Here is a 144,179-nt window from a genome sequence, read left to right on the forward strand (position 1 = left end):
GCGATGTCATTTACAAAATAGCCTCCAACACTCTACTCAGCAAATTGGATGTAGTCTATCACAGTGCCATCCGTTTTGTCACCAAAGCCCCATATACTACCCACCATTGTGACCTGTACGCTCTCGTTGGCTGGCCTTCACTACATATTCGTCGCCAAACCCACTGGCTCCAGGTCATCTATAAATCACTGCTAGGCAAATCCCCACCTTATCTTAGCTCATTGGTCACTATAGCAACACCCACCCGTAGTATGCGCTCCAGCAGGTATATCTCACTGGTCATCCCCAAAGCCAACACCTCCTTTGGCCGCCATTCCTTACAGTTCTCTGCTGCCAATGACTGGAACGAACTGCAAACATCTCTGAAGCTGGAAACTCTTATCTCCCTCACTAACTTTAAGCATCAGTTGTCAGAGCAGCTTACCGATCACTGCACCTGTACACAGCCCATCTGTAATTAGCCCACCCAACTACCTCATCCCCATATTGTTATTTATTTTGCTAATTTGCACCCCAGTATCTCTATTTGCACATCATCTTCTGCACATCTATCACTAAAGTGTTAATACTAAATTGTAATTATTTTGCACTATGGCCTATTTATTGCCTTACCTCCATAACTTACTACATTTGCACACACTGTATATAGATTTTCTATTGTGTTATTGACTGTACGTTTTGTTTATCCCATATGTAACTCTGTGTTGTTGTTGTTTTTATCGCACTGCTTTGTTTTATCTTGGCCAGGTCGCAGTTGTAGATGAGAACTTGTTCTCAACTGGCTTACCTGGTTAAATAAATAATAATAATAATCCATTATTTGTTCGACCGAATGGGAAAACGTCTGTGTGAGCATTTGAAATAAGATCAGGATCAAACGAGCAGGATCAAAAATATTTGCAAATATCTTTGATACAGATGTTATTAGCAACTTCTGGGATAGCTAGCTAGCTTTAGCTTGGTAACGTTACCTAGCTAGCACCAATGCAACTAACGTTAGCCTGAAAACAATGACCAATAGAAACTGCAGTCATTTTCAATATTATTAGCAATGATTTAGGAATCCATGTGAGTAAGTATTAGCTAGGTAGCCACTTGAACTTGAAATTGAACTTTAGTTCATGAAAATAACTAGCTAGCCAGCTACTTAACCCTGTTGCTCAAAGCTAACGTTATAAGCAGCCAGTAAACTTCATCTGGCTGGTGAGGCTTGACCGGACCCGGTTATGTGTTGAAAATGTATAAATGACTAAAATGTAAATGTAATGTGTTGTGAAAATAGCCACAATAAGGATTAGCCACAATAGTGGAATTTGCGGTTTGCCTTCAAAATAAAAGTACTTATTTGAAAGTGACGCAGAAGGTTACAATTGGTGAAATCATGCAATATTTAGACTAGACAATGTTAAACAAGGTTGGAATGTGGAGCAATGAAATGCGGTATCAGTCTACTCGGTGACACCCACAGAACACAACTGTGAAGAGTTTACGCAAATATTAGCGTTGTAGCTCTTTTCGCGGGACTGTGACTGTGTGAAATCACCTCCCCAGTCAGCCTATTGTGCGTATTGACATTCATATATCAATGTACAGCCTTACCTAAGGATTGGGGATCAATGAAATGGGGTATCAGCCTACTCAGTACCAAGAGCTTTTTCTCCAACGTCCTCCTCAGAGTTATCAAACTCCAAAACAGCCAGGTTGTATTGTTTTTCCTCTGGAATAGTGTTCAATTCACATAGTAGGGTGACTGGTACAATACATGTGGCTCAATTCACAGTGGTTTCAGAGCCCCGCAATAAGAGCTACGACGCTAATGTTCTCTGGGTGTCACTGAGTAGACTGATACCCATGTCATTGATCCATAATCAAGATGTAAGGCTGTACAATGAAATAAATATGCCCCCATTGCTATTCTAAAGTCTAATACATCCAGTGTAATTTCAACAATTATTTTATTTTGTTGAATTTATATAACAACAATCCAACCCCGTTTAGCATGATCCATGGCATAATTTAACTATTTGTATTCATTTGCATCACTGTCAATTACATACTTTTATTTTGAAGGCTAACCGCAAATTCCACTATTGTGGCTAATCCTTATTGTGGCTAGCTTCACATAGGTGGGTCCGACCACCATTAATCAAATAAGAACCGTTTTATACATTAGGGGTATTTTAGATGATGACACCTAGCTAGATAGTTAGCTACTGAAACAGATGATGTCGTTTTGCTATGTTTTTGGGGAAGAACATTGTTTGCATCCATCAGCTAACATTAGCTAGCTTTTTTTATGACCAGCACTGTCCAGAGCTTGGGGAAGGGCAGGTGCGCGAGACTTTACCAGCATCATAGTATTGTATCGATGAGTCGTTGTGACATATGAAATACGAGTGATAGTGTAATCAATGCGTAATAACTACGTAAAAAATGTATGAACGTTTAAATTGTTATGTGCTGTCATATTTAGATCCTGATTGGTCAACAAGCTTATTTGACACGTCAAATACTGTTATTTGACGTGTATCTTTTTTGACGCGCAAAGACCCAAACGGCGTTCCATACTTTCCTGTACTTTCCTCCGGTGTAGTTTTTCCTCCGGTGGTGTAGTTTTTCCTCCAGTGTAGTTTTTCTCCCGTAGCAAGTTCAAATGCAAGTTTACCTTCAAGCAAAACATTAGGAAATGTAGCTGGCTACATTCTTTCTATGATAAACATTATAAATATGATGGCCATGCATCGTTTTTGCAACAACAACAAAAATACATTGTTTTTTCATTGTAAGCTAATCATATGCAGGTGGACTTCAGTTGTCATCTGATGAAAAAGATTTTCTGCCGAATGTGTTACACTAATGTATTTTGTGTTTAGAAAAACTATAGTTGCACGCCCCTTATCACACTATTGAAGCAAAAACCCAATTTTAACTTTCAATATAAAACGTACTGTAGGTGAAATGGTTTAAAAAGCAGTTTTTTATGGTTTGTATTTTGAAAATACAGATTTCTGGACGATAATGCGACCCCTGTTAAATATGTAGTGCTATCTAACCAACAAATGTGATTGTGCAGTGATTTATTGGTAAAATTAGAAAAATACACGTTCCCAATTGCACCTGATCAACAATGTTTCTGAACAGACCTCAACATGCCATGGAATCCTTGTTAGCTAGCTAGCCAGCCAGCAGCAGCACAGTGCAATGTGCTATGGACACCCCAGCCCACCAAGTCAGAAGCACCATAACTTTTAACCAAGTAAATTAGACTTAAGTTTTCAGTATTGCCACATAGTATACTATTTGCTATTACACTATCTATCATGTGTAGCTAGCTTACTAGGCTTCGATTAGGTATAGGTTGTTTTGATAGCACATGCAGCTCTAGCAAGCTTGTTAGCTTGTTAGCTTCCAATCGTTGAAACGTGTTAATCTATTGACCCACTTGTCATTAATTACATTGAAATACACGGGGTACGGTATATGTATATGTGTTGTTAGTTACTGCTAACTGTTGTCAACTTAATATTTATGTTTACTTGTTGGATTCCTTACCGTTGTCCGATGATAGCAACCGCTCTCGCCTAGCGTCGATCTCAAGTGTCGCCCGCGCATTCAAATTACGTAGCGCTAGCTAGCTAAGCAGTTATCGCACTTTCGTTTCTAATATTGACCACTAGATGTCTGTGACACCACAAATAACATCTCGTTAGTCGCTATCTTTGATACGTATCTTTGGCCTAAACCAAGTATTCCATCATGTAAGAAAAACGTGTATATCCTTTTTTTTGTGTTCATTTTAGGATTGTAGGCCGTCAGCAGTCATTCATATTTATCTTTGAATTTACAAAGTTTTCGTTCACAAGATCATGACAGGGCAAAGTTAAACTATAACAGGTAATTCATCTGTACATGTAATCAGAGACGAAGAGGTGAACTCTGATGTGTATCAAATCAAATTGTATTTGTCGCATGCTTCGTAAACAACAGGTGTAGACTAACAGTGAAATGCCTACTTATGGGCAGAGAAAAAAAGGGAAATATATACACGGGGTACCAGTAACGAAGTCTATGTGCAGGGGTACGAGGTAATTGAGCTAGATATGTACAGGGTAAATAATAAACAGTAGCAGCAGCGTATGTGATGAGTCAAAAGAGTTTGTGCAAAAAGGGTCAATGCATGGATTTGATAATGTTATGTATGCTGGATGTTTACAATCATGCATACATAATCAGATGTAATTATGTAACTTCTACAATATTTGGTCGGAATAAGACTAACATAAGATGTTATTCTGCCATAGTTTAGTCTACACGTACAGAAATCATACAGATACATTCAGTACGATTTGTACTTTGCAAAATATGCATGTCAGCGAATCTTCTTTGGCATGCGGGTCTTTATCGGGATATGTATTGTCATGTGACCCATTCTCAGCCATCTTGTGGAAACGGAGACAGCGAGAGAGCCACACACAACTCGAATACAAATAAACCCTGTGCTGTCAGTAAAAGCGGAGGTAAGACAGCGAAGATTAAATGCACAGTTTTGCTATAAAATAAAGCTAAACTATCGAAATAAGTATTCACGGTGCTAAATAATCCAGTTTGAGCTAATTCAACGCGTTTATCAGTGTTGTTATACCAGCATGTTTGCTTGGCCTTGAGGCTTCGGTCTCAAGTATGTGGTGGCACCGCATTGGATTCGGAGCGAGATGGGAGGTATTTCAACGAGAACCTCTTGTGGCGGAAGAGTCGTAGGCCGCACGGGGGTTAAGCATTAACTCGTGTCAGCTCACAGTACTTCTGTGCGATTTTGTGACAGTATGACTCTTTGATTGTTTTCCTTTTGAGAAACTTAGCGTTTTCGTAGAAATTACTGATCAGTAATCGATCGTTACTAAAAGTTTTGTAAAACAAAGTTCTCTAGCTAGTTATGACGACCAGTTAGCTCAGGTTACTGTTCTAGCTTGTTATATATATATATATATATATAATACATTTGAACTGCGTATCATTATTTATGGTTAAATAAAGTAGCTACAACGTTAACTATTTTGCTATATCAACTTGATTAATTAGCTAGCTAGCTGTCATGCAGTTACTTAGCTAGTTAGCTTGCCAAACAGCTTGGGAGCACAGTTGCACATTGTGGCTAGCTACTAGTTGGTATTTTAAATGTTGTGTCAGAAGGTTAGCCGACATTTGTTTAGTTGGCTAACGTTAGTTTAACTTATTTTACAGCTAATGTCTGTCATTATAACGTAAATTAACATATCTAACTTGCTAACGTTAGCCAGCTGTATTTGCTAGTTTGGATTGCCAACTCACTAGCTAGCATCTAGCTAGCTAACGTTACGTATGGGAATGTGTGTCAGTCGGATTATCAAGCTAATAATGGCCAGCCATATGGAAAGCTAACGTTAGTTAGCTGCTAGCTAGCTACTGTAGCTCATGTGTTGGAATCAATGAGGTAAACCTGTATATACATAATTGTTTGTAATAGCTTATGAAGCGTTTATGCAATTTATGAAACTTATTTAAGAAGTACAGTTTGTTGCTAGCCAGACAGCTAATTTGTCAAGTTCCTTATCTTATAATAACGTGATACAATATTAAGACATAACAGTTAGACATGCATATAGAAATCATTTGCGCTTGACATTGATAGTCAGACTACTTCTAAACCTAGCTAGTAGTACATTGTGTCCATAATCCATTTTAACTAGCCAACAGTCCAAATATTAGCTACTGAAATGTGTAGGTAGGTTGAAACTTGCATTTCTATCAGTCACAACTAAGCCATTCATAGACGCTAACTACCTTCAGCCCTATTGACTATAATATAGTATCTTCTGGCCAGGAGAGTTTTGTTAAGAGCCCCGACGCTCATTCAGAACGTTAAAAACGCATCACTTGCGGTACTGTTTTGGAACCCCAAATCAAATCTTTAATTAAAGCAATAAATAATTTCCAAAAAACGAAAGGTTCAATTACTACACAGCTTTATAGCGTTAGGGTTCCCACACGGCCATATTTCCATGTTACAGCGCTTGTTTACAGAAGACGGAGGCGTAACTGTTCTAATTAGCCATCTGCGTCTTGAACACCTGTGTGTAAACGGAAGATGGACGCCTCAAACGTGTTGTCACTGAAAAATACTCTAGGCTGCAACTGTTAAAACCGGTTAAAACAGTGTACAGTAAGTGTATATTTAGCATTTTAAATTATTTTGATGTGATGTGAAAGTAGAGGGCTTTATGTTTCTAGAACCTTACCGCAATTGCGAATTTATTCATGTTTAGATGGAGTTTTTGGCTGCCAGAGCCAATTCGCCTCTAAACAGAATATGTAAGGTCCTTGGACTATAAAGAGTAACGGACTAAAAGGAGTAACGTTAGCCCAATAATGGACTAAAGGAGCCTAAGTCACGACCTGAAGTTACAGGCTACTGACAGTGACGTTATACATTGTCTAATCAATCATTTGTGACTAGTCTCCATTCTTCACTATGGGTGTTGTGGTGCAGGATCTTTACAGAAGTTGACAGCTTGATCTTTTTTTGTCACCATAAATAATCAATTCAATTCTAAAGTTGATTGGTTGAAGTTCAACCACCAATGCTTCCTATTTATTGTATAGCTAGCTGGCTAGCTGTGGTTTAAACATAAATTTTGGCTAACTTAGGGTCGTTATATCTAACTGATCTGTGAACTTTAGCTACAGTGCCTTCAGAAAGTATTCATACCCCTTGACTTATTCCACATTTTGTTGTTTTACAGCCTCAATTGAACATTTTCTCTCACCAATCTACACACACTACCCTATTTACATAAGTATTCACACCCCTGAGTCATACTTTGTAGAAGCACCTTTGGCAGCGATTACAGCTGTGAGTCTTTCTGGGTAAGTCTCTAAGAGCTTTGCACACCTGGATTGTACATTATTTGCCCATTATTCTTTTCAAAATTCTTCAAGCTCTGTCAAAATGGTTGTATATCATTGCTAGACAACCATTTCAGGTCTTGCCATATATTTTCAAGTAGATGTAAGTCAAAACTGTAACTCAGCCACTCAGGAAATTCACTGTCTTGGTAACAACTCCAGTGTAGATTTGGCCTTGTGTTTTAGGTTATTGTCCTGCTGAAAGGTGAATTAATCTCCCAGTGTCTGATGGAAAGCAGACTGAACCAGGTTTTCCTCTAGGATTTTGCCTGTGCTTAGCTCCATTCCGTTTCTTTTTTTAATCCTTAAAATTTCCTCTGTCCTTAATGATTACAAGCATACCCATAACATGATGCAGCCACCACTATGCTTGAAAATATGGAGAGTGGTACTCCGTAATGTGTTGTATTGGATTTGCCCCAAACATAACGCTTTGTATTCAGGACAAACATAATTGCTTAGCCACATTTTTTTGCCTTATTACTTTAGTGCCGTGTTGCAAACAGTATGCATTTTTTTGGCATGTTTTTATTCTGTACAGGCTTCCTTCTTTTTCACTCTGTCAATTAGGTTAGTATTGTGGAGTAACATGTTGTTGATCCATCCTCATCACAGCCATTAAACTCTAACTGTTTTAAAGTCACCATTGGCTTAATGGTGAAATCCCTGAACGGTTTCCTTCCTCTTCGGCAACTGAGTTAGGAAGGACGCCTTTATCTTTGTAGTGACTGTGTGTATTGATACACCGTCCAAAGTGTAATGAATAACTTCACCATGCTCAAAGGGATATTCAATGTCTGCTTTTTTTATTTTTACCCATCCACAAATAGGTGCCCTTCTTTGCAAGGCATTTGAAAACCTCCCTGGTCTTTGTGGTTGAACCTGTTTGAAATTCACTGCTCGACTGAGGGACCTTAAAGATAATTGTATGTGTGGGATACAAAGATGAGGTAGTCATTCAAAAATAATGTTAACACTATTGCACACATCGAGTCCATACAACTTATGTGACTTGTTAAGCACATTTTTAATCCAGAATTTATTTAGGCTTGCCATAACAAAGGGGTTGAATACTTATTGCCGCAAGAAATTTCACCTCTGAAGTAGTATTTTTTTTGTAAACATTTAGAAAAACATAATTCCACTTTGACATTATGGGGTATTGTGTGTAAGCTAGTGACAAAAAATATATATTTAGTCCATTTTAAATTCAGGCTGTAACACAACAAAATGTGGGAAAAGTCAGGTGGTGTTAACCCTACTCCTATTATTTCTGCGGCCCCGTGAAAATCTAACTTAATAAGAAAATGCCCATCAATATCTGTCTACGCCAGAGATGTGTTTTTTTGCATGGGCTGTGTCCCAAATCACCGCATTCGCCGATATCGCCCTTCCGCATCTGCGGTGAAAGTTGGCAGAGCTAGAGTTGATTTTGTCAGACCATGAGACATCCCGAAAATCGGTCTTCTCACAAATTTCTGTAGCGGCAAAACGGTTTGGCCTAAAAAAAACTTTGACCCCTCTGTGGAAAGATGACTCTGTTTTGCTCTACGACCCCCACAAGCGTCACAAGACTCATCTGAAGGTCCCCGGTACAAGTAAAACAAATTAATGGACGTATATATGGAGATAGTTTAGTGCTTTAAAAAAATGGCCTAAAAAAAATATAGTTCAGAACAAACTTCCTTTTACAATTTTTTGGGGGATCATGTAGTAAATCTGTTATTCAATCTGTTTCTGTGGGCTAATAGCAGTAATGCCAAATTCAATGTATCATCAATTTTTTTTATATATATATTATTTTATACCTTAAGGGTCTTTAAAATCAAAATCAAATAGCTAAATGATCCTTGGTATGACCATATTAAAACAATTCCATATGTTGGCTTAGTCAACCAAAGATAAGAGATTACAAGATGTGTTGGGTATGTTTTCAGTAAGCATGTTGATGGGGGTGTGTCGTCTACCATCATTCACTTCCTGAAGTTTACTCAAAAGACGAGGGAACCATCCCTTCACCGCGTTTTGTTATAATATCTTTGGTCTGACAGACGTTTACGTGACAACCAGAATGCATTGTATGTTGTCAACAAATACATAGCCGGCAGTTAGCTTAGCATTAGCTCATCATAATCAGTACAACCTTCAAAAAAGTATGTTACAATCTATGCAAGAATCGTAATGCATCGTTTGTCACTAGTATTGAAAACGTGAATAAAACAGTAAATATATTATGCTCCATACATACATACATACATACATACGGGGTGCTACAGTAGAAACAACACGATATACAGAAACTATAATGATAACGTAATAAGGACGTTTCTTTGATAGGAACGCACACATGTCCAAAGTTATTATTAGTAAGCAAAATAACAATGAAGGCAATGCGGGTGCCAGCCTGGAAAATGTGCTAGGGGGGTACAAGTTCGTGCAAGTTCTGAAGTTCTGTTCTGACTGGAGATACGTGATCTGGGGAACACTGGAGAAGTGCTTGGGCTCTCGTTGAAGAGGGAAGTTGGTCCGGCTCCATAATGCCTCAAACATAAATTGTCGTCAACAGTGAAATGGGCTATTTCTATGTGTATTAATGAGGAAGCGGAACACGCCTCAATTAAAACTGTTAGAAAATAATTAGACATTGACAAGTTGAATAATTAGCAGGTAGCATGCCTTGGTTTGAGAGCAGCGTGGGTTAATTGTCCTGTTGCGTAACAATCACATTTTGGAACAGTGAGTGCGTTCTGACATCTTGCGCGTAAAAAAAACAAACTCAAGCTGGAGTGACCGTTAGAGATATTTGGAACTCACACGTGAAAAGGTTCAAATGGATGCCAAACAAAAACCATTGATTTCAAACCATACTCGCACAAGGACTAGCTTACTTTGAACAATTTACAATTAACATTTCACGAAAGCACATTTACTGGAAGAATTATGGTAACGGAATCATCACATCATCACTATCATCCCAGAAACCCTGGACCCACCAATTCGCATACCGTCCCAACAGATCCACAGATGACGCAGTCTCTATTGCACTCCACACTGCCCTTTCCAACCTGGACAAAAGGAACACCTACGTGAGAATGCTGTTAATTGACTTCAGCTCAGCGTTCAACACCATAGTGCCCTCCAAGCTCATCACTAAGCTAAGGAACTTGGGACTGAACACCTCCCTCTGCAACTGGATCCTGGACTTCCTGACAGGCAGCCCCCAGGTGGTGAGGGTAGGCAACAACACATCCACCACGCTGACCCTCAACACGGGTGCCCCTCAGGGTTGCGTACTTAGTCACCTCCTGTGCTCCCTTTTCACCCACGACTGTGTGGCCACGCACTGCTCCAACACCATCATTAAGTTTGTTGACGACACGACGGTGGTAGGCCTGATCACCGACGACGATGAGACAGCCTATAGGGAGGAGGTCAGAGATCTGTCAGTGTGGTGCCAGGACAACAACCTCTCCCTCAACGTGAGCAAGACATTGGAGCTGATCGTGGACTACAGGAAAAGGAGGGCTGAGCACGGCCCCATTCACATCGACAAGGCTTTAGTGGAGCGGATCGAGCGCTTCAAGTTCCTTGGTGTCCACATCACTAAGAACCTATCATGGTCCAAACACACCAACACAGTCGTGAAGAGGGCACGACAATGCCTATTCCCCCTCAGGAGGCTGAAAATATTTTGCATGGGACCTCGGATCCTCAAAGTTCTACAGCTGCACAATTTGAGAGCATCCTGACTGATTGCATCACCTCTTTGTATGGCAACTGCTCGGTATCCGACCGCAAGGCGCTACAGAGGGTACTCCTTTCTTGCACAGGCTCGATGTGCACTCATTGGACTCTAACCACACACACAAACTACACTGACACAGCAACACAACAACATTGATGCAACACACATATGTTCAGATTCCTTCACACTCTTTACATACTCTGCTGCTACTTTGTTTATTATCTATGCATAGTCACTTTACCCCTACCTACAGTTGAAGTCGGAAGTTTACATACACTTAGGTTGGAGTTATTAAAACTTGTTTTTCAACCACTCCACAAATTTCTTGTTAACAAACTATAGTTTTGGCAAGTCGGTTAGGACATCTACTTTGTGCATGACACAAGTAATTTTTCCAACAATTGTTTACAGACAGATTATTTCACTTATAATTCACTGTATCACAATTCCAGTGGGTCAGAAGTTTACATACACTAAGTTGACTGTGCCTTTAAACAGCTTGGAAAATTCCAGAAAATGGAATTAGAAGCTTCTGATAGGCTAATTGACGTTTGAGGCAATTGGAGGTGTACCTGCGGATGTATTTCAAGGCATACCTTCAAACACAGTGCCTCTTTGCTTGACATCATGGGAAAATCAAAAGAAATCAGCCAAGACCTCAGAAAAAATTGTAGACCTCCACAAGTCTGGTTCATCCTTGGGAGCAATTTCTAAATGCCTGAAGGCACCACGTTCATATTTACAAACAATAGTACGCAAGTATAAACACTAACTTTAAGCATCAGTTGTCAGAGCACCTTAACGATCACTGCACCTGTACACAGCCCATCTGAAATTAGCCTACCCAACTACCTCATCCCTAAATTGTTATTTATTTTGCTATTTTGCACCCCAGTATCTCTATTTGCACATCATCTCTTGCACATCTAGCATTCCAGTGTTAATACTAATTGTAATTATTTTTGCACTATAGCCTATTTATTGCCTTACCTCCATAACTTGCTACATTTGCACACACTGTATATATATTTTCTGTTGTATTTTTTTTTACTTTGTTTTTTTTACCCCATATGTAACTCAGTGTTGTTTTTATCGCACTACATTGCTTTATCTTGGCCAGGTCGCAGTTGTAAATGAGAACTTGTTCTCAACTGGCTTACCTGGTTAAATAAAGGTGAAAAAAATTAATGGGACCATGCAGCTGTCATACCGCTCAGGAAGGAGACGCGTTCTGTCTCCTAGAGATGAATGTACTTTGGTTCGAAAAGTGCAAATCAATCCCAGAACAAGGACCTTGTGAAGATGCTGGAGGAAACCGGTACAAAAGTATCTATAGTGGGGAGAACAAGTATTTGACACAAGTTTCCTACTTACAAAGCATGTAGAGGTCTGTCATTTTTATCATAGGTACACTTCAACTGTGAGAGATGGAATCTAAAACAAAAATCCAGAAAATCACATTGTATGATTTTTAAGTAATTAATTTGCATTTTATTGCATGACATAAATATTTGATACATCAGAAAAGCAGAACTTAATATTTGGTACAGAAACCTTTGTTTGCAATTAGAGATCATACGTTTCCTGTAGGTCTTGACCAGGTTTGCACACACTGCAGCAGGGATTTTGGCCCACTCCTCTATAAAGACCTTCTCCAGATCCTTCAGGTTTCGGGACTGTTGCTGGGCAATACGGACTTTCAGCTCCCTCCAAAGATTTTCTATTGGGTTCAGGTCTGGAGACTGGCTAGGCCACTCCAGGACCTTGAGATGCTTCTTACGGAGCCACTCCTTAGTTGCCCTGGCTGTGTGTTTCGGGTCGTTGTCATGCTGGAAGACCCAGCCATGACCCATCTTCAATGCTCTTACTGAGGGAAGGAGGTTGTTGGCCAAGATCTCGCGATACATGGCCCCATCCATCTTCCCCTCAATACGGTGCAGTCGTCCTGTCCCCTTTGCAGAAAAACATCCCCAAATAATGATGTTTCCACCTCCATGCTTCACGGTTGGGATGGTGTTCTTGGGGTTGTACTTATCCTTCTTATTCCTCCAAACACGGCGAGTGGTTTAGACCAAAAAGCTCTATTTTTGTCTCATCAGACCACATGACCTTCTCCCATTCCTCCTCTGGATCATCCAGTTGGTCATTGGCAAACTTCAGATGGGCCTGGACATGCGCTGGCTTGAGCAGGGGGACCTTGCGTGCGCTGCAGGATTTTAATCCATGACAGCGTAGTGTGTTACTAATGGTTTTCTTTGAGACTGTGGTCCCAGCTCTCTTAAGGTCATTGCCCAGGTCCTGCCGTGTAGTTCTGGGCTGATCCCTCACCTTCCTCATGATCATTGATGCCCCACGAGGTGAGATCTTGCATGGAGCCCCAGACCGAGGGTGATTGACCGTCATCTTGAACTTCTTCCATTTTCTAATAATTGCGCCAACAGTTGTTGCCTTCTCACCAAGCTGCTTGCCTATTGTCCTGTAGCCCATCCCAGCCTTGTGCAGGTCTACAATTTTATCCCTGATGTCCTTACACAGCTCTCTGGTCTTGGCCATTGTGGAGTCTGTTTGAGTGTGTGGACAGGTGTCTTTTATACAGGTAACAAGTTCAAACAGGTGCAGTTAATACAGGTAATGAGTGGAGAACAGGAGTGCTTCTTAAATAAAAACTAACAGGTCTGTGAGAGCTGGAATTCTTACTGGTTGGTAGGTGATCAAATACTTAGGTCATGCAATAAAATGCAAATTAATTACTTAAAAATCATACAATGTGATTTTCTGAATTTTTGTTTTAGATAAAAATTACAGACCTCTACATGCTTTGTAAGTAGGAAAACCTGCAAAATCGGCAGTGTATCAAATACTTGTTCTCCCCACTGTATATCCAAAGTAAAACGAGTCCTATATCGACATAACCTGAAATGCCGCTCAGCAAGGAAGAAGCCACTGCTCCAAAACCGCCATAAAAAAAGCCAGACTACGGTTGCAACTGCACATGGGGACAAAGATCATACTTTTTGGAGAAATGTCCTCTGGTCTGATGAAACAAAAATAGAACTGTTTGGCCATAATGACTATCGTTATGTTTGGAGGAAAAAGGGGGTTGCTTGCAAGCCAAAGAACACCATCCCAACCGTGAGGCACGGGGGTGGCAGCATCATGCTGTGGGGGTTCTTTTCTGCAGGAGGACTGGTGCACTTCACAAAATAGATGGCATCATGAGGAAGGAAAATTATGTGGATATATTGAAGCAACATCTCAAGACATCAGTCAGAAAATGTAAGCTTGGTCGCAAATGGGTCTTCCAAATGGACAATGACCCCAAGCATACTTCCAAAGTTGTGGCAAAATGTCTTAAGGACAACAAAGCCCTGACCTCAATCCTATAGAAAATGTGTGGGCAGAACTGAAAAAGAGTGTGCGAGCAAGGAGGCCTACAAACCTGACTCCGTGACCCCAGCTCTGTCAGGAGGAATGGGCCAAAATTCACCCAACTTATTGTGAGAAGCTTGTGGAAGGCTACCCAAAACGTTTGACCCAAGTTAAACAATTTAAAGGCAATGCTACCAAATACTAATTGAGTGTATGTAAACTTCTGACACACTTGGAATGTGATGAAAGGAATAAAAGCTGAAATGAATCATTCTCTCTACTATTATTCTGACATTTCACATTCTTAAAATAAAGTGGTGATCCTAACTGACCTAAGACAGGGAATTTTTACTACGATTAAATGTCAGGAATTGTGAAAAACGGTGTTTAAATGTATTTGGCTAAGGTGTATGTAAACTTCCGACTTCAACTGTACATGTACATATTACCTCAATTACCCCGTAACCCTACACGTTGACTCGGTACCGGACCCCTTGTATATAGCCTTGTTATTGTTATTTTATTATGTTACTATTTTTCCTTTCGTTTTATTTAGCAAATGTTTATTTTAACAAACTCTGCATTGTTGGTTATGGGCTCGTAAGTAAGCATTTCACGGTCAGGTCTACACCAGTTGTATTCGTCACGTGACCAATAAAATTGGGTCTCTGATCTGTACTATACAAAAATAGTGGCTATTATTGTAATGAGCTCTACCCCCAAACAAGTCCACATTTGTGGCGGCCTAGGGAAACCCTTCACATTGTCAAATTTAGACTTATTTTTTATAGTTCTGAAAACTGCAAACTGTCCCAAATCCAGATATTTTTCAATATCTTTATCAGAACCAGATACATATATTTGAATTGGAGGCACAATGGACAGTGCATTCGGAAAGTATTCAGACCCGTTGACTTTTTCCACATTTTGTTATGTTACAGCCTTATTCTAAAATTGATGAATTTCAATCTACACACAATACCCCATAATGACAAAGCAAAAACAGGTTTTTATACATAAAAAAAAAAAAAAAAACGGAGATATGACATTGACATAAGTATTCAGACCCTTTACTCAGTACTTTGAAGCACCTTTGGCAGCGATTACAGTCTTGCGTCATCTTGGGTATGACGCTACAAGCTTGGCACACCTGTATTTGGGGAGTTTCTCACATTCTTCTCTGCAGATCCTCTTAAGTTCTGTCAGGTTGGATGGGGAGCTTCGCCTCACAGCTATTTTTAGGTCTCTCCAGAGATGTTCGATCGGGTTCAAGTCCGGGCTCTGGCTGGGCCACTCAAGGACATTCAGAGACTTGTCCCGAAGCCACTCCTGCGTTGTCTTGTCTGTGTGCTTAGGGTCGTTGTCCTGTTGGAAAGTGAACCTTCTCCCCAGTCTGAGGTCCTGAGCGCTCTGGAGCAGGTTTTCATCAAGGATCTCCCTGTACTTTGCTCCGTTCATCTTTCCCTCGATCCTAACTTGTCTCCCAGTCCCTGCAGCTGAAAAACATCCCAACAGCATGATGCTGCCACCACAATGCTTCACCATAGGGATGGTGCCAGGTTTCCTCCAGACCTGACGCTTGTCATTCAGGCCAAAGAGCTCAATCTTGGTTTCATCAGACCAGAGCATCTTGTTTCTCATGGTCTGAGAGTCCTTGGGTGCCTTTTGGCAAACTCCAAGCGGGCTGTCATGTGCCATTCACTGAAGAATGGCTTCCGTCTGGCCACTCTACCATAAAGGCCTGATTGGTGGAGTGCTGCAGAGATGGTTGTCCTTCTGGAAGGTTCTCCCATCTCCACAGAGGAACTCTAGAGCTCTGTCAGAGTGACCTTCTGGTTCTTGATCACCTCCCTGACCAAGGCCCTTCTCCCCCGATTGCTCAGTTTGGCCGGGTGGCCAGCTCTAGGAAGAGTGTCTTGGTGGTTCCAAACGTCTTCCATTTAAGAATGATGGAGACCACTGTTCTTGGGGACCTTCAATGCTGCGGAAATTATTTGGTTCCCTTCCCCAGATCTGTGCCTCGACACAATCCTGTCTCGGAGCTCTACGGACAATTCCTTCGACCTCATGGCTCTGACATGCACTGTCAACTGTAGGACCTTTTATATAGACACGTGTGTGCCTTTCCAAATCATGTCCAATCAATATAATTTACCACAGGTGGACTCCAATCAAGTTTTAGAAACATCTTAAGGATGATCAATGGAAACAGGATTCACCTGAGCTCAATTTCGAGTCTCATGGCAAAGGGTCTGAATACTACTATTTCTGTTTTTTATTTATTAAATGTGCTAAAATTTCTAAAAACCTTTTTTGCTTTGTCATTATGGGGTATTGAGGAACAATTTTTTTTACATCCATTTTAGATTAAGGCTGTAACGTAACAATGTGGAAAAAGTCTAGGGTCTGAATACTTTCCGAATGCACTGTACATTTCCGTGCAATTATGAACTGTCAACAACAAATCCTTATAAAGAAAAGCGTTAAAGATCTATTTGATTTGACTATATACAGTACATGGCTCTGGCAATTACCCAAATAATTGGTATAATGTACCTGAGAGATGAAAGGGTGATGCAATAATTGTCACCATCTAATGACCTTTTTAAATCAGAATTTGGGTCTGTAATCCAAATGCCATCAGCAGACCTATTAGTGGTTGCGCTTTTGTGTGTTGATCAAAGGATGTTGAATGATGTCCTTGCATTTCATTACACCCATAATAAAATCTGCTATATATGTGTATGTGACCAATAACATTTGATTTGATTTAAACACCTTTACAATAAACATATTGCATTGTATAAGGCTAATCATTTTGGCCCTTTCCTTCCCATAGAAGTTCTAGGAAGAATGGCAGAAACTCAGACACTCAACTTCGGACCAGAATGGTTGGTATAGCATGTTAATATGAAATCTTCTTGAGCTGAAATGTTGTATTGAATTAAGAGAACAATCAAGTTGATTAACAGCGATCTGGGTTGTTATACTGGTTTGTCTTTTGACACCTGGTGCAGTGGTGTCTCACATGTTGAGGCCTTCCAGTTGTCCTCTAAATTTCACTTTTGTTTTTTTGTCGTTTTCTTTCTGTCCGTTTCTTCCCCAGGCTCCGGGCCCTGTCTGGGGGTGGCCATGGGGGTGGTAGCAGCAGTAGCGTTGCCACCTCACCACCTCTCTCACCTGCAATGCCAAAGTATAAACTTGCAGACTACCGCTACGGGAGAGAAGAAATGCTAGCACTTTATGTCAAGGATAGGGAGGTGAGGCAAACTAATTCTGATATGTGTTCTAAAAGGATACATAATTGGCATACAAATAAAGTGACTGGTATCGGCATGTTCTGAAAAGTGCTCCAAGATGAAATTTAGATTAATCCTTTTGTGGATTGAGATTTCTTTCAAATTCAAATATATAATGCCATCTTCCTGTAATTTGTGTATTAAACCTGACATTGCAATGGCTACTTGCTCATACCTTTTCTTTCACCTTATCAGATCCCTGTAGACCTACATGATAAGGATTTTCTGCCCATTTTACAAGAGGAGCCCCTGCCACCACTGGCACTTGTAGCTTTTACAGAGGAAGAGCAGGTTGGTGCCTTCGCTGTTCAAAAATGAGGCCATGTTTAGAATGAATATGCAAAATTAAGACTACACCTTTCTCATTGTTCTTACCCATTTGTTTGTAACCAAATATAGAGAATTGTTGGTTATAGACGTGTCTGCCCCCCACCCCCCTCTCTCTTTATCCTCTTGCTCCCTCTCTCCCCCACAGAGAAATTTTTCCATGTCTGTAAACAGTGCCGCTGTGCTCAGGCTGATGGGAAGAGGAGGGGGTCCGGTTGGGCCAGGGGCGCCGAGGGGTCGAAGTACCTCACGGGGTCGAGGTGAGGAAAGAGAACTATTGTCTCTTTGTCCATCTCAACAGTCTGAAGTGGCTTCCTGTGCTTGTGTCCTCTTCATCTGAACTAATCAGAAAAACAGACTAGGTGAACTGTTAATTTCTTTCATCATGTCAATGCAGGTAAAGGGTAGGAGACGAGGAAACTACTTTAGACTATTGACTGTTGAGACTAGGGCTGTTGCAGTGACTGTATTACCGCCACACCGGCGGTCACGATTCATGAAGGCAGTCAAATTCCACGTGACCGTTTAGTCACTGTAATTAGGCTTCTCCAAGCTCTGATGTTGCTGATGGTCATTAGTAGCCTACCAAACTTGCTAACTGCTTTGTACTCAGCACTCTATTGTCCCTCTAATCACTCTGACATCAATGCAAATGTTTTCGAAAATCTAATCAAACACTTCATGAGAGCCCATGAGCTCATGTTGCGCAACATTTCAATAGGCTATGCAATTGCGCATGAAAACAGAGTGATGGCCTCTACTAAAAATAGGAGAATCAGCGTTCTATAGGCTAGGCCTACTATATTTATTTTTCAACTTTCCTAATATTAAGCACATTGTTTATATTTACAACAGGAGTATAGCCTACCTGCCTGGCATGAAAATAAAGCGTCCTTCATTCGCTATTTAAGTGCGTAGATGACATGTCTTTTTTCCCGCTGCCCCTGTTTCTCACATATAATATTTTGTATATGTAAAGACAAGATTAAATCAAGAGTTGTCTGATGTGTGACAATATTAGTCTATCACTTGTGAATTATATATTATCACTTGTGAATGATGCCCAACATAAGAAACAATACCTTTTTTTGCGACTTTTTCAAATCATGGTCGCACACTTCATGTAGCCTAGCCCATAGGCCTATGTGTTTTAAGGTTTGTATCACAACTAAAGTGGCCAAATAACTTTTTTAAATTAAGCTAATTAATCTGCTTTACTAGGGGTGTAGAGCCTAACTGGCATACGTAAGCAGCACATGAGTTTCAAGTTCGAGGGAAGATAATTTTCACCATAAAAATGCACCTTTATAATAAAAACATTATACATGCATAATTGCATTTGCGGTCACAAGCTAAACGTTCTGATCTGTTGCGTCAGCCACATTGCGTAACAATGTTTTTTTTATGCTAGTGGTTGTATTAATTTGGGATCTATCGCATCCCACCGCTGTCCCAGACTATGTTTGGAATATTTATTTCTCACACAGAATAGAATAGGTCGACCTTTGTACTATGGGGGATAGTAGATTGACATTTTGCTGTTCATTAGGCCTACTCATCTTGTTGGCTGACGAAAAGTAAATGTGGACAGTTCTTCCAATATCTTCAATATGCACATCGGAATTGGATAAGGACACGCGCAGTTGCGTCCCCGATCTGTCTGTCTTCACTTGTAGCCTGTGAGAAAGACCCGATCACATGATGGAGCGTGCAGCACTCAGGGAGACGGGCACAACGGCCACTGGCCGCAAAAAGGCATGGATTTTCTTATGGTGCATTACGGCCACACAAAGGCCATGCCGCCGTGAAAGTCTAGGCATTATCAAGTGCTTGTCAAATTGTGAATATGTGACTGTACAGCCTGCGCAAAAAACTAAGCAGAGCTCATGCCTTTCAAGCGACTTTATTCAAATCATCATTAGTCGCATCATGCAGCCTTACAATGTATTAAAAATCTAAACATATAGCCCAACGTTTGTAGAACTAAAGTTGCATTAATAACTCTAAATTAATCTTTGTTAACCGCTCAACACAGAATAGCCACATGTGCGTACTCCCTCAAATCGTTTTGAGAAAATATCCTTTCTATTTTAGTCAGCTATGTTCAATTGTATTCTTCACACTACAAAATAATGCCACGGAATTCTAAGCAAATCTTGTCTGCTAAATGAACTAGTTTAGTCCACAGCCATTTGGCATAGCCAAATCAGGACCTAACATAAGGACAACTCAGAGTATGCTATGACTACATTTTCTTCATATCATGCTACTTTAGATGTCTAAAATAATGGCTTTATTGTGATGGTGGATTTATTATACTTTTTTTAAAATGTAGATGTTCCAAAGGTCAGCATCAGTGGCTTGTAGGCTATGTGTAGAAGCCAGGAGATGCTAAATGTTTGTTAATGAACGATCAATTACTGAGAGACCGACAGTTACTTGCTTGACAATCACCGGCTGACTAAATTTTGTGACCGCCACAGCCCTAGTTGAGACCAGTGATTTCTATATAGGTGGAGACCCGCCCCTAAGAATCTTAACAATCTTTTGCCAGCTACACAGAAGGGATGTAACAGTAGTACTCTGTTAATAGGCTTGATAATGCTCCTGTCAGCAGAAGCTATCGCAGCTGGTTGAATTCATTTTAACCAGCTAGTTTCAACATTAAAGTGTAGTGTGTGTGTTTGAATCCTTTTCGACTGTAATGTGAATTGTGATTTCAAAAAAAGTATTTAAAATGTGTGTCTGGCAGGTCGGGGTAGAGGAGACGGAGGGTTTTACCAAAGAAGTTTTGATGACGTGGAAGGAGGCTTTGGCCGCGGGGGCAGGGAGATGCACCGCTCCCAGAGCTGGGAGGAGAGGTAATGGACTATCCTCACTGGAGGCACGAGCGTGTAACTGGAATCGTCACGCACGTTAACCTTTGACGTCAATGCATGATTTATGCAAATGTTCCTGTTAAGTGGGTGCGTCTTAAGCTGGGTTCCAGGCCAGTGGAATGAGAATGATCGAATTGTCATGTTTTTGGTCATATCTGTCTATATTTGACACTCTGCATGCTCAGTCATTCTTTTTTTCTTTTCTCCTTTTCAAAGTCATGCTGAGTCTATTTTCTCCCCGTCTAGGGGAGACCGAAGGTTTGAAAAGCCAAGTCGAAAAGAGACAGGTTTGTGCCAATACTTGCTCATCACATAATCAATGATGTTTAATGTAATATACATAATGCCGTTTTTAAAGCATTTACAGGTAATGTAATGACTTTGCGCTTTCTCTCTCTCCTCGGTTCCTTTGACTTGGCAGAAGTTGCTCCTACCCACTTCCCGATGAATCATAGTAAGTTTACCCTCTAGGGGCCTCATTTATAAATCATGCGTACTTACAAAATAGACCCCAAAATGTGCGTTTGCCAGTTTTCACGCAAAAGTGAAAATGTGCTTTCCTCCCCGCAAACTTTAAACCATGCGTACGCACAGTTTCTAGTGGTTGAAGTATTGCATTGCAAGAAGGCAGAAGTAGCTTAGTAGCCTTGTGCAAATGGGGGACTATGATGACACTCTTATTCATAACAACAAAACAGGTAGCTCAATATAAGTTGCCATTAGTGAGAAGCGAAAAGCCATTTCTTTTATTTTTGCATTCTAAAGTAATTAGAAATAGGCATCTATTTCCTATGATTGATTTCATTTCCATGATCATTGAATAATCAATTCCTCACCTTTTCATACTGGTGAAATAGCCTATAGGCCAACAGCAAGGTAGGATAGGCTACCGTTCGTTCCATCTCTCATTTAATTGGACCTACTTCACAGTAGGAAATAGATAAGCTATTTCAAGTATTTTGCTCTATGCGATAGAACATTCACCTTTTCATTCACCTTTTCAATTGACGTTTGTAGGCTACGTCCTGAATACTGTAATTTCTCGAGTTGACAATATTTAATTTATAAACATAATGCATTATACATATATCATAGCCATTGCAGAATAAATTCCTCACCTTTTCTGGCCATGATGAGTTCATATTCCCGAAGTGGCCATAACGCAAATGACCATGCACATCTCTAATGTAATTGGGCCTATTAGATAGGCGATGATAATTGAACATTCTTGCTCTATGCATCCGAAAGGGATTATAACATACAGTAGAATTTAACAGATGAACACAGTTGATATTTTGCATTGAAATGTGTAGGCTACCACTAAGTAAGCCTACTGTAGTATTCATTTCTTTCCTAGTAGACAATGTTTCAGAATTCGCGGGCAGTGCAACATAGTTTAAATTCAATTAACTGTTTACAGGTCCACAACAATTCAGAAACTGTCAGATACAGCAAATGTCACTGCAAAAGAAAACATTCTGCCAACACCTCCAAAGACATTTGACCAAGTTCGCTATTACTATTTACTTTAGATCACAGGAGGTTGGTGGCACCTTAATTTGGGAGAATGGTCTCGTGGTAATGGCTGGAGCAGAATATGTGGAATGGTATCAAATACATCAAACACATGGTTTCCATGGTTTCCATGTGTTTGGTGACATTCCATTCACTCTATTTCATCCATTATTATGAGCCGTTCTCCCCTCAGCAGCCTCCTGTGCTTTAGATACTGTCTAGGCCTAATTCCAGTACTTCCAAAGTATACAGCAAAAAGGGCAATATTGTTACCATAAAAGGTGAATAATGGAAGTTTTTCAGGCAGAGTTATAATGCTTGTTCACGCGTGCAGTTTTACACAGGTCTGATTTATAATGGGGAACATGTGTATGTATGGCGTGCGGCAAGTTTATCAATCTCAGTATTTTTGTACGTGCACAGATTTTTTAGAAATGGGGCACGCAGATATTTTGTGATTAATTTAAGCAACGGTTATGAATCAGGCCCTTGCACTTATACACTTCCTTGTCATGGGGAACTATGCTGTTTCTCCAAGGAATATATATTTTCTATGCTTATACTGAGGGTAAAAGTCTACTTCACAAGGTACTAACTGTAACTCTGTACACTACTTAATCAGGCAACAGTACAGCTATGCAAATGTTTAGACAACCTCACAACTTATTTACTGTGACCCAGGACACCCTCAGACTAAAAGTATTGCTTGAAATTGTGGCGTTGCTACATACAGTGCATTCAGACCCCTTCCCTTTTCCCACATTTTGTTACGTTACAGCCTTATTCTAAAATGTATGAAATTATTTTTTCCCTCATCAATCTACACACAATTCCCCATAATGACAAAGCGAAAACAGGTTTTTAGAAATGTTTGCAAATGTGTTAAACATAAACTGATACCTTATTTACATAAGTACTCAGACCCTTTCCTATGAGACTCGAAATTGAGCTCAGGTGCATCCTGTTTCCATTGATCATCCTTGAGATGTTTCTACAACTTGATTGGAGTCCACCTGTGGTAAATTATATTGATTGGACATGATTTGGAAAGGCACACACCAGTCTAAATAAGGTCCAACAGTTGATAGTGCATGTCAGAGAAAAAACCAAGCCATGAGGTCGAAGGAATTGTCCGTAGAGCTCAGAGACAGGATTGTGTTGAGGCACAGATCAGGGTAAGGGTACCAAAAAATGTCTACAGCATTGAAGGTCCCCAAGAACACAGTTGCCTCCATCATTCTTAAATGGAAGACGTTTGGAACCACCAAGATACTCTTCCTAGAGCTGGCCACCCAGCCAAACTGAGCAGTCGGGGGAGAAGGGCCTTGGTCAGGGAGGTGACCAAGAACCCAATGCTCACTCAGACAGAGCTCCAGAGTTCCTCTGAGGAGATGGGAGATCCTTCCAGAAGGACAACCATCTCTGCTGCACTTCACCAATCAGGCCTTTATGGTAGAGTGGCCAGACGGGAGCCACTCCTCAGTAAAAGGCACATGACAGCCCGCTTGGAGTTTGCCAAAAGGCACCTAAAGGACTCTCAGACCATGAGAAACAAGATTCTCTGGTCTGATGAAACCAAGATTGAACTCTTTCGCCTGAATGCCAAGCGTCATGTCTGGAGGAAACCTGGCACCATCCCTACGGTGAAGCATGGCGGTGGCAGCATCATGCTGTAGGTATGTTTTTCAGTGTCAGGGACTGGGACTGGGAGACTAGTCAGGATCAAGGGAAAGATGAACGGAGCAAAGTACAGAGAGATCCTTAATGAAAACCTGCTCCAGAGCGCTCAGGACCTCAGACTTGGGCGAAGGTTCACTTTCCAACAGGACAACGACCCTAAGAACACAACCAAGACACTGCAGGAGTGGCTTCGGGACAAGTCTCTGAATGTCCTTGAGTGGCCCAGCCAGAGCCCGGACATGAACCCGATTCAGGTCTCTGAAGAGACTTGAAAATAGCTGTGCAGCGACGCTCCCCAGCGAACCTGACAAAGCTTGAGAAGAATGGGAGAAACTCCCCAAATACAGGTGTGTCAAGCTTGTAGCGTCATACTCGAGGCTGTAATCGCTGCCAAAGGTTCTTCAACAAAGTACTGAGTAAAGGGTCTGAATTCTTATGTAAATGTCATATTTCGGTTTTTTATTTGTTATGAATTTGCTAACATTTCTAAAAGCCTGTTTTTCCTTTGTCATTATCGGGTATTGTGTGTAGATTGATGAAAATAAAGCAATTTAATCCATTTTGGAATAAGCCTGTAACATAACAAAATGTGGAAAAAGTCAAGGGGTCTGAATACTTTCCGAATGCACTGTATGTATGTATGTATGTATTGAATATGTTTTTTATTTGGATAAAATTGTCAAGATTGATGTTCCTCTTTGATAACATAAAGTTATTCAATCGTTTCCTCTCCAGTCCGTGCTAACTACGAGGAGGTTGGGACCGGTGTGGGGGGCTTGCCTGTGAGGAAGCATGACTTCACGCGTTCGGAGAGTGAGAACTGGCGCACGTCCCGGGACGAAGTGAATGGTGAGGATGGTGACGAGGGGGGCTGGCGCCTAGCGGGTGCCTCACGATGGGACAGCGACCGGTGGTGCCCCCCGAGTCCAGGTGTGCCCTGTAGTGATCCCAAACTGCTACCACCACAAAGTGTCCTGTCGTGTGTGTGTGTGGGTGATGGTTTCAATTGCAGGCCTATCTCAATACAACCCTTAAATCACAATGGACACCTCAAATCATATTACAATCCCTCTTGTTAAGGCCTCTAGGCCACCTAAATGAGAACAGGTTTTCAACAGGAAATACTCTAATCCATCCATAACTTCACAAAAGAAAGCATCACATGCATCTAAGAAACAGCAACATAAAGTGGTGGGCTTCAATATGAGAGACTGGCTGGCGTAAAGCCGACGGGGTCCTTAAACCGCTCTTCTCCTCCTCAGAAGGGCCGCGGTCGGCAGGGTGGCGAGAGGCTCACCCGGGGGAGCAGCCGCGGCAGCGCAGGCTCCCGTTCGACGCCAGGGAGGATGAGCGCGGCTACAGGCATCCCCCATCGGGCAGCGGCAGCCTGGAGGAGGATGGAGGCAGCCTGCCAGAGTGGTGTCTGGAGGACGCTGAAGAGGAGACGGGCACCTTCGACTCCTCCGGGGCCTTCCTTTCGCTCAAGGTTCGAGTGAGTGAATAGTCTAACAAACATCACTTGTTAATGGGTGCTGGGCCAAAGAAAGGTTTAAGAAATTAAGTAGGATGTGCATACATGATTGAAGTCTACCGAGCAATGAATTGTTTTCCCCAATGGGCAATTTGTTTGCAGCAATTACAAGTATGGCATCGGAGCACTGTGAGACATGGAACTCTGTGAATGCCAGGCTGCTATGAGGACATATGGAGCCTTTCATGACAAGATAGAGATATATATATATATACACACACACAACCAGTCAAAAGTTTGGACACACCTACTCATTCAAGTATTTTTTATTTTTACTATTTTCTACATTGTAGAATAATAGTGAATACATCAAAACTATGAAATAACACATATGGAATCATGTAGTAACCAAAAAAGTGTTAAACAAATCAAAATATATTTTATATTTGAGATTCTTCAAATAGCCACCCTTTGCCTTGATGACAGCTTTGCACACTCTTGGCATTCTCTCAACCAGCTTCATGAGGTAGTCACCTGGAATGCATTTCAATTAACAGGTGTGCCTTCTTAAAAGTTAATTTGTGGAATTGATTTCCTTCTTAATGCGTTTGAGCCAATCAGTTGTGTTGTGACAAGGTAGGGGGGTATACAGAAGATAGCCCTATTTGGTAAAATACCAAGTCCATATTATGGCAAGAATAGCTCCAATAAGCAAAGAGAAATGACAGTCCATCATTACTTTAAGACATGAAGGTCCGTCAATACAGAACATTTCATGAACTTTGAACGTTTCTTCAAGTGCAGGCGCAAAAACCATCAAGCGCTATGATGAAACTGGCTCTCATGAGGACCGCAACAGGAATGGAAGACCCAGAGTTAACTCTGCTGCAGAGGGTAAGTTCATTAGAGTTACCACCTCATCCCAATTGAGATGGTTTGGGATGAGTCGGACGGCAGAGTGAAGAAAAAGCAGCCAGCAAGTGCTCTGCATATGTGGAAACTCCTTCAAGACTGTTGGAAAAGCATTCCAGGTGATGCTGGTTGAGAGAATGCCAAGAGTGTGCAAAGGTGTCATCATATACAGTTGAAGTCGGAAGTTTACATACACCTTAGCCAAATATATTAAACTCAGTATTTCACAATTCCTGACATTTAATCCTAGTAAAAATTCCCTGTCTTAGGTCAGGTAAGATCACCAATTTTTATTTTAAGAATGTGAAATGTCAGAATAATAGTAGAGATAATGATTTATTTAAGCTTTTATGTCTTTCATCACATTCCCAGTGGGTCAGAAGTTTACAAACACTCAATTAGTATTTGGTAGCATTGCCTTTTAAATTGTTTAACTTGGGTCAAATGTTTCAGGTAGTCTTCCCACAATAAGTTGGGTGAATTTTGGCCCATTCCTCCTGACAGAGCTGGTGTAATGGAGTCAGGTTTGTAGGCCTCCTTGCTCGCACATGCTTTTTCAGTTCTGCCCACAAATGTTCTATAGGGTTGAGGTCAGGGCTTTGTGATGGCCACTCCAATACCTTGACTTTGTTGTCCTTAAACCATTTTGCCACAACTTTGGAAGTATGGTTGGGGTCATTGTCCATTTGGAAGACCCATTTGCGACCAAGCTTTAACTTCCTGACTGATGTCTTGAGATGTAGCTTCAATATATCCACAACATTTTCCATCGTCATGATGCAATCTATTTTGTGAAGTGCACCAGTCCTTCCTGCAGAAAAGCACCCCCACAGCATGATGCTGCCACCCCCGTTCTTCACGGTTGGGATGGTGTTCTTTGGCTTGCAAGCTACCCCCTTTTATCTCCAAACATAACAATGGTCATTATGGCCAAACAGTTCTATTTTTGTTTCATCAGACCAGAGGACTTTTCTCAAAAAAGTACGATCTTTGTCCCCATGTGCAGTTGCAAACCGTAGTCTGGCTTTTTTATGGTGGTTTTGGAGCAGTGGCTTCTTCCTTGCTGAGCGGCCTTTCAGGTTATGTCGATATAGGACTCGTTTTACTGTGGATATAGATACTTTTGTACCTGTTTCCTCCAGCATCTTCACAAGGTCCTTTGCTGTTGTTCTGGGATTTATTTGCACTTTTCGCACCAAAGTACGTTCATCTCTAGGAGACAGAACGCATCTCCTTCCTGAGCAGTATGACGGCTGCGTGGTCCCATGGTGTTTATACTTGCGTACTATTGTTCGTTCAGATGAACGTGGTAACTTCAGGCGTTTGGAAATTGCTCCCAAGGATGAACCAGACTTGTGGAGGTCTACAACTTTTGATTTTCGCATGATGTCAAGCAAAGAGGCACTGAGTTTGAAGGTAGGCCTTGAAATACATCCACAGGTACACCTCCAATTGACTCAAATGATGTCAATTAGCATATCAGAAGCTTCTAAAGCCATGACATCATTTTCTGGAATTTTCAAAGCTGTTTAAAGGCACAGTCAACTTAGTGTATGTAAACTTCTGACCCACTGGAATTGTGATACAGTGAATTATAAATGAAATAGTCGGTCTGTAAACAATTGTTGGAAAAATTACTTGTGTTATGCACAAAGTAGATGTCCTAACCGACTTGCCAAAACTATCGTTTGTTAACAAGACATTTGTGGAGTGGTTGAAAAACAAGTTTTAATGACACCAACCTAAGTGTATGTAAACTTCCGACTTCAACTGTATATACAGTACCAGTCAAAAGTTTGGACACCTACTCATTCAAGGGTTTTTCTTTATTTTTACTATTTTCTACGTTGTAGAATAATAGTGAAAACATCAAAACTATGAAATAACACACACATGTTTGGCTCAAATGCATTAAGAAGGAAAGAAATTCCACAACAAGGCACCTCATGAAGCTGGTTGAGAGAATGCCAAAAGTGTGCAAAGCTGTCATCAAGGCAAAGGGTGGCTACTTTGAAGAATTATTTTACAATGTAGAAAATAGTAAAAATCAAGATAAATCCTGGAATGAGTAGGTGTCCAAACTTTTGACTGGTAATGTCTGTGTGTGTATGTATATGGATATAGATATAGATATGTGTATGTATGTGTGTGTGTGTATGTATATATATATATATATATATATATATATATATATATATATATATATATATATATAGATATAGATATAGATATATATATATATATATATAGATATATATATATATATATATATATAGATAGATGGATATTTATTTATTTTTTCTCCCCCCACAGAAAGCTCCCAAGGAGCCCATCCTGGAGGAGGCAGAGCTGGACTTCAGACCCCTGGAGGAATGTGACGAGGGTCTGGAGGAGGACGGACAGCCCCGGGAGACCAAAGACACAGACGGAGAGGCCAGGAGAGAGCCCGACAGAAAACAGGGTGAGTTAAGAAGAGTAAAAACTGTCCGGCATACTGTATTTTTGCTCCCAATAGTAAACTGTCTATGTGGAGATAAACATTGATTAATGTGTCTTGTTTTTTTTCTCAGATGTGGGTAGAGTGGTGGAGGAGGCTCCCTCTCCTCCTGAGCCCCAGCCCCCCACCACCCTGCTGCCCCCTAGCCAGCCCAACAGAGTGGAGGAGCCTGAGAGGCTGTTGGAGAGGCCGTTGGAGAGGCCATTTGAGCGAACCCCAGCCCCGGAACACAGGCCAGAGGCCAACAAAGTCCCCCTGCCCAACACAATGCTGGACTCCCTCCCCATCCCACACACCGCTGCACACACTCTCACAGGTAGGTTTACACACAAGCAGTGGAGGAATGGAGTCAGAACTCTCACATTTGTGCCCTCTTGAGACTGTGTGTGTTGACATATTGTTGCGTCTTTCTTTAAACCACCTCCACCTGTGAGTAAATGATACCTTTGTTTTCCACAGTAAGCTTGTGCTTAAAATATACACACTCCGGATTGTGAGAGACTAACCCCACACCCTCTTGTCTCTGTCCTGTCCAGTGTCTCCAGTGTCGGCCCCGTCGCCCACCATCCGGATGCAGCAGAAGCCCCTGGAGGTGCCCGTGGTCATGCCCGCCCCGCTGCCCTTCAGTGCTAGTCTCATGGCCCAGAGCACGTCTATCATGGCCCCTAACATTATTGCCACCAGCACGGACCTCATGGCGCCCATCGGAAGGCCCACGGCCATGCCGCCACACCGCACCATGGATGAAGATGAGGGACTGAAGCACTTTGAACAAGTTAGTGGACAATGACTACTGTTTCTGGTAGAAGTTAGTTGGTTACAGAGCTGCATGTTGAGCAAGTTAGTGAAAGTTACCAAGCTGGTTTTGGTGTAACTGAATTTGGAGCATGTCTGGACATGAAACATGCAGTGTGGGTTCATTTTTGGAACACGTCAAGAGTATGGAGAGGGTGTTTATTGAATTGTAATGAAATCTAACTCTTATCGTCATTTTGCCATCTCTCCCTGCGATAAGCTGAGATAATGGTGTTTGTTTTGGGATACTGTCATGAATGTAAAATCAAATTCAACTCGCTCTGTCTCTCGCTCTCTCTCTCGTAGGAGGCAGAGAAGATGGTGGCTTATCTACAGGACGGTGATGACCGGCTGGCTGCCAAGAGCTCAGCACACAAACCAGCCGGCCTGCCGCTCACACATGAGGCTGCTCTGAAGTGGTTTTATAAAGACCCCCAGGGAGAGATACAGGGTGAGACAGAGTGAGGGGAACGGGGCTACTCTGAATGAAAGTCTGCATACACTGCAACCAGTAAATGGAGAAATGTAAAAGTGACTTTGTCAAATCTAATAATGTCCCCCTCCATGTCTCCCCCTCTCCAGGTCCGTTCAGTAACCCGGAGATGACAGAGTGGTTCCAGGCTGGCTACTTCACCATGAACCTGCTGGTGAAGAGAGGCTGTGACGAGGTCTTCCAGCCCCTGGGTGAGATCATCAAGATGTGGGGCAGGGTGCCCTTTGCCCCCGGCCCAGCACCGCCACCCCTACTGGTAACCATCATACACCTGAGCTTTCTAGAATTCACTACTTTGTATTATCGTGAGATTAATCTTGATTATTCTATGGGCAATTCAATATGATTCCGATTCACCTCGCACCATCTGCATCTTCTAATGGTCAAAACAAATCAAGTTTATGTTTAGCCTAGGGCACGTTCAGAAGGCAAACGTTGTGACCGTTGCGATTCCTTATTCTAAGTCAGAGGCTTATTGACTCTACATAACATATTGAACGTTCCACAACGTTGTGCCATGCTGAACGCAGCCCAGGTGGTCGTCCCTTTGCCTGTGTCGTGGCTCTACTTCTCTGTCCCCTTGCCTATCCTATGTCTTACTCCGCCTGTCCCCACAGGGTGACGCCGGGGACCAGGAGCGTCTGAAGCGGCAGCAGGAGCTGACTGCCCTCAACCTGTACCAGCTGCAGCAGCTGCAGTACCAGTACCTGTTGAGGCAGCAGTACGCCCAGGCCCTGGCCCAGCAGAAAGCCCAGGCCCTCAGCTCAGCACCACACCAGCAGCAGCAGCAACAGCAGCAGCAGATCAACCTGCTCCTCCAGCAATACCAGGCCCTCAAGATGAGGTCAGCGGAAAACACGTAAGCATATCTGCACACAAACACCTTTACTGCAATACCAGGACCTTAAGATGAAGTTGGAGATGCGCACACACACCTTCAGCATTACTAGACCCTCAGAAAAAGAGCCTTCCGTGAACGAACACTCGCACTTGACTTTTCCCCCCCTTTACTACCTTATAGCTACTTTATTGAGGAAAAATGTACTTACTATGCCTGTGATATGTGGTTGTCTCACCTAGTTATATTAAGATGAATGCACTAACTGTAAGTCGCTCTGGATACGAGCATCTGCTAAATGACTACAATGTAAGATGAAGACATATATACACACATTATGACACGGGTTCTCCTCAAACATCTTTGACTGTGGGCAATATACAATGCCTTGTCAACATACTGGTGTGTTCTGGTTATTTATACAATTTCTGTGTTTGTCTTCCTGTGTAGAACATCTGAGAGTCTCTTACCTCCTGTGACTCAGTCCATGTCCGTACCAGACTCCCAGGGTTCTGTGTGGGAAACGCAGAACACCTCTCAAGCCTCCTGCACATCAAACATCCAGCAACCCACACCCAGTGGTAAGACTCGATCCAGAACACACTCTGAAAACATTAGCACACGTTTTGTTTTGGGCTGATGTTTATAACCAATTTAGCTTTTGAAAATGTGAGTATCTGAACCTCTAGAAGACAGCAAAATACTGTGCTCCTCAATTCACCAAAAAGTGGTGAAAGCTCAAAATCATATGAACTAAAGGGAATGAATGGGGATCAATGATATATATATATATAATGACCATCCATCCAGCCTTACTGACTGACTGTCTGTTTTGTGTGGCTGTGCAGCGTGGGAGGGCAGCAGCGTGTGGGATCTGCCCATAGACTCCATGGCCCAGGCCCCCACCATAGAACAGATGCAACAGCTGGAGAAGAACAAGGCTGCCAAGGTAAGAGCACCATATTGTCTATACTTATGCAATCCTAAGTTTCAGATCTTTATGAAGTGCCCAGGGCTAGGGCTCAATGTGGGGAATTTGACCGTTTTAAACACTTTAAAGGTTCAGCGTTATGAATTGTCACAAGCAGCAACAAGACTTTGCTCTCACACAGTGACAGAGTATCTGTGCATGTGCACACGTGTGCTTCGCTCAGTGGTATAAATTATTTAAGTAAAAATACTTTAAAGTACATAAGTCGTTACTTTACATTACTTTACTATACTGAACAAAAATATAAACGCAACATGTAAAGTGTTTTTCATGAGCTGAAATAAAAGATCTCAGACATTTTCCATACGCACAAAAAGCTTATTTCTCTCAAATGTTGTGCACAAATTAGTTTACATCCCTGTTAGTGAGCATTTCTCCTTTGCCAAGATAATCCATCTACCTGACAGGTGTGGCATATCAAGAAGCTGATTAAACAGCATGACCATTACACAGGTGCTGGGGACAGTAAAAGGCCACTCTAAAATGTGCCGTTTTGTGTCAACACAATGCCACAGATGTCTCAAGTTTTGAGGGAGTGTGCAATTGGCCTGCTGACTGCAGGAATGTCCACCAGAGCTGTTGCAAGAGAATTGAATGTTCATTTCTCTACCATAAGTTACCTCCAACATTGTTTTTGAGAATTTGGCAGTACGAAATCTGGCAGGAAAAAACGAAATCTGATTGGCTGGGCCTGGCTTCCTAGTGGGTGGACCTGGCTTCCAAGTGGGTGGGCCTATGGCCTCCCAGGCCCACCCATGGCTGCTCCCGTGCCCAGTCATGTGAAATCCAAAGATTAGGGCCTAATGGATTTATTTCAATTGACTGATTTCCTATTAACTGTAAGTCAGTAAAATCTTTGAAATTGTTGCATGTTGCTTTCGTATTATTATTTTTTTACAACTTTTACTTTTACTCCACTGCATTCCTAAAGACAATAATGTACTTTTTACTCTGTACATTTTCCCTGACACCCAAAAGTACTTGTTACTTTTTGAATGCTTAGCAGGACAGGAAAATGGTCCAATTCATGCAGTTATCAAGAGAACATCCCTGGTCATCCCTACTGCCTCTGATCTGGCGGACTCACTAAACACAAATGCCTAGTTTGTAAATGATGTCTGAGTGTTGGAGCGTGCCCCTGGCTATCTGTAAATGATGTCTGAGTGTTGGAGCGTGCCCCTGGCTATCTGTAAATGATGTCTGAGTGTTGGAGCGTGCCCCTGGCTATCTGTAAATGATGTCTGAGTGTTGGAGCGTGCCCCTGGCTATCTGTAAATGATGTCTGAGTGTTGGAGCGTGCCCCTGGCTATCTGTAAATGATGTCTGAGTGTTGGAGCGTGCCCCTGGCTATCTGTAAATTATGTCTGAGTGTTGGAGCGTGCCCCTGGCTATCCGTAAAGAAAATAATAAAATGGTGCCGTCTGGTTTGCTTAATATAAGGAGTTTGAAATTATTTATACTTTTACTTTTGATACTTAAGTTTATTTTAACAATTACATTTACTTTTGATACTTAAGTATATTTCTAATAAAATGCTTTTAGACTTTTACTCAATAAGTATTTTACTGGATGACTTTCACTTTTACTTGAGTCATTTTCTGTTAAGGTATCTTTACTTTTACTCAAGTATGACAATTGGGTACTTTTTCCACCACTGGCTTCACTCTGCTACATCGTGGTAGCTACTGGACCAAAACAGCAGAGAATTTTTGCTCTTAGTTGTTTGTGGAAATCGGCCCGAACATTGCCGTTTACTTCATGCATCACTGAGTTATGTCAAAACATAAATGTTTTATGTGATTTACTTATTAACTCTAAAGGTTCCTCATCAGCTGGAGCGTGAGCGGGGTGAGGCAGAGCTGAGTGCCAAGAGGGAGGAGGAGGAGAAGAAAAGACTGGAGGAGGTGTTACGGGCCAGACAGGAGGAGGAACACAAACGCCTGGAGGAGGAGGAGCTATCACGTCATAAACAGGTGGGGGGGGTCATTAGACTGTTGCCTGCTGAAATAAGCCAGTCATAATACCATTTCAGCTTTGTTGATGTTCAATATATGATTGGCTAGAGAGTTGCAAGTTAGCCTGTAAATTCCTAAGAGGAGGCTTTAATTTCTGTTTAATGCAACTGATTTGATTGATTTTTCTATCCACAGGAGGAGGCATTGAAGAGGCAGCGGAAGCAGGAGGAGGCGCAGCGCCAACAGAAAGAGGAGGAAGAGGAGCGGCAGGCACAGGAGGAGGCCCTCCGCAGACTGGAGGAGAGGAGGAGGGAAGAGGAGGAGGAGAGGAAGCAAAGGGAAGAGTTCCTCCGCAAACAGGTACTGGGTTTCACAATAAAGACCAGTACAAGGTCGTGTTCAGTAGGCACCAAATAGAACAACATTTAGTACAATGGGAAGGAGCAACTTGGTTTTCAATAGGAATTACTAAAACATTTTTTGCTACTGTGTGCCTAATGAACACGACCCTGCCCTTTATTGTGTGGACAGGTGATACTAAATGCACATTTCCACATACAGGTGTAGGATCTTAATTTGACCTATATTGTCTCAGCAGCAACAGGATTTGAACGTTTAGTTCATAATATTGCTTGATCGGTGGTTAGGCTATTAGCTGGCCAAAAGTAGGCTACATGAAAACTGCAATACTGTTAATATAACTGTATGTTAGTCAGTTTTCAGTGAATTTATGTAAATCAGAAAGCACATCTGCATTTCTCAGCAACAAAAGAGTGTTCAATAAAGTTGACCCTATTCTAAAAAACGCTTTGTCGTTGCTCCTTAGGAGGAGGCGCGCCGAAAGCAGGAGGAGCTGGAGACCCTGAGGAGGCGTGAGGAGGAGAAGCGGCAAGAGGAGGCGGCGGCGGCCGCGGTGGCGTTGGCAAGGCAACAGCAGGAGGAGGCGAAAAGGAGGGAGCAGGAGGCGGTGAGGCAGCAGGAGCTAGCCAGACAGAGGCAGCAGCAGCAGGAGGCGCTCCGCCGACTACAGCAGCAACAACAGCTAGCCCAGATGAAGGTAACTAACTTAACACATCACTGAAGACACTTAACACTACAACAGCAGCAACAGTTAGGTACCATCTACTGCACTATTAGTGATGGGGGGGATTGATAGTTACGTATCGGGATATTATTTTTGACGATGTATCGTTTTGGCAATATCGCAATATTATTTTTGCGCTAGTTGGCTGTACCTGCACCAAAACTCCTGTATTTTTCCTTCATAGCTTGTTCTCCATCTTCTTTTTAAATAGGGAGCCAATTTGTTTTCAGCACTTTTATTTCCATGACTGATTTAAAACTTGTTTTGTCATGGCTCTGTCTTGTCCGTCTGCAACAGACATGATGAGCAATATGTTTGGAAAGTGTTGAATCGCAATAAATAGAGAATCGTGAGAATTGCATGTCGTGTCGGCACCAGAGGACCGTGATAATATCGTATCATGAGGTCCCTGGCAATTCCCAGCCCTATACACGATACTATACTATTTCAAGTCTGCCTTAGGAAAGAGGTATTTTGACCTCAATGGGACTTCCTGGTTAAATAAAATATAGCCTATAGACAAATGCACTATCCAACTAACAATAGAGGTCAGAACATCAGAAATACTGTATTTGTCCATGAGTTTCTGTATGTGAATATTTCTCTGTCATGGATAAGGCCCGACTGGCCTTCTTTGCATTCTGTCTCTGACTAACCTAATCTTTGTCCTGTCCCGTAGCTGCCGTCTTCCTCTAAGTGGGGCCAGCAGTCAGCAGTCACGGCAGCAGCCATCTCCCAGTCCCAGAACGCCCTGTCGCTTGCTGAGATCCAGAAAGTGGAGGAGGAGAGGGAGCTACAGGCACGAGAGGAGGTCAAGTATTACATTTAACATGGGTGGCACTCCTTAAGCACTTTATTGTGCTACCAATTTCTTGCACCTGTTTCGATACGATATTATGGATGATAATGAGTTTTCCCTCTTACTTAGCACTAAGGTAGCATGAAATAGAAATGTTCTACCATCCATCATGCTTTATATCCTAAAGCCTTACTCATGACCCCCCCTCCCCCCATGCAGCAGCGGCGCCAGCAGGCGGAGCTCCTGAAGCTGCAGCAGCAGCAGGCCCTGCAGGAGGCCCGGAATCCCCAAGCCAAGCTCTCTGGCTGGGGCAGCATGGCCAAGCAGCCAGCCACCACCAAGTCCCTGCTGGAGATCCAGAGGGAGGAGGCCCAGCAGGTGAAGCAGAGGAAGGAGCAGGGGAGTGGGGGCCAGCAGCCCAGTCACCCCACCGTCACCCAGCAGAACCGCGCCCAGAACAGAGCTGTGAGTTGGTTCGCTCATTAATTCATTAATTAATTTGTCTGCATTCATTCATAGCCAAATACATGATATGGAAGACTGCTGATACTGTTGTCTAAAACTGTTTCTGAAACCTTTCCTTGGGGACCCCCGGACATTTCAAAATGTGTATGTAGTCCTGAACTAGCTTACCTGGTTAATCTAATCAAGAACTTGATGATTAGTTGACATGTTGAATCAGGTGTACTAGCTCTAGAATAGATCAAAGACAAACATGTTTGAGTACTTCTTTGACGTAATGACACTGGTCTGACCAGGTTTGATCTCTCTCTCTCTAACCCCTCTTCCCCTAGACCACCGCTCTGAGCCCCTCGGTGTGGGGCTCGGTGGCCACCAGTGGTGGCGGGGCTCCTAACTGGGGCGGGGACAGCAGCATCTGGGGTGACAGCACCAACTCCAACATGGGCTTCTGGGACGAGGAGGTGAAGGAGACGGCCCAGCCCCCGCCACAGGCCCCACCCCCCGCCAGGAAGCCCAACGCTCAGAAGAACAACAAAGGCAACGCCAACATCAGGTACAATTTCATGGACAACCTCAGGACACTTGGTTGACAGCTCTCACCTGATTGACAGTTTCTATTTTGGCTGCTGGACTCAAGGTCGTAGGAAGGACAATTTTATACCACTAGTATTTATATTTTAGTTATTAAGGGCAGAATCCTAATTTCCACTGAAGTTTAAATGTAACTTAGTCATACGCTGATGTCAACACACTTAGTGAAAATTCCACCAAAGTGGAAGTTAGGATTTTCCCCTTAGTGTGTTCAAATGAGGCTGATATAATTCAATACGATGGATTACTTGGTTGTTAAAAAAGGAAGTCAGTGTATCTAATGGTGTGTGGTAACTGTGTGAGCAGCAGTCGGGCCAATAAGAAGGTGGAGGAAGAGGAGAAGCTGCTGAAGTTGTTCCAGGGGGTCAATAAGAGACAGCAGGATGGCTTCATGCAGTGGTGTGAGAAGACCCTGCACACCCTCAACACCGCCAACAACCTGGACGGTGAGTACACACACACACACACACACACACACACACACACACACACACCCTCAACACTGCCAACAACCTGGACGGTGAGTACACACACACACACACACACACACACACCCTCAACACCGCCAACTACCTGGACGGTGAGTACACACACCCTCAACACCGCCAACAACCTGGACGGTGAGTACACACACACACACACACACACACACCCTCAACACTGCCAACAACCTGGACTGTGAGTCTCTCTTTGATGTACTATACATACCAACAATCTAGGTGTGTCTGAAATGGCACCCCTATTCCCTATGGGCCCTGGTCAAAAATAGTGCACTATATAGGAAATAGGGTTCTAAAGGTACCTTGAACCTAAAGTAACCTTCACTGTGTGGTCCCATCTTTAAAACTCACCCACTCCTCTTCCTCCTCTTGCTGCAGTCCCGACATTTGCGTCCTTCCTGAAGGAGGTGGACAGTCCGTACGAGGTGCACGACTACGTGCGCGCCTACCTGGGGGACACGTCCGAGGCCAAGGAGTTTGCCAAGCAGTTCCTTGAGCGCCGTGCCAAGCAGAATGCCAACCAACAGAAACCGCCCCAGGCCCCGCAGAACCAGCAGCCAACGTTGAAACAGCAACAGCAGGTGAGAGAGAAACAGCAGAACAGGTCATTGGAGGGCTTGTGGTCTAGCGGTAATGCTCCCTGCTTAGACACATGTATACTCCCCTCCCCTCCAGAGACCAGGGTTCAATCCCTGCTCCAACCCTTCAATCTGTGTCTCCCACCTTGCCTGTACCCTCTCTGATTTTTCTCCCTGTCTAAATAGTGTCAAAAATAACCCAAATAATTGTTTTTGTTTTTTTTTATGAAAAGAACATTGGAGAAGTGCTTTGGAATTATGTTGCGTTCTAGTCAGAAAGATACTAGAATTGTACAGATTTCCCTGCTTTCCCATGTTGTCCTGGTCACATCCCTGGGTCTTCATGAGCAGTTTATGCGTTGAGTCAGGTGTGTTGGTTCTAGGCTGGATCAAAAGTTCTCCCATAACAAGGTTGGTCACTGACCACTGTTTAAGGGTTTTCAAAATGTTACCTTGGTCCACCAGGTAGAGAGAGAGAGAGAGAGACCTATAGAGAACTGTTATAAATGCTGGACCATAATATTCCAGAAAACCATACAAACATTAATCAATACCCTGCTACCAATGTTAGTAGTTATCTGACCCCTCATTTGCTTTGTGACTCCATTTCCCAGGATTCAGTGTGGGGTGTGAGCGGGACGAGCTCTCCGTCTCTGTACCAGTCAAACCACACCAGCCTCCAGCAGCAGGCACGCTTCGAGACCGTCACCTCAGGGAAGAAGAAGAAAAAGCAGAAGATGGTCCGGGCAGACCCCAGCCTGCTAGGTGAGGAATAAACTATTGAAGCACTGTTGTCATTTATCAATCATTGTCAATTTGTTATTTTATCATCATCCTAAATCTCTCCTCATATTTGATACAGCTTTAGCTGACAACCCAGAGCATGAACTATCCACCAATTTCAAAAAACAGTACTACACCAAGACATTCTAGTGAAAGGCCCTAAACAGCACCAAAGATGAATGGCCAATGTATTTAAGGCTGGGAGCAGGCGGGATTCTTGGCCAATCACATTCACGTTGAAATGCTGCGTCACACGGTTGCTAAGCCATTCGTCAAGCACTGCCCTCTAGAAAGTCCGGTTATTAGTCAAGAAACTGTTTATTTTCCTTGAAAGTACGTAATGTCACAATTTAAAAACTATGCGATATTAAGGAGAAAAAGTTGATAATCTCTGAAAATATCTGTAATGTTGTGCGTCTTGCTCACGTAATTCATGCGAATGTTGGGTTGTTGAGCTAGTGCCCAATTGATTCCCATTCAATCCTTAAAGGAGTGCACTCCTTGACCCAGAATGTACATTGAAAATGAGCGGTTAGCATTCTCATTGGTGTTACGGCTAATGCTAATTGGATTAGCATCTCTTCCATAAATTGTTTCTGGCTATGACTACCACATGCATACCTCTGATACTACATTCACTTTCCCTGTTCCCTCTCATCTTCCCAGGTTTTTCTGTGAATGCGGCGTCTGAGAGGTTGAACATGGGCGAGATTGAGACGGTGGAGGACTTTTAAAGGGACTGCTCTGCTGCCAAACCCACTGACCATATCGCTCTGAACAGCTGCCATTTTACCCCCTACAACCACCCCACCCCGATCCCCCTTTACTTTTACTTTTTCAAACAGCATCCTCTTTCCGTTCTGTTTTGTATGTTAATTTAACATTTGTCATTGGAAGCTGGGGATGCTTTCCAGTGCTAGAGGACCCCCCAAAAAAACATCCCTAATGAGTATGTCACCCCTATGTGAGACAGGGAGAAGGCTAACGAAGCAGCCAAACAATCAAATGGAACATAAAAACCAACCAAGCAATGAAACATCGAACAAACTGACCAACAAATCAATCAATTTATAGGCCAAATCTGACTTCTCCCGAAGAAGAGAGCTGAGAGGAGGACATGGATGTCTCTCCCTGTCTATGGTCGGCTGTTCAGTCCCCTCCTAGTATCTTGTCTGAAAGTACGCAAAAGAGAGACGTTACCTGATGCAATCTTCTCCCCATGAAATGTAACGTGTGGGGTGGCAGGGGGTTTTTGGGGGGAAAATATAACTTTTTTTCTGTTTTGTTATTTTTATTTATTGAATGTTTTTCTCCCCCCCCCCCCTTTCTCCTCCTTCCCTCCCTTCTGTTTTCTGCCGGTTGTTCGTGGATGGTGATGGTATTGTAGGAGCCAAGGATGTGTGTGCCCACTGATGTCCTGTTTTAAGGACATGTTCGAAAGTTCCAAGTAGTTATCAATTTCTTGTAAAATACTAGGCTGTTTAAAGAATAAACTTTCAATTCTGCATCTGTATTATAATATATGGAAATGATGAACTACTGGAGTCATACTTTTCTATTGCGGTATGAAATAAAACAGTCTCTTGTGTGGGCTGTTCACACCTCTCTTTGAATCATTGAATGACTGGAAATTGCTGAAAGTGTATAACTTTGCTTCCTTCCCCGCACAACACTTTACTCACGTTTGTACTCAAACTTTTTAATGCTAATTCGCTGTAGAGACAAGTCGAGACTCAAATTTTCCCTCTTTTTTTTTTTTTGACCTTGTAAGTCCATTTCCTCCCAGTTACTGGTTTAGATTGATAGAGCTATCAGCCTATAATTTATCTAATACCAAACCAAATGTCCCCCCCCCCCCCCCCCCGAGTTTGTAGGTTCTCATCACTTCCCTGCATTGATGTCATTTTGGGTTATATCCTGAACAATTCACCCTACTGAGAATACCTACCCTGAGTTCCAATACTACTATATATATTTTGTTATTTTTTATTTAACTAGGCAAGTCAGTTAAGAACAAATTCTTATTTAAAATGACGGCCTACACCGGCCAAACCCAGACGACGCTGGGCCAATTGTGCGCCGCCCTATGGGACTCCCAATCACGGCCGGTTGTGATACAGCCTGGAATCGAACTAGGGGGTCTGTAGTGACGCCTCAAGCACTGAAATGCAGTGCCTTAGACCGCTGCGCCACTCGGGAGTCATTACCACATAACCCACGTCCGTCTGTGTCAACTCGTAACAGAGGGATAAATCGAAGCGCACAGCTTCTTCCAAAACCTACAAATATCTCCAAGCGGTAAGCTGACGCTCATAACCCATTACCACAGATCTAGGATCTGGAAGGTACAGGACAATGGACTGACTGCTGGGGAGGGGAGGCGTTGCGGTGGCCAGTCCTAAAGTCTTACACTCTCTGGGTAGAAGTTTCCCATGGGAGATCTAGGATCAGCGTACCCTGCCCCAGTCCTAATTATAACTGTTCGGGTGGAAAAGAGTTGAACAGACCTTGGATCAGCGTCTACAGGCAACTCCTTGTTTGTCTTGAGTAATATGAAGTGGGTGGGCCTTCATCAGAGGTGTTGGCAAAGTCTGCTCTGTCCAGACGCTTCTCTCTCCATACACAGTCCCTCTTCCACCTCTCTTCCCCTCTTTTTTTCAATCCAAACCTCACTAGCACATGCTTCTGGAGATTCAGTCCAGTCGTCCAAGCTCGACACAGACACAGGAACCATCATGGCCAACTGCATCAATGTATCCAGACTCGTCCTCCTGGCCCTTCTAGGTCTTTGGGTAGCTACCATCCACTCAGGTAAGTTCCCTGCCGGACGGTGTCTCTCCTGGTTGTCCTTGTGTTAGTCATGGAAAGGAATGTAATATATGATACATGTATCTATTGGTCTTTGCATGTTGTTGACTATCCCAAGTGTGAATGCATCAAAAAAAGAGTCCACACTACGAAATATGTATTTATCACAATGTTATGTGTGTTTTATGTTTCAAAACACTGCCTTACTCAGACCTCACCTCAAAACGTCAAGGGATTGGAAAGATTGAAGGGGCAAGGGGAAAATAATAGTTTTTGTTGAGGCTTCAATAGAGAGAAGTAGATGAGAAATGACAGTATAATGTTTGTTGAAAAACACTCAAGATCTGCCACCAGAAATGCAGGGTTGTTGTTGAAGTCAGTTGTTGCAAAGTTGAAACCAGAAAATATGCTCCCTGCTTTTCATACGCTCCAACAAGCACATCAACAACTAGTCTTCTATTATCTGCAATTTCAGTGACATTCCAATTTAATTCAAATCCATGTTTGACTTGTTATTTCTGTGGACAAATAATCAGAGAAATCTGTTATTTTTCTGAATGTTGTACATTGAGTGGGCATTGGGTAAATATGGTCATATTTACGTGAGCTCAAGGTGTGTATACGTGTCATTTCCCCCCACTATTGATCTAGAGGCCTGGTTGCGAGAGCCCTCACCCTAAATGATGCAGTTGTTCGAGCGAATGGAAGTTTGGAGACTGAAAGCTAGTCTTTGACAAACACGGTCACTCACTTGCTTTCATAATGCCTCACGTTAAGAACCTGTCTGAAACTGAATATTGGCTCCTTTTGGCTGTGGTTTCACTCTGCCAAAAGTCATCAACCTTTCTATGTGCTTATTCATAAGGGTTTATTATATATTTTTTCCTGAAAATTGTTAGATATGAGAGGACAATATCAATGTAAAGCTCACCGCTGGCATTTGCGAACTGTGATTACTTAAGAATGCACTGATAAAATGGTTGAAAATGACACCCAGTACTTGCAATTTGTAGTGGTTTATTTGATTATTCTTTTTTATTATCGTGTTGAAGTGGCTTTGTTAGAAGAACCTTGTTGTACCTTTGTCTGTGTGGTTTTACTGCTGATCTAGATACGGAATCAACAGATTCACTGGAGGTGTCTCACCCTCTTTTTTTTTTTCTTGTTCTTTTTCCCCTTGTTTATCGCTCTCCCTCAATCTCTCGCTCTCTCTTTTGCTCTCTCCCTCCATTTATTTCTCTCTTTCTCTCTCCCGCTATTTCTCTCACTGTCTTCTAGCTCTATATCCCTCCATTTCTTTCTGTTTTTCTCTTTCTAGTTCTCTCTGTTTACCGATCTCACTTCCTCTATCCATTTCCTTCTCTCTTTCTCTCCCTTCATTTCTATATCTGTCTCTGTCTCTCCTACTCACACCTGAGTGAAAAGCCTAAGGAGAGGCATGGGAAAAGAGGGGATTCCACAAAGGCCAGTATTGTGAGGGCCTTGGGAACACAGCACAGCAGCGCTAAGGCCCTAGGGGTCAGGGCAAGGGTTAGAGCCTCAGCAAGCCACCTGAAACATGGCACTTTTTCCTCAAAACAATGACGTGTACACAACTGTCAGTATACAGTGAGTGGAACAATGACAGCAGTGAGGAAAATCGAACACTAGAATGATAGTAACATCTAAGCATTTTTAGGATGAGGTGGTTGTTTTGATAATGAACGGTTTTGTTTTGTTGACAATTTTGGAAGGGAAGTGTTGAGCTGTTACTGAACTCGTTTCTTTTGTTGATCTACATTTGCATGATCATGATGTCCAGTTTAACATTAAACTTGGAACTTTGTGCATTGTCTCTTTTAAAACTACACTTCCTTTTATGATGATTTGTTCTTTTGGGGTTTTGCGGTTCCTTTTGTAATGTCTATGGTCTCATAAGCATCAGATTCTGTATTGGCACTACCGCATTCCGTATTCCACAAGATCAGCAAATCTCCAAGATGACTCATATGAATGACTTCCACTCTACATGTTGTTTTGGACCAGTGATACCAGTCATGGTGCCACTCATTTCCTCTAGGACTGCTGTCGTGACTGTAACACAAACCGCTGACTAAATCGTTGGCACCAAATCTTCCTTTCCTCATTTCATTTCCTCAATCTTCAACTTCTGACCTATCCAGCGCATTCATCTCTTAGTGGCCACTAAGTAAAGTAGACAAGGAAAGAGAACAGTTAACAGTATTGGGACCCAACCAAAGTACTATTGCTCTCCACTCACAAAAGTTCCAGAGACCCATGCCCTCATCTCTTGAGAAGGGAAGGGAAGTAGATAAGAAAATAAAGTTGTTTAGAATTATTTGGACCCAACCATAATACTCCGCCGCTGTACAAACCTCTGAGACCCAAGCTCATATCTCTGTGATCACTAAAGGAAAGTAGACAGGGAAATGAAACTGTTTTATAGTATTGGGACCCAGCCATAGTACTGGCTGTTCTCTTGGGGGCTGATTCAGACTTAGGAAATATATGCCTTTCTTATGGTCGCCTTAGTTCCAGTAAAAGGACATCTTAATGCTACAGCATACAATGACATTCTAGACGATTCTGTGCTTCCAACTTTGTGGCAACAGTTTGGGGAAGGCCCTTTCCTGTTTCAGCATGACAATGCCGCTGTGCACAAAGCGAGGGCCATACAGAAATGGTTTGTCGAGATCGGTGTGGAAGAACTTGACTGGCCTGCACAGAGCCCTGACTTCAACCCCATCAAATGCCTTTGGGATGAATTGGAATGCTGACTGCAAGCCAGGCCTAATCGCCCAACATCGGTGCCCAACCTCACTAATGCTCTTGTGGCTGAATGGAAGCAAGTACCCGCAGCAATGTTCCAACATCTAGTGGAAAGCCTTCCCAGAAAAGTGGAGGCTGATATAGCAGCAAAGGGGGGACCAACTCCATATTAATGCCCATGATTTTGGAATGAGATGTTCGACGAGCAGGTGTCATGTAGTGTAACTTATTCAGTTGTGTAACGCAGGTGTGGCTACCTTGCGCGCTCTGAATACATTTCATTCAACTGCTGAAAACCCTCCCACTTCCCGGCCAACTGATTTTTCTCATGGAGTTTTCATTCAATAGGGTTTTCAGTACATTTATCTTAAGCCATCCCTTTAAACAGTGTACCTTTTTTAGTTTGAATTTTTTCGACAGACTCACTAGAATATATCGAGATAATGGGTTCAGAATATTAGGGATCAATGAAAGAAAGCCATCTAAATATATGAATATTGATCTCCATTTCAGCACCAATTGGTAGATTTAAAAATACTCTGATCTTGTAGATTTTTTAGGGTTAGTAAAGTATTCCCATGATACTTTCCCCCCCTCCTGGCTGACTTGTGACCTGTGCCAGTTTACAGGTGGTGAAGGGAGGTCTGCTATAAATTCTGAAGCTCGCAAACACAGGATATTTGTAGCTCACACCCTGTGTTTTGTGAGGAGGGGTGTGAAGGAAGTCAAAGGGGGTGAGGTGAGGGCATGGGTGATGCCTCTTCTGGGGCGGGGGGGGCCTGGTGCCCTGGCAGGGTGGCGTTCACATACACCCGTTTTGAAAGCTTTGTCATCTCTCCAGGCCATGTGAAATCCTGACTGGAGAGGTCCAAGCTACAAACGTCTGTGGTACAGTAGCTGATGGGGACAAGAGGCACATGAGACTGAGATGGCAAGGTCCGTCATCAGTGAGTTAGACGTTGGATGTGAAGCAGATTAGCTGTGTAAATTAGTGAAATTTGGATCTGTTCCTCTGAGTGAATGAGACATGGTGGTATGCCATAGAGGCTGGTTTAGAAAGGCAGCCCAATTCTGATCTTTTTTTCACTAATTGGTCTTTTGACGAATCACATCAGCTCTAAAATATGATCTGATGTGATTGGTCAAAAGAACAATTAGTGGAAAAACAATCCGAATTGGGCTGCCTGTGTGAACATAGACTGTTTAACTGCCACACTGGAAATGCTCACATAATGTCAATGAGTGACAGCGAGCCTATGGGTTTCCTTACCTCATAGATGTAAGACCCATGTTAGTGTCTTGTGACAGACTGGTTGTGGATACCCTGATTAAACCCATGTTAGTGTCTTATGATAGACTGGTCGTAGGTACCGATATTAGACCCATGTACAGATGTATGATCTTAATTTGAGCCAGTTTGCTACAGCGGGAAAATAATCCTGCAGAAACAGGAAATGTGAATTAAATTGATTCAAATTAATTGAATTTTTTTTAGGGGTTGATACGTTTTCGTATGGGAAAATCAAGTCTGAAATTTCTAAATTACAAACGTCAGAAGCCTTTTTAAACCTGCATTGCAGGAAAGTTCTTCTGCAACAGGGTGATCAAATTAAGATCCTACATCTGTAGAAGGATTTTGTAGACTGGTATTACCTGAAACCGATCGCAAGAACACCTTTGGAAACTGCGTCTTTCTTCTCTCTGTCTTCATTAAACCAAGCTGTCCAAGGAGGCACAACCTTTTCACACACACACACACACACACACATTTTCATAAACATGTTTGACGTCCAGTGCCATTCTAGGGGCTGGGGCTACTGTAGGTTTGAGCCTGGCCGGCCGTTACCAGATGGAGCTTGCCTCTACTGCAGACCTGCAGCCGCCCTCCCTGACCACACAAGCAGCCTTTTGTGCCCCGGGCTGAAGGCCTCATTGATGGCAAGGCTGGCCAGGGGCCCAGGGCTCCGTACCTGCAGCCAGCCCCTGCACAGGAAGCCACACGCTAACACAGAGTCAACAAACACACACAGCAGCATCAGAAATACCCAGCCCGACTGGCCTCCGCTCGTCTCATCCACGGTACACAGACCATCATCAATAGAGTTAGCTATCGGAGTTTGTGTGTGATGATGGAATTATGAGAGTCGTAGTGATGGGCCACAATGGACATAAGTCTTTGGACATTATTCCGTTTTTATCTTTGATAGTTGGAATTGAATGTTCTTATGTGAGAGAGACTTTTGAAGTAATATGTTTGGTTATGTGTATTTTCATGATGATCAAATAAAAGGTATTGGTAAGGTTGGGTGGGAATCATTACCACAGGAAGTAGTTTGGGGGTTGGGGTGCTGTGATTATTTTGTGAAATAATATTTAAACAAATATATATATACATACATACATACATACATATTATTATGTATAATTGTATTTTCTTCAGGGTGTGCAATATAACACCCCTACTTCCCGCAGCTATGGTGGGAATGCTTGGTTGTGAGATTGTCAGAGTTTAGTAAGGTTTAGAGTGTGCGGTTTTATAACTGAAAGGTAAATATGTCTGTTGTAAATAACTTGGGTGTAAATATGTTTGGTGTATGGTTTTGTTGGTATGTGTAATGTGAGCATGGGTAGGATTTGTGAGTCTGTGAGTGGATAGGTGTATTTGATACCATTCCACTCATTTCCCTCCATCCATTACCACCAGCCTGTCCTCCCCAATTAAGGTGCCACCATCCTCCTAAGGTGTGCACTTGTAATTGTATGCATGCATGCTTACATACATGTGTGTGGACGGTTTGTTTTCTTTGGAGATTGGGATCGAATTTTCCAAAACTTGGTCAGCTGTGCACTTAACACAAAAGCCTTCTCAGATCATTGAAGCAAATCAAGTCAACAGTTTAGTAACTTAAATTGGCCGTATCCAGAATCTACTTTTACTACTCTTGGCCCTTGAGAAAGAGATCATGTTTCCATGGCTGCAATGAAGGTGTGAATAGTTGTGTAGCACCTCCATGCTAGGACCTGTGGAATGTGGGTGAGAGGAGGAGCGGAAGAGAGCATAGAGGAGGAAAGGAGAGAATAGAGGGGGAGAGAGGAGAGGGGGAGAGGGGAGAGAGGAGGAAAGGAGAGAATAGAGGAGGAGAGGGGGAGAGGGGGAGAGAGGAGAGGGGGAGAGAGGAGAGGTGTACAGAGAAAAGAGAAGAGGGGTAGAGCGAGGATAGGCGCTGGAGAGAAGAGCAAGGTGTGCGAAGGAGTTGAGAGAGCACACAGCGAAGGCTACCTGTACTGTGTACAGAGTGTTGATCCCCTCTACAAAGACATCCTTTCAGGCCATGGTCTGAGGCTGCTAGCAGAGCAGCGCAGAGAAGCCATTAGCTTAGCAGCTTTCCACTGTAGCATCGAAGACTGGGGCTAATACGTAGCTCTGTACTCAGTATCTTACATTCACAGCTCTGTCACTCACTGGCTCTCTGTTAGAAGAGCATACATTCGCAGACATCTGCAGACATTCGCATACATTAGCCTTCAGCAAAGCTACTGAAATATGATGTGTAATATATCATAAGTCATATTTTCAGTTCACACTCTTTCCCCAGGGTTGGTTTTATCAAACTGATAATATCTGAATAGCAACTGAAAGTGTAGGGAGTTGCAGGGATGACTGAGCTTGTTATCCTCAGGGTAATGTCGTGTTTTATTTAACCGTTGTTTTACCAGGAAGTCCCATTTGAGGTTAGAATATCTATTTTCCAAAAGAGACCTGTGGGCCTACTGTACAAGTTGTGTTTTCCACACTTTTGCACTACAAATATGTACACAATGCTACATTCGAACAGTTTATACAGTGCCTTCAGAAATTATTCACACCCCTTGACTTTTTCCACATTTTGTTGTGTTACAGCCTGAATTTAAAATGGATAACATTGAGATGGCCTACACACAATACCCCATAATGTCAGTGGAATTATGTTTAGACATTTTTACAAATTAATTGAAAATGATAGGCTGAAATGTCTTGAGTCAATAAGTATTCAATCCAGTGCTGAATTCGAGCCGGATCCTGCCAGAACAGGATCCGACACCTCTCCGTTTTGGACTGTTTCTTTCCAGAACCTATTTGCCTGGATCCGGTACCTCTAGTGGCTGGAAAAATATGTTTAACTTTTTGCAATGTAAAAATTATAATAAAAGTTATCAAAGTTCATTCGAGTTGACTCTTTGTTAATTCTACTGTGGAAAAAGTCAATTTCCAGCCCCGGGCCTGATATTCTAAGAGTTTATTCAGATTTATGGTTTGGGCAACATTGTAACCTATGTTTGAGACCACCAACGTGTGTCCGTGGCTGTGTGAGAAGCACGCCTTTATCTCTCACATAACTAGAATGAGATTCACTTTCTATGATCTCTCTCCAACTCATCTCTCCAGCGTTGCACTTGATAATTTATTTCCTTATAGAAACATAGGGTTCTGGAGGGGCTGCAGCACCCCTGATAATTTGAAATACATTTGCCAAATTTATAGAATTAGGCTACTCCTGTCAGTTCAGAAATAAATTACATTATTCAGAATAGCCTACTAAACCATTAGAAGGCCTACAATTTAGCCACAGAGGATCAATAGCTTCTTAAAAAATTTTTTGCCTACCTGTGGATTGTGTGTAGCCCAATAACAAGGCATAGCCTACCGTCGGGAACGTGCGGCAAATCTGTCAGTGAACAGCATGCAGACAAAACAGGTATTTTCTTAATATTTATGCGACTACGCTATATGCGAAGATATGCATTTATTATATGCTTTATTATAAAGGTGATTATTTTTTTCTCATGGGTTCCGTTACCTCATAACTCCCCAGGTCACCCCCCTCTCGTGCTCACTTTTTGTTCAGGCACCTCCCGATTTACAAATTTGTGCCAAGCCTATATAAGTTCAGGAGTAAAAATGGGCTTAACAAGTCGTATAATAACTTGCATGGACTCACCATGTGTGCAATAATAGTGTTTAACATAATTTTTGAATGACTACCTCATCTCTGTACCCCACACATACAATTATCTGTAAGGTCCCTCAGTCGAGCAGTGAATTTCAAAAACAGATTCAACCACAAAGACCAGGGAGGTTTTCCAATGCCTTGCAAAGAAAGGCACCTATTGGTAGATGGGTAAAAATTAATACAAAAATAAGAGCAGACGCTTAATATTCCTTTTAACATTTTGAAGTAATTAATTACACTTTGGGTGGTGTATCAATACGCCCAGTCACTACAAAGATACAGGCGTCCTTCCTAACTGGAGAGGAAGGAAACCACTCAGGGATTTCACCATGAGGCCAATGGTGACTTTAAAACAGTTAAAGTTGAATGGCTGTGATAGGAGAAAACTGAGGACGGATCAACAACATGTAGTTACTCCACAATACTAACCTAAATAACAGAATGAAAAGAAGGAAGCCTGTACAAAATAAAACATATTCCGAAACATGCATCCTGTTTGCTATAAGGCACTAAAGTAAAACTGTAAAAAAAAGGGCAAAGAAATTAACTTTTCTGAATACAAAGCATTGTGTTTGGGGCAAAGCCAACACAACACATCACTGAGTACCACTCTTCATATTTTCAAGCATGGTGGTGGCTGCATCATGTTATGGGTATGCTTATCATCGGCAAGGACTAGGGAGTTGTTTAGGGTAAAAAGAAACCGAATAGAACTAAGCACATGCAAAATCCTACAGGAAAACCTGGTTCAGTTTGCTTTCCAACAGACACTGGGAGAGAAATTCACCTTTCAGCAGCACAATAACCTAAAACACAAGGCCAAATATACACTGGAGTTGCTCACCAAGACTACATTGAATGTTCCTGAGTGGCCTAGTTACAGTTTTGACTTAAATTGGCTTGGAAATCTATAACAAGACTTGAAAACGGCTGTCTAGCAATGATAAGCAACCAACTTGACAGAGCTTGAACATAAAAAAATTAATAATAATGTGCAAATATTGTACAATCCAGGTGTGCAAAACTTTTAAGAGATGTACCCAGAAAGACTCACAGCTGTAATCGCTGCCAAAGGTGATTCTAACATTTATTGACTCGGGTGTAAATTAGATATTTATTTATTTCATTTTCAAATAATTTGCAAACATTTCTAAAAACATGTTTTCACTTTGTCATTATGGGGTATTGTGTGTAGATGTGTGAGATTTTTATTTATTTAATACATTTTGAATTCAGGCTGTAACGCAACAAAATGTGGAATAAGTCGAGGGGTATGAATACTTTCTGAAGGCACTTTAGACTTGTCTATAAACATGCCCAAATTGTAAACACACACACTGTTGTTCACAGAGACCGTGGATGACCCCACGCCCACTTTACAAGGGGACAACCAGGACACACTGTCCGGCGGCGGGGCATATGATGTCACCACCAAAGATCCCTTCAAGGATATGACGGAGAGAGTGTTCACCTTTGCGTACGAGGACACCACCCACTCACAGGCCATGAACGAGGGGGAAGGTGAGACAGGCGCTTCATGTCATTCATTTTTTCAGAACATTTCCCCATCACCAGTTAAATTAATATAGAACTTTTATTAATATAAATAATTTTGGTTGTACCCAGAGGATTAAGAAAATAATATATTTTGCCAATATTTGCATGGCAAGAGCCATTGGCGAAAGCACAGGGGTGGAGTTATATGTGTCTATTAGTTGTTCCACACCACCACCCCTTTAAATTTAATCAATTGGTAATAAACCATACAATTATATTTAGACGCTGTATGCACTTTGAATAATATTTTACTTTGAATTTGACAATCATGCACTAGTGTCAGGTTGGTGATCTAACATTTGACCTTTGCCTGTTGCATGTACTGTGTGTGTCCAGGTGTCCTGGGCCCTGGCGCCGTCACAGCTATCGTCATTGCAGTCTTCCTGGGGGCTTCAGTCCTCCTCGCCCTCATTGTCATCACACTCAGGAAGTTCACCGCTTCCTAGAGCCACAACTTCCTCTTCCTCTCTTTCTTTCAATCTCTCTCTTTCTCCCTCTCTCTCACTCACTCTTCTTACCTCCATTATTCTCTCTCTCCATTCGTCTATCTTTATGGTCTTGCCCATTCTCTCTATTTGTGACAACCCTTCTACAAGCCCAGAATAACCCTTGGATGCTGGAATAGTATTGTGGCAGGTCCCTTTGGCCTTGAAGAGCAACCAACAATTAATTTCCTTCAAACTCTAGCTACTATAATCATATTGTTATTGTTGGCACACATGTCCACTAGTTACTAAAGAGTAAATCCTAGCTTCCACTCAAGTCAAATTTGGAAGTTAGGATTTGCCCCTAAAATGACAACATTAGAGACTGGCAGGTTCTTCCAGTGTATAGTCATACAGGTAACTGCCAAAATAAAGGAAACACTTGAGTAAATGAGAGATACAAAGTATATTGAAAGCAGGTGCTTCCACACAGGTGTGGTTCCTGAGTTAATTAAATAATTAACATCCCATCATGCTTAGGGTCATGTATAAAAATGCTGGTCAGGTCATTATTTTGGCTACCATGGCTATGCCCCCATAGGATGACAATGCCCCCGTCCACAGGGCACGAGTGGTCTCTGAATGGTTTGATGAGCAAACGACATAAACCAAATGCCATGGCCGTCTCAGTCACCAGATCTCAACCCAATTGAACACTTAAGGGAGATTCTGGAGCAGGGCCTGTGACAGCGTTTTCAACCACCATCATCAAAACACCTAATGATGGAATTTATTGTGGAAGAATGGTGTTGCATCCCTCCGATAGAGTTCCAGACACTTGTAGAATCTATGCAAAGGTGCATTGAAACTGTTCTGGCGCATGGTGGCCCAATTTAAGACACTTAATGTTTGTGTTTCCTTTATTTTGGCAGTTACCTGGAGCTTTAAAATGATTTAAGGGCTAGATTCATTCAGATCCGCTTTAGCCAACATCTGCATAGCGGATAGTGTCAGAGGTGGAACTGAGTTAGAGCTGTCAAATCTAGTGGCTCCAGGCATTATACCTAAAGCAGACATCTCCATTGGTCACATTAAGAGAAATCCCATGCAGCAGGGGCGGATTGGCCATCTGGCAATTCTGATGCTGTGATGAGCGAGCCACTCTCCTCTCCCCCATGCGCTCATGAGAAAAATGTACGGCTCATACACATCAAACACATAGTCTCCAAGTGCTTGATACCATTCAAGTTATTCCATTCCAGACATTATTATGAGCTGTCCTCCCCCTCCCCTGTAATTCATCTCTATTTTATTTTGTTTAATAGGAAATTCTGGAGTCTGTATTTTGACAGTAAAATAGCAACTATAGTCTAATTATCAACCCAAACTTCATGACAATCACTGGATTAGGTTGCACATCAAAATATATTGAATCATGCGTTCCTGCTTGGATGTGTTAGATGAAACAACTTATTTATTGAGCTGTGGTGTGGGCTGGTGTGGATAAAATGCATGGGCTGAATTCTTGTCCCAGTCTGCCCCTGCCATGCAGACTTGTTTACAAGTTTGAACACTGGAATGTGAGATGTGATCTACAACTAGATTAGGATGCTAGAAATCATCATTATTTCGTTTAATGATTTTTCAGTTTGAGCATAATTATTTATAAATAGCCTACTTTCTCTTTCTGAACTTCTAACGCGAGGGGGCGGGTGTGGCTTCCTGACGATGATCGCAAGAGCAGCTGCTCACCGATTTTAAGGCTCCAACTCAGTTCCACCTCAGACACCGCCAAAACATCCGGTATGCGTGTGTTTGAAATCGGCAGTTAACGCTTGATCTGACTGAATCTAGATTCTAAATAGATTTTAAAAAATCAAATACCTTTTTTACTTTATTTTAATGATCTGTAGTTTACAGTTGTGTGTCCAAGTGTTTTGTCGAGGATTGTTATTTGTTTTCTTCTTTTCTGACGGTTATGTTGTGGGTTGTTACAGTATCCTGTCTCAGTTTTTGTATTGTGGATGAAAAGGTGTGATGAGTGTGTCTTTGTGAAGATAAATCCACCATGTTCATTACGTTGCAGTAATACTGAGTGCCTTAAAAGGCAAGTGTTATTGACAATAGAATGAAAATGAAGTAATTTACCAAATGCAGGCTACTATACAAAATGCACGTATATGATAGAAAGCATGTTATTTTGAATGATCATCTTATGCCAGAATTATTTCCCCAATGCCCACAATGTGCTACTGTTCATTGGCAAATAAGTTTTAAAAAGGAACGTTTGCCTATTTTCCATTGTAACAAAAATATTTACTGTGACCTAAAAATCTAATATTTTACGATGAAAATGCTGGCGTCTTCAATAAATAAACATAGACAGGGTAATTCGTTTGTTTTACCTGCTAAGCAAATTTTAACCTCGGGTATAAAAAGACAGAATGACAACTGTTGTGAGTTTGTGTATGAGTACATGTGTGTGTGAATATAATTTATATTTTTTGGCGGGATGCATTGGAAGGGATGCATTGTATAATATTTAGATATTCTGTGTCGCAGTATGACCATTTTCTGTATTCCTCTGTGGCTTTTTACCAAACAACAAACTAAGGCTGGGATTCATTAAAACCCGCCATAGCAATGTTTACGCAGTGTCTTTATTTACAATATTCATCCCGTGCCCAACTTCTAATTCTAAAAAGTTAAAGCAGACCTGTGAAGGGGGGTCGCCCTGGTGTAGTTGCAGGTTTTTATACAGTACCCAAGACCAGTCGGTGAGTTAATTTGACGACTGAAAAAGAGGTACTGCATAAATACTGGAATGTGGGTTTGATTTAATTGAGCCCTAATGCGTTTGTAAAACTTTCAATATTCTTTAAGGTAATATCACTGGTTTGAACTGTCTGGTTTAAAAATATACACTGCTCAAAAAAATTAAGGGAACACTTAAACAACACAATGTAACTCCAAGTCAATCACACTTCTGTGAAATCAAACTGTCCACTTAGGAAGCAACACTGATTGACAATACATTTCACATGCTGTTGTGCAAATGGAATAGACAACAGGTGGAAATTATAGGCAATTAGCAAGACACCCCCAATAAAGGACTGGTTTTGCAGGTGGTGACCACAGACCACTTCTCAGTTCCTATGCTTCCTGGCTGATGTTTTGGTCACTTTTGAATGCTGGCAGTGCTTTCACTCTAGTGGTAGCATGAGACGGAGTCTACAACCCACACAAGTGGCTCAGGTAGTGCAGCTCATCCAGGATGGCACATCAATGCGAGCTGTGGCAAGAAGGTTTGCTGTGTCTGTCAGCGTAGTGTCCAGAGCATGGAGGCGCTACCAGGAAACAGGCCAGTACATCAGGAGACGTGGAGGAGGCCGTAGGAGGGCAACAACCCTGCACTGCCAGAGCCCTGCAAAATGACCTCCAGCAGGCCACAAATGTGCATGTGTCTGCTCAAACGGTCAGAAACAGACTCCATGAGGGTGGTATGAGGGCCCGACGTCCACAGGTGGGGGTTGTGCTCACAGCCCAACACCGTGCAGGACGTTTGGCATTTGCCAGAGAACACCAAGATTGGCAAATTCGCCACTGGCGCCCTGTGCTCTTCACAGATGCAAGCAGGTTCACACTGAGCACATGTGACAGACGTGACAGAGTCTGGAGACGCCGTGGAGAATGTTCTGCTGCCTGCAACATCCTCCAGCATGACCGGTTTGGCGGTGGGTCAGTCATGGTGTGGGGTGGCATTTCTTTGGGGGGCCGCACAGCCCTCCATGTGCTCGCCAGAGGTAGCCTGACTGCCATTAGGTACCGAGATGAGATCCTCAGACCCCTTGTGAGACCATATGCTGGTGCGGTTGGCCCTGGGTTCCTCCTAATGCAAGACAATGCTAGACCTCATGTGGCTGGAGTGTGTCAGCAGTTCCTGCAAGAGGAAGGCATTGATGCTATGGACTGGCCCGCCGTTCCCCAGATCTGAATCCAATTGAGCACATCTGGTACATCATGTCTCGCTCCATCCACCAACGCCACGTTGCACCACAGACTGTCCAGGAGTTGGCGGATGCTTTAGTCCAGGTCTGGGAGGAGATCCCTCAGGAGACCATCCGCCACCTCATCAGGAGCATGCCCAGGCGTTGTAGGGAGGTCATACAGGCACGTGGAGGCCACACACACTACTGAGCCTCATTTTGACTTGTTTTAAGGACATTACATCAAAGTTGGATCAGCCTGTAGTGTGGTTTTCCACTTTAATTTTGAGGGTGACTCCAAATCCAGACCTCCATGGGTTGATACATTTGATTTCCATTGATAATTTTTGTGTGATTTTGTTGTCAGCACATTCAACTATGTAAAGAAAAAAGTATTTAATAAGATTATTTCATTCATTCAGATCTAGGATGTGTTATTTCAGTGTTCCCTTTATTTTTTTGAGCAGTGTATATTTAAGCAATAAGGCACGAGGGGTGGTGTATGGCCAATATATGCTAAGGGAGTTCTTAAGCACAACACAACACAGAGTGCCTGGATACAGCCATTAGCCATGGTATATTGGCCATATACCACAAACCTAAGAGGGGCCTTATTGATATTATAAACTGGTTACCAACGTAATTAGAATAGTAAAAATAAATGTTTGGTCATACCTGTGGCATACGGTCTGATATACCAAGGCTTTCAGACAATCAGCATTCAGGGCTCGAACCACCCAGTTTATAAAATCAATAAATCACTTTGTACAACCAAATATTAGTAATAATATTAGTTAGTCTTGACATTGATTTAAAATGTATATGGATACACTGGTACAGTTTTTTATTTGTAAGGCAGAATAGAGGATTTTACAGTACACAATGCAAACAGGTAGTTTCATTCACACTGAATTAAACCGATATGTCTGATATTGGACTGATGCAATACACTCTGAAGAGTGGGAGTGAGTCACTCACAGGTGCTGAATGCTGGATATGCTAGCTAGACAACAGCATAGGTGTTCAGTTTGTCTCTCAGCGAAACAGGAACAATGAGTCATTGGAACACACAATTCAAGTACATCCCATCGTGGTTCCAGATTAGAACTAGAGCTGGTTCTGGTTTGGAACAGACCCATGTCATCCGGGTTGTGTTAAACAGGCACCGAAAGGAAGAAAACTGACTAAAACGGGGAGGGACTATCTGGATTTGTCCAATAAGAAATGCTAATTTTCGTTTTCCATTGTGTGCCCTAATGAGCACGACCCAGGTCCAGGAAACAGACAGGGGTCGAAGGTTAGAATTACACATCAGGCAAATAGCTGCTTCTCAAAGGAAAATAAGCAAAATGGCATGGAAGATCATCCAACGACATGGGGAGAATCTGAATTGCATAATCCTCTCGCCTTGCCTCCTTCTCAAAACCCATTGGAGGATAAGGTCAGAGGGGCGGGACCTCTGTCTTTCTAATCCAATGGGTTTTGAGAAGGAGGCGAGGAGAAAGGTGGACGCAATGAGTATGCAATTGAGATTCTCCCATGGTATGGTCTGAGTAACCAACAACAGTTGAAATGTCATTCCATTAGGGGGTGTAAAAGCAAATCTATTCAGCAGATTTTGACTGGCAATCTACTTTGTCTGTCAATTATCTTCTTTCTACCTTGTCTACCTTTATTGATTCGTTTTTCTTCATATCTGACATGTCTCCTCCCATTGATCATGAGGATTATAGATTATAACATTTACATTAATGATAATCCATCTCCAATCCCTTTGATGAGATGACAACATTGATTCAACGCCTCCAGTATGAAACCAGGAAACCCTCAATTACCTCAAAAGCACAGACCGCTGTCACGCAAGCCTGATCCCTTGCACAAGAACCACGTCTGTTCAAATCAAATCTGTTGTTGTGTAATAAAAGTGTCTCAGACTTGATTTCAACATACCTACAGTCAGGGGGTGTAGGAGCGATTCTAACATGGGGGGGAAATAAAAAGTAGGCATGAAAGGTCAAACTGAAATTAATCAATCTCCACTACACAATTATCAAAAATAAAATATCATGACTGCCTCTCTCCTGCATGAAGTTAACACATGCAATACACCCTCTAGACTTAAGCTGCAATCATTTCATCAGATATCATATATTATCATTAAGATTGATTCACACAATGACATGTCATCAGTCTATCAACTCTATGAGCTTGGAGAGGCACTTCTCACTATCTTACCTGTTGGTTTGTGGCCTCTGTCTCCCTATCTGCCTGTCCATGGATATCATCATGGCTGCCTCTCTCCTGCATGAAGTTAACACATGCCTCTAGATTTAAGATTATATAATTTCATTAGAGATAATTTATGATAATTCAGAGTTATTGAATTCTTCCGCTGCTCTATCGTTGGCTAAATACTTCAGTCTGAGACTGCCATCGTTGAAGTCGTTTGTGGTGACGGGGTGTTGTACAGAACAAAGTAATCAGTGATTGGATCATCTCTAAGTAATCAGAGTATCAAAGCCAATGACATTTTCTAAACGCCGCTTTACCCACATATGTTCTGGCTCTGGCCCAACCCATTGGTTTCTGGGACCAATCAGAACTGTTAGAATGTGTTTGCGTTCTAGAAATCGTCTGGGAGATACTCAGATCCAGACTCATTGCGGAGAAGAAACGAACATCCGTGGGCGTGATGTGACGTTTGGCCGGAGCAAGGAGTTTGGGTAGCCAGGCAACTATGAAAGATCCTTAGTCTATGACCTCTATGGGCTTGGTGAGGTACTTCTTACTGTCTTACCTGTTGGTTTGTGGCCTCCCTCTCTACCTGTCTGTCTGTTCATGGCTGTCACTCTCCTGCCATGATCCTGATAGCACCAAACAAAGTCTTAACACATGGAACACACCTTCAGAGGTGTTGGGTTAAATGCGGAAGACACATTTCGGTTGAATGCATTCAGTTGTGCAACTGACTAGGTATCCCTTTTCCCTTTCATGACCCATAATCACTGTGATGAAGTTCGAGACATCGAAGCTGAAAGCACTCAAATTTGCCAGCTAGTTTGCCAGGGGTGGTGTGCGGGCAGTTGCCAAAAAAAAATGTTTTTTTATTTCACCTTTATTTAACCAGGTAAGTCAGTTGAGAACTAGTTCTCATTTACAACTGCGACCTGGCCAAATGCTTACTTACAGTACATTGCACTCCTTTGGGAAAAACTCTTATTTCCAATTTTTGTTCTCTTCTTGACTGGTGACACATCCATTTCTAATTTGCTGACCCTTTGATGAAGGCTGACAGTGATTGTGCAAGTAATTCTGTCACTAGCAACTATTCTTGGCTTCAAAACATTCACTATCAGTTTTTCACATAGCCAGAACTAGATAAAACATGACACAGCTAAACATTGACTAAACTGTAAATGTAAAGCTAACTAGGTACTAGCCAAGAGAAAGCTTATAGTTGGTCATGTTCGTTCTAACATATCAAAGTTTATTCACATTCATACACTTTTTACTCAAACTTACTTTGTTGTTGCCAACAACAATTACTTTCCCCAGTGTAGTGTGTGATGGTGGTGGTGCTGCTGCTCAGTGCTTTTTCTCTCACTAACACACTACCATCCTGCTTGTAACAACTAAGAGTGAGAAGGAAGCAGTCATGGGGCAGTCAGTGGGGGCAGGGGAAGTGACTCACGTTCCAGCAGCAGAGGTCTATTCAAAATAAAAGTCCCTCAACGCATCTGCCGACTCATTTTTCTAAATAAAAGTCAATGTGTTATATGTTCTTTTTATTTGATTTATTTTACCTGCTTCTAACATTAGGGGGGGGGGGGGGTGTCCCCACTGTCCCCACTGTCCCCACTGTCCCTCCCGGCTCCTACACCCTTGGTTACAGTAACTCAGATTAAAGCAATAGATTCACTTTTCTGGTTCATAGTTTAAACAATTTTTTTTTGCAAGAGATGAATTTGCAAAGAGAATCATTGGCACTTGCAAGAGATGCATTGGCAAAATAGAAAAACACAATTAGTTACTTACACACATCCCATAAAATAAATCAAATTACATTGAAAAATACATACATGTAAAATGATTAAAAGGAAAGCTAGTGAAAGCTGTATAGTGTAAGTACAACATCAATGACATTGTCAAGATGTTTGGAACTCTTGGTAAAAAGCATACCTCACTGTTAAACTCATCTCAATTGTTCAAACTTTGACGTTTTCAAACCATTTGTTCAAAGGTATGTGACTGTCTAACCCCAATTCTTTCTGGCTATGTCGCCGCTGTGCTGACAGACATTGGGCTCTATTCAATCAAATCCGCTTTAGCCGACATATGCATAGCGGTTGTTTTGGTGGTGTCGGAACTGCGTTAGAGCTGTCAAATCCACAAGTGGCTCCTGGCATTATACCCAAAGTGGACATTGCCATTGGCTGCACGGAGTCGCATTAAAAAAATTAAAAAATAATAATTAAGAGAAATCCCATGCAGCCTTGTTTCCAAGTTGGAACACTGGAATGTGAGATGTAATCTATACCTCGATTAGGCTGATAGAAATCCTCATTATTTAGGATTTTAAATTTGAGTGTCATTATTTCTATATAGGGTTAGGGTTAGGGTTGGGATAACTTTCTAACGCGAGTGGTACGGGAGTGGCTAGGTGACAATGATCAAGAGAGCAGCTGCTAGACGACTTGACAGCTCTAATGCAGTTATGCGGTTAACATTTGATCTGATTGAATCTAGGCCTTTGACTTAATTTGAATATTTCTCTAAGAAAAATATTTTTCAATCTGTATATAATATACAGTATGTTATTATATGTGATAGCAGAATGACACTGTGTTCTCAAACAAATCTGATTGTTATGATTTGTGTATGTATTTCTAAGTTATGTCTCAGACATAACCTCTTGTCTGCGGCTGTAACCTGCTGTAGAGAGCACCAATTCAGACTATTGGAGTTCTCTCACATAGGAAGTGGTCATGAAAAAGCAGAAGTGTTAAACTAATGTGTCTGGCACAGATAGACTGACAGACAGACACACCAGCAGCATGGCATCTATAAGGTAAGGTTTCACTTACTGTATATACTGTATGGTGGTGGAAAAAGTACTCAATTGTCATACTTGAGTAAAAGTAAACATACCTTAATAGAAAATGACTCAAATAAAAGTGAAAGTCACCCAGTAAAATACTATTTGAGTAAAAATCTAAAAGTATTTGGTTTTAAATATACTTAAGAATCAAAAGTAAATATAATTGCAAAAATATACTTAAGTATCAAAAGTAAAAGTATCAACAATTTCAAATTCCTTATATTAAGCAAAGCAGACGGCACCATTTTCTTGTTTTTATTTTATTTACGGATAGCCAGGGGCACACTCCAACACTCAGACATAATTTACAAACAAAGCATTTGTGTTTAGTGAGTTCGCCAGATCAGAGACAGTAGGGATGACTAGGGAGTACTTTTGGGTGTCAGGGAAAATGTATGTAGTAAAAGTACATTATTTTCTTTAGGAATGTAGTGAAGTAAAAGTAAAAGTTGTCAAAAATATAAATAGTAAAGTAAAGTACAGATACCCCAAAAAACTACTTAAGTAGTACTTTAAAGTATTTTTAACTAATTACTTTACACCAATGATGGTGTTACATCATTACAACAGAAAACACACTCAGAGAAGAGTGATTATTCAAATCAAACCAATAAAATAGGTGATTACCTTATCTAAAACAACGTAATAAACATAATCCGAAGTCATTTTAAACTTAGAAAACACTTAACTAATAAAAAATGTATAGGTTGGATTTATGTCAAGCTAACCATTATTTTACCAGGTTACTTTAATTTAGTTCTACAGTATTTGATGAGACCAAGCCACAAAAATATTTTGGTTCAGAATAGTCTTTGGCCATATGGCATGCAGACTGGCAGTGAAGTGGTTAAAGTGATGCTCTGGAAATTTTGTACAATTTCAGCCAGTAGTTTTGAAAGTGGTGTTCACGAGCTAAAATGGGTCCCCGTTTTTTGTGTACTACGTCATCCAATTTTGTACTACGTCATCCATTTCGTATGATATGTTACTTCCTGCAAAAAACAACAACATATATATTTATTTATTTGTGCAATTCGTATGATATGTTACGAATCCAATTCGTACAATATGTTAAGTATTTGTTGTACTTAAGACCCCAGACTGCATCTTTAAAGGTTCTCACATTAAATCAGGCAGGCACTGCTTTCATATGTGAGGAGGGTACAGCTACTGTAGGCTATCCACACGGCTGAGAAAGGGAATCAGGTTTTGCATATTGGCATGCGTGTGTGTCTACGTGCGTGCGCGTGCGAGTGTGTGGGTGTGTTTCAATCTCAGTGCCAGTAAAATGATACATGGGGTATATGGGGAAAAGTAAATATCAAAGTAGTGGGAAAATGATTGGGAGGAAAAAAGCAACAACAAAAAGGTGAGATAGTATGGCCATAATTTGTATCCTACATTTTGTGAGACACTCATTCATAATCAAAACACCATTCCTTTTAGAAAATAAATTACAAGGTCTATTTGTATTGGCTTACCCAACGTCTCCCATTTACCCCTCAGCAGCAACATGACAACCAACTGCTCCTTCACCGAGGTAGACAGCCTCATGAAATCACTGGAACTCGCCATCTACGTGCCCATCTTCGTGTGCGGCCTTGTCCTCAACATCCTTGCCCTGGTTGTCTTCTGCGTCCTCCTCCGCAAGTGGACAGAGTCCACCATCTACATGACCAACCTGGCCCTCATGGACCTCCTTCTTCTCCTCCTGCTCCCCTTCAAGATGCACGCCACCATCCACCACTGGGCGGCCCACCACCGCATCCTCTGCTCCTTCCTGGAGAGCCTGTACTTCGTGGGCATGTACGGCAGCGTCTACACCATTGCCTGCATAGCCGTGGACCGCTGGTTGGCCATATGCCACCCCTTCCGTGCCAAGCAGCTCCGCTCCCCTCGGGCCGCTCTGGGGACCTGCATCCTGGTCTGGGTGATGGTGCTGGGGGGCACCTCCCCCATCTACTCATTCCGCACGGCAGAAAAGGGGTCCTTCCACTGCTTCCACAGCTTCTCGGACCAGGGCTGGCGCCAAGAGGTGATCGGCTGCCTCTTGGGCTTTGGGTTTGTGGGACCGGCCCTGGTGCTGGTAGTGTGTTCGGCCCAGAGCATCGGCACGCTGAGGCAGTCGGGCCAGGAGAGCCCTAAGAGCAGAGCCTGCGTGAGGACCATCTACAGCAGCCTCTGTGCCTTCCTAGTCCCCTTCACACCCAGCCACCTGGGCATCCTGCTGCAGTTCCTGGTGAGTTCATTATAAACAGGCCCGGCTGCAGGATGACATGCCTGAGGGGGCATTTAACTAGTATTGATTTAGAGCCCTAATACCACAAGGTAGATTGTTCCTACTAATGTTCAAATGTACACCTCAACAACCATGGCTTTATATAGTAACACAAGAAAGATATGAGCCCCACTACAACGTGTCTATCTGAAATGCAGCCGAAGCTACAGTAGGCCTAGGCTACACATAACTTGCGCCTGCCAACACACACAGATCACCTCAACAGGATGAGCGCCACTAGCTTATCAAAGATTCTCACAGGCTTCATAACTTAAACTTCAATAATTAGATCTATAGGCTACGTTCTTGTCGAATTTGTGACACTACGCTACGCAATGAGCGTAACCAAGCCGCTACTTCTCTAGAGTTTCAGAAAAGCAAACTAAATAAAACTAACTGCATATTTTATAGTCATAGCTGATGTCAAAATGTCCTACATGGCAGTAGCTAATTTGAATCTGCCGCGAATAAGAGTAAATACCCATTCCGAGAGCAACACACACACACGCTATTGAGGCGGTGTGTCCAAACTTTTGACTGGTACTGTATATATATTTATACTCTGGACTCCGACGTTGCTCGTCCTAATATTTCTATACTGTATTACTCAATTCCCCCCCAAAAATGCTTTTCTTTCGAAAACAATGACATTTCTAAGTGACCCCAAACTTTTGAACGGTAGTGTATATATACAGTGGGGAGAACAAGTATTTGATACACTGCCGATTTTGCAGGTTTTCCTACTTACAAAGCATGTAGAGGTCTGTAATTTTTATCATAGGTACACTTCAACTGTGAGAGACGGAATCTAAAACAAAAATCCAGAAAATCACATTGTATGATTTTTAAGTCATTAATTTGCATTTTATTGCATGACATAAGTATTTGATACATCAGAAAAGCAGAACTTAATATTTGGTACAGAAACCTTTGTTTGCAATTACAGAGATCATACGTTTCCTGTAGGTCTTGACTAGGTTTGCACACACTGCAGCAGGGATTTTGGCCCACTCCTCCATACAGACCTTCTCCAGATCCTTCAGGTTTCGGGGCTGTCGCTGGGCAATACGGACTTTCAGCTCCCTCCAAAGATTTTCTATTGGGTTCAGGTCTGGAGACTGGCTAGGCCAATCCAGGACCTTGAGATGCTTCTTACGGAGCCACTCCTTAGTTGCCCTGGCTGTGTGTTTCGGGACGTTGTCATGCTGGAAGACCCAGCCACGACCCATCTTCAATGCTCTTACTGAGGGAAGGAGGTTGTTGGCCAAGATCTTGTGATACATGGCCCCATCCATCCTCCCCTCAATACGGTGCAGTCGTCCTGTCCCCTTTTCAGAAAAGCATCCCCAAAGAATGATGTTTCCACCTCCATGCTTCACGGTTGGGATGGTGTTCTTGGGGTTGTACTCATCCTTCTTCTTCCTCCAAACACGGCGAGTGGAGTTTAGACCAAAAAGCTATATTTTTGTCTCATCAGACCACATGACCTTCTCCCATTCCTCCTCTGGATCATCCAGATGGTCATTGGCAAACTTCAGACGGGCCTGGACATGCGCTGGCTTGACCAGGGGGACCTTGCGTGCGCTGCAGGATTTTAATCCATGACGGCATAGTGTGTTACTAATGGTTTTCTTTGAGACTGTGGTCCCAGCTCTCTTCAGGTCATTGCTCAGGTCCTGCCGTGTAGTTCTGGGCTGATCCCTCACCTTCCTCATGATCATTGATGCCCCACGAGGTGAGATCTTGCATGGAGCCCCAGACCAAGGGTGATTGACCGTCATCTTGAACTTTTTCCATTTTCTAATAATTGTGCCAACAGTTGTTGCCTTCTCACCAAGCTGCTTGCCTATTGTCCTGTAGCCCATCCCAGCCTTGTGCAGGTCTACAATTTTATCCCTGATGTCCTTACACAGCTCTCTGGTCTTGGCCATTGTGGAGAGGTTGGAGTCTGTTTTATTGAGAGTGGACAGGTGTCTTTTATACAGGTAATGAGTTCAAACAGGTGCAGTTAATACAGGTAATGAGTGGAGAAGAGGAGGGCTTCTTAAAGAAAAACGAACAGGTCTGTGAGAGCCGGAATTCTTACTGGTTGGTAGGTGATCAAATACTTATGTCATGCAATAAAATGCAAATTAATTACTTAAAAATCATACAATGTGATTTTCTGGATTTTTGTTTTAGATTCCGTCTCTCACAGTTAAATGATCAAAATTACAGACCTCTACATGCTTTGTAAGTAGGAAAACCTGCAATATCGGCAGTGTATCAAATACTTGTTCTCCCCACTGTATGTGTGAAGGGATGTATAGACATTATGGACAGTATGTGGATAGAATATGTAGTATATCTGAAGAATACGTAGGATAGAATAATATGTACAGCAATAGTTGAATAGGATGGCCTTGACTAGAAAACAGTATATACATATGAAATGGGTCAAATCAAATCAAATCACATGCGCCAAATACAACAGGTGTAGACCTTACAGTGAAATGCTTACTTACTAGCCCTTAACCAACAATGCCGTTTTAAGAAAGAATACCAAACAAAATCACAAAAAAATACAATATAAAATAATACGAAATAAAAGTAACAAATAATTAAAGAGCAGCAGTAAAAATAACAATAGCGAGGCTATATACAGGGGGTACCGGTACCGAGTCAATGTGCGGGGGCACCGGTTAGTCGAGGTAATTGGGGTAATATGTACATGTAGGTAGAATTATTAAAGTGACTATGCATAGATAATAAACAGAGAGTAGCAGCTGCGTAAAAGAGGGGTGGGGGGCAATGCAAATAGTCTGGGTAGCCATTTGATTAGATGTTCAGGAGTCTTATGGCTTGGGGGTAGAAGCTGTTTAGAAGCCTCATGGACCTAGACTTGGCGCTCTGGTACCGCTTGCCGTGCGGTAGCAGAGAGAACAGTCTATGACTAGGGGGGCTGGAGTCTGACAATTTTTAGGGCCTTCCTCTGACACCGCCTGGTATAGAGTTCCTGGATGGCAGGAAGCTTGGCCCCAGTGATGTACTGGGCCGTACGCACTACCCTCTGTAGTGCCTTGCGGTCGGAGGCCGAGCAGTTGCCATACCAGGCAGTGATGCAACCAGTCAGGATGCTCTCGATGGTGCAGCTGTAGAACCTTTTGAGGATCTGAGGACCCATGCCAAATCTTTTCAGTCTCCTGAAGGGGAATAGGTTTTGTCGTGCCCTCTTCACGACAGTCTTGGTGTGCTTGGACCATGTTCGTTTGTTGGGGATGTGGACACCAAGGAACTTGAAGCTCTCAACCTGCTCTACTACAGCCCCGTCGATGAGAATGGGGGCATGCTCGGTCCTCTTCTTTTTCCTGTAGTCCACAATCATCTCCTTTGTCTTGATCACGTTGAGGGAGAGGTTGTTGTCCTGGCACCACACAGCCAGTCTCTGACCTCTTCCCTATAGGCTGTCTCGTCGTTGTCGGTGATCAGGACTACCACTGTTGTGTCATCGGCAAACTTAATGATGGTGTAGGAGTCGTGCCTGGCCATGCAGTCATGAGTGAACAGGGAGTACAGGAGGGGACTGAGCACGCACCCCTGAGGTGCCCCCGTGTTGAGGATCAGCGCAGCGGATGTGTTGTTACCTACCTTTACCACCTGGGGGCGGCCCGTCAGGAAGTCCAGGATCCAGTTGCAGAGGGAGGTGTTTAGTCCCAGGGTCCTTAGCTTAGTGATGAGCTTTGAGGGCACTATGGTGTTGAACGCTGAGCTGTAGTCAATGAATAGCATTCTCACATAGGTGTTCCTTTTGTCCAGGTGTGAAAGGGCAGTGTGGAGCGCAATAGAGATTGCATCATCTGTGGATCTGTTGGGGCGGTATGCAAATTGGAGTGGGTCTAGGGTTTCTGGGATAATGGTGTTGATGTGAGCCATGACCAGCCTTTCAAAGCACTTCATGGCTATATACATGAGTGCTACGGCTCGGTAGTCATTTAGGCAGGTTACCTTAGTGTTCTTGGGCACAGGGACTATGGAGGTCTGCTTGAAACATGTTGGTATTACAGACTCAGACAGGGAGAGGTTAAAGATGTCAGTGAAGACACTTGCCAGTTGGTCAGCGCATGCTCGAAGTACACATCCTGGTAATCCGGCCTTGTGAATGTTGACCTGTTTAAAGGTCTTACTCACATCGGCTACGGAGAGCGTGATCACACAGTCATCCGGAACAGCTGATGCTCTCATGCATGTTTCAGTGTTACTTTCCTCGAAACAAGCATAGAAGTAATTTAGCTCGTCTGGTAGGCTTGTGTCACTGGGCAGCTCGCGGCTGTGCTTCCCTTTGTAGTCTGTAATAGTTTGCAAGCCCTGCCACATCTGACGAGTGTTGGAGCCGGTGTAGTACGATTCGATCTTAGTCCTGTATTGACGCTTTGCCTGTTTGAAAATGTTGCCGTCTGGTTTGCTTAATATAAGGAATTTGAAATTATTTATACTTTTTCTTTTACTTTTGATACTTAAGTATATTTAAAACCAAATACTTTTAGACTTTTACTTAAGTAGTATTTTACTGGGTTACTTTTACTTTTACTTGAGTCATTTTCTATTAAGGTATCTTTACTTTTACTCAAGTATGACAATTGGGTACTTTTTCCACCACTGATTAAAGTGACCAGTGTTCCACGTCTATGTACATTGGGCAGCAGCCTCTAAGTTGCAGGGTTGAAAAACCGGGTGGTAGCTGGCTAGTGACAGGGACTAAGTTCAGGGCAGGGTACTTACTGGAGGCCAGCTAGTGATGCCTATTTAACAGTCTGATGGCCTTGAGATAGAAGCTCCCTGCAAGAGAGCAGGGAGGGGGCAAAAAAGTTGTGTATGTGTCGTTTTCATAGTATTGACATCAGTTTTACAGTAGCCTATCACACACAATGACTGTGTAATGTAAATGAATGATAACAGAGTGAAATTTACTTGTTTTAGTAGGCTACACACGGTATTGGTCCTACATACAACATTTTAAACAAAATAGGCCTATCTGAAATGCAGCCATATACACGACAACTGTCATTTTGCACACAAGAAAGCACACAATGTTGAAGAGAAGCCCCATGAAGACTGGTAGCCCAAGATGCACTCATTAAAACAGCACACACCGTAACCATCGAATCAGGACAATGGACAGAAGGCTACCTGCAGTCAGCGTGACGGGACATTAAAAACTGTAATATCTTATGTTTCACCGAGTCGTGGCTGAACGACGACAATGATAACATTCAGCTAGCAGGCTATACATCGGCAGGACAGAATTCCCCCTCAGGAGACTGAAAAGATTTGGCATGGGTCCTCAGATCCTCAAAATATTCTACAGCTGCACCATCGAGAGCATCCTGACTGGTTGCATCACCGCCTGGTATGGCAACTGCTTGGCCTCCGACCGCAAGGCACTACAGAGGGTAGTGCGTACGGCCCAGTACATCACTGGGGCAAAGCTTCCTGCCATCCAGGACCTCTATACCAGGCGGTGTCAGAGGAAGGCCCTCAAAATTGTCAAAGACTCCAGCCACCCTAGTCATAGACTGTTCTCTCTGCTACCGCACGGCAAGCGGTACCGGAGTGCCAAGTCTAGGTCCAAAAGACTTCTCAACAGCTTCTACCCCCAAGCCATAAGACTCCTGAACAGCTAATCATGGCTACCCGGACTATATGCACTGCAAACTATTTGCACCCATCCTTTTTACGCTGCTGCTACTCTGTTAATTATTTATGCATAGTCACTTTAACTCTACCCACATGTACATATTACCTCAACTACCTCAACTAGCCGGTGCCCCCGCACATTGACTCTGCAACGGTACCCCCCTGTATATTTAGCCTCCCTACTGTCACTTTATTTTACTTCTGCTCTTTTTTTTCTCAACACTTTTTTTGTAGTTGTTTTATTTTGACTTTAATTTTTTTTATTGTATTTAATTTTTTTAAATAAATGCACTGTTGGTTAAGGGCTGTAAGTAAGCATTTCACTGTAATGTCTGCACCTGTTGTATTCGGCGCATGTGACCAATACAATTTGATTTGATTTGATTTGATTTAAAGAGATCCTTTTAACGCGTACATTCGGATTGTCATGCTTGCTTCGCAAGCTAGCAAGCAGGCTAGGTAGTGCTAGGTATCAGCAGCCAATCCAGTAGTGTCTGGAAACTATAGTGCTCTTCGATCGGTCAATAGCAACGTGATGTCGCAGAGTATTTGCATAAAGTTCTGTTTTTCCCAACTTTGGTCCTGCCCTGTTCACGTCCCTCACCCATGCTTGCATCGCCCAACGGTCCCCCCGCCCACTTCACTTCCTTCATCAAAATGAATGGGCTTCCGTTGTTTCATCGACCCCAACGTGCTATGTGGATCTCTTGTGTAACGTTAGATGCACTGCCAATTTCAGCATCACCTCAGAGCACAACCAATAGGATACATTGGTCATTGTTGGTATTCTTGTCATAAGAAGGAATTCCCCTCGACCATGCCCACAAATTGGGGAAAATAAACATTATTTCACATTGACCCCATTGTAAAAGCGCCAACTTCCTTGTCAAATTTTTGTTATACAGAAATAACAAAAAATGCAGAAAAGCTTCTGTGTTGTTCAATGTACATGTAACCAGGTCAAAATCCCGACCTACGGTTTGCAATGCTCCCATGTAGGCAAAAAGAAATTGCGAGAAGAGCCCTATGGCTTCAGGCTATTCGGCGTGGGAGAGTGGGAAATATGGGGACACGGTGTCCAAGTAGGCTAGACGTAGCTATGTGTGTGTAAAACATTTCATCATAGGTAAGACATGTAACTTGTTTAGTATAGTCCGTTTGTAACTCCACTCACTACTTGTAGCTGTGTAGTCAGTTTGTTTGTGTTGTTGGTCTTGGCTAGCTTAATGTTCCGGTCAATAGCTTGCTAGAACTCACTCACGTGGCTGCTAGCACCGTCATGAAAAGGAGCATGAGGCAAGCCCTACAATATTACGTTTTTCTAAGTAGTGAGAAAGCTCGGGAGCAGGCATTGTTGAAAAGTAATCTTTAGACATGTAGTACTTTTCTTAAATGTAGTTTGTAATTGACTAAAAGAAGTAGACAACAAGAAAATTGCGTTTGAAAAATGTTATGTTTTTGCTGTGAGCCAATGGGGTAACCTAGGTAACCACGGGTTGTTTTCCCCACTGGCGGGCAGGGCCTCGAAATTCTATCTAATACCGACTGGGACTATACCCGTCAAATAACGCAACGCTGTATATCTATCAATAGCAAATGGACCCACGAAAGCAAGCACTGACTTTAAGAATCACAGATAAATCTAAAAGAAGCATTGAAGTAAAAACCTAAGGCCTAAACTATACATTACATTCAATATCAGACAAACAACAAATAGGCTTACATGAGGGAAAACCAATTAATTAATCATTCTGGCAGGGCGGCCAGGGCCATAAAGGTTGTAGCTTACCATTTAGATGAGTTGCAGCCTCCTCCATGCGCTGTTGAACCTCATGAGAAGTTTCGGATTCCATTCTCCTTCCTGGTGAAATTTACTTGTCAGGTCCCTCTTAAATGCCAGCTGGACAAGCTGGGCTTTTCGTTGATGTAACATGCTGTGCCTGTGTTCACTGAATACATTCTTCAGAGTGGAGAATGAATTTTTGCACATTGCTGTAGATGTCCCAAGTGTTAATCCAAATCCATGTTTCAGTGCCAACAGCACAGTCTGCATTGCTGACAAAGGCCCGCTGTATCTTTGAAGAACACTGAGTGAGGTCCATTTGTTGCTGCTGGCTGTGATTGCAATTTCACTTTGCAAGAATCAATAAACTCTGCTTCCACTGGTCCAGTTTATGTTAGATCCAACAGGTGGTCAGGTGCTAGTGGCTGGGGTAACGGAGGTGCAGGTGCTTGTTGTGATGTTACCCTCTTGCTGTTGGTACTACCTGGCTTCTTGATTTTGTTGATCAACAGGCAGTGTGGGGGATGGGTGGGTATTTGCTGCGAGGCTCCTCAACCTCGTTGGTCGGGCCAGCAGGCTGCTCGGTGAGCTCGGCATCGCACTTGAAATGGTGGTCCTCAATTTTTTTGCTCTTGGCAGTGCCCAGGCATGCCCGGCTTTGCCACTACCTAGAGCCGGCTCTGATTATAAACCTAAAAATGCCATAAATACTTTCTTGAGGTTATCTTATGTGCATTTATATGTCTGGGGGCAACTTCATCCTTTGGCTCTTTTTTTCCTGACCATGTGACCTGACCAGGAAAAACCTTACAGGCATAACCTCTATCTCCTCCCAGGTACATAGATGCGTGATCGAGGACTGCGTGGCCAAGACGAGGATCAGCCTGTTCCTACAGGTGGCCATGAGTCTGGCCAACATCACATGCTGTCTGGACGCTGTGTGTTACTACTTCATCACCAGGGAGGTGAGGACCTCCAAGCAGACCTTCAACTTAAGGAGGTCCAGGTCCATCAGCCAGAAGAGAGCCACCACCAGCACCTCAGAGCTCTGACGAGACCCATGGAGGGACAAACACTGTGCAGAACTGGTTGAAATTATGTTTCAACCAGTTTTGCCCACTGGGAAGTTACTGGCTATAATCTTACTAGCTGTGTGAGAAATTCTGCCACTGTTTGAGGACAAGGGACGTTGAGTAGGAAAAATTAGTATTTATTATTGAAAACCTACGCATTTTGGCACTATTTTCCCTTTTGACTGTCTGCAGCCTTACCTCGGACAAGAGTTAACCCTATCAGACCAGATATTTTTATATATTTAACTTTGACTATATTTCACTGCTTCGCTTAAGTAAAATGTTTTAAACTTCTTAGACTACCACAAAAATACTTTTAAAGAGGTGAAGCAATTGAACAACAAAACAAAACATGGAAAATTACCATCTGATCTGATTACTATTGTTTGTGCCCTGTGCAATGCCATCTATATGTGTACTGTATGTCCTGACAAGGGAATCACCACAGAACAACAAGGCATGTTAAGTAGGAGAAGTCAGTTCGACCCATGGGGCGGCGCACAATTGGCCCAGCGTCGTCCAGGGTAGGGAAGGGAATGGCCGGCAGGGATGTAGCTCAGTTGGTAGAGAATGGCGTTTGCAACGCCAGGGTTGTGGGTTCGATTCCCACGGGGGGCCAGTATGAAAAAAAAAATAATAATGGATGCACTCACTAACTGTAAGTCGCTCTGGATAAGAGCGTCTGCTAAATGACTAAAATGTAAATGTCACTGAAATCCCTGAAGTGTCCTAGATACATAATTAATGTACCAAATATTGTCCATTGCAGCTTCGGCCTATATAAATTTGTATGTTATATAAAGTTTCTTTATAAAGCTCTTGAATGTATTCCTCTGAAGGGAGATGTAGTTGAAATGTAGTAATGTAATTTTCACTGATTATTTGTCATTGGTTTGACTTCTGTGCTTGGGTTTGACGCAAGTTAATGGTGTTTTGCGGACATTTTTCTATTTTTATTTAAGATAAATATGAAACGGTAGATTTTGGTACCCATGATATCCTTTGTATTCTCCTGAGTTTATTTATGTTTCTCTAAAACACACACACACCAACGACAATGAAAATGCAAAGATAAAGGAATATAGTTTTTACATATTTATTTATTAGGTAGTAAGATAAGCTATTACAAGCCAAATGACTGTACAGCATGGCGAGTCAGAAGAGAAGGGGACAGATCATGAAAGCCTATATCATACAGTAGGTCCCTTTAAAACAGCAAAATAATTCCTCCATAACATACAGTAGATCGATAGTAAAAAAATGTTAACAGAGACAGGCATGCAATAGAGAGAGAGAGAGAATCTAGATAGTAGGGATGGAGAATGGCTGCAATGACTCAACTGCAGACAAGAGGCTGATCCCTTTTTTTTTTTTTTTTACCTTTTTTTGTCATTTAGCAGATGCTCTTATCCAGAGCGACTTACAGTTAGTGAGTGCATACATTTCATCCCACTACTAAGACAGGAGGAAGAGGGCGACTGCGTTCCAATTCTCCACCCTTCTCCTGGAGTGTGCACTTGCACACTCCCTCTCAGAATCAGGACGTAGTTAAAGACACACAGAAAGAAAGAGTTTAACTAAAACCTATCCAACTGTACAGATGTAGGATCTTAATTTGAGCCAGTTTGCTACAGAAGGGAAATAATCCTGCAGCAACAGGAAATGAAAATTATGTGGATTATATATTAATTGAAATTCTTGTAGGCGTTGATACATTTTTCATAAGGGAAAATCAAGTCTGACATTTCAAAGCATTTTTTAAACCTCAAATACACTACCAGTTTTACATTTCCTGCATTTCAGGAAAGTTATCCTGCAACAGGGTGATCAAATTAAGAGTCTACATCTGTAGGTAATCTATATATGCCTAAGTAACACCCTCACGACTCAACATAGCGTTAGTGAGTATAGATTTGGTTCCGTTGGCCCGTCGAAAGCACTGCTACTTTATACAGTCTAAAGCCATGTGAGACCCAGAGAGTCAACCAGTGGAAGATACCACAAGGAAGAGGAACAAACCATAGAGAAATTATCATTCAATCACAAAACAAGCTCGGATAAAAATCAATGCACGTTCGAATATGAAATCCAAGAAAAATCCATATACAGTATATATTGCTTATAGGAATGATGCAAAATACATACACAAACAATTGATGATTTAAATTACAGGCGAAAAAACGTCTAAAATATATGAGGTATGTTTCGGCATTTCTGGACATCCAAAACAAGACGAGACATCATCATGGGTTCATTTTGGAACCAAGAGACAAATAGAAACACGTGTGTGTGCACAACGCACGCAGCATCTTAACTCCCAATTCTCCTCACTGTTACACACTGCACAGGGTTACAACAGAAGAAAGAGAAGAAGTAAAATACAGAAAGGACAAACTCAATCTGAGCCGATTGAAGTAAAAACCTAAGACAACTCATCTGATTATGCTGGCGTCGACTTCAAATCGATACAAATAAAATAATAAAACGTCAGTGCAACAACATGACATGAAATCCCAAGCAACAAAAAAGCTACAGATTCATCGCATTACCGACATTATCGAAATATACAGACCATTGGAATACAAAAAACTAACAAATAGAAACAACACCAGAGCAGTAAACAACAATTAAACTTGGGACAAAAAAAGGAATAAAAGAAAACATTCAAATCAATAACTATTGGACAAACACATGCTTTTTAAAGTGCAATATAAAGCCTAAGGGATGCGCGAGGTATGGTTTCAGAGTTGGCTTGGTGGTGTAGGGCGGCCATCTTGCCATCTTCCTCCTCAGGATTTAGACCCTGTCGCAGATCACTGTCTCGACGACAAAGGTGTTCTCAAAGTGACGGATGCTGTGGCAGTTCCTCGCATTGCGCTTGTCGATGCCTGGAGGAGGGAGAGATTAAGAGAAGAATGGAAGAGAAGAGAAGATAGGTAAGCTTACATCCAGTTTTATGTGTCTTGTTCAATGATGTTATACTTTTGATATATGATGTGAGATGTTCCATAGGGTTTGGTATATCTATGGTGCTATTGCAGTGCTGGGTTACTGAGGTAACTCCCCATATGTGTTCATATGCCAACATATTAGGTGCCTAAAAACCAGTATGGTATCATCCTCTGAAGACTAAATATTGAGCAATACAACAGTTGAGGGAGCTCCCACTGCCTACCTCACTGTTACCATGACTACCAGTACCAGCCTCATCTTGGATCAATGGAGTTGCCTACCAGCCCATATATGTGCTCAGAGGGAAGCATGTTACATCAATGCTCTGGTTTTACAACTAGCCAATCACAGAGGCTCACGGAGCACATCACTACTACGCATCACTTCCTCCCCCACACACGCTGTCTGATCATAGGACCTGCGTGGTGTGTTGGAAAAATTACTCACATGCGATGGCTTTGACATGGTAATCATACAGGGATCTGTGTGTGGAAGTCACTTAGAACTCATACTGTGGGAGGCTAGCGCCTGGCAGAACCCACACGCAAACTCACTCTCTCAGAGCCAGCACAGGAAGCGCCGATATGGACCTGGCCATCTCTGTTTCCTCTGTGATGAGGGGTGTCATATGGACACCTCTGACAGTCAGTGTTTCTCCCACCACACAGTCAGCCAGCCCATGGATTCGGACTGACTCAGTGACTACTGTGAAACACACAACCCTTCGCTCTCCTCTCCTCTCCTCTCCTCTGTACAGGACAGGAAGAGCCTAACTGATGACCTAGCACTTACATGCATCTCATGTTGACAAGGACATCGGTGTGTGAAATGTGTGTGTGCGAGTGTGAAATCTGGATGTGTGAGACAGAATAAAAAATAATGTGTTGTTGGTGTGTGTGTTGTCCTTACGTCGGCGTGCTTCGCGTCGGCGTTTGAGGCGGTAGGTGTCTTTGCCGTAGCAGAGCCGGTGGATGAAGGGCCCCAGAGGTCTCATGTTCCTCACCCTCCCCGTCACCACCATCTCCTCCTGGATGATGTAGGTCTGGGGCAGGTACGTCCCCTTCTGTTGGAGAGGGAGAGAGAGACACAAACACATACGTTAGTACAGGGATCATCAACTAGATTCAGCTGCAAACCAATTTTTTCTTGAGCAGATGGTCGGGGGGCCGGAACATAATTACAAATCATTTGTAGACTGTAAATTGACCGCAAGAATCCCAAACAGATATAATGTTTGACTAAAATATAATCATTTCAAACCGTGCTTACATTTGTATACGATCACGTCGTGTCTCTCTATTAATCGTGGGACTACTTAGGAACAGATTTCTTAAATTAAAATCACTTGGAGCTGATTTGCTGTTTTTTTTTTTTTTTTTTTTTTTTTTACAGTTGTTTGTGTCCAACAATGAAAATTCCACACACAAAAACAAAAAAAACACTGGCGCGGGCCGCCAGTTGGGAACCCTGCGTTAGTATAATGCCCTTCACAGGACAGACGGTACACACATGACCGCAATGTCCTTTTGTAGAATAAATATGCATGGGCAGACTGTCCCTCTGAAGGACAACCACATACACACAAACAGTTTCTCTGACAGACCTAACACAGATATAACACAATAGTGTACCTTGATGTTGACCAGCAGCTCCCAGAGGTTCCTTGGTGGCATTACCAGGGTGGTGTTGAGCTCAATCACATAACACTTGTCCAGGGCAATGTCATGGTACACAGTCAGACCCTGGAATTAGAAATTACAACAAAACATGAATCATCAATCCTGAGTTGAAACGGTGCTCTTGATATTTGAGAAGCAGAAAGGTCATTGCTAACCACATCTTACAGCAGATTTAAAGGAGGAAGGAAATATCAGCATTTACTAAACCCACAGATTCCCTCCAGTCTGCTAACTAACAGAAAAGGTCACATAAAGCTTTCATTGCCTTATAGACCACTGACCCTAATAGACACGTCCTCCAAAATCATATGCTCATATGTATACTAATGGGCAATGGGCGAGCATTTGGACACAAAATGGCCGCCTTGTATCACACTACACAATGAGTGTGTGGATAGGCATAGGGATGACTTACCCTCTGGAAGTCGTGGATGATGTCTGCGGGGTCGCTCCCCCCGAAGTGGGGCACGGGCACGCTGATCTGCTCATAGTTGTCGTCCAGGTAGATGCCCACGTTCTCCTCCAGCTCCTGTCTGCCGTGCAGGGGGGCGTACACAGAGTCTTCATACAGAACCCTGCAGTGGAACAGACTGTCCTCGGGGATCTAGAACACACAGAGGGAGAACAGATCAAAACAGGGTTAGGATAGTCAGGGGGGATATCTATATCATTCATCACTGCTCCAATCAGAACCAATTTGTCTATATGACTGAATATGTGAGGTATGATGTAGCAGGTAGTAGTAGCTACTACTGGCAGTTGTACAGTAGTATAGTATAGTATAGTTGTAAGGTGTGTGAGGTAGTATGTAAAAGTAGTATAATATCTGACCTGTGGTATAAAATAGGAGGTACTAGTGGTAGTTGTATAGTGTAGTGTAGAGTGGTGTAGTATAGTTGTATTATAGTAGTATAGTACCTGTTGTATGAAGTAGTACCGGTAGACGTATATGGAGGCCAGCACCAGTCCTGACATGAAGACCACCAGGCCAAAGGTGAGACAACACAGCCCGTTCAGATGAGACTTCTTGGGCCTCAGAGGAAGAACCAGCTCCTCCTGGAGAAAGAAACAATTCACAGGTCAGACCTACAGGCCAATGTCAGATAAGTTTAATACGATTCATCAGCAAGATGCTCCCACTATGAAAGAGCAGTTTCCGTTTCACTCAATGTTGGTGGTAATAGCTAAGCAGTTAGCTTCACCCAAGAAAAAATCCTAGGTGAAACAAAAATGACTATGATATAGTCACAATTATCAGAGCAGAAATAGTCTTATAATATGACAGTGAACCTCTCACACAGCCACATTTCCCTCTGTTACATCCTAACAAGCAATATCTTGCTTGCTTAGTCTGTGATGAGACCACTCTGTCCTTGCCAAGTAGTTAGCCAGAGAGGAAATCTCTAGGATGTAGGCTGAAGGATAGAGATGCTGAAGATGCCTTGTCATCCCAACAGCCCACCCCCAGTCTCTCAGCCCTACCGTCAATCTGTTTGCTATTAGCTATACACTACTCGCTACCTAGAAACGGTACCCACACACAGTTGCTAGGCACAATGGAGGATCAAAAGGGATGAGACAGATTGTGTTGTGTTTGCCGAGTGATGGCGAGGGAGGCTGTCATGGTTGTCTGGTAGTTCTATTCTTAGGACTCGACTTCCACATGCCCTACTTGTAGCTGTGACAGCGTTACATCACACACACCTCCAGTGGGACGGAGATCACAGTGATTGCGTGGAAGTGGAATCTCAAGCCAGATTTGGTATTAATAGTCCTTATACACACATACAGATTTGGTATCCACACGTCTCCTATGACGCCTTTGCGAGCATCCCCTGTCCCCCACCTCCCTACATGACGTCAAAACCATAACTATGTCATTACTAGTTATAGTTGCTCAATAATTTGAGGTACATGATCTCACACCTTCAGATTGGGACTTGCCAAACACATATGTATACTGAACAAAAATATAAACGCAACATGCAACAATTTCAAAGGTTTTACTGAGTTGGAGTTAATATAAGGAAATCAGTCAATTGAAATAAATTCATTAGGCCCTAATCTATGGATTTCACATGACTGGGCAGGGGTGCAGCCATGGGTGGTTCTGGGAGGGCATACCAGGCCCACCCACTTGGGGTTGGGAGCCAGGGCCAGCCAATCAGAATTAGTTTTTCACCACAAAAGGGCTTATTACATACAGAAATACTCCTCACTCCTCACAGTTTATCCTGTCACTTGCAGAAATACAATTCAATGTTTAGCATAAGTGGCAGGATAATTTCAGATTTGCTATGAATTGTATTAGCCTGCCTGACACTATACCATCCATCTAATGACAGACAGACCTACAAATGTGATGTCAACGCTAACATATTGAGCAGCCACATAGACACAACAGTGTGTGAATTCTATGAGTCAACACTTGACAGAGGCTTTCTATGCAAATCCAGTATGGCCACCCTTTTAGCAGCTCCCTGACAGCTATGTAACCAAATGCATATTTCTTATGACTCTCTCAACAACAGTGTCACTTCCTTTCCTTTATCTGATTTGAAAGAACAGAACAGATGAAAGCCAACCGAAGTACGACTTTCTTCTAGCATATAGCACCTGTGAAGTATTTTCAGATCAGTGCAGACTGCATAGATGAGGGTAATCACACAAGGAAAGGAAATCCCATTACACTATTGAAATGCATGCGCCCTCATTTCTAAAAACAGCCCAAATGCCCCTCACGCGGTACATGCTGGATTGGCGGGGAAAACACCTCGGTGATGTAAGCATACCGCAGCGATAACGTCCCCATTTGTTTGCACAATTTACGGACTGTCGATAAGATACAACTTCCCAATATCAACCTTTAAACGTGTTGTCTTGAAAGTTTTCGATAAACATAGCAATTATTCGAGTAACATGGTCTAGGATAGCCAGCCTACGATTCGTGGCTACGTCTGCTGCAAACTGAGGTATCTGCAGTGTCCCCAGTTAGCCTCACAAGGTGACGTAATGTCAACATCCTCTGGCTGTGCTGGCTAACTTGTATCGATTTTAAAAGGTTAGGCTACTTTGTATCCGTGTTTCCAGCGCTTTCACAGCAGCAGTGTATCATTTCTAGTAACAATAGTAGTAACACAGGATACTGTAACAGTAGCCTAAATGATATCGCGGTAGCCTACTATGCAGATTAGCCTACAACTGACGTTATGGGCTCTTTTGGACTTGAATATATTTTGAAATTCACATCAATGCAATCATTAGGCTACGTGCACGAATAGAGAACGCATTTAACTATAAAGCAATTAAGAAAACATAGCCCTGGTATAATCTAATTATTGCAATGGTCAGCAAAACATCCCTATTTTACCACAACGCTGTCAATACATCATGGAACAAAGAAAAGAGACGCTGAACTCACGTGTTCATAGGGCATGAGAATCTCGGCTTTGTCTCCATCGAGCTCCTTCTCTGGTTTCTGCGCCGAGACCGGCTGGAAAGTTATCTTCACCATCTTTGTATGTTTCTCTTTTTCACTACACTGACTTCCTCATTGGACACTGGTGGATTATATAGTTGCACTGTTCTCTCGCCCCCGTCGTATCAAGCTCCTCTCTGACCTCAGATGAGCGTAGCTGTGACGAACAACCCTGTGTGGGACTCTGAAAAAAATCAGACCACAATCACTTTTCAAAGTAAGAGATCCTGTTGCTTTTATTAACCTGTTGTTGACGTTATTATGTTTTGTAATAATTTGATTTTATGTTTGTATCGATATTGCTGGACTAAAAACTGTTTTGCACCTGAATGGGTGTTTTTCACTGCATGATTTCGATTCAGAATAGCGGGTTTATTTGCGAGATTCATTCAGGGACTTTTATTTTGAAGGTTTGCACCAGATATGGGTATAACTTCCTTATCTTATTTTTATCGCTTTTTCTCTGCTGATTTGCCTGAATAGGCTCTGATCACCCGGAAGTCTATAATGATACGCCTATACAGGAATGATACTCAAATTATCTCTTTAATGACGTGAAATTGGATATGTGAGAGTATGTGAATGTTAACCACACATTTATAATCAGTGGTTCCCAACCAGGGGTACTATGACCCTTGGGGGTACTCTGCCCATCCACAGGGGGTACTTGAGAAGACTCATTAGAACATAGGTTTACTGGTCAAATGCACACGAGGGGGTACTTTAGGGGAACTCCGGGCAGAGCAAAATTCAGTTGGTGGTACAGTAACAGAAAAAGGTTGGGAACCACTGGCCTAGGCTATATAGAGTGTGAGGACACTATGGAAAAAGTCATGGTAACACTTTATTTTGTTTAAGGGCTGTTTTATTCTTATAAAGGTCATACTGTGTGTGCATCTTATAATAATAATAATAATATGCCATTTAGCAGACGCTTTTATCCAAAGCGACTAACAGTCATGTGTGCATACATTTTTACGTAATGCTCAATCTTCCTATTGAGCATTAATAAACTCTTCATATGAGATAATAACAACTCCTCTAGCAATGTCTGTATGTCTGTCTGTCAGATCTGTAGAGAGGAATAGAGCACAAATGGAGAGAAAACTATCTTATCTAAAATTAATTTCACACCTCTCAATAAATAGAAGTATGGATGGCGCCCATGTGCCCAAGGATGAACAGGCCTACAATAGACTACAATGCAGATAAGAAATTCCTTTAGTCTATTCAAGACTGAAATAGGACTGTAATGAAATGTGGCACATTTTCCAATTCAAACTTGGCCTAATGTCCCATTCTGTTCATTGTCTTGGATTGGGTTGGGATTGGCCTCAACTTTGGACAGAATATGCAATGGCCCACAATTAAACTTGAAATACACGTAAAGGTGACTAATGATGCACGGTGAGAATTGTCTGTGAATGTTGCAAGATTCTTAATAGGCTAATGGCATTTGGCAATTGGTTATGCCTAGGCTAAGTGTTTGTTTGAGTTGGAAGGTATGTTGAGTAGGCCTAAAATATATAGCATTTATAGGGCACATTCAGAATGATCCTTTAGGCATATTGTTTACTTATTATTTTATATTTGCTAATTCAATAAATATTGGTTTTATGTGTTAAGTAGGCCCATAATGCCGCATTTAAAGTTGACGATAAAATACTGTCTCTTTGCTATTTATTATCATAATTTCATTTCCATCTATCTTTCAAAACATATTGGTGTCAGGATCACTACTAGAATGGTGGATTATGAAAGAAAAACCTATTTCGGGCTAGTCAAGTCCTCTCTCTCTCTCTGCAGACAACTTCCATGGTGCTCAGAGGACAAAAGACTAGACCAGCGATTGGCTGATTCGCATTGCGCTCAACAATCTTCTGCTCGCGTAGTCAGCCCCTCTATTCACATGTAAATGAGGTGAGGCGTTATAAATACCTAATACAGGCACTATCGTTGCGCTTGAGGCTGCATAACAAATCAGTGCTCGTCTGCACAAGTACAGTTCGGCTTTGTTTGCAACAGGGACCGGCGGCCATCTGTCCCATTCACGGTGTGTAACGGTCGTGTGGATTTATCAACCCTCAGTTTTTGGCAGTGTCTGGGTTAAACTTCTACAACATGGCCCCCACTCCCAATAATAAAAACGGACTGAATAGAGACGAGGGTGAATACTATGGCATTAAAGTGGACAGAAAGGTAGGCCAAAGTGTCGCTAATTGTTGTGTATTGAGTGTTATTTTGTGTAACTTATTATAATTTATTAATGTGCGGTCAATTGGGTTTTTTTCAGACCAGAAAACCGTTGGTTGAGAAAAAGAGACGGGCTCGCATCAATGAAAGTTTGCAAGAGCTCAGAGTTCTGCTCGCAGACACAGATGTACGTTTTTGCACATTTTATGTCACTTTATCTCACATTTTCCCTCTCTTTGTGTAGCCTATTGTCGTTACATTGTAAACGAGTTATTTACATTATATCAATCTGGCATTCACAGTTACAATCAAAGATGGAGAACGCCGAAGTGCTGGAAATGACTGTGAAACGAGTGGAGAGTATCCTTCAAAGCCGAGCACAAGGTAAGGTAGGCCTATAGGCTAGGTTTATGCACGCGATGGTATAATGCACGTGGACATTTCATACAACTAGTAGAAAGTAGTGTGTACACCTACATATGTAGGATCTTAATTTGAGCCAGGTTTGCTACAGCAGGAAAATAATCCAGCAGCAACAGGAAATGTGAATTATTATGTGGATTATAATTAATTGACATTTTTGTAGAGGTTGATACATTTTCCGTAAGGGGAAATCAAGTCTGACATTTTAAACTGGTAATAACAGACGTCAGAAGCAAAAACACTGCATGTTTTACATTTCTTGCTTTGCAGGAAAGTTCTGCAACAGGGTGATCAAATTAAGATTCTGTGTGTCTTTTAAATGTATCTGTCTGTCTGTGCTTTGTCAGAGGTCGACACCGTGAACAGGGAGGCAAGCGAAAGGTTCGCTGCAGGCTACATCCAGTGCATGCATGAGGTGCACACCTTCGTGTCCAACTGCCCGGGAATCGACACGACCATCGCGGCGGAGCTCTTGAACCACCTCCTCGAATGTATGCCCCTGAACGACGAGGACAGACTCCAGGTGATGCTCCAGGATCTCATGACAGACTGCTCCACTAACAGTAACAGCACTTGGCCCAGTTCTGAGGGCATATACGCTGCTGCGGGGGGAAGGAGCATCTCCAGCGGCAGCTCCTCAGCCCTCTCCCCGGCGCCCTCCACTACCTCCAGCGATGACCTGTGCTCGGATCTGGAAGAGACTGACTCTGAGCAGAACCACATCTCTGTGGACGCTGAGAACCAGGATGTTCTGAGCATGCCCACAGCGGCCTATTCCGAGTCCATGTGGAGACCCTGGTAGAGCCCCAAATGAGGCCTACAACTTTCCTGTACTAGAGGAATAGCCTACAATAGTTATTGTATATTGGGTTTTATTCTGTAACGCTGAAGATCAAATTCCTTGTAATGTTGTTAGGCTGTTGGATGAGAGATTTTGTAGGACTAGCATGTGAAGTGGGACACTATAACTTCACTTGGCAATGCAAAGTGTTGTTGCAAATAGGCTAGAGGTGGCATCATTTTAAAAAGCTATTTTTTGTATCAGAACCATTCTAATAATGCGTTTGAACAACTAATAATAAGTATTCAAGCTATTTAATGAATGAATTGTATGTAATATTTAATTCAACTTTGAATAAGTCCACATTGTTATAGATCTGAGATGTCTTTTTGACAGATATAGGTGGTTTATTTACCTTCAGTGAAGGGAGGGTACATTAGGCCTGTATACAGATGTAAATATGTAATGTTAATAGTATGGCTGTATAGAAAATTACCTGTCCCAGTAAACCACACATAGTAATACAGTGTTAGTTGTGTGTAAATTATTTTATATGTTTAGGTTGAAGAAAATAAATAGTGTAATATTAGTCTGTAACATTGTAATAACACCGTTTTTAAGTGTTTGTGCCTGATCATGCCATGTCCATATCTAATTTCAGACATTAATTGTCATACACTGACTTAGTTCATTTAATTAAAAGCATTTTCTCTTCATATTGGACTCAGTTTATCCTATTTATACTAAAGAAAAATATAAACGCAACATGCAACAATTTCAAATATTTTAATGAGTTACAGTTCATATAAGGAAATCAGTCAATTGAAATAAATTCATTAGGCTCTAATCTATGGATTTCACATGACTGGGCAGGGGTGCAGACATGGGTGGGCCTTGGAGGGCATAGGCCCACCCACTGGGGAGCCTGGCCTAGCCAGTGGGAATGAGTTTTTCCCCACAAAAGGGCTTTATTACAGACAGAAATACTCCTCATCAATTGCACGCTCCCTCAAAACTTGAGACATCTGTGGCATTGTGTTCTGTGACAAAACTGCACATTTTAAGGTGGCCTTTTATTGTCCCCAGCACAATGTGCACCTGTGTAATGATCATGCTGTTCAATCCGCTTCTTGATATGCCACACCTGTCAGGTTATCTTGGCAAATGAGAAATGCTCACTAACAGGGATGTAAACAAATGTGTGCACAACATTTTAGAGAAATAAGCTTCTTGTGCATATGGGGGGGGGGGGGGGGGTAGAAGGATTACTTTATCCTATCCCAGGTATTCCTTAAAGAGGTGGGGTTTCAAATGTCTCCGGAAGGTGGTGAGTGACTCCGCTGTCTGGCGTCGTGAGGGAGCTTGTTCCACCATTGGGGTGCCAGAGCAGCGAACAGTTTTGACTGGGCTGAGCGGGAACTATGCTTCCGCAGAGGTAGGGGAGCCAGCAGGCCAGAGGTGGATGAACGCAGCCCAGTCAAAACTGTTCGCTGCTCTGGCACCCCAATGGTGGAACAAGCTCCCTCACGACGCCAGGACAGCGGAGTCACTCACCACCTTAATATAAGAACATTTATATGCCATTTGTGTGTGAAGGTAGGCTTGGAAGTTTTAATTTAGGACTAAATTAGCACAGCTGGGCCAGTGGACCATTATCAGGTGAGAATGTCTGCCTTGGGGCTTCTCTACAATGCAGTGTGAGATCTGACAGCTGGTTCATTTGATGGTTGGGCCTTCATTAGTATTCTGTCAGCTTTAATTCCTTGAAATATGTCAATATCATGAGATGTTAGTTCACCACAGAGGTTGTGTGGGATAATATCAGAAACGGAAGGGGAAGCGAGACATCCCACCAGTGGTGGAAAAAATACCCAATTGTCATACTTGAGTAAAAGTAAAGATCCCTTCATAGAAAATGACTCAAGTAAAAGTAAAAGTCACCCAGTGAAATTCTACTTGCGTAAAAGTCTGAAAGTATTTGGTTTAAAATATACTTAAGTATCAAAAGTAAATGTAATTGTTAAAATATACTTAAGTATCAAAAGTAAAAGTTTTTTTTTTAAGTGTAGGGATAGCCAGGGGCACACTCCAACTTTCAGACATAATTTACAAATGAAGCATGTGTGTTTAGTGAGTCCACCAGATCAGAGGCAGTAGGGATGACTAGGGATGTTCTGTTGATAAGTGCTTGAATTGGGCCATTTTCCTGTCCTGCTAAGCATTCAAAATGTAACGAGTACTTTTGGGTGTCAGGGAAAATGTATGGTGTAAAAAGTACATTATTTTCTGTAGGAATGTACCGAAGTAAAAGTAAAAGTAGTTAAAAATATAAATAGTAAAGTAGAGTACAGATAACCAAAAAAACTTTACACCGCTGCATCCCACTCCCTATTTTTTTCTGGTTCATATCCAGACAATGAACTAAGCAGACCAGACCCAGCTGCTATAGCATTGGTGCTTATAGAGCCACCCCTTAAGTAGACCGGAACGGTGACTATTTTTTTTCAATGGTAAACGACCGAAACTCTGATTAAGACATGTTTATTTATCCACCATCTTTGATAAAATGACCTCAGATCATGCGTCATGCGTAACGGGTACATGGACACCAGAAGAACGTTGCGCTCTGTTCATAACATTTATATCCCTTTCAGTCAAAAGTAGAAAGCACTAGCACATGTGGGGTAATCTTTTAAGAAGTATACAGTTTGAGCATGAAAGATCTCAACAGACCCACAGACCCCCAACAGCCCACCACAGATACCTACACTGAATATGAAAGCGCCTCTCCTCGGCTCAGTGGACCTAGTGGCACCTTGGAAGTTTCTCTGATGTCCCTAAGTGTCACTTCTGACACATCCATATACGTGTAGTAACGCCTCGACTCCCACCAACATAAACATGTTAAGACCCTGTTATTCCTCTCTCATTCTTCCAAACCACAGAAGAAGACAAATATTGTTTTACTAAAAGCTATTTCGTTTTTCCAATGATAATTATTCTTCTCATTGTATAATTAAACAAATATTCATGCATGATGTGAAATAAAGTCTAAAGATAAATTATATAGGATATTAAATGCCATTTCATTAGCCTTTACGCAATGTTCAGTGAGTTATATGGCTCATTTGCAAGAGTAGCCTAGCTAGCCTTTAAATAACACACATCAACAACCCAACACCTACTCTGTAACATATAGCCTAGCCAAGGTTGCTCAAAAACGATTAGATAAATGGTATATTAATTCTCTACCTGAAATCCACATTATTAGGAGACATTCACAGACTGTTGTCAGTTTGGGATGGAGCCGAGTCCAGATTAGCGGAACCCCAGAGGTGTCCATCACCGCAGGAGGGCAACTGTCCAAATTCACACCTGATCCTCAAATTGGGAGAGGTGCGAACCGCGAGGCATGTCAATGGCCGTGGCCGCTTTGATCCAAGCGGCTAAAAGCCGTGGGAGAATCTTTCCCACTATCCCACTGTCTGTCTGCCTGTCTGCCTTCCTGTCCAGTTTCCACTGATAACATCTAGCCATGGGCTTTTGGTCGCGAGCATTAGGATTTTATTTGACCCTTTCCTCTTGCATTTTTTAGCCAAATCTGATTTAAATGTTCTATACTGCAAGAAAAAGTGGAATAACTAACATGCGGTGGTTAATAGCCCTATTTTGGCTGATAGGCCTATTTTGGCTGATAGGCCTATTTTGAAATTCCACACTGCCATTCAATTCGAACAGTTACTGAAGTGAGCATATCGCCAATCATCTCACCAACGGTCAATTTCTGTAACTGCTCAAGTCATTCAGGTCCTCTCAAATTAAGAACGTGCCATTAATGTTCCATTACACCATCTACCGAAATTAACCTAATTAATTAAGAACTGAAATCACTTAAGAGTTGCAATGAAATTATCTTGGGACAAACGTGAAATGGGCTCTTTGGTCTAAAGCTATAGCAGCTGTTATCATCAAAAGGAGCACTTGCAAGGATATCCTTCTTTATTGATAGTATTTCCACTGAAAATATTTACACAATGGCCTTATCCTTAATACACACACGAAACAGGTATCCTAACATATGGCATGAAATAAATGAACATTACCTACTTGATTGTATTACATTTGTGTCAGATTATTGAGTTTTCATAAAGAGTAGGCTAGAAGCGTAAATATATTTAAATGTTTGACTTTTATTTTGAAACATTAACACAGAATAGCCAATGTGTTTACACTTTTTAAAGTGACTATCCAACAAAACAAGAAATACAGAGACATACAAGACAAACTGTAAAGAAATCATTTAGGAAAAATGCAGGTAGACCATTTGTGTGTTGAGTGTTTATATCTTTGAAAAATAGACAGAGGTCCTGACAAATGTCTTCGACATCTGTTCCAATTGCTTTATACCCATGCAATAAACTATTGGTCAATGCCTAGACCCAATAACTATCCCAGCCGTATTACAACGCAGAAAGTGTTGCCACTACCATGTGCTCTTAAACACTGTTCCAAGGCCAGCAAGCCTGATAGCTTATAATGGTATGCTTTGTGTTTGGGAAAGCTGATCCTAGAACAGTGCTATAGGTCACTCTTTCCTCAAAGCTTGGTCAAACCATGAAGGTCCTCCCAATATGGGAACATTCAATCACAGGCTAGAAAGAAACTGGTGAACAGAAAGCACCATCTCTACAAGCCTCCCCTACCAACTGTACTCTTTAGTCAGCCAACAACCTTGTTAAAAACAGATGAATTATCATGTATATTGGTCCTAGTTCTCTTATGCTGGTTTCTTCCTATATTTACATTGTGAGCTCAGAACGTACAAACACATATACTGTACATATGCTTTTCTAGAGTACAAATTCATATCTCTTTGAAACCACTGGGGGTAAAAAAAAAAAACATTTCACCAACCATTTACAGGTGCTTAAAATTATTTCTTGTTTCTCATATTGAGAGACAGTTGAAAATCAGCAAGTCCACCTAATATTATTGGCTACCATCAACACAAATACAAGACTAAAAGTCTTTAAGTTCTTCAGTGAAAACATTCATTTCAATCAGTGAAAAAACAAATTGAAAGAACAGTATTGTGCACACACTGGAACTCACTCATTTGACATTTTTGTAATTTAGCAGATGCTCTTATCCAGAGCGACTTACAGGAGCAATTTGGGTTAAGTGCCTTGCTCAAAGGCACATCGACAGATATTTCACCTAGTCGGCTCGTGGACACAAACCAGCAACCTTCGGTTACTGGCCGATCACTATTAACCGCTAGGCTACCTGTTGGCCCTCAATCTCATCTTCTTTTTCTCTCTCTCACACATTCACACACACCGTTACATTCTGTATGTCCCCTGGTCTCTCAGGCTGTAGCAGAGTTTCCATACAGTTTAGCTGGTTGTAGAAAAGGTGTGTACCACCAGCAGGACGCAAGCAGTACTAGGCAGTTCAATATGGTCTTGCCCTGTTCAGGGACAGCTGTTGGTCTGAGGGTGGGACCGAGTCTTGGTGGACGAGTCTTGGTGGAGGTGATTATGTTACAATCAACAGGGGTGGATTCAGGGTGTGGATGTGGCTATGCTGATCCAAGGCCAGAAGAGGGGCAAGGGCTGGGGCAGGTGTCTGTGTTTAAGGGCTCCTCGCTGGGCTTCCTGGAGGGGCTGACCTCCCCTGTCTCAGTCTCTGTGTCTCCCATGTCCAGGTCAGGCTGCTCCTCAGACACCACCGCCTCTAGAGCATCCTCCTCACAGCACACACAGGCCTAAACAAAAACAACAACAACAACACACATTTCTGTTAGTTACCTTTAGACTTGCTTTTGACAAACATGAATGACTGCCCATAGTATAAGAGAGAGAGAGTAAGAGCGAGTGAGAGAAGAAGAAAAAGAAAGGAAGAGAGAGAGAGTGATTGTGAGAAAGAGAGATGGAGGAAAGAGAGAGCTCACCTTGACGTCCATGACCTTGGGCAGACCTCCTCTCCTCATCCAGGGGTGGACCTCTACCAGTTCCCTCTGCTGCTCCCCAGTGAAGCACGGCTGGCTCTTCTGCATCACACGCAGCCTCTCTCTGTCCTCTCTGAGCAGCCTTTCGATGCCCCTGAGTAGACCAAGGAACATACACACTCAGTATTCTGAACCATGTGACCTATGTGACCAGGGAAAATATACTCAAACAGTCAGAATAATATTGGACATACAGGTAACACAGAGAGTGGTATTGGGTATTAGGGTGTCGGGAAAGGTATGTCTGGTATAGTGGTTCAAAAATTGGTATTTGGTATGAGTGAGTCATGGGTATCAGATGGCAATTTAATATAATTGATCTTCAGGGTTAACTAGATTGGGTGTCTTGTATCTGGAGAGTACTTAAACTAGCCTTGAAGAAACCACACATTTCCTCTCAATCCACCTTGTCTGACAACTGTGGGTCTTTGTATAAAAGCCCCATCTGGTGGACATAAATTAGAACTGCAATTTAATAATAGCAATGCTTTTAACACAAATGGTCAATTCTAATTCAGCATGCCAGGTGAATATAGGAAGGGAGTGTAAGGGAGTGGGTAACAACAAGGGTGTACAGTGCAATGTACTAGGAAAGTATTTCCCAAAGATCTAGAGTGCTGTGTCCCATCTAAACATTTTCTTATGACCTACCAAATAAAACCCAACAAATATTTCAAACCCCAGCATTCACAGCCACTCATCATGCCCTGGGTAGAAGTTGCCTGTAGTCACAGATCTAGGATCAGTTTACCCTCCCCCACCCCAAATCCCAAACTGACCCCAGATCTGCATCCACAGACAACTTTCTCTTACTCCAGGGCACATTGCGAGGTGCCTCTCCTGTCTCCTCCACTTACCGCGAGGGCATCTGATAGGTCAACGTGACCTTGTTGTCAGCGTTGGCGGTGACCAAACACGGCGGGTCCTGCAGTACATACTTGTCGTGTTGGCTCTGCTCCACCTCCATTGGCCGCACCTCGCTGACGCTACTGCTGCTCCCGCTACCGCAGCCGGTGGAGTGCCCTTTGACCTTCTGGCTGCTGTTCAGGGAGGAGCCCACGCTGCCAAAGTAGTTTCTGCTGTTTTCGCTGGTGTGGTTGCTGCTTACTGGGGTGGAGAATAACAAAACAGAGTTAGGATATTTTACTTCTGAATCACAAGAGTTCTAGTCTCAAGTGCTTTATACATGAAGCAACAAATGGTTGAATGTAATGTCTTGCTGCCATGTCCTTCTGTCATGTGTTTGTCCCTGCCAGTCTTGTCCAGAAAATATGCTTAATAATAATTTTTACAGTTTTAGATGGGAAGACCCCCCCGAAGACGGTTACAGGAGTGAAGTTTGGTACAGTGGAAGTGACTGGGATAGGAACAAATGTCTTACAAACGTACAAAAATATAGGGTAAGTGTGTGTACAGACCTGTGCCATTGCCAGATACTCCACTAGCTGACGTTCCGCTAGCTAACGTTCTACATCCCGACGTTCCGCTGTTATTAGACCTTCCACTGTTAGACGTTCTAGCTGAGGTTCCACAGCCGTTAGACCTTGAACCCATGGAGCCTGAGGTGGCTGAGCTGGTGCCTGAATGAGAGTCCGAATGGAGCAGGATGTCAAGCATTTCGCTATGGTTACCGTCGCCTGGCGAACCCACCTGCAAGACAGAGGTCAAAGGAAAGGTCAACAAACAGAAGCTCCGCTCTTAAGTTGTATTGCTCTCTTCTTTCTTTAATCAGTCCCATCCTTTCTTTCTTGCTACTCTGCTCCTTTAATTCCTTATCATGATCTGAGAGGCACCTCAACCATATTGTCCTGAAATATTAATCCAACAGAGACCCGTTTTACAGTAACTACAGTACGTTTTGTTTTGTGCATTTTAACAATGGAGGAACTGGAAGTTTAGTAAAGCCACACCAATCCAGCAATACTTCTCCTGACACGTTGCCAAAATGAGATTTCCCATCTACCTGTATGCCAAACGCTATCTTTCTAAAAATGAATTTCTACGATAGAGCCAATTTTGACTTTGCAGCTGGCCCATCTAGCGGAAACTTCTCAGTTCTGCCTCAAGGACAACATTCATGAAAATAACATCAACCTACAGAGCAGACAGAGTTTGGATTTAAAGGGATACTTCGGGATTTTGGCAATGAGGCCCTTTATCTACTACCCCAGAGTCAGATGAACGCCAGCAGATACCCATAGACTAATGCTAGTTATCATTTGCTCGCAAAACTACTTCTAACTTCCTTCATACTGGACATAGAGACATACAAATGGTATCCATGAGTTCATCTGACTCTGGGAAAGTAGATAATACTGAAGTATCCCTTGAACACACTTGGCATGTTTCTACTGTTTTGACTGATTTTGATGTCAAAATATGTTTAAAAACTGTGGTTTGCGCCTTTAAAGTCCTACTCGAGTCTCCTTTTCAGACAAGAAGAATTGGTGAAACTATAACATCATATCACAGTAAAAGCATTCTTAAAACATTGAGGAAAATGTCAAATTAATCTATAGCCTATGTGCTGGACTGCCACTTGGCTGCCAGCTGAAGACAATATAGGATTGATTTGTGAATGCCTTACGGATTAAGCAGCCTTTATACATCCTAACCCTAGCTTAACACCTCCAGTCTAAAAACAACATTCTCATAGTGTTGCTGTGATTTTGGGGAATCTCAACATTACTGCCACAACCTCACACCGACCCTATCTGTTATTCAGATGGTTGGATAAAACATTAGAAAATAGAAAGAGGGGAGGGAGGGAGGAAAAAAAGCTAAAGAAAGAGAAGACAGTAGGGGGAAGACAAAGAACAGGGTTATGTCATACCTGCTGAAGCGTGATCTTCACCATGGCTTGGCAGACCACACTCCTTCCCTTCTCGCTGAAGGTGTTATTCCCTGGAAAACCACTGGAGGGCGCTACCACCATGCTGTCCTGCCTCTCCAGCGAGCATGGCGTCTCTTCCAGCTGCAGTAGGTTGAGCTGCAGAGGCGAGCTGCACCGTGACTGGAACACTGGAGGGGAGGGCACTTGGTCCCTGCCGCCCATGGACCCAGGTGTGGAGCACCGAGACTGGGTGGTTTCCCCAGATGGCTTGAGGGGCTCCATGGCCATGGAAGAGAAAGGCTGAGCGGGGATTGGGAAGCCTGTCTGGGGGGCAAAGGGGTTCTGGCCCGGGAACTGGGCCTGGATGGTGAAGGATGACTGTGGTGGGAAGGTGAGGGATGTCTGTAGGGGGAAGGGCTGCGGCTGGGAGGGGTAGCCGGCCGTCTCGGCCTGGTAGAAAGGCTGCTGTCCTGGAGCCCCGCTCCCCATTTGAGGGAACATGTAGTTGGGGAGAACCAGAGTCACCACGGGGGTCACCATGGGAGTTGATAAGGGCGAGGGCTGGATGTTTTGCGGGGGGCACTGGGGATCCTGGTTGCACTGGCTGTCGCCGAAGCCTGGCATTGAGTTCTCCGGGCTGGTAGGCATGGTGCCAGCCATGGTGCCCGTCCCGGGGTAGACCTGGAGGGGGAAGCCTGGCACCACGTTGGGGTAGGCCAGGGGCGGGAAGGTGGACTGGGAGGTGTTGGAGGGGGACCAGGAGGTCTGGTTGAGGCCCTGATTGAGGAGGTGGAGTCGGGGCTGCTGCTGTCTCCTCCAATGGGACACAGAACTGTCGGACGACTCGTTCTGTTTCACCCGCTTGGACTTGGTCTTCTTGTTGCGCCCACTTCTACGGGCGGCGGGCTCGGCCTGCCTGCATAGGCGCACAGCGGGCACAGCTAGAGAGGGGGACAGACGGTGGGAAGAGAGGTAAATAGGGTATACATTATGTATTTGACTGTGAGAAGTTGAGTGTATGAGAGCATTAAGGTACTGTGTGTGTGTCTGTGTTGAATTGTCCTAGCCTATGTCTACAAGCTATACTAAGTTTGTATTGTATTGTATTGTATTGTATTGTACTGTATTGTAATGAATTGTTTTGTAATGTGTTGTATTGTAATGTATTGTATGGTATTGTAATGTATTGTACTGTTTTGTGTGTAAAGCGTGTTTGCTGCTGTACTGTACCATCAGTGGCACCTTGTCCCTTCTTCTGGTGCTCCAGGTATTGGGAACAGTTGGCCTGGAAGGCCTGGACTCCCCTCAGCTCCCTGAAGCGACACAGGAAGGCCTGCTCCTCTCTCTGGGTGTGGGCCGCTAGGACCTGCTTGGTCAGACCCAGCTTCTTATAGGGCTCCCTCTGCAGGCTGGGAGGTGAAACAGCGCTAGGGGGAGGCCCAGGAGTCTGGCTGCCTTGCTCCACCGCCTCCCCAGCACCAGATACATCCTCAATGATCTCTGTATGGAGAAAAACAGATAGAGAAACATTAGATCCAGCAGACAGCCATGGATGTATAAGTTAGATACAATATATACATAAAACATCCAACCGCTCAGGACATAAAGAGATGAGCAGCTGTGATACACTCAACAACATTGATATACATATATATACAGTGATATACATTACAGGGAAGCAGATAGGAAGATACATGCAGGACGCCAGTGTGTGCTAGGGTCATCTACTGTATAGCATACATCATGGTATAGTCTCGTGGAACCAGACAAGTGTGAATATCTGAATATTGTAATATAAATCTGGGGAGCGAGATTATGCATGGTATATGTACAGTACCAGTCAAAAGTTTGGACACACCTACTCATTCCAGGGTTTTTCTTTATTTGTACTATTTTAGAATAATAGTGAAGACATCAAAACTATGAAATAACACATGGAATCATGTAGTAACCCAAAAAAGTGTTAAACAAATCAAAATATATTTTATATTTGAGATTCTTCAAAGTAGCCACCCTTTGCCTTGATGACAGCTTTGCACACTCTTGGCATTCTCTCAACCAGCTTCATGAGGTAGTCACCTGAAATGCATTTCAATTAACACAGGTGTGCCTTGTTAAAAGTTAATTTGCGGAATTTCTTTCCTTCTTAATGCGTTTGAGCCAATCAGTTGTGTTGTGACAAGGTAGGGTCGGTAAACAGAAGATAGCCCTATTTGGTAAAAGACCAAGTCCATATTATGGCAAGAACAGCTCAAATAAACAAAGAGAAACGACAGTCCATCATTACTTTAAGACATGAAGGTCAGTCAATACGGAACATTTCAAGAACTTTGAAAGTGTCTTCAAGTGCAGTCGCAAAAAAACATCAAGCGCTATGATAAAACTGTCTCTCATGAGGACCGCCACAGGAAAGGAAGACCCAGAGTTACCTCTGCTGCAGAGGATAAGTTCATTAGAGTTACCAGCCTCAGAAATCGGCAATTAACTGCATCACAGATTGCAGCCCAAATAAATGCTTCACAGAGTTCAAGTAACAGACATCTCAACATCAACTGTTCAGAGGTGACTGCGTGAATCAGGCCTTCATGGTCGAATAACTGCAAAGAAACCACTACTAAAGGACACCAATAGGAAGAAGATACTTACTTGGGCCAAGAAACACGAGCAATCTGTCCTTTGGTCTGATGAGTCCAAATTTGAGATTTTTGGTTACAACCGCCGTGTCTTTGTGAGACGCAGAGTAGGTGAACGGATGATCTCCGCATGTGTGGTTCCCACCGTGAAGCATGGAGGAGGAGGTGTGATGGTGTGGGGGTGCTTTACTGGTGACACTGTCAGTGATTTATTTAGAATTCAAGGCACACTTAACCACCACAGCATTCTGCAGCAATACGCCATCCCATCTGGTTTGCGCTTAGTGGGACTATCATTTGTTTTTCAACAGAACAATGACCCAAAACACACCTCCAGGCTGTGTAAGGGCTATTTGACCAAGAAGGAGAGTGATGGAGCGCTGCCTCAGATGACCTGGCTTCCACAATCACCCGACCTCAACCCAATTGAGATGGTTTGGGATGAGTTGGACCTCAGAGTGAAGGAAAAGCAGCCAACAAGTGCTCAACATATGTGGGAACTCCTTCAAGACTGTTGGAAAAGCATTCCAGGTGACGACCTCATGAAGCTGGTTGAGAGAATGCCAAGAGTGTGCAAAGCTGTCATCAAGGCAAAGGATGGCTACTTTGAACAATCTAAAATCAAAAATATAGTTTGATTTGTTTAACACTGTTTTGGTTTCTACATGATTCCATATGTGTTATTTCATAGTTTTGATGTCTTCACTATTATTCTACAATGTAGAAAATAGTAAAAAATAAAGAAAAACCCTTGAATGAGTAGGCGTGTCCAAACTTTTGACTGGTACTGTATGTTCTGGAAGATGCATGACCTCGTAGTACAGACATGATACTGCACCAATGGTGTGCGATAGCATACAGTACACAACATCTAGCTACATCTGTACCCACATACCTACACACACACACAGAACCCACCACCACAAAAAGAGCAAAAGACCAGAGAATGAGACAACTCCATGTAGTGTATACCTGACTCTGGCTGCGCTTTCTTGTCTCCTACATGCACGATGGTGCTACTGTAGCTACACTGGCTTGTTATTGACACCACACTCTCGGCTTTGCTGCAAGGTGGCATGGCGAGGGCCGCCAGGGAGGAGGAGCCCACTACCCCTGAGGCTGCGATGATGTCATCCACAGGGGTTAGACTAGGCTGAGCCTTAAACAGTGCAGGGTCTGCCAGGGTGATAGAGAGAGACCGAGAGAGGATGACTTGGAGAGTCACATATAAAGTCCCATAAATGTGGATTATAGAGAGAGAGAGAGAGAGAGAGAGAGAGAGAAAGAGGGAGTCTGGCTATGTCTGATTCAGTTGGTGACCTGTCCAACAGAGCTTTGGCATGAACTAAAAGATGAGCTCTTTATAAATGAAGAGGTATAAATATTATATTTTATTTATTTGTACATAATAAGTGTTGATCTTTTGATAAGTTGGTATGTGTTCATCCGTTCTGATTCCCTGGCGATCGGTGGAGCCAGATGGAATCTGCAGTGATGTTTTCTAACAAATGTATTATCAACGTTGTCACACCATTCTAATAAATGTTTCCGTGACTATTAATCTAGCAGTATTATTTGGTTTGAATTGAATTCATCCCACAGGTATCTTCAATTTGAGATTGAATGATGACGGGCAATTCAATTCATGGTGCATTCAATGACTGGTAGACATAGATAGCGGTGTAGGAAAGGTCACTTGCAATATAGGCTACATGCAACATCATACCAACCATACCATAGTCAAGAGTTGTAAATGTTTTATTGTAAGTAATGGAGTAAAGCTAGATAACGTTAGCAGAACGTTGGTAGAACGCACCTTCAGATATCTGCATGCGGTTGTCCCCTCCTTTCTGCTTGTCCTCGTCTGAGGATGTGGTGTTGTCAGAAGAGTGGCACTTCCTCTTCCTAGCGATGGGAACGTTACAGCCCTCTAGATATCTGTCAAGAGAGACACAGGAGAGACTGCTTTACTTCTATCTTCATCAAAAACAATAGCCCATGATGTAACAACCATGTAATTGGGGAGCAGTATGTACTTAAATAGCAGCTACGTAGTACCTACCACTCTCCTTCCCACATAGCTACCCAGAAATAGTACCTATAAGTATTTTGCCCCATAATAGACAAACTTGATGAATAGACAGATGACTGGCTGACCAGAGATATGTCCAGCACAGGAGGCTGGTGAGGGGTGGACAGCTCATAATAATGGCAGGAAAGGAGCAAATGGAATGGTATCAATGTATCAATGGTATCAATTATATATTTGATTACGTTCCAGCCATTACCACGAGCCCGTCCAATTAAGGTGCCACCAACCTCCTGTGATGTACAGATAAATGATTAGCAAGATGAATAAATAAGTGACTAGTTAGAAGCTGACCTGATGACGCTGTCCAGGCAGCTGATCTGTTGGTAGGAGTAGACCGTCTGGTCATTGAAGGCCAGCTGCTCCTCCTGTACTGCAGGCCTGCAGTCCTCCAGGGGGGTTGCCCCACTGAGTCCAGCACTGGCCCCACTGTCCCTCCAGCTCAGAGTTGCCACGGGGGCCGCAGTGGCCTTGAGACGCACCACCGCTGGACTCTTCTGGAGGAACTCTGCTAGGGAGAGGGCAATGGTCAGGACTGGAATGGGCATCTGACTACACCCATAAACTACACACATGTATTAAACACACACATATACATCTCATACAAACATGCATTCATATCTGTACATCCACTCCCCACTTTACATTATTGAATGCACACACAAGCATATCTCAAAAAGTATGTTTCCTGCAGATTGTAAGTATTTCTGTGTTGGTTTGCTTGTGTGACTTACTGCCAGGGTTCTTCTTGGTCTCAGGCCTGGCTGAGGAGGAGGCTTTGTAGATCTGTTGTTCCTGACTCTTCTGGAGGTGGATACCTTTACAGATCTCCTGGAATGACCTCTGCTGTGGAGGAGAGAAAAGACATGCTGACTATCATGGAGAGAGAGAGAGAGAGAGAGAGATAGACTGGGAAAAGGGAGAGAGATAGAGAGAGAGATAGACTGGGAAAAGGGAGAGAGATAGAGAGAGAGATAGACTGGGAAAAGGGAGAGAGATAGAGAGAGAGATAGACTGGGAAAAGGGAGAGAGATAGAGAGAGAGATAGACTGGGAAAAGGGAGAGAGATAGAGAGAGAGATAGACTGGGAAAAGGGAGAGAGATAGAGAGAGAGATAGACTGGGAAAAGGGAGAGAGATAGAGAGAGAGATGGAAAGGTAAAAGAGAGATTAAGATAGACAGGTAAAACAGAGGTAGAAGGGTACCCACAGGTTTGGCCCCGCTGCTCTCCCCCTCCTCCTTGATGCATGTCCTGCTTGGGCTGCTACCATTGCTGTTGATTTTGTTGTCGCTGGATGAGCGTGTGTTGCTCTCGCTGGTCATCACCTGGGATGCTGCAAGGTGGTCGTTGCTTCCCACGCTGCCGTAACCACTGGAGCTAGTGCTGTGAACTGGCTGTAGTAGCAGTCTGTGGATCTGTTCAGCGATCTCCTGGACTTCAGAGTCCATGGTCTTGGTCTCCATGAGGGCAGGGAGCGGGGCTGCGAACACATCCTCATTCACCGGGCCCCTTCCAGTGGAAACAACCATATTATCATTACTATCAAGAAGGCCCTTGTTTCCAAACTGTATTTCAGTCATTTCTATAACAACAGATACAGCATAATAAAGGCTTTTTTGGCCATTAAAAAAATGGTGCCAAGATACTGTAACACAAAAAAGTGCTGAGCCGAGAGAAGTGCCAAGGTACTCAAAAAGTGCCAAGATAGGAAAACATTGTACTGGGCAGACACTCACATGCGGACTTTGTGCCTCCCGATGATGAACGAGACCTTGCGGCTCCAGGGATTGACAAAGCTGGACCAGCTGGTGTCAATGATGACATACTCTCCACTCCGCGTGCAGAACCTGATGGAGGAGTGGTCGAACGGCTGGCCAGCATACTGAAGGACTATTGGTAGCACAGGGAGAAAAGGGAATATAAATGTGACTAAAATACGCAGTAAAGGGACATTCTATTTGTTTTGTATGCAGCCCAGTGATTTAATAATTAAAAGTGTAATAATTGTTCATGTGTTGTTCTAGTTTGACTTACTCTTCTTGTGAATGGCCAACATGATCGGCCTGTCGTTGGGATGCATGAGAAGAAGGACTGGGGTGCCAATCAGATCCTGGGGGAGGTACCCAAGGAGAGGAACAGCCCTGGAACACACAATGACATCATGAGTCAGCAATCAGCGTACAGTTGTCACGCCCTGACTCAGAGGACGCTTATATGTTGAGTCAGGGTGGGTATATTCCTTGTTGTGATTTTCTATGCTGTATTTTCTATGTTTAGATCTAGTATGTCTAGATCTATGTTGGCCGGTGTGATTCCCAATCAGAGGCAGCTGTCGCTCGTTGTCTCTGATTGGGGCCCATACTTAGGCAGCCTATTGGCACTAGTGGATTGTGGGATCTTGTTCCTTGTAAGGTATGTTGTGTGTTCTACCTTGGACTTCACGTTTCGTTTATTGTTTTGTCGTGTTGTTTATTACTTTAATAAACATGTACGTATATCACGCTGCGCCTTGGTCTGACCCGTCATTCAACGAATGTGACAACAGTATTACTACCAGAGGAGGTTGGTGGTACCTTAATTGGGGAGGACAGGCTCGTGGTAATGGCTGGAGCGGAATCAGTGGAATGGTATGCCATTCAATTTTCTCAGTTCCAGCCATTATTATGAGCTGTCCTCCCCTCAGCAGCCTCCACTGATTACTACATCACAATCCCAATACAAACACACTATCAGAACAATGTGGGTGAAAATAGTGTATTTGGTGTCTTGCCTCTTATCCACATCCTGGAACACACAGCTAGGAGTGTGTGTGGTGGTGAAGATGTGCTTGTCACTAGGAATTCTGGGAGCTGTAGGCAAATTAAAACACTGTCAACACTGTTCCCACACATTAATCACATACTATCCACTATTATACACTATTAAGGATGCAGTTTCAAAATTATTCAAACAGGCACAACTCAGGTGTTGGCCTTATGATTGGTCCTTACCCTCGTATCCAGAATGCAACCTTTCAGCCAGTAGGAGGCAGCAGAGTTGGTCCTCAGAATGGACCTTGTCCTGCACCTTCATCAGGTAGGGGGTCATACAGAACGGGTAATACTGAAGGTCCCCCACACACTCCTTACCACCACTACAGAACACAGGAGAGAGAGGAAGAAGTCAGCAAGTCACTAAAGCAGCAACAAAACCATGAAAATATAGCCTATAGTATGATAACGATTGACCGTTTCGGTCAGTGGATTTCCCTTCTTCAGCAGATATTTGTTGAGCTCTACTATGCTGGTTGGGTTTTTATCTGCCTCTTGGGGGCAGAGTTGGCCGTAGTTTTACTTTAACGCCAACTATGAAGAGAGTGTGTGTGTATGCATGTATTTGTGCACATGTCTGTCAGAGAAAAGAGCGAAACTCAAACTAATTTAAATCTATCCAAAGTGGGAAGAGGGAATGAATAGAAACACGAAGAGAAGCTGGCACAAGGCCATAGCCCCACACACACCTGATCCAACAGAAGAACGATGCTGGCACACGGCCATAGCCCCACACACACCTGATCCAACAGAAGAACGATGCTGGCACAAGGCCATAGCCCCACACACACCTGATCCAAAAGAAGAACGATGCTGGCACACGGCCATAGCCCCACACACACCTGATCCAACAGAAGAACGATGCTGGCACACGGCCATAGCCCCACACACACCTGATCCAACTGAAGAACGATGCTGGCACACAGCCATAGCCCCACACACACCTGATCCAACAGAAGAACGATGCTGGCACACGGCCATAGCCCCACACACACCTGATCCAACAGAAGAACGATGCTGGCACACGGCCATAGCCCCACACACACCTGATCCAACAGAAGAACGATGCTGGCACAAGGCCATAGCCCCACACACACCTGATCCAACAGAAGAACGATGCTGGCACACAGCCATAGCCCCACACACACCTGATCCAACAGAAGAACGATGCTGGCACACGGCCATAGCCCCACACACACCTGATCCAACTGAAGAACGATGCTGGCACACGGCCATAGCCCCACACACACCTGATCCAACAGAAGAACGATGCTGGCACACGGCCATAGCCCCACACACACCTGATCCAACAGAAGAACGATGCTGGCACACGGCCATAGCCCCACACACACCTGATCCAACAGAAGAACGATGCTGGCACACGGCCATAGCCCCACACACACCTGATCCAACAGAAGAACGATGCTGGCACACGGCCATAGCCCCACACACACCTGATCCAACAGAAGAACAATGCTGGCACACGGCCATAGCCCCACACACACCTGATCCAACAGAAGAACCATGCTGGCACACGGCCATAGCCCCACACACACCTGATCCAACAGAAGAACCATGCTGGCACACGACCATAGCCCCACACACACCTGATCCAACAGAAGAACGATGCTGGCACACGGCCATAGCCCCACACACACCTGATCCAACAGAAGAACGATGCTGGCACACGGCCATAGCCCCACACACACCTGATCCAACAGAAGAACGATGCTGGCACACGGCCATAGCCCCACACACACCTGATCCAACAGAAGAACGATGCTGGCACAAGGCCATAGCCCCACACACACCTGATCCAACAGAAGAACGATGCTGGCACACGGCCATAGCCCCACACATACCTGATCCAACAGAAGAACGATGCTGGCACACGGCCATAGCCCCACACACACCTGATCCAACAGAAGAACGATGCTGGCACAAGGCCATAGCCCCACACACACCTGATCCAACAGAAGAACGATGCTGGCACAAGGCCATAGCCCCACACACACCTGATCCGACAGAAGAACGATGCTGGCACACGGCCATAGCCCCACACACACCTGATCCAACAGAAGAACGATGCTGGCACAAGGCCATAGCCCCACACACACCTGATCCAACAGAAGAACGATGCTGGCACAAGGCCATAGCCCCACACACACCTGATCCGACAGAAGAACGATACTGGCACACGGCCATAGCCCCACACACACCTGATCCAACAGAAGAACGATGCTGGCACACGGCCATAGCCCCACACACCTGATCCAACAGAAGAACGATGCTGGCACACGGCCATAGCCCCACACACACCTGATCTGACAGAAGAACGATGCTGGCACACGGCCATAGCCCCACACACCTAATCCAACTGAAGAACGATGCTGGCACACGGCCATAGCCCGACACACACCTGATCCAACTGAAGAACGATGCTGGCACATGGCCATAGCCCCACACACCTGATCCAACAGAAGAACGATGCTGGCACACGGCCATAGCCCCACACACACCTGATCCAACTGAAGAACGATGCTGGCACACGGCCATAGCCCCACACACACCTGATCCGACTGAAGAACGATGCTGGCATACGGCCATAGCCCCACACACACCTGATCCAACTGAAGAACGATGCTGGCACACGGCCATAGCCCCACACACCTGAGCTGACAGAAGAACGATGCTGGCACACGGCCATAGCCCCACACACACCTGATCCGACAGCAGGTAGCTTAGTGGTTAAGAGCGTTGTGCCAGTAACCGAAAGGTCGCTGGTTCTAATCCCCGAGCCGACTAGGTGAAAAATCTGTCGATGTGCCCTTGAGCAAGGCACTTAACCCTAATTGCTCCTGTAAGTCACTCTGGATAAGAGCGTCTGCTAAATGACTCAAATGTAAGAACGATGCTGGCACACGGCCATAGCCCCAAATACCTGATCCGACAGAAGAACGATGCTGGCATACGGCCATAGCCCCACACACACCTGATCCAACAGAAGAACGATGCTGGCACAAGGCCATAGCCCCACACACACCTGATCCAACAGAAGAACGATTCTGGCACACGGCCATAGCCCCACACACACCTGATCCAACAGAAGAACGATGCTGGCACAAGGCCATAGCCCCACACACACCTGATCCAACAGAAGAACGATGCTGGCACACGGCCATAGCCCCACACACACCTGATCCAACAGAAGAACGATGCTGGCACAAGGCCATAGCCCCACACACACCTGATCCAACAGAAGAACGATGCTGGCACAAGGCCATAGCCCCACACACACCTGATCCGACAGAAGAACGATGCTGGCACACGGCCATAGCCTCACACACACCTGATCCAACAGAAGAACGATGCTGGCACACGGCCATAGCCCCACACACCTGATCCAACAGAAGAACGATGCTGGCACACGGCCATAGCCCCACACACACCTGATCTGACAGAAGAACGATGCTGGCACACGGCCATTGCCCCACACACCTAATCCAACTGAAGAACGATGCTGGCACACGGCCATAGCCCGACACACACCTGATCCAACTGAAGAACGATGCTGGCACATGGCCATAGCCCCACACACCTGATCCAACAGAAGAACGATGCTGGCACACGGCCATAGCCCCACACACACCTGATCCGACTGAAGAACGATGCTGGCACACGGCCATAGCCCCACACACACCTGATCCGACTGAAGAACGATGCTGGCATACGGCCATAGCCCCACACACACCTGATCCAACTGAAGAACGATGCTGGCACACGGCCATAGCCCCACACACACCTGATCCGACTGAAGAACGATGCTGGCACATGGCCATAGCCCCACACACACCTGATCCGACAGAATAACGATGCTGGCACACGGCCATAGCCCCACACACCTGAGCTGACAGAAGAACGATGCTGGCACACGGCCATAGCCCCACACACACCTGATCCGACAGCAGGTAGCTTAGTGGTTAAGAGCGTTGTGCCAGTAACCGAAAGGTCGCTGGTTCTAATCCCCGAGCCGACTAGGTGAAAAATCTGTCGATGTGCCCTTGAGCAAGGCACTTAACCCTAATTGCTCCTGTAAGTCACTCTGGATAAGAGCGTCTGCTAAATGACTCAAATGTAAGAACGATGCTGGCACACGGCCATAGCCCCAAATACCTGATCCGACAGAAGAACGATGCTGGCATACGGCCATAGCCCCACACACACCTGATCTGACAGAAGAACGATGCTGGCACACGTCCATAGCCCCACACACACCTGATGCAACAGAAGAACGATGCTGGCACACGGCCATAGCCCCACACACCTGATCCGACAGAAGAACGATTTCTCTTGCATGCAGTCCGACGGCGATGACTCTGAATAGAGAAGAGGGGAAGGGGAAAATGTTTTAATTCAAAAGAAGCCCATTTCCCAAGCTCTGATGAATCCCTCTGTATTACCTGGCTTTAGGGATCTGCCATTGATTTGTATTGTTTAGCATGGCTGACTAGGGTAGGGCGACTAGCCTCAAATCCAGGTAAATGTTTTCATGTTTTCCTAGCAACGGCTTAGCGTGTGCTGTTTGAAATTAATTTGTTTTTCGATCATTATAAATACATGGGATTTGCTTGTAAAGGGTTTTGAGTGTCTCGAAAGGACGCTATACATTTCAAAAGAATGATTCACTATCATTAGGATGGGGGGACCACTCTTAAAGCCAGGTGTAATGGGTAAACAAGCATGTTCTCTTTTTCCATCCTACCTTAAGCCTTTTGTGCATGATGTAGCTAAAACTGTTCATAGACTGTCTATAAAAGGTTATAAATTAAAGAGGGGTGTTAGCTACCTGCTCCGGTGCAAATGTTCCAGGAGGGCAGGCGGTAGGGCGTGGTGAAGCTGTAGAAAACACTGACGTCCTGGGGAGTCAAGAACTCCACAAACTTAGCGTCCTTGAAGACGCCCCTTTTACAGTTGAGGATGGAGGCAGCCTGGTCTGAGATGTAGACGATCTTCCCTGTGATCAGAGATATCGCTACCGCAAAGATGTCCTGGAGGGACACACAGGGACAGGTGTGAGAAAAACATGCATATACAGTACACACCCACAGCTGCAAGTGTGGATTATTCCTAATCACTGGGATATCTGATCTGTTGTTGGTCAGACACTGTATGTCAAATAAGGTCAGAGATGGACACAGGTGTGGGTATGACAATGAGTCACGCTATTAATGTATTTTGGTATTGTTGGGTTCTGTTTACAACTGGTTTATGTATTTAAGGTAAAATTGGCTATTTGTCATGCTTTGAAGGTGTATTCAGAGGAAATAGGGTGATAGTAACTTACATTGTTTTTGAGGGTGTACTCTGAGGTGATGCTGTCTATCTCCTTGATGGTGTAAGAGGAGACATCCAGGCCGGACGGCTGACTGTCATTGGTCATCAACAGCTTGTAGTACTCCTCATTGGCTGAAACATAACAACACAAACACACATTGGTTTCGTATTGGCCTTTTAAGATACATTAGACAACAACAAACTATAATGTAATGATGCTAAATACATAATCAAATCATATGTTCAGTCCTACTACCCAGAATGCTTTGCGGTTGGGTTGTCTCTTACCTTCCACCTGTTTGACACAGCGCAGGGCGTATTTCAGGGTGTTGAGGGAGCTGGACTTGTTGCCCTTGTTCCTCTTGTCAGAAGGAAGGTGGCGCTTGAGCTCCTTGAGGGTCCTGAGAAGCTCCTTCTGGGTCTTGGCCTTAGCTGACTCCTCACTACTGCAGCCGCTGGTGGAGGGGTTGTCCTGCTCAGAACTCAGCAGGCTGAAGGCATTGGAACTACTGGGAGGAGAGGGGCTGTGGGAGTTAGAGCTGGGGAGACAGACAGACACAGAGAGATTATTAATGACATAAAGTAACATGTTTTCATTGAGAATTGTTTCAAACCACTAGAATGAAATTGTTATAAGCCAAAGTGCTACACTAAAAATAGACTCCATAGCTACTACCGTATATACGTATGCATCTATTGATGAATGATTAAATTCCTCAATCATGGACAATAAGTGGATTTCACATTCATGACGAAGAGGGTATTTTCCACAAAATTCTATGAAATGAAATAGCAAAACAAAGTCATTGAGTTTTGCATGAAATGAGTGGGTTCATTTATTTTCCCATCTGGTACAATGGCTTGTTCTACTTTTATTGTGTTCAGGAGGGTACAATGCTACAATGGTACATGGATACCGGAGCAGCTCTTAAAAATTAAATTTATCTTTTTGTTTTCCCCATCCACTCTGCAGTAGTCTGGGTACCAGTCTCTGTAACATTCCACTCCTTGTACTCCATCTTTGGCAAATGACACAGAGTACAAGGAGTGGAATGTAATAGTTGAACAGAGACTGGCAACCAGGCTAACTCCACAGAGGATGCCAGGGAAATTCTATGCTGTTTCAATCTCAGGTATCTATGCTGTTTCAATCTCTGGAATTAAAATTGATTTTTGGGGGGTTTGTATCATTTGATTTACACAACATGCCTACCACTTTGAAGATTCAAAATATTTTTTATTGTGAAACAAACAAGAAAAAGACAGAAAACTTGAGCGTGCATAACTATTCAAAGTCAACACATTGTAGAGCCACCTTTTGCAGCAAGTCTCTTGGGGTATGTCTCTATAAGCTTGGCACATCTAGCCACTGGGATCTTTTCCCATTCTTCAAGGCAAAATTGCTCCAGCTCTTTCAAGTTGGATGGGTTCCACTGGTGTACAGCAATCTTTAAGTCATACCACAGATTCTCAATGGGATTGAGGTCTGGGCTTTAACTAGGCCATTCCAAGACATTTAAATGTTTCCCCTTAAACCACTCGAGTGTTGCTTTAGCAGTATGCTTAGGGTCATTGTCCTGCTGGAAGGTGAACCTCCGTCCCAGTCTCAAATCTCTGGAAGACTGAAACAGGTTTCCCTCAAGAATTTCCCTGTATTTAGCGCTATCCATCATTCTTTCAATTCTGACCAGTTTCCCAGTCCCTGCTGATGAAAAACATCCCCACAGCATGATGCTGCCACTACCATGCTTCACTGTGGGGATGGTGTTCTCGGGGTGATGAGAGGTATTGGTTTGCGCCAGACATAGCGTTTTCCTTGATGGCCAAAAAGCTCAATTTTTGACCAGAGTACCTTCTTCCATGTTTGGGGAGTCTCCCACATGCCTTTTGACGAACACCAAACGTGTTTGCTTATTTTTTCTTTAAGCAATGGCTTTTTTCTGGCCGCTCTTCTGTAAAGCCTAGCTCTGTGGAGTGTACGGCTTAAAGTGGTCCTATGGACAGATACTCCAATCTCCACTGTGGAGCTTTGCAGGTTATCTTTGGTCTCTTTGTTGCCTCTCTGATTAATGCTCTCCTTGCCTGGTCCGTGAGTTTTGGTTGTTTGGCAGGTTTGTTGTGGTGCCATATTCTTTCAATTTTTTATTAATGGATTTAATGGTGCTCTGTGGGATGTTCAACGTTCCGGATATGTTTTTATAACCCAACCCTGATCTGTACTTCTCCACAACTTTGTCCCTGACCTGTTTGGAGAGCTCCTTGGTCTTCATGGTGCCGCTTGGTGGTGCCACTTGCTTAGTGGTGTTGCAGACTCTGGGGCCTTTCAGAACAGGTGTATATATACTGAGATCATGTGACAGATCATGTGACACTTTATTTAACTAATTATGTGACTTCTGAAGGTAATTGGTTGCACCAGATCTTATTTAGGGGCTTCATAGCAAAGGGGGTGAATACATTTGCACGCACCACATTTCCGTTATTTATTTTGTATAATGTTTTGAAACAAGTTTTTTTTTTAAATTTCACTTCACCAATTTTGACTATTTTGTGTATGTCCATTACATGAAATCCAAATAAAAATCAATTTAAATTACAGGTTGTAATGCAACAAAACAGGAAAAATGCCAATGGGGATGAATACTTTTGCAAGGCACTGTAGCTAACATTAGATAGTTAATCCAGAGATTCTTACCTTTGCCTCGATTCGGCAGTCTCGTCCAGATCATCATGGCATTTGTAGTTATTTTTTTTTTTTTTGGGGGGGGGGGAATATATTGATAAAAGTCACATTGTCCTAGAGAGATTTACACGGTTATCAAAACGTCACGCCAGGGTAAGCCTACACAAAACACAGCTCTTATTTTAAGTGTTTCTAAAATCCCCTATGGGAAAAATTAATGGTGGAAAAATGATTGGAACCATTTTTCTGTTTGACCACTAGGTTTTATGAGTATTATGACTGATACTGTGGTACTCTATTGTGTCTTTTGGAAGCAAAGACTGGACCATGCCACAGGTTTTGGCCCAGTAAACTGGAGTGTGTGTGTGTGTGTATGTGTGTGCGTGTGTGTGTGTGTGTGTGTGTGTGTGTGTGGTGTGTGTGCGTTAATGTGTGTATGAGAATCTGTAGTAAGTATGAGCCAATGTGTGTTTTTGGGTCACAGGCATTAGCCTACAGGCTTAGCAAGAGCGCTAATACATCCAAAGGCTATAAACAGCTGCTGAAGACAGCCAACCCGTCAAATATAACTCAGGTGTATTTAAATAGCAAGCTTAAGTAGCTCAGAATATAAATCACATTTAGAAATAGCCGCTCTAAGATTTTAGAGATCTAATTATATAAAAGAGAGCCACCTACAGTATCAGCGGCATCTGCTTTTGGCATTAACAGATTAGTCTGGCAAACGGTGGCAACTAATTATAGATGTAGGTTAATAGTATAAGCTAATTAGATAATGACACTAAGAGCAGCTGTAGGCCTCCCCACTGTTACAGCGGAGCTGACAGGCACATACTGTATTGTGTGGAGACAGGAAGCGAAAGACAACTTCACCATATGACGCACAAGTACTGGGACCTCTCAGCGAAAAATGACCTCGATCACTCTTTGCTTTTAACAAGAAGTTTCACACAATCAAGATGTGCTACAGTGCCTTTGTCTTCAAATAGTGTTTTTTCGAGGTGTTTTCAGCCCAGTTACTGAGGAATAAGGAGGGGGCAGTGTGTCATTAGGGTGGTGAAGTCAGTATCTAGGGCATGTCTGATGTGGACCAGCATGTGCCAGCAGAGAGGATAATAGAGGAATGGAGGGACCCTGATACAATATGAAAGACAGCCACCGTCTCTAACGGCTTCAGAACGGGCTGCCAGTGAGTCATATTGATGTCAACCTACGTCAAAGGAAGAGAATGGGGACGCAGTCACAACAACAGAGGATGAAAAAAAGGAAATGCATGTAGCCTTGGATTTAAGTGGGATTTTGATGATGTGTGGTGTTGGATCAACTAATGCTGTCAACTCTTTGTAGTCTGATGTGTGCCGGTAAAATAGGATTGGTAAAAACTTAAGACTGGTAAAAACTTAAGACTGGTAAAAAGGTACCCATCTAGAAATGTGGTCTACTCTAACCCCTCCCACAAACCAATAAAAGCACACCCCCTCACTGACCGTTTGTTGCTCCCAGATGACTCCAGGAGAGCCGAGTCTTTGCTGTTGCCATTGGAGCTACCCGTCGACTCGGTGCTGTGACTCTCGTTTCCATGGCTTCTGTGGCTCTCGTTGCCATGTGACTCGGTCCCGCTGGATCCACTGCTCTTCATTTCCACGTCCTCGTGGAAGGAACGTGAGCAGGCGCTCCTACGGCCACTGTGGGGTGAGGCCGAGGGGTCCTGGCCACTGCTATCACTGCCCTCTGAGGCTAGACCCAGGTCTGGACAACCCTGGCCGTAGCTGCTCCTACAATGGAGCTGGGCCATGGACCTGCACCATGAGGCCCCCCTGGGCATGGACCTGCACCCTGAGGCCCCCCTGGCCATGGACCTGCACCCTGAGGCCCCCCTGGCCATGGAGCTGCACCCTGAGGCCCCCTTGGGCATGGAGCTGCACCCTGAGGCCCCCCTGGCCATGGACCTGCACCCTGAAGCCCCCCTGGCCATGGAGCTGCACCCTGAGGCCCCCCTGGGCATGGAGCTGCACCCTGAGGCCCCCCTGGGCATGGAGCTACACGAGGAGGCCCCCCTGGGCATGGAGCTGCACCCTGAGGCCCCCCTGGGCATGGAGCTGCACCCTGAGGCCCCCCTGGGCATGGAGCTGCACCCTGAGGCCCGCCTGGGCATGGAGCTGCACCCTGAGGCCCCCCTGGGCATGGAGCTACACGAGGAGGCCCCCCTAGCCATGGCGCTGCAGCCTGGGTCTGAATCCTCCGACATTATAAGGAGGGAGGTGTGGTGTGTTGAGGGTTTAAACCAGAGAAGTGCTGAGTAGAGGATGGAGGAAGCAAAACTTAATCACCCCATTGTCCACAAGACACCAAAGAGAATGGATGGATGAGCTGCAGAGAGTTTTCTGTAAATGAAGAGAGGAAGAGGAGGGTGAGTTAGCTATACACTAGAGTTGTGACTATTTCATACAATGATAAAACCATTTAAGCAAACCATGCACAATGAAATAAATCCCAGGAACAAATATATAATTTGATACAGTAGAATTCCTTTGAAACTATCAGACAAGAAACACCTAGACAAGACCCCCAAAGGTGACACCTGCCCCTGTCTGCTGCCCTGTAACACAACAGAGCTAGACATTGGCTATCCCAGTTCCTATACCAGTTCTATCTAGACCTCTGGGATCCACCCAAGTGAGGACCAGGCCAGGGGATGGTCCATCAAAGAGGAACCACCTGACAGTGCTCCTTACTGGGGTAGCCCCCTGTCCTTTCTCCCCTCTCTGGGGAGCTCAGTTGAACCTGTAACTTCTCTAGACAGGGCTAGAGTCAGGCCAGCTCAGTGTATGAGTCTACTCCACCATCCTTTCAAAGGGTCTCCCAGCCCCTGACAGAGATGAAACGTGCCAAACCAAGCCAGAGTGTCCTATAAACAGCAGTTGGCACGGCCGTGGTGGAAAAGTAACTATCCTCTGTACTAAGTCCACATGCCTTCATGCAACACACTGTCCTCTCTGTAATTGACCAATTGAATTACGGCTTTGTGTGTGTGTGTGTTCCCAGAATAACCTGGTGACCCAGAGAGAGACTGGCATGAGGCAGAAGTAAAATGCACTATGGACCGTCTGTCTGTTACTGCAGAGACTGGTTCTAACAGGCGAGGCGGCTACTCCTGTTAATTTTTTTTGCTCTGTGGAGTAATGGGCACATTGGCAGGAACCTATGAGGTGTGAAGAAGTGGCAAATGACTGGCCGGCCATTAGTTATATTTCAAGTTTCAGAGTTTATTCGCCACGTGCACAGGATACAACAGGTGTAACACAGTACAGTGACATTTTTAGTCCAAGACTTGATCTGTGTCCAGGAAACTGGCCCTCAAAGCCAACCCCCTGTGAGTGATGTATCACTCTCCTCACTTTGCCCTGAGCAGCATCATATGAACGACACAATGCCCCCAATCAGACATGTAGCGAAACAATGCCCTGAATCAGTCATGAACGACACAATGCCCCCAATCAGTCATGAACGACACAATGCCCCCAATCAGTCATGAACGACACAATGCCCCCAATCAGTCATGTAACAACACAACGCCCCCCATCAGTCACGTAACAACACAACGCCCCCAATCAGTCATGTAACAACACAACGCCCCCAATCAGTCATGTAATGCATTGGGCTGCCTGCCAATATCTACCTCTGTAGGGCTGTCCTCTGGCTGAACCTACCACTGTTAGTATAAGGTGATAAACATAATCAGCATAACTTTATGGTGTTGCATTAGTAGTCAATAAAGTAACTTGTAGCATAAAGCAATATTGGATTGAACCACTCCGTGCTGGAGACAGGAGACGTGCTGTCATCATGGGACTATTGTCACTGAACGAGGTCGTATATTTACTGAGCTACCCAACAGTCAGACCACTGACCCATTTGTTTACTGAGCTACCCAACAGTCAGACCACTGACCCATTTGTTTACTGAGCTACCCAACTCTCAGACCACTGACCCATTTGTTTACTGAGCTACCCAACTCTCAGACCACTGACCCATTTGTTTACTGAGCTACCCAACAGTCAGACCACTGACCCATTTTCTACACAATATCTTTATTACATTATCATCTCACTGCCTTGAGCATCTTACTTTAGCTACTTCCCATATTTAAGAAAATCAACTTTATCCTGCCCCTTGGATGTGGGACATCTGTGTCGAGTGACAACATTGTGACAATATTATCAAGTGGAACATGTCCAGGAGGAGAGAGAGATATACGTTATAGGTTTCCGGTGTTCTCCTCCATGACATCCTAGTGATAATGTTCCTTCCCTCAGGCCCACTGGAAATCCTAGCAGGTGATAAGGGATTCTGCATAGGTGCTCTCCTCACGAGATTACCATTAGACCCAGACTATGGATTGGTCTATTTTTTATCTCTAAGGACAGTTGCTGAATATCCTGGGTTGATAACATGGTTATGGGAGGCATACTGATGTTTAGTAGGGCCGGGATGATACCAGTATTGCGATACTCATTAGTATCGTGGGCAAGGAAACAAAACACGAAGCGGATTTGACTTCTCTAGGAAAACAGCCCTAATGTTGGAAACAAACATCATTATGTTGTCATCCAGAGTCACATGTATTTATTTTCCTAGATATATCATACATTATTTTACATACAGCAGGTTCCTAAAGGACCAAAGAGTTTGGTCTGCTTCGTGTTTTCATTTTTGCCATGGAAAAAATATTGCCATACTGGTATCGTCACAGCCCTAATGTTCAGTAGCGCAGGTAATACAATCACAGACTCTATTCTAGGAGACCCGTGCAGACGTGCATGTATGGAGTGACGTATGTGGTTGGCGGTTGCCAAGGCCATTGCCTTGTGGCGGAGATTAGCAGGCACCAGACTGATTAACCTATACTGATAACCATTCATGCTCTCTTTACTTAGCTTTGCTTTTCATATGGACTGAGGTAGAGCATTGCTGTCCTGTGCAAACATCGTTGAGCTCAAAACTTTCACCCTTCACAAATTACCTTCAATGCTGCAGAAATTTTTCGTTACCCTTCCCCAGATCTGTGCCTTTTAGACATTTTTGCAAATGTATTAAACCTAAAAAACAGAAATACCTGATTTACATAAGTATTCAGACCCTTTGAGATTCAAAATTGAGCATCCTGTTTCCATTGATCATCCTTGAGATGTTTCTACAACTTGATTGGAGTCCAGCTGTTGTAAATTAAATTGATTGGACATGATTTGGAAAGGCACACACCTGTCTATATGAGGTCCCACAGTTGACAGTGCATGTCAGAGCAAAATGAGGTCAAAGGAATTGTCCGTAGAGCTCCGAGACAGGATTGTGTCAAATCAAATCAAATCAAATCAAATTGTATTTGCCACATTCGCCGAATACAACAGGTGTAGACATTACCGTGAAATGCTTACTTACAGCCCTTAACCAACAATGCATTTATTTCTTAATAAAAAATTAAAATAAAACAACAACAACAAAAAAGTGTTGAGAAAAAAAGAGCAGAAGTAAAATAAAATAACAGTAGGGAGGCTATATACATTGGGGTACCGGTGCAGAGTCAATGTGCGGGGGCACCGGCTAGTTTAGGTAGTTGAGGTAATATGTACATGTGGGTAGAGTTAAAGTGACTATGCATAAATAATTAACAGAGTAGCAGCAGCGTAAAAAGATGGGGTGGGGGTGCAAATAGTCCGGGTAGCAATGATTTAGCTGTTCAGGAGTCTTATGACTTGGGGTTAGAAGCTGTTGAGAAGCTTTTTGGACCTAGACTTGGCGCTCCGGTACCGCTTGCCGTGCGGTAGCAGAGAGAACAGTCTATGACTAGGGTGGCTGGAATCTTTTACAATTTTGAGGGCCTTCCTCTGACACCGCCTGGTATAGAGGTCCTGGATGGCAGGAAGCTTGACCCCAGTGATGTACTGGGCCGTACGCACTACCCTCTGTAGTGCCTTGCGGTCGGAGGCCGAGCAGTTGCCATACCAGGCGGTGATGCAACCAGTCAGGATGCTCTCGATGCTGGAGCTGTAGAACCTTTTGAGGATCTGAGGACCCATGCCAAATCTTTTCAGTCTCCTGAGGGGGAATAGGCTTTGTCGTGCCCTCTTCAAGACTGTCTTGGTGTGTTTGGACCATGATAGTTCGTTGGTGATGTGGACACCAAGGAACTTGAAGCTCCCAACCTGTTCCACTACAGCCCCGTCAATGAGAATGGGGGCGTGCTCAGTCCTCTTTTTTTTCCTGTAGTCCACAATCATCTCCTTTGTCTTGGTCACGTTGAGGGAGAGGTTGTTATCCTGGCACCACACGTCCAGGTCTCTGACCTCCTCCCTATAGGCTGTCTCATCGTTGTCGGTGATCAGGCCTACCACTGTTGTGTCGTCTGCAAACTTAATGATGGTGTTGGAGTCGTGCCTGGCCATGCAGTCATGGGTGAACAGGGAGTACAGGAGGGGACTGAGCACGCACCCCTGAGGGGCCCCCGTGTTGAGGATCAGCGTGGCAGATGTGTTGTTACCTACCCTTACCACCTGGGGGCGGCCCGTCAGGAAGTCCAGGATCCAGTTGCAGAGGGAGGTGTTTAGTCCCAGGATCCTTAGCTTAGTGATGAGCTTTGAGGGCACTATGGTGTTGAAAGCTGAGCTGTAGTCAATGAATAGCATTCTCACGTAGGTGTTCCTCTTGTCCAGGTGGGAAAGGGCAGTGTGGAGTGCAATAGAGATTGCATCATCTGTGGATCTGTTGGGACGGTATGCAAATTAAAGTGGGTCTAGTGTTTCTGGGATAATGGTATTGATGTGAGCCATGACCAGCCTTTCAAAGCACTTCATGGCTACAGATGTCAGTGCTACGGGTCGGTAGTCATTTAGGAAGGTTATATTAGTGTCCTTGGGCATGGGGACTATGGTGGTCTGCTTGAAACATGTTGGTATTACAGACTCAGTCAGGGACATGTTGAAAATGTCGGTGAAGACACTTGCCAGTTGGTCAGCACATGCTCGGAGTACACGTCCTGGTAATCCGTCTGGCCCTGAGGCCTTGTGAATGTTGACCTGCTTAAAAGTCTTACTCACATCGGCTACGGAGAGCGTGATCACATAGTCATCCGGAACAGCTGGTGCTCTCATGCATGCTTCAGTGTTGCTTGCCTCGAAGCGAGCATAGAAGAGGTTTAGCTTGTCTGGTAGGCTTGTGTCACTGGGCAGCTCGCAGCTGTGCTTCCCTTTGTAGTCTGTAATAGTTTTCAAGCCCTGCCACATCCGACGAGCGTCAGAGCCGGTGTAGTACGATTCAATCTTAGTCCTGTATTGACTCTTTGCCTGTTTGATGGTTCGTCGGAGGGCATAGCTACAGTCCTGTAGCTTAGCATCTGCGTCATCTTACCACTTTTTTATTAACCGAGTCACTGGTGCTTCCTGCTTTAGTTTTTGCTTATAAGCAGGAATCAGGAGGATAGAGTTATAGTCAGATTTGCCAAATGGAGGGCGAGGGAGAGCTTTGTATGCGTCTCTGTGTGTGGAGTAAAGGTGGTCTATAGTTTTTTTCCCCTCTGGTTGCACATGCTGGTAGAAATTAGGTAGAACGGATTTAAGTTTCCCTGCATTAAAGTCCCCGGCCACTAGGAGCGCTGCCTCTGGATGAGCGTTTTCCTGTTTAGTTATGGCCTTATACAGTTAATTGAGTGCAATCTTAATGCCAGCATTGGTTTGTGGTGGTAAATAGACAGCTATGAAAAATATAAATGAAAACTCTCTTGGTAAATAGTGTGGTCTACAGCTTATCATATGATACTCTACCTCAGGCGAGCAAAACCTTGAGACTTCCTTAGTATTTGATTTTGTGCACCAGCTGTTGTTTACAAATATACACAGACCGCCACCCCTTGTCTTACCGGAGTCAGCCGTTCTATCCTGCCGATGTAGCGTATAGCCCGGTAGCTGTATGTTGTCCATGTCGTCGTTCAGCCACGACTCGGTGAAACATAAGATATTACAGTTTTTAATGTCCCATTGGTAGGATAAGCGTAATCGTAGGTCATCTAATTTATTTTCCAATGATTTCAAGATTGGCTAATAGGATTGATGGAAGAGGCAGTTTACTCGCTCGCCGTCGGATCCTTACGAGGCACCCTGACCTACGTCCACGATATCTCCGTCTCTTTCTCCTGCGAATGACGGGGATTTGGGCCTTGTCGGGTGTCTGTAGGATATCCTTCGCGTCCGACTCGTTGAAGAAAAAATCTTCGTCCAATACGAGGTGAGTAATCACTGTCCTGATATCCAGAAGCTCTTTTTGGTTATAAGAGACAATGGCAGAAACATTATGTACAGAATAAATTTCAAATAACGTGAAAAAACACACATAATAGTACAATTGATTAGAGGCACAGATCTGGGGAAGGGTACCAAAACATTTCTGCAGCATTGAAGGTCCCCAGGAACACAGTGGCCTCCATCATTCTTAAATGGAAGAAGTTTGGAACCACCAAGACTCTTCCTAGAGCTGGCCGCCCGACCAAACTGAGCAATCGCGGGAGAAGGGCCTTGGTCAGGGAGGTGACCAAGAACCCGATGGTCACTCTGACAGAGCTCTAGAGTTCCTCTGTGGAGATGGGAGAACCTTCCAGAAGGACAACCATCTCTGCAGTACTCCACCAATCAGGCCTTTATGGTAGAGTGGCCAGACGGAAGCCACTCCTCAGTATAAAGCACATGACAGCCCACTTGGAGTTTGCCAAAAGGCACCTAAAGACTCTTAGATCATGAGAAACAAGATTCTCTGGTCTGATGAAACCAAGATTCAACTCTTTGGCCTGAATGCCAAGCGTCACGTCTGGAGGAAACCTGGCACCATCCCTACGGTGAAGCATGGTGGTGGCAGCATCATGCTGTGGGGGTGTTTTTCAGCGGAAGGGACTGGGAGACTAGTCAGGATCGAGGTAAAGATGAACGGAGCAAACTACAGAGAGATCCTTGATGAAAACCTGCTCCAGAGCGCTCAGGACCTCAGACTGGGGCGAAGGTTTACCTTCCAACAGGACAACGACCCTAAGCACACAGCCAAGACAATGCAGGAGTGGCTTTGGGACAAGTCTCTGAATGTCCTTGAGTGGCCCAGCCAGAGCCCGGACTTGAACCCGATCGAACAACTCTGGAGAGACCTGAAAATAGCTGTGCAGCAACGCTCCCCATCCAACCTGACAGAGCTTGAGAGGACCTGCAGAGAAGAATGGGAGAAACTCACCAAATACAGGTGTGCCAAGCTTGTAGTGTCATACCCAAGAAGATTTGAGGCTGTAATTTCTGACAAAGGTGCTTCAACAAAATACTGAGTAAAGGGTCTGAATACTTATGTAAATGTGATATAATCAATTTTAGAATAAGGCTGTAACGTAACAAAAAGTGGAAAAAGTCAAGGGGTAGCAATAACCCTGTTATACTAAGCAATAACCTTTTATATGAAGTAATAACCCTGTTATACGGTAGTAATTAAGACATTTACTTATGCAGTACTTTCCACTGGTGCACTCCCTCATTTGTATGTTCATTTAAAACAAACTAGAACACTGGTAAGTACTATTACCATGTAGTAGTAACACAGAAATTATACTTGTAAAGTGTTGCCACTGTAAATATTCCAAAAAAACGTATTGGAGAACAATCATGTAGTACTGGGTATCGTTAAGCAGAAGGTCTGAGGTAAGGGAAACTAGCCCCTAGTGCACATGTGTAGCCTATTGTGCCTATGTGGTTTTACTGTATGCCTTTCACAAACATTTCGGATTAGGAGGTTCATTTAATAAATTGTGTATACATAATATTATAAATAATATAAATAAGTAGGTGAGGACACTGTGCCATTTAGTTTAAACACTTCAATGAATCAACATTGAATGAATCAAAATATAATTTCAAAATGTACAAATAATCTAACTTGTTTGTAAATGTTAGACATCTTAGTAAGTAGGCTATTATTACTAAAGCCTAATCAATCAATCAAATGTATTTATAAAGCCCTTTTTACATCAGCAGATGTCACAAAGTGCTATACAGAAACCCAGCCTAAATCCCAAACAGCATTAAAGACAGATTTTTCTCCAAGATGTTCAAACGTTCTAAGATGACCAGCAGGGTCAAATAATAATCACAGTGGTTGTAGAGGTTGCATCAGGTCAGTACATCAGGAGTAAATGTCACTTGGCTTTTCATAGCCGGGCATTTATAGGTTGAAATAGCAGGTGTGGTAGAGAGAGAGTTGAAAACAGCAGGTCTGGGACATGGTAGCAAGTCTGGTGAAAAGGTCAGGGTAGAAGAGTTGAAACTGGAGCAGCAGCACGACCAGGTGGACTGTGGGCAGCAATTTCGGGTGAACAAAGAAAGTTCATCCTCCTCCATGCCATTGACCTTATGATTGTGTCTCTGTATTCTAGCAAAGCAAAATCACATAAAATTGGAAAACCAGACACAGCGATGATTGTTTAGTAGGCTAAAGATTACTAAGAACTGTTTACAATACAGGCTCCATGCGGTGGCGCTTTTTCATGTAGGCCTAATGAATGTGTTATAAAACAGCACTGCAAGGCACCCAGCCACTGTCTGGCTTGAAACAATTAAACCAGCCACCTGATCAATTCATCATGTTTTGTACCAATGTTTCACTGCCAGTCAACACCGCAATAGACTGCCCTTTCAATGCACTAAGCATGTTTTTGAAAGATCTCTGACACATGCAATGATGACTGATCACTCATCCTCACTCAAGCTTGATCACACAGAGGGCAAAAACATTTGTTATTGTTTTTGCATAATTGTTTCTATGTATTGTCTATGGCACAGGCTGCGTATAGTCTTCTAGCCTTAGACTTATAAGGAGCGTTCCTAACACTGATGTCAGTGGGCAGGGCTTACTGTACCACTATGACCCGCACACTGACAGTCATGCAATGCAACTTTCAAACTCCTTTTAAATAATTTAAAAGGTCTGTAAAACCCACCAAACCGTGTTATAATAAAGATGTATATATGCTCTGACCACTCCCAGAGTTTCGAAGATGTAGGCTTTCGCTATACAGTTGAAAATCACCCACAAACCCCAAACCATAGGAGCCAACAAAAATATCACAAATTCACCAACCTGCCAGTTAAAGTAGATCATTTTCTGTGAGTTCAAAGACGTCTGTTAGTTTTCAAAACGATTCGTTTTATCTTGCTTACCGTTAATTCAGGCTTTGGTTTGACACACCGTACATCTCTGCCTAGCGCCTAGCGTTCGACTTTCCTCACAGTATCCCGAGAACTTTGTAGTGACCTCATTTTTAGCTCCTCCCTTAGCACCAGCAATCGCCAACTACTACCCTGCGTTCATTGGCTCAGGTAATTGTGTTTCCATGGCAAGTATATGGAAACAGCCCGAGACGCACGACCATTGGTGAAAAACGACTCCAGTCTCTTTATAATTTATAAGGAGTTCATCGCCGCTCACGTGGAATCCCATGGCCACAACCAGCGTGCAAGGAGTGTGGTCGAATCACTACGAGAGACTGTAGTAGTTGAATGGAGCGCTGTCGGTGGTCACAGAGGCTCAAACGACTGGCTGTTATCTAACGGTTATACAAATGTGTGTATTGTCAATGTGGGGGAATTGTTTAACCAAATCCATGCATGGTGATAGCATAGGAGAACTGCTGATGCAAGTTTCGAAATTGCACCTTGTGTATTCTACTAAACTAACTCTCAACAGTATTTTGAGACCCCGACTGAGTTCTTAAAAAATATATATTATTATATGTAGCTAAGGCCCTGAATAAGAAGTACAGTATTCACTGTTATACATTATAAATCAATATTTTCCTGTGTGCATTTGTCAGCACAAGCTTAGGGGAAACATAGTATACTTGGCACTGATTAAGGAGCAGGTGTTGTGTACATAATGTAGTGTGTTTCAATCTCATCCTTATGTAAAAGCCCTGTCATCCAGAGGCTGCAACCCTTTTAACCAATAGTTGCCAGGATAAGAGGAGGGATGCATGGATCACTATAAGCTGTTTATACACTGTTATACAAGTCTAGCCATTATCATCAGGATAGCATGACTATTTCTATAGCATAAATTGTTTGGCAATGTGAAGATAATAAGAAACACACAATAATGGTAGTTCTAAAGCTCAAAGAATATGGACCATGGAATATGGGATATTCTATGGAACATAGAGCATGAAAGAAGTCACACATTTACTGCATGCATTCTTTCCTCTCTCTACTAGGGTAGGTCAGTAACTCATTCTTCTTGCACTGACATCATGCAAGAACAAAAGGGGAGAGAGTGAGTTGGCACTTTGCAACTCCTGACATGGGCCTGGCTACTCAGCCACTCACTACCAAATACTTTGACCCAGCGGAAAGTAAAGATACACTTGAGGTTTGGATAGCCCACTGAATGCAATGAGAATACTCCACAATGAAAAAAGGAATGTCCACAACTCTGGTACGCTCCCATGGTGATTTCAACAGATGCACAACAAGGACAATGTTTAGATCTGAGTTGGATCTTCGTCAGGTCGAAACGTTGTCCTTGTTGTGCGTCTGATTATATCACCATGGGATCATACCAGAGTTGCAGACATTCCTTTTTTCTTTGATACATTTTTCTGTCCTGCACCTGATTAGTTGGATGTGCATATTTTTCTATTTTTCTCTAATACTCCACAATGCTCATATTAATTGGAAAGAGACTTGCTATTAGGGCATTTCACACATTGTCTCAAGTGTGTTTCCCTCTCTTCTGACTGTGACCTCCTAATAATCTTACTTCCTCAGTTTATGTATTCAATGCAAAACTTTGAGAGAGCGATCCATCTTAGCCTGGCTCCAGCTCTGTTTGTGCTGTCTTGCCAACTCCATTGCTGTCAGTTGGCACTTGGCAAGACAGCACAAACCGATCTGGGACCAGAATAGATCCATCTATTTCTCCCAGCCAAAGCTGATCAACACTTATTTCCCTCTATCCACCCTTCCTCCCACTCATCAGGGCGCAAATTAAAATCATTTTCCGTCCCTCAGCGGGTCTTGTCTGTCTCCATACTTCTCACTGATATTCTGGCAGGTCATTTGGATGCTATTGATACTACAGATTGACCCATGTTAAAACATGCAGAGCCACAATCACATGTTGTTGTCTCGCCTTTTGCTGCAGATATGACATGGGAATCAGAAATCATCAAGCTCTTTAAAGGGTCAATCTGCAGTTGTTACATACATTTGTAGACTTTTAAATTAATGATTATAGACCCCTTTCCAGTACACGACACACTGACGTCACGCACAGATGCGTTCGACTCTTGGCGGCAGTAAGAACGCCATCGCCATCTGCGCCCATTCAACATAGCCTAGATTTAAGTTTTATTACTTCTAAACAAAATAACTTTTGGTGGTTCTCATACGCTTACAATTATGTTTTGATTCTTGCTTGAACAGTCGCTAAGATTTTATTTGGTTGTGATCTTTGCAAAATAACTATTTTGGATGCAGCAGTTGTTAGCTCGAATGCTAATGCTCATTGACATAGGCTGTAGCAAAAGCTAGCCAAAGAGCCATTTTACTTGTTGATGTTGAAGTGTTTTTGAAAAGTATAATGCAGTTGAGTTGCGATGATGACACAAACACTATATTAAGCAGGACATTCATACGAGCCTTAAAATCCAATTTTAATCCAAAAGTAGTGTGAAATGCACTCATAAGCAACATATAAATAGAGGCTTTCTATAAGAACTCCCCCTTGTTCTGCCACCAACTTGCTCGTATCACCCTCGTGTGGCAATGTTTGCAAACACAGAAAGGGGTCTGTAGATGCCTCATTAGCTTAGTTCAACTGTCGTATCCCATCAGAACCCAAAATATCAGCTTGTTTTACTCATTTTTACAGACGCTCTTATCCAGAGCGACTTACAGTTAGTGAGTGCATACATTATTATTATTATTTCTTTTCATACTGGCCCCCCGTGGGAATCGAACCCACAACCCTGGCGTTGCAAACGCCATGCTCTACCAACTGAGCTACATCCCTGCCGGCCATTCCCTCCCCTACCCTGGACCAATTGTACGCCGCCCCATGGGTACATCGGTCGCGGCCACCAAGACAGAGCCTGGATTCAAACCAGTGGATGCGATGCAGTGCCTTAGACCACTGCGCCACTCGGGAGTTAACAATGTAATTGTAAATAAACACTGTATAGCCTCAAAACATGGCCTCAAAACATATGGCTTTGGTTAAAACTATAATTTTGCTCTGATGGATGGCAGTCCTTGCATCCATAGCTCTGTCTATTAATTTGAGAGTGGTGATATTTCTCTAGCCCCATTCCTTTTTACCAAAACAGTTGCGGGGCGTCTACTTTATTATTGTTTAATTGCAGATTGCCGCTTTAAGCGTGAGAACATATATAAAAGACCCAAGAGATGTGTAATAACAAAGTAAATACTATAGTCATCAGGGGCCTTAATTTAGGGCCTACCATAAACCCAATAAGTATTGTGTAATAGACAAAGAGATTTATTATTTATTATTTCTATTTTAAAATAGAACACGGTAGTAACTGAACAACTACAACACTAATGCTGTTGTTACAGTTTGGTTGCCCGGCTACCCAGACTTCTTGCTCAGGCCAAACGCTATGAATGGACGTTAGTTATCAGTCTGGATCTGAGTACCCCCCCCCCCCATGCGGCCATCTGATTGGTTCAGAAACGGATGGGTGGGGCCAGAGCCAGAACACACGTGGGTATAGCGTAGGTTTGGCAATTTATAATTATAATATAATATATAATAATATAATAATCATAATAATAATATAATCAGCAATTTCGTCAAGGGCTTTGATGCTGATTGGTTAGAAATGATCCAATCGCTGATTAGTTTATTTTGTACAACGCCCCTCGTGCCCCTCGTCACCACAAACAACTTCAATAATGGCAGTCTCAGACTAAATAAAGTATGTAGCGAACGATGGAGCAGAGGAAGAATTTAGCATGAGTCCTCAGGCTAACAGATTGGTCATTACGATACATAATTGTCAACTCATTTTAACTGTTCAAATGAATGCATTTTTTAACAAAACATATACAGAATGATACTGTTTAAATGTTGTTTTCTTCATCAAAAACATTGCAGAGGAAATGTATGGTTTCATGTATATTTCAGTGATATCTGAGGCCGCAGATGGTATAGAGTCACACATACACACACACACACACACACACACACACACACACACACACACACATACACACACACACACACACACACACACACACACACACACACACACACACACACACACACACACACACACACACACACACACACAACCACACACACACTTTCACCAAATCAACAGAACAGCAGCAGATGGTAGTCTGCTATAATATATATATATATACGTGTCTGTCTGTTGGTGGTTAGCAGATACGCTTGTATGTGTAGATGTAGCACTTGCAGTCGCTATCACTGGCCGTTGCTATGCATCCGTCCCATCCCTGCAGACAATGTGAGAAAGTAGTACAGTCTGATGCCAATGGCATGCATCCACACACACACACACACACACACACACACACACACACACACACACACACACACACACACACACACACACACACACACACTAAAACCTGACTCTCCAAATGTTCTAGTATAGGGCCGCAGGGCCTGAAAATGCTTTTTAGAATGAGAAAAATGAAAATCAGTAAGAAAATAAGTGCCTGACCCTTCTAAAGTAGACCCAAGATTGGCTTCCAAAATGGGTCTCGCTCTTCTTTTCCTTGAAAGGTTTTCTATTAAGTTTGACCTAATTCGATGGACGATTAAAACTACTAGCTAACCTCTTTTCAAATAGAAAATTCTGGAATTGTTTGGAACATGGGAGTTTTGGGAAAGAGCCCCCATCCTCACAGCTTAGTGGAAGCTGCTTCGAATCGGCACATTCAATGACGTAGAAGTCCTGGTGACTCACCAACCCAAAGTGCACCAGTCTCGACAAACACACGTTTTGGTGCTCGGCTGACGGTGTCTCTATCTCTGTATGTAGGGCAATATGAGGATGAAGTGTTTAATTTTGTCTCCCTGTGTCTATGTTTGTCTGTGGCAGTGTGAGAATGACGCACATCGGCCCCCGGCTCTGGCTAGGAAGCTTTATGATGACCCCTCAGTTTGCTGCAGAAGACACACAAGTGTATGTGTGTCCGTGTGTGTGTGTGCACACGACCCAAAACCATCACCAGGGCTGATAGTAATGCTTCAACAACAAGTTAAAGGGCAATACAGTGCTAAAAGCATTGGGAGTCAAGAGGGGTCAGCATGTTATTGTGGATGGACTGACGCAAATAGTTGCAATTCAGTTTTGAAATTAGTATCCAATTGAAAGTATCCATGGTGATTTGTAGCATATGATACCATACCTAACTATGGACTACAGTTAGGAGTGGACCCAGACAGGAAGTGGCTGTCTAACCTGCTAAACACACGTGTGCCTCAGCCTAGGCAGACTGGCATTTCCTAAAATGATTATACTCTTTAAGTTAAACTACTTCAATGTGGAATGAAGGAACAGTTGAACAGTTACGAGTATGAAAACATAAGCTAAGTCTGACTCAAATGTCCAAGCTCAGATGTCACCATTCAATCTCCATAGACTTATTCCATTGTTGTGTCACACACAGCACATTTTGCAGCCACAGACAGACATTAGCCAATCCTACAGCACTGTGGAATTCCATTATGGAATGTTTGCTGTCTGCTGGGAGATTTCTAAAGTTCCTCCCCTTTACCACCCCCTCCTCTCCTGCCTTTATATGATAAGAAGAAAGCTAGTGTTTGGGTAATGACGGACGGTTCTGGTCGGTTTGTTTTAAGATGGAAATAGACTCCCTGAACTGTCATAACTGAAACTAACTATTTATTTTATGTCTGAACTATGTGATACTTTTAGTCAGACAGACTCAAACAAAAATACCCAATTTCCAACTTTGTCTATGACTTTGCAAAACCCTTGACAGAAAGGATTAACCAAAGCTGACATTAGAAGAAAACGGTCATATGATCTATACTGAGTCCAACAATTTGTGGAAGTTTGTACTAAACTACATTTTTCACTTTCATTTTAATATAATATTTTAGATGTAGGAAGAACAGACAAAATCAAATGCTCTCAGACAATTGTGAAAACCTTTGTTGACAAAAGTGGACAGAAAAAGATGACTCTGCAGTCCATAACTTCGTCCATGACCTTTCATCCCTTCAATCTATTTTAGTGTAAATGTGTGTAAGTGTGTGTAAGTGTGTGTTTGTGTGTGGATACTTATTCTCTTGTTTGGGTAAATTACTGATATCAGATATCAACTCTTCAATACCATTCTAATTGTGGGTGTTAAAAATGTTGAGCATGACTACGGATGACAGTCATTCCATCAACAGCCAGACTGAGCTATACTTAACATTAAAAGCCACACATCATATTCTGAATAGTAAGATGATTAATCCAGTTCTTGGTGGAGACCAAAGCTGTGCGTGGGAACCTCTGAGAAATCAGTCATATCAAACCTACCATAGATGCAACATAGAAACCCCATAAAGAACTGTTTGAAACTCCTGTTTGGTTTGAAATATAAATCTTAGGCTGTCATCTAATCTTTCTATCAGTGACAGTCAGCCCTTATACACACTCACAACCTGTAGTTCTCCAGGACTAGGGCTGGTGACTAACCAAGAGTGTCATTATAAGTTGGGAGCAGCTTGTAGTATGTTGCCATCTATGGACCTTATAGAGCACTGCATGTCATGGAGACAGAAGGGTTGAGACAGATTTTATCAGGGAGGAGAGGTTTAGAGTGATGGATGGATGGATGGAATGGAGACGGAAATAAATGACTAGAAACACATCTATGATTCTTGGGAATTGTTGGGTGTGTGTGTGTGTGTGCGTGTGCGTGCAAATAAGAGAAACTGTCCACCCACTGAACCGCCCACCTGGCTTCTTCCCCTGTAATCAAGCCACCATGCTCTGTCCATTCTCCATCACCCTGCTGTGCTGCCTAACCATCCATCCACCTTTCTCCTGGCTATAAATGGACTCACTATCACTCCTTCGGTTGGGTTAAATGCAGAAGACACATTTCAGTTGAATGCATTCAGTTGTACAACTGACTAGATATCCCCTTTACCTTCCCTTTCCCTACTGGACTCCCTAGTGTTGTGGGGTCCCTGAGCTCTGTCTTACATGACAGAGCACAGGGACAATAGATGGTTGGATAATTGGTTTGATAACCAAAAACAGATGATTTGATAACGGGTTTGATAACCAAGAATAGATGGTTTGATAACTGGTTTGATAACCAAAAATAGATGGTTGGATAATTGGTTTGATAACCAAAAACAGATGATTTGATAACGTATTTGATAACCAAGAATAGATTGTTTGATAACTGGTTTGATGGTGAATATTGTGACAGCACAGTATAGAACAACTTTATTTTTCCCAATGGAACTTCAGTATCTCTTTATGTAAAATGTATATTTTAATGATATAATACACTGTTCAAACAGAGTAGGCCTACAAATATACTGCCATTCTATGAATTTCCCATATTTTATTTGATATTACCTCTCTCCACTCTAACTGGTTTAGGGTTGTTGTATAGAGGATGAATGGTTTGTTAACTAAGAGTGAATTAATTAACAGCATAGAATAGAATAACTGTATTTTTCCCTATGGAACTTTGCTATTTCAATATCATGTGAAAATATATTCTTATTATAATGATATTATATATACCGGTACAGTACAATGCACAGTACAAATACACTGTCAAAATCAATGTCCTATTCTGTGAATGTTAAATTTTTCTGTGTATGTTCAATATTTCCTATGAATGGTTCCTCTGTTGTTTTATGGTAATGAAGTAAGGAAAAAAACCTGCGTCCTTGGAGAAATGCTAAGAGGTGGTACTGTTCGTGGACCTGAAATAATCCTAAAAAAGAGGTGGTACTGTTCGTGGACCTGAAATAGTCCTAAAAAAGAGGTGGTACTGTTCGTGTACCTGAAATAGTCCTAAAAAAGAGGTGGTACTGTTCGTGGACCTGAAATAGTCCTAAAAAAGAGGTGGTCTGCACTACTTCAATTATTAAGGTGAAAACAACTAACATGTTCTTCCATTTCAGACATTGCTCAATAGTACAGTGGACCTTTGCTTCCTCTACTTTTCCATTATGGAAATGACTTCCACACTGCACCACTTAGTCTGAGTGTCCCCAACCTGAAAGAGAGAAAGAGAGAGATGGAAAAGAAAGAGGAAAAGAAGGAGGAGAGAAGAATAGTGTGAGTCACTTCCGACTGGTCATTGCATTGTAGGAGGGTGTAGAAACATTAGTGTGGAAACATAGGGAAAATCTCAATTGCTTACTCCTTGCGTCCTCTCTCCTCACCTCCTTCTCAAAACCCATTGGATGAGAAAGCCAGAGGTCCCGCCCCTCTGTCCTTCTCCTCCAATGGGTTTTGAGAAAGAGGCAAGGAGAGAGGACACGAGGAGTATGCAATTGAGATTCTACCTATGTTTCCACACTAATGTTTCTACACCCTCCTACGATGCAATGACCAGTTGGAAGTGACTCACACTATTCTTCTCTTCTCCTCCGCGATGGAGAGATAGAGGGATGGAGGGATCACCCTCAAACGTCAGTGGATCTTCCCTTGTCTGTTTAGGTGGGTACACTCATCAGGGCATCCTCAAGTGCACTCTCTCTCTCTCTCCACTCTCTGCCAAGGAGTTCCATGGCCACATAAAGCTCGAGCGAGGCCCTAGCACAGATAGAACAATGAGTCAGATATTTTACCAGATGTATAAATGTGAAGCATCCGGTTGGCGTTTCTACTCACTACCAAATATGGTGATGAGAGGAAGCCAAGTGGCCGGCAGTCGGAGAAGATGGAGCGAGATGGATTTTGTCCGATATTCTGCTAATTAGAAGGAGTGCCAGGGTGAATTGGAGTTATTGCACACTTGCACTTCACAGAGTAAGCACTCCCTAAAGCAAATATGCAAATAAATGCTAGAACGCGCCAATAGAATCTCACTAGCTGGTGCTTGGCTCTGCCCATCTCCTTGCTTGTTCTGCCCACTATGATTAATTTGCTCCCATTGGAAACTACAGGGTCTGGTCTATCTTGGGTTAGTTATAAAAATCTTGGGCCCTAGGTCATAAAATAAGGAAAATGCTATATTCCTTAAAATTCGATTTGAATTGATTATGCATACATTCATATTTTATTTCCATATAACCCTGGCTGATATAACCCCTGAGAGGATGTAATCATTTGATACATTGTGAATCTGGCCATTTCACTCTCAAAAACAGGTCATCCCAGAGCCCAATCATAGAATTAAACTAAACAATGTATAAACGCTACATGTAACAATTTCAAAGATTTTACTGAGTTACAGTTCATATAAGGAAATCAGTCAATGTAAATAAATTCATTAGGCCCTAATCTATGGATTTCACATGACTGGGCAGGGGCGCAGCCATGGGTGGGCCTGGGAGGGCATAGGCCCACCTACTGGGGAGCCAGGCCCAGCCAATCAGAATTAGTTTTTCCCCACAAAAGGGCTTTATTACAGACAGGGCTTTATTACTAACCCCCTCCTCCACATCAGATGATCCTGCAGGTGAAGAAGCCGGATGTGGAGGTCCTGGGGTGGCGTGGTTACACGTGGTCTGCGGTTCTGAGGCCGGTTGGATGTACTGCCAAATTCTCTAAAACGACGTTTGAGGCGATTTATGGAAGAGATATTAACATTAAATTATCTGGCAGTAGCTCTGGTGGACATTCCTGCAGTAGAATGCCAATTGCATGCTCCCTCAAAACTTGAGACATCTGTGGCTGTCAAAGGCTGATGTGTATGCGGTGGTGGAGTCAGGCGCAGGACACAGAGGATAAGTAAAGACGACTTTACTAGAACACGAAATACGCACGAAAATAAACATCTCCAACAGTGGAGGGGAAAAACACCATATGCGTAAAATGACACAATGAGTATAACACCGACACAAGGCATCCAAGACACGCGGACAATAACATACAAAGACAAAACATAAAACAGGTGAACTTATACGTGACATAATCAATACAGAATACGCAACAGGTGTACCCACTAGACATGACAAAACAAACATTGAAAACATCAAGCGGTAGTAGCTAGTACTCCGGGGACGACGAACGCCGAAGCCTGCCCGAGCAAGGAGGAGGAGCAGCCTCGGCGGCATCCGTGACAGTGGCATTGTGTTGTGTGAAAACACTGCACATTTTAGAGTGCCCTTTTATTGTCCCCAGCACAAGGTGCACCTGTGTAATGATCATGCTGTTTAATCAGCTTCTTGGTATGCCGCACTTGTCAGGTGGATGGATTATCTTGGCAAATGAGAAATGCTCACTAACAGGGGTGTAAACAACTTTGTGCACAACATTTGAGAGAAATAAGCTTTTTGTGCGTGTGGAAAATTTCGGGAATCTTTTATTTCAGCTCATGAAACATGGGACCAACACTACATGTTGCGTTTATATTTTTGTTCAGTATGTGATTCTAGGGCTACACAGATCATAACAATGGAAAAGTTTTTATCATCACAAGAAGTTTAGTATTTTTACATCATCATCCTCATCATTCTCACCATCATTATCATCACATTATCATCATTATCACCATCATTATCATCACATTATCATAATCATTATCATCATCATCGTCATCATCATCATTCTCACCATCATTATCATCACATTATCATCATCATCATCATCATCATCATTATCACCATCATTATCATCACATTATCATAATCATTATCATCATTATCAGCATCACATTATTATCATCATTATCATTATTATCATCATCATCATTATCACCTACGTCATCATCACCATGACTAAGAAACCAACTGCACTGTGGTATTCATCCCCTGTAAAACGGAAGCCATAGAAATGGAATAACAATTTGACTGTCCATCTCCATTGGCTTGGTTATGTCTGCGCCCACATACCCTGTTGGCATCGGCAGTGGTGGGTGCGACCACCCACATATGTGAACTCATGGAGATTTTCTGTAGCAAACGTGACGCAGTTGGGTGTCGCGTCTCGATGGCACAGGCAGCCAGGCCTGGTACCGTTACTGCCTGCTGGAGGCGTCGATGCCACTGCCCAGTCACCCACCATTCCCACCATGTGTTAACCAGTGACGTGCATTAACTGGGTATTTCTGAGCCTCACCATCATGCTGTGTAAAATGACTGTAGATTGTAAACCAATGGAAAAGTCAGATGAGATGTGGTAGTGAATATTTTGTGAAGGGGATACACACACATCACATTGAGTATTGTATTACCTACCGTTCAATTATTAGGGTTGGATCCCACATAGGGTTAACTTCACAGAAGTGCTGGTTGAGTCAGTCTGTGGAATACCAACTGTTTTACTGTGACCTCCCATGTGGCATAAAACGCTGTGGATGATGGGTATGTAGACTAGAGACTCTCCTTGTGTTAATCATTATAGTGGAGACAAACCTGTTTATCACAAGTAGGGTGAAAATAATCCCAAAAGATTAATAATTGTTGGGGGGAATCTTCTTTGGTGAGAAAATAAAATATATTGTGACATTTATTGCCCATATAGAGTGCATAGTAATGTAGCGATTGAGGGGGAAAAGACTAGCGGCTAGCCTCCCTGGATGCTAGGATTTGACTGCCTTTGTCAGGACACAGATGGCACATGATGTAGTGCACATGACCTGTAACTGTACAGTCACTGGTTCAAGCCCTGCGTCAGCTGTCCTTCAATCACTACAGTGAAATTGTTGTCTTACTGTAGCTCTGGTGAAGTTGCTAAGCATATATCGCCCCCTTCTGGTCTGGAAATAGTTCACACCAGCATGCATTTTCTGCACATTGGATGGAGAAAAGGATTATGTTATTGAAAATACCATTTATAATTTATTTTAATTTAGTGGTACATACAAAAAATGAGAATTGTGCCAATGTTACATAAATAAGTGACGGGAATATATTGTGACCTCATGGACGATTGTGTTAAAATCAGCACCACACCTCTAGTAAGCCCAGTGTGCAGTTATCAGAACATCCACATCAGAACATACACACGATCAGTGTTGATAACAGGTGTAACCCCATGGTTGGGTAGGGTCGGGCCCAGGTCTCTATTGAGCAGGCCCAGCTGGTGATAAGGTCAGAGCCAGGTGAGGGGTCAGGGGTTAGAGGTCAGTGGTGACAACTGGCATGACCCTGTGGATGAGCAGGGTGGGTCTCAGGTCTCTACCCAGCAGACCTAACTGGAGATGGGGTTAGAGGTGAGGGGTCAGGGGTCAGGGGTCAGGGGTCAGGGGTCAGGGGTTAGAGGTCAGTGGTGATGACAGGCATGACCCCATGGATGAGCAGGGTGGGTCCCAGGTCTCTACTCAGATCCAACAGGTAGGAGGAGTAACGCCTCGTGTCCGCCAGTGTGCCGGGCAAATACAGGAAGCGCACGGCAGGGGGTGGGTCGATGATGACTTTGACTAGGCCTAGCACATACAGGGAACTGCCACACACGTTGGCAAAGAAGAACAAGATGCCAATGCTGCCTCCAAACTCTGGCCCCAGAGCTCGACTGATCATGTCTGGTTGATCATGGTTAGGGTATGTTGTCCCTACAACTACTGATACAGGGTCGATTATTTTTCTGGGCCAAAACATGTGCTTTCTACCTACACAAATTACTCACCACACAAAAGACATTTGCAAGACTAGCCACCTCCTCTAACTACTTGGCTCCATCTGCCCCTCTGTTTAAGAAACTCAATATATTGTCTATCTACAACATCAATATACTCCAATTATGCATCTTCATCTACAAATACACATACCTCCCAGACAGCCTACGTAAACCCTTCAATGGATTCTTCCAGGTTAATTCCCAAATCCATGCATACAACACAAGACACTGCGATAACCTTCACCCTCCCCACTGCTGCACCTCACATAGTCAATTCTCTAGTAGATTCAGAGGTTCCATACTCTGGAATTATTTTCTTCACATTAGAATGAAGATAGGAATTCATCATCATCCCTCAATAACTTCAAGCGTAGACTAGGGGTCAGCCTGATGAACTTAACTACCCAGTAGTCTCCTCCATGTAGCCTAACTCTCACACGTACAAATACACATAATCAAACATGTTTTTTATTGTATACTGACTATATCATGCACATCTATAATTAGTATGCTTTGTTTAACTGATTGAACAAACATTTTTTGTACTTATATTATATTGTTTTTTGTGGTATAGTTTTCATATAAACCCTTTTGGGTTTCCAACCTTACCTGTTTTTCTACGTGATAAATCAAAAAAAAAAAAAAACTCAAATCTTCATCCCCCTTATTATGAATAAGGTTAGAAATGGGCATAGCATATAAACGTAATCTGATCCAAGATCAGTGGTGTTTTGAAGGATACAGTAGGGTGTCCAATCAAAAAAAGCATATTTTGACCAATGGGTAAAATAATATTAACTGCGTAGATACTCATCTGAGAAAACCAATGGTGAAAAACCTAATGTCTCTAACATAATCCGTTCAAAAATGTATGACTTTTTTACCCTTGTAGGATGGCCAAAATTGGGGTGACCATTGGAAGCCAGAGAAAAAAAGTGGACAAAAATCTGGAAAATAGTATTGCGTCAATTAGGCTGGATGCTGTGTGAGAATTAAGGCTAACTGACAGGCTCACCATTGAACTCGTCATCTTTCTTCTCCAATCCAGAGGACATTAAACAACATGGAGGTAAGATAGATATCGATTTTGAGACATGACATGTAGTATTTTAATATTTTCAGGGGTGTAGTGGTGCCTGGAAAAGTGGGTATACTCTAATTTTGCCAAAAATGTCCCAAATGGCCCCTCCGGTGAAGGAAACAGAGACATACTCTCTTAATGACCTGCCTTCAGAAAGTATTCACACCCCTTTACTTTTTCCACATTTTGATGTGTTACAGCCGTAATTTAAAATTGATTAAATTGAGAGTTTGTGTCACTGATCTACACACAACACCCCATAATGTCAAAGTGGAATTATGTTTTTAGAAATGTTTATACATTTGTTAAAAATGAAAAGCTGAAATGTCTTGAGTCAATAAGTATGTAATCATTTTGTTATAGCAAGCCTAAATAAGTTCAGGACAAAAAATGTGCTTAACAAGTCACATAGTAAGTTGCATGGACTCACTGTGTGTGCAATAATAGAGTTTACCATGATTTTTAAATGACTACCCCATCTTTGTACTCCACACATACAATTATCTGTAAGGTCCCTCAGTCGAGCAGTGTATTTCAAGCACAGATTCAACCACAAAGACCAAGGAGGTTTTCCAATGGTTCGCAAAAAAGGGCACCTATTGGTAGTTACATTTTAAAAAGCAGACATTGAAAATCCCTTTGAGGATGATGCAGTTATTAATTACACTTTGGATGGTGTATCAATACACCCAGTCACTACAAAGATACAGGTGCCCTTCCTAACTCAGTTGCCGGCTCAGGGATTTCACCATGAGGCCAATGGTGATTTTAAAACAGTTGCAGAGTTGAATGGCTGTGATAGGAGATAACTGAGGATGGATCAACAACATTGTAGTTACTCCACAATACTAACATAAATAACAGAGTGAAAAGAAGGAAGCCTGTACAGAATAAAAATATTCCAAAACATGCATCCTGTTTGCAATAAGGCACTAAAGTAATACAGCAAAAGAATTGGCAAAGAAATTAACTTTTTGTCCTGAATACAAAGCGTTATGTTTGGGAAAAATCCAACACAACACATTACTGTGTACCACTCTTCATATTTTCAAGCATGGTGGTGGCTGCATCATGTTATAGGTTTGCTTGTCATCGGCAACGACTAAGGAGTTTTTTAAAAAATTAAAATAAACAGAATAGAGCTAAGCACAGGCAAATCGTAGAGGAAAGCTTGGTTCAGTCTGCTTTCCAACAGACACTGGGAGACAAATTCACCTTTCAGCTGGACAATTACCTAAAACACAAGGCCAAATACACACTGGAGTTGCTTACCAAGACGACATTGAATGTTCCCGAGTGGCCTAGTTACAGCTTTCACTGAAATAGGCTTGAAAATGGCTGTCTATCAATGGTCAACAACACTTGGTTTGTACAATATTTGCCCATTATTCTTTAAAAAATACTTCAGAGCTTGAAGTATTTTTTAAAGAATAATGGGCAAATATTGTACAAACCAAGTGTGCAAAGCTCTTAGAAAGACTCACAGCTGTAATCGCTACCAAAGGTGATTCTAACATGTATTGACTCAGGGGGTTGAATACTTATCTAATCAAGATATATTAATGTTTTATTTTGCATCAATACATTTAAAAAAAAACATTCTTCCACTTTTAGATTGCAGAGTATTTTGTGTAGATTGTTGACAAAAAATTATAATTAAATACATTTTAATCCCACTTTGTAACACAACAAAATGTGGAAAAAGTAAAGGGGTGTGAATACTTTCTGAAGGCACTGTAAAATGATAAATCCCATATTGGTCTTTCACAGTCAGGCCAACCCAAGCTGTACTGTGCAAGTAGGGTAATAGATAAATTAGTCTGTCAACTGAGTCAAAAATTCACAGGATTCAGATTTTTTCTATTTTCTTCAGGTTTTTGCTCTCAAAGTCACACTTTTTTTTATTATAGAAAAACAACAACATTGGATTTTCTAAGCCCATAACAATGCTTAAACCACATCAGGAGACCACTTTTGAGGTCTGGGAAAAATATAAGAAATGTATACTTTTTTGTGTAGTCTAATTCAAGTGCACAGGCACCTAGCGCTGTTGTTTGGTTAGCTACCAGAAGGAGGTCAGGCCTATCAGAATCACTATATTTTTATAATTATAATATTTTTTAATTGTTTGATTCCTGGACATTTTACTTCATATGATGAGGCATGTCTTACCTTGCTTCAAAGTAGCCTATAGGCAAAATCCCACCTTAGAAATGTGTAGGCAATTATTTTATAAAGACTTCCTCATATGCATTCTCCTGTTCTATTGGTTTTCTTTCCATTTTCTTTCATTGTCTAGCAGCCAAATGCACTACCCTAGTCATATTAACAACCCATGATAGCTGTTGCATCTTTAGATCCCCCCCCCCCCTCTTTCGAACTGTCATTCCATGAAACTGCTCACAAGTGTGGTGCGCATTTTAGAACGGTGTTTTCCCGCAAATTGTATTTTGGAACATGTAGGCCTACCACTGTGTGCGCATTGCTGTGCCTGAAATGTGAAGAAATAATAGTTTATCAACATTTTAAGATAAACATTCTGATCTGTTCCATCAGACTTATTAATTGATAATGGATATACCTACACTACACTACTTTGATATGCATTGTGGGGATTAAGAAGTGAGTATATGCAATGCCCACTGAAAAATAAGTGGATACACTGCGTATACCTGCATATACCCTCCACTACACCACTGCATATTTTAGTAGGCTATACGCTTTTCATATTCATGCGAAATTCCTGTTCTTTTTCAAAGATTTCTCACAAAAACCAGCATATCTCTGTGAAATGTCAACGGAGCACTGAGCGTACCGCAATCATTTTATTTTCAAAGCGTTTTACATTTAATTCAGTTCGTGTCATGTTCATTTGGCTTTTTTGCAACCCGTGGAAACAACTTTGCAGATGACCACCACAACATGTAAAATCCTTAGAAGTCACTGCGAGAAAACGCACCGCTCTGTCAACAGAGCTCTGTGTTAATTATCAAATGTAGTAGGTTACAAAATCTGATTTTTTTTATATGATATTAATGATATGTTAGAGAAAGACCCCACTGAACAATTCAGAACATGAAGAATCATATTTGATGTAGGTGGACACCCTTTCCAGAACCCCGTTTGTGGAGATGGCACAGACAGACAGCACAGTCATACTGATGATTAGGTATACCACTTTGAACATGGCTATTATATTTCAGTCATTTAGCAGACGCTCTTATCCAGAGCGAGTAGGGTTAAGTGCCTTGCTCAAGGGCACATCGACAGATTTTTCACCTAGTCGGCTCGGGGATTAGAACCAGCGAACTTTCGGTTACTGGCACAACACTCTTAACCACTAAGCTACCTGCCGCCCGGACCTGCCGCCCTGGACTGGTATTGCCCACACTGGCCCACCATGAACCCTACACAATCAGACAGGAGAAAATATTAAAATAGGTGTGTTGTGCACGCGCATGCCTGCGTGTAAAGTCCCCCATACGCAGCGTGCACACAGAGTATTGCCGTACGTTGCATTTTACGTAGTCTTCACGGCAAAGCAATGCACAAGTTTAAAATATCCAACGCATGTGAGACACTGCACACAGTGTCACGCACCACAACCTAGTCCAGCAGATGAGTTGCAGCGGTGCGGATTGCCTCCCAATGAAAGTAATGGACTTCTGCTGGAAACCATACAGTTTGATGCAACCAGTGTGCAAGAGGCTTTACAAACCAATTCAGAGGAAGAAAACAACGTTAATTCACATTAGTTGACAACTCAACCAAATGTGAATCAAAACTAGATGTTGAACTGACTTCTGTGCCCAGTGGGGAACCTACAGAATGAACTTCTACAGATGCACCATTGAGATCATTCTGTCGTGCTGCATCACCGCCTGGTACAGCAACTGCACCGCCCTCAACTGCATGGCTCTCCAGAGGGTGGTGCGGTTAGCCCAAGGGATCACCGGGGGCACACTGCCTGCCCTCCAGGACATTTACAGCACTCAGTGTCAAAGGAAGAAGATCATTAAGGACCTCAGTCACCTGAGCCACAGACTGTTTACTCGGCTACCGTCAAGCAGACGGAGTCAGTACATGTGCATCAGTGCCAAGACCGACAGACTAAGAAACAGCTTCTATCACCAGGCCATCAGACTGTTTTTTTTAACCCCCTTTGTCTCCCCAATTTCGTGATATCCAATTGGTAGTTACGATCTTGTCTCATCGCTGAAACTCCCCAACAGACTCGGGAGAGGTGAAAGTCAAGAGTCATGCATCCTCCGAAACATGACCTGCCAAGCCACGCTGCTTCTTAACACACTGCTCGCTTAACCCGGAAGCCAGCCGCACCAATGTGTCCGAGGAAACACCGTCCAACTGACAACCGAAGTCAGTTTTCAGGCGCCAAGCCCACCACTATGAGTCGCTAGATCACGATGAGCCAAGGAAATCCCCCCGGCCAAACCCTCCCCTAACCCGGACGACGCTGGGCCAATTGTGCGCCGCCCCATGGGGTTACCGGTCATGGCCGCTGTGACACAGCCTGGGATCCTTAGACTGCTGCGCCCCAGGCCATCAGACTGTTGAACAGCCATCACTAGCTGTTTACCAGGTGATGCACAAACTCACTCACACAAAACACACACACAAGCTATCACACCCACCCCTCATACTCACACACACACTCACACACACAGCCAACGCTGCTGTCCCGTGTCATAGAGACATTGAACCACTAGACACTTCCAGTTTCACACTGAGTATTTAAATACTGTATTCCCGACAGCTCATTATAATACATTATTTCTACTACTATAGTTTGTATTTAGTTACACTGTTTATACACCACATATTTATGTCATGCGGGCTGTCATGTGCCTTTTACTGAGGAGTGGCTTCTGTCTGGCCACTCTACCATCAAGGCCTGATTGGTGGAGTGCTGCAGAGATGGTTGTCCTTCTGGAAGGTTCTCCCATCTCCACAGAGGAACTCTAGAGCTCTGTCAGAGTGACCTTCAATGCTGCTGACATTTTTTGGTACCCTTCCCCAGATCTGTGCCTCGACACAATCCTGTCTCGGAGCTCTATGGACAATTCCTTCGACCTCACGGCTTGGTTTTTGCTCTGACATGCACTTTCAACTGTGGGACCTTATATAGACAAGTGTGTGCCTTTCAAAATCATGCCCAATCAATTGAATTTACCACAGGTGGACTCCAATCAAGTTGTAGAAACATCTCAAGGATGATCAATGGAAACAGGATGCACCTGAGCTCAATTTCGACTCTCATAGCAGAGGGTCTGAATACTTATGTAAATAAGGTATTTCTCTTTTTTTCTAAAAACCTGTTCACACTTTGTCATTATGGGGTATTGTGTGTAGATTGCTGAGGAATTGTTTTATTTAATAAATTTTAGAATAAGGCTGTAACGTAACACAATGTGGAAAAAGTCAAGGGGTCTGCATACTTTCCGAAGACACTGTACATATAGATTACATTTTGATTACTGTTACAGTGCTATTTGGGTTGTTAATTGGATTCGTCGCGATGTTATACATTTTTTATTTTAATTATTTGTGTACTTGTTTGACATTTTACTGCATTGTTAGGAGCTAGTAACAAGCATTTTGCTACACCCGCTAAACTGGCCAGGCTCCACGAGGGAGTAAAAGGCGGCTTAGCCCCCTCAGTTGAAACTTGTACCCCCTCAGTTTTATGTCCCTATATCAAAATAGCAAAAAAGTTCAACTGATTGAGTGACAGGTTTGCGCAAAATCTGTATCTCCGCTGCGCTGTGTCAGAACAATGGTCAGAGCCCGCTGCGGTGTGTGTAGGGGAGTTCTGGAAAGCTACTGGGGTGGTTAGGTATGACTCCATTGGGTTTCCATAAAAAGTGGGGGGAAAATGCTTCTCGTCTGTGGTAGGCTAACTGAATAACGTTGTCGCTGCTTCACTCAACTCTGCCTCATGCCCCACCACCACAGAGTTTAGTTTCTTAACTAGCTGCATAAAGCGTTAGTGTTATTAGCCTTAGCCTATTTAGCTAGCTCAAACCAGCTAATCTGCCACTGCCACGATGGATATCAGAAATTAGCTTTGCCAAAGTACCCACACAAAGCCAAAAGGAGAAGGAGAGCGATGAGCAGCATCATCCAACCACCGAGGCCGCCGCCAAGTCCAGCAGCGATGATGCTGCCGAGCTCCAGCTAGCTCTGCGTGCAGAGCCTACCCACCCCTCCACAAGCGGTGCCAGGATAATGGCTCCTCAGCCCCCTCCAACTCCGACTGTTCCTGACGATCTTGGAACAGAGGAGCCAGCCCAGAGTAGCCTAGAATCCTACCCTAGCTGCAGGTTTTCTGTCTAAAAACGAAAATGTAATAGCAATTGGTTCATAGGAAGAGAGTGGCTGGAATACTCGGTTACTGCAGATGCTGCATTTTGTTTCCCATGTCGAAAGTTCTGTGTTGGGTCCAATGCTAACGCAGACAAGGCCTTCACCCATTAGGTATTCTAACTGGAAGCATGCTATTGATAGTACCAAATGATTCGCAAGGCACGCATCAAGCAAAGAGCATTTGAAATGCACTGCACTGTGGAAAGAAAAACAAGTTTGAAGTGCTATGGGAACATCGTTGTCAACACTTGTTAATGATGGGCAGCTGGCAATAAATGGCATGTATTTGTCAGTGATTGTGGACATCATTGAGTTCCTTGTTTCAAACCAGTAACCACTGAGCTGGACATTGGATGAGATCGAGAAAAGACAAGGAATTTGCAAGGTGTTTAGCACCATACCCCACAATGCCACACACGTCACACGATATTCAAAATGAAATCATAGGGCTCATGAGTGGTGCGTCCACAGCTACATGCGAGAACTCATTTTCCACTTTGACAAACGTGTTCATTCAGCACAGAAGAAGCATGCTATACCCGAGGAAAGCTCAACTAATCCAACTGGCATTTGTGGGGGATTTTACAAGAAGATTTTGGGGAGAATGGAATGATCGATTACTCAGAAGGTTCCACAGAGCATCAAGGAGGCTGCAACTCTTCTGAAAACGTAAGAAACAATCTAGCTGGTTGTTTTTTTTATCAAAATCTTGGTGGTATAGCCAGTGGCGTCATTTCAGCAAAAATGTGGGAATGGAATGGCAAAATGATTTACTTAGCTAGCATGGGTTTTCAACAGCCTTGCTTTAGTGTGGAGGGTGCTGATAGAGCAGCGTAGATTTTGCACCAACCTGTCACTTCTTGGTCAAAAGCACTGCATTTGAACTTTTATGTTTATTGTGGTGTAGTGTGATATAAGCAGAATTCAATATCATTCCAATGCAAGAACCCAAATGACGCCCCTGGGTATAGCTACATATCGGTACGTTTCATCATAGAAATAGATAGATTATATTATGGTTTTCTTGGTAGCCTATTGGTTTTTGTGGTTGTAAATGGAACTGTACGTATTGGAAACGTGTTTATGGTAGGCTGACATTGCTTAATTGATTATGTGGGTAGAATTTAATCCACAGAAGTGTATTGTGCCATATCACAACGATTTCCTGTACTCATGAGCGGCATGGTTTTCCATGTTTGAAGCAAGCCTATAGGCCTATTTGTTTGGCAAGACAGCTGTGCATAGCTTTGGAGCTTCATAAATGGATGGCGGCTACAATGGAAGAATCATCATGAAATTGGGTCAATTGTCTCTGTATATAACATGTACATTCTTATTCCTTTTGTTCTTGTATTACTGCAGAAACAGTATGCAGTCAGTCCATGCTAATGCCAGAAACAGTGAGCTGTAGTTCCAAAGAATGACCAGCAGAGGGTGACATATCTCTATGTTTCATTAAACAAGTTTCCACTGTCTCTAATATCTAACCAACCAGAGAAAGTGCTGCTTGGTGCGTGGCAGCATGCAGGGGGCTGTGTCATCTCCTCTCCTCGCTGGGTGCATCTCAATACTCTAAAGCAGCTCCCTAGCCTTCTCTCCTCTCTGGGTGCATCTCAATACTCTAAAGTAGCTCCCTCTCCTCTCCTCATCTCCTCTCCTTCCTCTTCAGGGGCACCCGTGGGTCAGGTCAGCCATAAGCCACTCCAGCTTTCCAGTGATCAGTCTGCTGAAAGTCCACAGAACGGTGCTCAGGCTTTGGGTACTCTGAGGGGTACAGGACAACAACGGGCTCTCCCCAGACCCCTTTAGGACCAGGGGGAAGAGCAAGAAGGTGGGGGATAGGTAGGATGGAAAGAGAGGGAGAGAGAGACAGGGGGGAGAGAAAAAGGAGAGAATTGAGGGAGAGAGAGAGCGAGAGAGTCAGTATAACACACATAACTAAATATGTCAATGGTTTCCATTACAAATGCAATTAACTTTAGCTATGCATTTGTGGATTGAGAGCTGTAGTCGTCTGCATTGAAATTATCATACACATGAAAGCATGTTGTTGACATTGTCTGATGAGATTGAGACACACTCGAGAAACACTGTGAATGACAATTGGAAATAAACTATTGCAATTTCACTGTTCTGTTTTGCTCATCTCTAGCCAGTCTTTTAACTACAAATGTTGCTAGTGAATGGCCTGTCCATTGCATAAGCTCTCCATGCTTGGCCTACGTGGCTATGTCTCTGTCATGGGGAAGGTATGCTCTGCTATCTGCTATTCTTCCTGGGGAAGGAAGACCAGGGGTCGTTGGGGTCACAGCTACGTATGAAATGAGAGGGAGTCAACGAGGGATTACTGGAAGAAGACAGGATACTCCTGATTCATATGGAAACGAAAGTGACTTAGCAACTCTGAAAGGCTTACACTCACTGCACACCAACAAGTGGCCAATAAGCAAGCTAAGCAAATTGCCAGCGCTGAAGACGCCGCTAATACAGGACGTAAAGGCCCAGTGCACTACATTTGTGGAATAAAAGCTACATTGAGTGTATACTAGCATTTGTAACTTGAGTCTGATAATTATCTGTATAAAACAGTTAATCTGATAATACTTGTGGGATATAAAAATACTTGCTTGATATATGTTTTCCAGTTTCTTTAAATACTTTGCAAATGTAACTTATTTCTATGTGAAAACTGAAATGGTCTATTCATTCCTTTTTAGTAGACGCTCTTATCCAGAGCATCTTACAGTAGTGAGTGCATACATTTTCATACTTTCTTGTACTGGTCCCCCGTGGGAATCGAAGCCACAACCCTAGCATTGCAAGTGCCATGCTCTACCAACTGAGCTACATCATCACAAACACTTGATGTCTCAATGTACTCAATTACTGTACTGTGCATTGTTTTTCTTCATGGTGATGGAAAGTCTACAGGTACAAACCTAGATGACCAGCCTATGTACAATATAGTAATGTACATTTACATTAAGTGGTTTGTAAGGATGGTAAATTAATACAGCAAAAAAGTGGTTGTTTTCCATGTTATTTGATCAATAAAAAATTTTATTTGATGTGGATGTTTTGTGTGTTTGCCCATAACTTTGCACCTTTTGATGTAAATGTTTGAGGACAGGGTTTTGTTCTTTTTGGATTCCATTAGAATGACAATCACAGAGAAAGGGGGCAACAACTTTTACAATTCCAACTATTGAATCCTGGAAGATACTGTTCTTAATTACTAGCTTTTTTGCCAATTCTGAAATGTGCCCGCTCTACAGAAGTCTATATAGGTCTGCTAATACTAAGGCCCAGTGCACTACTTTTGTGAAAAATATTTTATTCTCCATCAGCAACCCTACTTCCATTGGCTATGAAGCAAGCTATAGTGTGTGTGTGTGTGTGTGTATATGTGTCTGTGTGTGTGTGTGTGTATGTGTGTCTGTGTGTCTGTGTGTGTATTTATTATTATCTCTTACCCTGATGTCCAGGTGTGTGACTATGTGTAGGTAGTTGTTGACAGTGCGCTCCAGTCTCTCCAGCAGAGCAGAGGCACAGCCAGGCTGGCTCTGAGTCTTAACCACCCTCACACTCCCATACAAAGCCCCCAGAGACGCAGCTATGTCCCCCCTCTTCTCCTGGGCCTGGGGTAAACACACACACACACACAGACAGACACACACCGACATACACACACGAGAGAGATACAAACATCAAATTATTACCACAATTGGATGTTACTGAACCGAGGAAAACAAATAATCTGCCTTGAGAAGCAGAAGTTGAAGTGTTTGATAGCGTACTAATTTCCTCTCCCAGGAAGCCTTGTGAACCTTGATGCAAGGGAGCTGAATGGGGGACGGGAGTGTCTTCAAGGCATCACAATCAGCCTGAAGAGAGGAGAGAAGCATACAGACATTAAAGGAGATATGCAAGACGGACGGACAGACAGCCGGACAGACAGATTCAGTGGTGTAGTGGAGGGTATATGCAGGTATACGGCATTACCCAATTTTTTATTTTTTTTGTGGGCTTTGCGTATACTTACTTACTTCTTAATCCCCACGATGCGTTTTAAAGTAGTGTAGTGGAGGTATATGCTGTATCAATTTAAAAGGCTGATGGAACAGATCAGAATGTTTAGCTTAAAATGTTGATAAACTATTATTTCTTCACACTTTAAGCGCAGCAATGTGCACACGGCAGTAAGCCTACGCGTGAATGTTCCAAAATGCAATTTGCGAGAAAGCCCACTCTAAAACCTAACCTCCCGAGTGGCACAGTGGTCTAAGGCACTGCATCGCATTGCTAGCTGTGCCACTAGAGATCCTGGTTCGAATCCAGGCTCTGTCGTAGCTGACCGGGAGACCCATGGGGCATGGGGCGGCGCACAATTGGCCCAGGATTCAAACACTGCTAACTAAATAACAGTGCCAGTTGCTTGCACAGTTGAATTAAAGGTTAACAAAAATACAAGTGTATTCAATTTTTCCCAGACCTCAAAAGTGGTCTCCTCATGTGGTTTAAGCATTATTATGGACTTAGAAGGTCCAATTTAATTGTTTATCTATTCAAAAAGTGTGACTTTGAGAGTGAAAACCTGAAAAAATTGAGAAAATCAGAAACCTGGGAATTTGTGACTCAGTTCACAGCCTCATTTATCTATTTTAATAGTAGGACTACTATTAGCCTACTGCACAGTACATCTTGGGTTGGCCTGACTGTGAAAGACCAATATGGGATTTATCATTTGAGGTCATTCACTGTTTGTCATATAATTCTTCACACAGGGCACCTTTCCTTCAGGCCGTTTGGGAAATTTGGGGTAAAATTTGAGTATACCCACTTCTCTAGGCACCACTACACCACTGGGAAGATTGTTTAAATCATATAGGTTTACCAGTGCAGCCTCCATCTCTGCCACAGTGTTCATGTCCCTCCTGGACTCTCTGTCACACACAAAGTCTATGGGCCTGGTCTCAGCATCCCTCACCTCAGATGCTACCATGCACAGCAGCAGGAGTCCTGGACACATACATAACATATTAAACCCATTTAAGAATGTATTTGGCCCCAATATGTTATTAAATACAGTCAGCCACTGAATCAACCCCCCAAATGACTCAACACACTGCCCATAAGATATGAAAATATGATTCTAGATAGGCCTAGCTCATGATAGTTTAACATATCCCATCAGTCACTCTTTGAATAGCGACTCACTGCTTAACGCCATACCCCTCTCGGCTGCATCTGATGTCCATTCATGTGGTCCATAAAAAAAAACGTAATGTTTACTGTCTTCAGTCGGCAATATATCCACTCCGAATTACTTTCTGCACATCTGATGTGCGTTGTATCCCCTCTATAGTCCTCTATAGTCCTTGCGCCCTTTAATTTTCCACGTTATCATCCTTCAAAATGGGAAGGGCGCGCGTTATCAAATCCCAGAGCGCGATCAACTTTCCTGTTTCCATAATCCAAAGGGTCACGAGAACGAATATCACCGATCTGCTGTTCTTCTTACGTCTGTCCCCTGTCGTTAATTTAATCTCTCTCGCTCTCTCTCTCTCTCGCTCTCTCTCTCTCTGTATGACAATGACTCATCAACAGAAGTATCATCTAACGTTCAGAGGACAATATGTTGAATAGGCTACCTACTACCACCAAAGTTAATGTTTTATTATTGTGAAATGATTGAATCTACTTATCTGGCGTGCACAGCTGATCAATCAAGCGATTGGAATTATTCCATAGCTGTTTATAGCACGTAGGCTTTAGGCATAATTGGTAGGCCTGAAGCTCAAGGATTCTATTGTACCAATTTCTTATCGATATTTTTTTATCACTGACAAAATAATCTTCTAATCAATAATTTACATAGTCATTCAAGTAGGCTATGTGAACCATGTAAAGCGCTTTCAAAGAATGTCCCTCCCACGCACACACTCCCCCTCTCGCTCGCTCGCACGCTCGCTCTCTCGCTCTCTTTCTCTCTCACACACATACACTCACTCACTCCCTTACTCTGTAGGACAG

General features: G+C 43.1%; 7 protein-coding genes across 15 annotated transcripts; 4 read left to right on the forward strand and 3 right to left on the reverse strand.

Annotated features, from left to right (window-relative positions):
• The first annotated feature begins 4,425 nt into the window (after positions 1–4,425).
• On the forward strand, positions 4,426–40,110 carry LOC311146695 (GRB10-interacting GYF protein 2-like). Of its 4 annotated transcripts, none has more exons than XM_084183246.1 (28): positions 4,426–4,517; positions 16,896–16,947; positions 17,163–17,316; positions 17,551–17,646; positions 17,831–17,942; positions 20,435–20,543; positions 20,778–20,848; positions 20,983–21,015; positions 24,492–24,605; positions 25,019–25,248; positions 28,453–28,600; positions 28,710–28,952; positions 29,173–29,411; positions 29,738–29,882; positions 30,014–30,180; positions 30,542–30,783; positions 31,213–31,343; positions 31,611–31,711; positions 33,574–33,726; positions 33,904–34,068; positions 34,535–34,765; positions 35,472–35,603; positions 35,811–36,056; positions 36,386–36,606; positions 36,951–37,090; positions 37,523–37,725; positions 38,337–38,487; positions 39,172–40,110. In XM_084183246.1, exons 2-28 carry the CDS (start codon positions 16,910–16,912, stop codon positions 39,237–39,239), a joined length of 4,083 nt encoding a protein of 1,360 aa, XP_084039372.1. In that variant the 5' UTR covers positions 4,426–4,517; positions 16,896–16,909; the 3' UTR covers positions 39,240–40,110. The 4 variants fall into 4 exon arrangements, with proteins under 4 accessions (XP_084039372.1, XP_084039373.1, XP_084039374.1 ...); XM_084183247.1 differs by having other exon boundaries at positions 25,019–25,242; XM_084183248.1 differs by having other exon boundaries at positions 25,019–25,242; positions 30,542–30,768; positions 33,586–33,726.
• A 1,130-nt stretch (positions 40,111–41,240) lies between these two features.
• Positions 41,241–51,076, forward strand: LOC311146710 (protein SNORC-like; the record flags this gene model as incomplete). Its single annotated transcript, XM_084183262.1, has 3 exons — positions 41,241–41,316; positions 50,424–50,594; positions 50,967–51,076. 3 exons carry the CDS (start codon positions 41,241–41,243, stop codon positions 51,074–51,076), a joined length of 357 nt encoding a protein of 118 aa, XP_084039388.1.
• An 8,959-nt stretch (positions 51,077–60,035) lies between these two features.
• LOC311146709 (G-protein coupled receptor 55-like) lies at positions 60,036–71,935 on the forward strand. The gene is made up of 3 exons (XM_084183261.1): positions 60,036–60,109; positions 61,646–62,378; positions 70,710–71,935. Exons 1-3 carry the CDS (start codon positions 60,096–60,098, stop codon positions 70,923–70,925), a joined length of 963 nt encoding a protein of 320 aa, XP_084039387.1. The 5' UTR covers positions 60,036–60,095; the 3' UTR covers positions 70,926–71,935.
• A 91-nt stretch (positions 71,936–72,026) lies between these two features.
• Positions 72,027–79,216, reverse strand: LOC311146704 (integral membrane protein 2C-like). Its single transcript, XM_084183254.1, has 6 exons — positions 78,999–79,216; positions 76,496–76,633; positions 75,993–76,181; positions 75,530–75,640; positions 74,808–74,961; positions 72,027–73,834 (listed from the first exon to the last, which is right to left on the reverse strand). The coding sequence occupies exons 1-6, from the start codon at positions 79,089–79,091 to the stop codon at positions 73,743–73,745; spliced, it is 777 nt and encodes a 258-aa protein (XP_084039380.1). The 5' UTR covers positions 79,092–79,216; the 3' UTR covers positions 72,027–73,742.
• A 1,960-nt stretch (positions 79,217–81,176) lies between these two features.
• On the forward strand, positions 81,177–82,473 carry LOC311146706 (transcription cofactor HES-6-like; the record flags this gene model as incomplete). Its single annotated transcript, XM_084183257.1, has 4 exons — positions 81,177–81,254; positions 81,349–81,435; positions 81,551–81,632; positions 82,019–82,473. The coding sequence occupies 4 exons, from the start codon at positions 81,177–81,179 to the stop codon at positions 82,471–82,473; spliced, it is 702 nt and encodes a 233-aa protein (XP_084039383.1).
• Positions 82,474–86,622: 4,149 nt separating this feature from the next.
• LOC311146694 (period circadian protein homolog 2-like) lies at positions 86,623–118,144 on the reverse strand. Of its 5 annotated transcripts, none has more exons than XM_084183241.1 (21): positions 118,080–118,144; positions 108,333–109,229; positions 104,451–104,701; positions 104,173–104,294; positions 103,675–103,876; positions 103,153–103,204; positions 99,009–99,151; positions 98,789–98,867; positions 98,053–98,159; positions 97,755–97,908; positions 97,227–97,527; positions 96,752–96,863; positions 96,312–96,525; positions 95,745–95,866; positions 94,901–95,104; positions 92,526–92,795; positions 91,296–92,236; positions 89,881–90,112; positions 89,320–89,569; positions 88,406–88,556; positions 86,623–88,219 (listed from the first exon to the last, which is right to left on the reverse strand). In XM_084183241.1, the coding sequence occupies exons 2-21, from the start codon at positions 109,091–109,093 to the stop codon at positions 88,034–88,036; spliced, it is 4,854 nt and encodes a 1,617-aa protein (XP_084039367.1). In that variant the 5' UTR covers positions 109,094–109,229; positions 118,080–118,144; the 3' UTR covers positions 86,623–88,033. The 5 variants fall into 5 exon arrangements, with proteins under 5 accessions (XP_084039367.1, XP_084039368.1, XP_084039366.1 ...); XM_084183242.1 differs by having other exon boundaries at positions 96,752–96,860; positions 118,000–118,131; XM_084183240.1 differs by having other exon boundaries at positions 118,000–118,131.
• Positions 118,145–134,549: 16,405 nt separating this feature from the next.
• On the reverse strand, positions 134,550–143,778 carry LOC311146708 (uncharacterized protein). Of its 2 annotated transcripts, none has more exons than XM_084183260.1 (5): positions 143,379–143,778; positions 143,041–143,165; positions 141,944–142,030; positions 141,620–141,784; positions 134,550–139,949 (listed from the first exon to the last, which is right to left on the reverse strand). In XM_084183260.1, the coding sequence occupies exons 2-5, from the start codon at positions 143,146–143,148 to the stop codon at positions 139,812–139,814; spliced, it is 498 nt and encodes a 165-aa protein (XP_084039386.1). In that variant the 5' UTR covers positions 143,149–143,165; positions 143,379–143,778; the 3' UTR covers positions 134,550–139,811. The 2 variants fall into 2 exon arrangements, with proteins under 2 accessions (XP_084039386.1, XP_084039385.1); XM_084183259.1 differs by having other exon boundaries at positions 143,364–143,778.
• Between the last annotated feature and the right edge of the window lie 401 nt (positions 143,779–144,179).

Source organism: Coregonus lavaretus, assembly GCF_964263955.1.
Source record: "Coregonus lavaretus genome assembly, chromosome: 19".
NCBI classification, from domain to species: Eukaryota; Metazoa; Chordata; class Actinopteri; order Salmoniformes; family Salmonidae; genus Coregonus; species Coregonus lavaretus.

What these genes read in the sequence shown, in the direction of transcription:
- LOC311146695 (XM_084183245.1), top strand. Translation starts at nt 16,910, where the DNA reads ATGGCAGAAACTCAGACACTCAACTTCGGACCAGAATG. An exon ending in TTTATGTCAAGGATAGGGAG is followed by an intron (nt 17,317 to 17,550) that starts GTGAGGCAAACT and finishes TCACCTTATCAG; the next exon opens with ATCCCTGTAGACCTACATGA. An exon ending in GCCAAGTCGAAAAGAGACAG is followed by an intron (nt 20,849 to 20,982) that starts GTTTGTGCCAAT and finishes TTGACTTGGCAG; the next exon opens with AAGTTGCTCCTACCCACTTC.
- LOC311146709 (XM_084183261.1), top strand. An exon ending in GCATCCTGCTGCAGTTCCTG is followed by an intron (nt 62,379 to 70,709) that starts GTGAGTTCATTA and finishes ATCTCCTCCCAG; the next exon opens with GTACATAGATGCGTGATCGA.
- LOC311146704 (XM_084183254.1), bottom strand. Translation starts at nt 79,091, where the DNA reads ATGGTGAAGATAACTTTCCAGCCGGTCTCGGCGCAGAAACCAGAGAAG. An exon ending in TTCTCATGCCCTATGAACAC is followed by an intron (nt 76,634 to 78,998) that starts GTGAGTTCAGCG and finishes TTCTTTCTCCAG; the next exon opens with GAGGAGCTGGTTCTTCCTCT. An exon ending in AGCTGCTGGTCAACATCAAG is followed by an intron (nt 74,962 to 75,529) that starts GTACACTATTGT and finishes CCTCTCCAACAG; the next exon opens with AAGGGGACGTACCTGCCCCA.
- LOC311146694 (XM_084183241.1), bottom strand. Translation starts at nt 109,093, where the DNA reads ATGTCGGAGGATTCAGACCCAGGCTGCAGCGCCATGGCTAGGGGGGCC. An exon ending in TTCCAGGATGTGGATAAGAG is followed by an intron (nt 98,160 to 98,788) that starts GCAAGACACCAA and finishes TGTGTGTTCCAG; the next exon opens with GGCTGTTCCTCTCCTTGGGT. An exon ending in TGAAGATCACGCTTCAGCAG is followed by an intron (nt 90,113 to 91,295) that starts GTATGACATAAC and finishes TCTGTCTTGCAG; the next exon opens with GTGGGTTCGCCAGGCGACGG.
- LOC311146708 (XM_084183259.1), bottom strand. An exon ending in CAGAGATGGAGGCTGCACTG is followed by an intron (nt 142,031 to 143,040) that starts GTAAACCTATAT and finishes TCCTCTCTTCAG; the next exon opens with GCTGATTGTGATGCCTTGAA. An exon ending in CTTCCTGGGAGAGGAAATTA is followed by an intron (nt 141,785 to 141,943) that starts GTACGCTATCAA and finishes TGTTTACCCCAG; the next exon opens with GCCCAGGAGAAGAGGGGGGA.